This window comes from Cheilinus undulatus, linkage group 17, assembly GCF_018320785.1.
Source record: "Cheilinus undulatus linkage group 17, ASM1832078v1, whole genome shotgun sequence".
NCBI lineage: Eukaryota > Metazoa > Chordata > Actinopteri > Labriformes > Labridae > Cheilinus > Cheilinus undulatus.
The window spans coordinates 3,859,719-3,992,229 of record NC_054881.1 but is presented as its reverse complement, the minus strand read 5'-3'; the positions used below and the strand labels follow the sequence as shown (position 1 = coordinate 3,992,229).

The 132,511-nt window shown below is 40.7% G+C and overlaps 2 protein-coding genes across 3 annotated transcripts; both read right to left on the bottom strand.

Moving 5' to 3' along the window:
• Positions 1–1,202: 1,202 nt before the first annotated feature.
• Positions 1,203–4,095, bottom strand: LOC121525315 (nuclear factor 7, brain-like). The gene has a single exon (XM_041811225.1). It carries the CDS (start codon positions 3,833–3,835, stop codon positions 2,444–2,446), a length of 1,392 nt encoding a protein of 463 aa, XP_041667159.1. The 5' UTR covers positions 3,836–4,095; the 3' UTR covers positions 1,203–2,443.
• An 11,852-nt stretch (positions 4,096–15,947) lies between these two features.
• LOC121525187 (seizure 6-like protein) lies at positions 15,948–124,604 on the bottom strand. Of its 2 annotated transcripts, none has more exons than XM_041811043.1 (17): positions 124,343–124,604; positions 51,087–51,545; positions 48,062–48,201; positions 40,787–40,982; positions 39,721–39,906; positions 39,128–39,299; positions 35,453–35,619; positions 34,727–34,921; positions 32,884–33,022; positions 31,126–31,322; positions 24,507–24,701; positions 23,963–24,154; positions 21,202–21,396; positions 19,107–19,142; positions 18,695–18,809; positions 18,091–18,196; positions 15,948–18,007 (listed from the first exon to the last, which is right to left on the bottom strand). In XM_041811043.1, the coding sequence occupies exons 1-17, from the start codon at positions 124,425–124,427 to the stop codon at positions 17,975–17,977; spliced, it is 2,808 nt and encodes a 935-aa protein (XP_041666977.1). In that variant the 5' UTR covers positions 124,428–124,604; the 3' UTR covers positions 15,948–17,974. The 2 variants fall into 2 exon arrangements, with proteins under 2 accessions (XP_041666977.1, XP_041666978.1); XM_041811044.1 differs by having other exon boundaries at positions 15,948–18,004.
• Between the last annotated feature and the right edge of the window lie 7,907 nt (positions 124,605–132,511).

The window sequence follows — 132,511 nt, the reverse complement described above, 5'->3', positions numbered from 1 at the left end:
TGTCCTCTGTTTGAATCCGAATGAGAGAAGCTAGCTGTTGTGTCATGTACATGTTAACATTAAAGCCAAGGTGCTACTGACTAGCTAACTGACTGGATGCCCATTAACATTATAACTCCTATTGCGTGTGTGCGTGTGTGTGTGTGTGTGTGTGTGTATACAGATAGACAGTCTCATCATGGATATAAGATTGTTTTTTTCTTTTTTTTTGTTGGGGGGGGGCAGGTTCAGGTAAGAGTGTTAGATCAAATGGTGTATCTATCTAGAATGATGTTGTAAGTTGGATCAGTGTATCAGTTTATATCTCTTAGATTTGTTTGGTTATTTGCCTTTTGGTTTTTCTATTTGTGTATGATTGTCAGTCCAAAGAGGGAGAGATGAAAAAAGGGAAGGAGAGGAGAGAGTGCAAGATCAGGAAGAACCAGGTAAGAAAACAAACAGAGAATAGTGGCACGCAGAACAGCAACTATTAAGCTGACGAAGAAAAACATTCAATTCACAATATAACTTAACGTATACATCATGGAAGTTAAAATGTACAAAACTGTGAAATTTATCTTGCCTGGCCGGGCAGCTTAGCACCCCTAAACCTCAGATCCTAGAATCCCTCCTGAATAAATTCTATCATGCACTGTATAAATATGATTTATTAAGAGGTTAAAATGTGTAATGTGCAATAAATCAGTAGATCACAAACATTGCATGCATTTCCTTTAACTTCCTGTTCACTTATTTCCTCCCTGGGGCGCTTTGCTCGAGCGCCCACAGCCCTCCATAGACTGATGTTATAAGCTGCGTGTGAGCATTTGTGATGAGATCCAGGATAAAATACTGAGTATTGAGAAGTTACAAGGACTGTTTTAATCCTGTCTGGCTTCAATCTGCAGCTTCTTACTCACTCGTACATGCTGTAATGTTGGGGCTTGTGGTTTCCTGCACCTAGCAGACTGAGAGAACTCTGAGCTTCAACATAACTCTACATCTCTCAGCCCCTCCCTTGTGTCTGTAAGAATGCGCCTGCTGGATTTTGAGAGAGAAGCCGGGTCAACTCTTGAGACTCACCTACAGGGGCCTTGTGTGGTCGGAAGAAAAACTGGGAGAATTTACGTCCACAATAATTCCACAAAAACCAGAAAAAATGTAAATCATCAAAAGTGTGTAAGATTAATCCAGAAGTTTTGTTAACAAAATCAAACGAAGAACTAAAATTGGGGTTTCAAAAACCTTTATTTTGTCAAAGCTTTAGCAGAAATATTTACCAAAAATACTCCAGAAATTCAAAATCAAACCTGAGTTGATTAGACCCAGCAAATTTCATTGAGGAGTACAGGCATCAACAGCAGAGAAAAAAATAGATTATATGAAAATTTCAATGATTACATGACTGAAAAAGGATTTCAAAGTCAATTTTAAAGCAGAAACAAAACATATTGGTTCAACATGAGAATATAGGTACCAAAAATTCAAAATGGAGTTGAAACCACAAAAGATATCTTTTGGTTAAATGTAGTTCTCCATTGGACCATAGAAACTGTTTACTCTAATCAGCTGACGCTACCTTCAGTGATCAAAATACCAGCATGGGTCTCCCTGACTTTTAATAGCCGTTGGGTAGTACTTGTTAGCTTCTATTCATACCCTCTTTTGTAGAGGGGTTTCCTTTCCACTCACAAGTAGTAACCACCCTGAACTGGTTTGTTCACCCATAGGAGTTATCACTGATCACCCACAGAAGGTCTCAGGACCCAAGAACAGGTACATGCCAATCTGAACCTATAGTTGGACTCTGCACAAGAGGCCCGACAGGAAATTTGAGGCCTTTTTATTAGGTACGCTAGGTCTCCACCCATACTGTTACTTCCAAGGAAAGTCATCTTAGAAAGCAGACTTTAGGGGAAAACCCTATGTTGAATCTAAGTTTAGATATAGAAGGTCACTGTAGTTTAGTGGAACTCAAAGTTCATCCAAAAGGTCACCTGCTAAGGTCAAAGAAGTTCACCCAAAACAGAAACCTACTTGCTGTGTTTAGAAGTTCACCAAAAGGTCTCTTGTGGTTTCACCTCAAGCAGCTACAAAAAAGGAAATGAAAGTGCTGAGACAGCAGCACATCTCAGAAATCATCCATGAAAAGTCAAATAATAGCCGCTACCTGTTCTCTACAGGTGATCAATGGATCAATCCCCCCAGATCAACCCCCACTGACTTCTTCTCTTCAAACAAGTGTCATGAATTTGCCACAAACTTCTTGTAAAAAATGAGCAGCATGAAATCTAACAGCCTACAATTACAACACAGCAATTGTGAGCTTTTCTGTTTGTGGCTTAGTAAACATGTCCATCATAGATCCATCATAGATTTGTTGACTGTAAACCATGAAAGGAAAGTTTCTGTAGTCAAATATCAGAAGTGACTGGATCAAATGCCATCATAACATCATGTTTGTTTAGTTTGGTTCCACGCTCACAGAGATCTTCTCTGGGAGAATCTGCAGTGAGGAGTTAGACCAATTGTGAAAAAATGGAAGCATCCTGTCAGTGAAAGTGTGTGTGAAGGAGTGTATGAGTGTGTTAGTATCAGGATCAGAAAATGACAGCTCTCCTCTGTTACAGTCCAGATTCACTCTGATCCTCTTTGGTTCTGTCTGAACTGAGAGAAAAGTCCATGGATGTGATGGTGTTCGTGTTCTGTATTTACCACAATAGAATCCTACTGCCCAAACTCTGGACCATATGAATCCCTTTCTCTCAGCAGACTTTGGAAACACTCCCAGGATCCAGTATGTACTCTCTCTGACCTGGACGTCCCAGCTGTGAGTCCCTGAGTTAAAGCCCTCAGAGCCCAGGACAGACCAGTTATCACCAAACCTCTCTAGATTATCAGGAAGTTGCTGCCACTTTCCTCCTCTCACAGCAGTCAGATCATCAGACAGGATGAAGTATGGATTAGCAGTGTTTGGGTCTAGAATGACAGGCGTGTAGGAGACCACGTCCTTCATCCTGGTCCAGATCTTGAAGCCCAGGTTGCCCAGGTGTTTGGCCTGGTCTATCAGAGCTCCTGAGGGCAGCTGTGGCTCCTCCAGCAGGGGGCGCTGCTGGACTCTCTCCACTGCAGCCTTGTAGTTTTTCAGGAAGGAGACGTCTTGGGCCGTCAGCTGGTCCTCTGTGGCTCTGACTGTCTGTGAAAGATCTGCTATCTGTGCTCTCAGAGCCTCCATCTGCTCCTTCATCCTCTGCCTCTTCTGCTCCTCTTCCTCCCTCAGTGCACGCAGCCTGGCCTCCTCTTCCTCTGCTAAGAACTGATGAAGCTTCTTGAACTGCTCCTTAATCTGCCTCTCTGTGTGTTGGGCCTGGACCTCCATGTGAGCTTCTGTTTGATCAAACTTCACTTTAACGTATTTAAGAGCCTCTAACTTCTCCTTTAAGGGCTGCAGAGTTTCCTCAAGGTTCTTCTTGTGTTGTTGAACAGCTTCATCAATGGGTCTGAATTGGTGCTCAGCATGTTTTTCTGAATCTCTGCAGACGACACACACCGGCTCCTGATGGTCCAGACAGAAGAGTTTGAGCTTCTCCTGATGCAGACTGCATGGATCCTCTGAAGCTCTCCGTTTTCTCTCCTGCTGAAAAGTCTCACACAGATTCTTTAAAGCAAAATTAACAGGTAATAAATCCTTTGAGTGTCTCCTCTTACACATGGGACACTCCTTGTCCTCCTTCTCCTTCCAGCTCTTCTCCACACACTCTCTACACAAGCTGTGGCTGCAGGACAGGATGACGGGGTCCTCAAAGATGTCCAGACAGACCGGACAGCTCAGATCCTCCTCTAACTTGGACGCCATTTTGTCTCGAGTGAAGCTGGAGACGCTGCAGACAAACAGGAAGCCACTGTCCGTCCCTGAAAGTTCCTTTCTCTTTGGTTCTGAGTTCTTTTAAAGTCTGCTTCAGTTGGTGGATTCAGTACCTGGTTAAAGTGGAAGTATTCCCAGTATCCCAGTATTCCCAGTACTCCCAGTACTCCCTCCTGCTGTCCTCTCAGTGGAAGTTGAGCTGGTTTTGGTCCGGAGCTCTCTCTGTCGGCGTGAGCGTCTCTTCAGGTCAAAGTAACAGTCTGTCTTTGTTTTGCAGTGAGCTGAAACAGGAAGAGGGGGGCGGAGCTTCCTCAGAGCAAGAACGCAGAAAGGAAGAGGAATAATAACAGTGTGGTTTTTCTCACTCAAGACTGAGGTGGTAGAAATAGAGAGAAAAATCATTCAAGTGGTGCTGGTTTTGGTGCAGAGCTCTCTCTGCCAGAGTGAGCGTCTCTTCAGGTCAAAGTAACAGTCTGTTTTATGGTTGGTGTGAGATAAGGCAGGGGAGGGGGCGGAGCTTCTTCAGAGCAGGAACAGAAACCAGTCAGATTTTTTTAATGAAGCAGAATCTGGAGATCAGGAATGATTTTTGAGATCTCTTGTATAGATTTGAGTACTGGTGTGAAATTTAGGGTAAACAGCTCTGACAGCTTGGTGGAAATATGGATTCCTAAATATTTTATGTTACCTGTGGGGATGTGATAAGGTGGTGACTGGGTGGCAACATCCCATTTATCCGTGGTGAGTGGTAAAATGGTGGACTTTGACCAATTAACTGAAAGTTTGAGGGTTCTGAGGATGACAGGAAACTTTTCAGCTTTGTATGGAAAAATAAACCCATTATTAAAAAAAAGGATGTATTATGTAATTCATACTGTGAAGGGGGTCTAAATGTGTTAGATTTTGGTACATCCAATACAATCTTTAAAATCAACTGGATTAAAGGATCTATAAAAGAGAAAAACAAATGATGGTTCATTCATTTGATTAAAAATCAGAAACACCAAAGAAGAAGAAGATGATCCGTTCCTGTTACTTAGAGGATTAACCATTCTGGCACCAAAGTTTTTTCAAGAAAATATTCCATTTTGATATCAAGATTTCAAAAGGCTGTAGCTTGAAAGTGGTTGGAGATAAAGTCATACTGTAAATGAGAAAAATCTTCAGTATGACCCAAAGTTTGTAATGGGACTAAATTCACTCATCTAATTTGCATGTTCTGACATCACCAGGCAGCCTTCACAGCCATTGGCTGTGCGTTTTCTCCTATGGCTTCTACCATGTCTCTTAGAGTAAATTTATTTATCTAATTTGCATATTCTGACATCACCAGGCAGCCTCCACCACCGTCACTGTTGGCGTTGTTTTGAACCCCCCAAGGGGGGGCATTGTGAGTATTCTCGCTACAATTCTCTCTTTCTCTCTGTTATGCTCCGACTCGTCTCCTTGACCGGGTGTGCGTCTTTCAAACTGTATAAACTCCAAAAAAATTTGAATAGAAACACACCCACAAATGCTGCTGGGATTGAAGTTACTCATGTTCGCCATCTCCTGGTGTAAAGTCGTAACAACAGTAGAAAAGCACTCGGAAAGTGCAGACCTCCGCCATTACCCCTATCTCCCAATAGTAAAGAATCCTTTAAAAAATTTCTGGATCCAGACGGTGATCTGGATTACTCCCAAAATCTAACCAGTTCTTCCTTAGGCCATTTCTGACAATTCCTGAAAATTTCATCAAAATCCGTCCATAACGTTTTGAGTTATGTTGCTAACAAACTAACAAACTAACTAACAAACCCTGCCAATCAGATAACCTCCTTGGCGGAGGTAAAAAGGGGCTGGTTTGGTCTTTTCCAGGGTCATATCTGAACAAACTCGTCAAAGGGATTTCATCCGATCGGCTTGTATTTCTTCACAGAGCTACATGAGACATGGATGATGAAAAGTTATTCGGGGTTTTCTCATCAGTCGAAAGGTGTGGCCATGGTGAGTCCTCAAATTTGCTTTGGTAAACAGGAAGTAGTTCATAACTCAGCTGTGCACTGTCCGATTGGACTCATATTGCTCAGGAATATTGAAGGTCATGGTCTGCACCCATTTATATGCTCATATCCTTTTTACAGATCAAAGCGCCACCTAGTGGTGACAGGAAAGGTCTAGGTTTATGGTGCAATCCACAAGTTGAAAACCATCCAAGAAATCCACTTCAAATTTGTGTCAGGAAGGACTAAAGAAGCGGATTTAACTCAAAAATAAAAAAACACTTTTTCATCAGAATGCGTGACCTTGGCGGAGCAAAAAATTCAATAGTTGCCATTTTATCTCACCAAAAGTTTTAACAGTCATAACTCTAGTATACATGGTCATATCTGAGACAAATTTCATGTGCTTGATAACAGTCCAGGCCAGAACACGTCAGTACTTGAAATTTTGAAAAATTGTACAGTGCCACCCTCTGGCAACAGAAAGTCACTACTCCTGAATTTCACATGCCGTACCAACATGTTTGGACAAATCATTATGAAATTAATTCAGGCTGTTCCCAAGGAGTTGGCTTTACACACATACAATGGTCAAACGGCTACGTTAAAAAGGCATGGCCATGGCGATTTTTTGTTCACCATGAAACAGGAAGTAGATTTTTCAAATGTTTGAGAGCAATGAACCTTGTGAAGAAAAAACCTTGTTGGCATTCTGAGATGATAGATATTCATATTGTAGGTACAACATTTCAAAAATTCAGCCCCTCCAGCAGGTTTAATCTAGGATTTTGAACATGTGTGTGCAGATGTGTCATGTCAGGATGCAAAAAAAAAAAAAAATCCTCTTGGACCGATATCGTATGTTAAACAGGAAGTCGGCCATTTTGATTTTTTTTTGGTCAAACGAGGCATATTTTAGGAGTCGTATTTGACCAAACTCGTCCTAGGGCGTTCATCCAGACTACTTGACTTTTGGTGTAGAGCAAGAAGAGATGTCTTAGGTCAAAAATTGTTTGGGACTTTGTCATTAGTCAAAAGGCGTGGCCATGGCGGCCCCTTAAATTGAAATGCTTCATCATTAGATAAAAGTGGCTGGTGCTCACTAAAAAATTTCAATTTATTACAAGATTGGCCAAATCCTGCTGAAATTAGCCCGGGCACATCCCTCAAGGTTGGTATTACTCAAATCTGAAGGTCAAGAGTCCTTACCTAAAATGGTGACAATTTTTCATTCGCCATGTAACAGGAAAGGAAGTAGAATTATCTAGTGCTAACAAAACTTGTAAAGCTATGAAACTTGGCAGAAAAATACTCAGTAGCAAAACGAGATGATTGATAGGATGATTGTTGGTGGGCGTGGCTTTTTGACTCAGTGGTGCCCCCTACAATATTTTTAAAAATTCAGCCCATGCAACAGGTTAAACCCAGGATTTTGAAAATTCTTGAGCTTATACATCATTTTAAGGTCTCCAAAAAAGCCTCTTGGACCCATGCCGCAAAACAAACAGGAAGTCCGCCATTTTGATTTTTTGTGGTCAAAAAGCAGCACATTGCAGACTTTACAAGTTTCAAAATTCCTCTTGAGGAATTCATCCGAACACCTCCATGTTAAGGATATTGTAGGAAGACATGTCATAGTTGAAAATTTAATTTGAACTTTGTCTAATGTAAAAGTAGAAGGTGGATAGCAGCTAATTACAGTTACGTTTAATCCCATTATTAAGTATCTTTTTCAGATAGTTTAGAGTACAAATCAGTCCTTTTCTTCTGTGTTAGTAGTAACCACAGTGACTTCTTTTCTCTAGCGCAGTACTCTTTTTCCACCTCTGTTGACGACACAATAGTGAGAGAGTATTTCCACGTTACATCCCAATACAGCTGTTATATTTCACTTAATCAAAATGGCGTGACTTTACTCGAAAATAATGTTTTTGTTGATCTTGATTTGAGCTCTAAACCTAGCACAAATAGCAAAGATGAAGAGATGTCTGTCTGAGAGTCTGAAGGTTGCAGGTTGAAATCTTACCATGGCCTGGTCAGTTTTCAAGATTTGACTCCAAACACAGAACAGGCAACCCCTGGAGGACCACTGCAAGTGTCTGATTCTGTAGGCTACTGAGATAAATGATTGCTTGGGAGTATGAAGGTTGCAGGTTCAAGACTCACCATTTTCAAATGAGGAGTTTACAGATTCATATCTTACCATGAGTTAATCTATTTCAAAAGTCTGAGTCTAAATATAGACTTCAGGAGACCTGGACAGGAGTTTGCCTTTCAAATCTAACCAATGTCTTTAAGTTTTCAAAATCTGAGTGCAAATAAAGAACGAAAAGCCCCTCTGAGGCTCTGCTGCATGTCTGGCTCTGTAGCCTACAGAGATAGTGGACTGACTCAGAGTCTGGAGGTTCCTGGTTCAACTCCTCTCTTGGTCTCAGTGAATTTTAATGCCACATCCTGCACAAAGAGGATAAATGCGCCAGGAGAAGAGATGGTAGCGTGAAAGGTATGGCGGCAGTGTCACAGAGGACTGGACTAGACCAGTTCTGCGGGGGATGCTGGGGTTCAAACCCCACTGTGGCCGGTACCTGGATCAAGGCATGCCTGATGGAGGAGGAGGAGGGGGGACGCGGCGAGGTGCCCCCCTGGGGAGCCGTCAGAGATGTAAGTAGGGGGTTATGCAACAAAAACGCGGACACAGCTGGAGTTTTACAGGATGGAGTCTTTATTTGCTTGCATGGATGTAGAAACAGGAAATGCTTACCACGGTCTCCTCCAGGGTCAGGATACCAAAGGATAATTTATTCTGAAAGGGCATTTGACCGTACGGAAATCAAGAAAACGGCCAACTTCACTCGTTTTTCGATTTGTGTCAAGAATCGAAAAACGAGTGAAGTTGGCCGTTTTCTTGATTTCCGTACGGTCAAATGCCCTTTCAGAATAAATTATCCTTTGGTACCCTGACCCTCCAGGTCCTCTCTGGCCTGCTCCCTCTGCTCATTCAGCAGCCTGCAAACAAAAACCACATTAACTCACATTCAACATAAATAAACGTACGGATGAGTCCTTTACTCACAAGTTTCTGCAGCTTGGCGTCCTTCACCTGCTCTTCAGTCTTCAGTTTGTCGTAGTCTGACATCAGCCTCTCCTGCTCCAGCAGCAGACCCTGGTTCAGACTGAGAGGAGACGCTCGCTAAGCTTTGATTGGGCGCTTTTTAACAGCAGGGTAACTGGACAAATGTCAACAAACCACATCAACATATATTCATTTTGTTCATCTGGTTTCTGGAAATTTCTCCAAACAGTTATTTGGCTTCAAAAATGGTACAAGGCAGAACATTTCTGAAATGATAGAGCTTTACATCAGTGGGTCCCAACCTTTTTTTCTTTGGGGTCCCTCTACTCTAAACACTCTAAAGCCCCCCAGGACAGTCTTTTAAAAATTAAACATTATTTTTTATTGTTTTATTGACAAAATCCCAGCATAACAGGCCTGCATAAACTAGTTCTTGATAAATATCTGCGTATAAAATATCCATTATTACAACGGCATTTAGAGCCACCATAAGAATACGAAAATGAGAAGGTTCAGTCAATTTTTAAGTAAAATCTAAAAAAATTCTAATTTAACAAGTCATAAATTTACCAGAAAAAGAAAATTTGATATTTATGTCAACTAAAAGATAGAATTTTTTGACATTTTAAAATCCAAAAGAGCCGTGGTAAAGAAAATGACAACAGATGAAGCTGTTTTCCTTCGATTAGTCCTACAGTTGATCACCTAATCAGGAGATTTTTCTTAGTAGGATTGATCAGTGAGGAAATGATCCAAGAACGATCACATTATCATTATTCCCCAGACTCTGAAGAGACATTTCTGTTCACTGTTTTCAGTTTGGATCCTTGTAAATTCACTAGTTTACAATGCTAAATTCTGACATTGCAAACTTGAAATTTTAAAGTGCATGCTGTAATAATTTAGGACTTTTGAGCTAGAAAATTCTGAGTTCAGGTTCTTGAAAAATTACATTATCTCAAAAATGTACTTTTAACTGTCACCTTTTTCCATGAAATGTACAGATCCTCACTTTTTGTTAGACCTGTTAGAGGGCTCTAATACTTCCTCTTACATTTTCAATCATGACTCTATAAATAAAAGTTCATTATAAGCGCCCCCCCAGGGGTGCCCGGACCCCAGGTAGGGAACCTCCATATGACAACAATGTAACAGGTGTGTGTAGACGTTTAGAGCCAGTGTAAAGCCAGACTAATGTAACAGGTGTGTGTAGACGTTTAGAGCCAGTGTAAAGCCAGACTAATGTAACAGGTGTGTGTAGACGTTTAGAGCCAGGGTAAAGCCAGACTAATGTAACAGGTGTGTGTAGACTTTTAGAGCCAGTGTAAAGCCAGACTAATGTAACAGGTGTGTGTAGACGTTTAGAGCCAGTGTAAAGCCAGACTAATGTAACAGGTGTGTGTAGACTTTTAGAGCCAGTGTAAAGCCAGACTAATGTAACAGGTGTGTGTAGACGTTTAGAGCCAGTGTAAAGCCAGACTAATGTAACAGGTGTGTGTAGACTTTTAGAGCCAGTGTAAAGCCAGACTAATGTAACAGGTGTGTGTAGACGTTTAGAGCCAGTGTAAAGCCAGACTAATGTAACAGGTGTGTGTAGACGTTTAGAGCCAGTGTAATGCCAGACTAATGTAACAGGTGTGTGTAGACGTTTAGAGCCAGGGTAAAGCCAGACTAATGTAACAGGTGTGTGTAGACGTTTAGAGCCAGTGTAAAGCCAGACTAATGTAACAGGTGTGTGTAGACTTTTAGAGCCAGTGTAATGCCAGACTAATGTAACAGGTGTGTGTAGACGTTTAGAGCCAGGGTAAAGCCAGACTAATGTAACAGGTGTGTGTAGACGTTTAGAGCCAGTGTAAAGCCAGACTAATGTAACAGGTGTGTGTAGACGTTTAGAGCCAGTGTAAAGCCAGACTAATGTAACAGGTGTGTGTAGACGTTTAGAGCCAGGGTAAAGCCAGACTAATGTAACAGGTGTGTGTAGACTTTTAGAGCCAGTGTAATGCCAGACTACTTGTATGCAGCTAAAAGTTTCTGGCTCAGTAAAGAGGAGTGGTACGAGGATTTTCCATCCTTCCTCATGAGGATCACACACAGACAGTTGTAATGACTGTCACTACTTTAGTTTGAAAAGCCAATAAAAAACAAACTTTAGGATTATTTAAACCATCATAAAGTGTTGGAATGAAAACCAATCAAATCTGTGGAAATATCCTCTATCTGAAAAACATCAAACATGAATAGGTTTGCTGATTTTTCTAGTGCCTTATTCATCTCTGTGGACTTGAAGTAAAAATTTTAGGTTTTAGACTAAATTCCTGATCCAGTTCAAGTCTTTTCACAAACAGTTATTAGTCTAAATTAGTAATACTCAACGTGTGGCTTCACTGGGATGGTTTGTGGCTCTTTTATGTCTTTATTTCAAATATTTTTTCCCAGAAAACCTTAAAAAAAACTTTCACCACAGGAATGATCCATATCAAGTAAGGTTCATCAGTTTGTTTCCCACTTTTATACAGGAGGCTTGAATGTCAACCTTTATTTTTTTTGGTCCTAGTTTTTCTTCATCATTTCTGCTGCTTTTAGCCCATTCGAGCCACTTTTTCTTGCCAATTTTGTAGTTTTTCCCACTTTCATCCTGCTTTTTGCTATTTGCAATTCTTTCCCCCATTAGGCAATTTTTTTGGCCACTTTTCACCAAATTTAAGCTGCTTTTTGCCATTTAATGACACTTTTATATTTTTTTTCACTGTTTGCAGCATTTTGCCCATTTAGTCACTTTTCACCAATAATTTACCACATTTTGATTATTTAAATCAATTTTCAAAAGTTTTTTTTAACATAATTTCTGCCATTTTTTACAATATCAGTAACTTTTCATGCAATCTTTTTAGCCCATTTTGCCACTTTTTGCCCATTTCAGTCACCTTTCACCATTTTCACCACATTTTTGCTGCTTTCTGACCGTTTTTATCATCTGTAAACTCCTTTTTTATGTCACTTCTCACCCATTTTTGCCACTGCTTAAATAGTTTTTGCCATTTAATGCCTATTTTTCACCTACTCACCAATTTTTTATTTATTTATTTATTTTTGCATCTTTTGGCCGTTTTAGTCACTTTTCATTCATTTTTGCATCTTTTTGCCCATTTTAGTCACTTTTTTCTATTTTTACCACATTTTTGCTGCTTTCTGACCATTTTTGTCATCTCTGACTCCTTTTTGCCACTTTTCACCCAGTTTTTGCCATTTAAATTCAATTTTGCACTTTCTCATCATTTTTTTTTTTTTTGCTGCTTTTTGTCATTTTAAGTCACTTCTCACTATTTTTTACCAATTTTTTTGCCACTTTTTGCCAATTTTATTCAATTTTCACAATTTTTTACTATATTTCTGCAGTTTTCTGACCATTTTTATCATCTGTAACTCATCTGCCACTTTTTTTACCACATTTTTTCCACTTCTGACTATTTTTATTATCCATAACTCTTTTTTTATGTCAATTCCAACCATTTTTTGCTACTTGTCACCTAGTTTTTACCATTTAATGCCTATTTTTTGCCTTTTCACCATTTCTGATTCTGCTTTTTGGCCGTTTTAGTCACACTAGCATATTTTTTGCTGCTTTCTGACCGTTTTTGTTATCTGTAACTACTTTTTTCACCCAGTTGTTGCCATTTTATTCCAATTTTTAACCTTTTCACCCATTTTTTTCTGCTTTTTAACCATTAATGTCTCTTTTAATCCATTTTTGCCACTTCTCACCACTTAAAACTTGGCTATTGCAAACGTATTTTTCAATAGTTTGGCTCTTTGGTTGAGTCTAAATAGTTAGTATACTTATTTTACTGCAGACTTTGATTCAAATATCTCATGCCATGTGTTTCTTCTGATGTCTGTGGTCTCTAACGTCTTTAAAAATGTAGTTTGATTTAAAACAGTCAGACTTACTCTGTGAGCTCGTCCAGCATCCTCTGCTTGTCTTCCATCTCGTCTCTCAGTCTGCTCAGCTGTTTGTGGTGAGCCTCTCTGTGGTTCTCCAGAGTTTTCTGTGCCACACAGACACAAAAACATTCAGTTATTTCACATTTCTGTAACAGAGATTCTCAGTGACGTGTTTCCTCTTCACCTTTATGTCCCCATCGTGTCTGCCAATATCCTCCTTCTCCTCTCCTGACATTTCGTGTCTTTTCGCTGATGAAAAACTAAGATGAAAATGTCATCAAGTTAACCTGTTTTTACTCGAGCTAAGATGTTTAAATGGTTAAAATAAATGTGCGAACCATGAGCCTGCAGCTCAGCGAGCTCCTCGGTCAGAGCGTCCTGGCTCTCCTCCAGCCGTCTCTTCTTCTGCTCCATGTTCTGCCTGTAGTCTGTCAGAGACTTGATCTTGGCCTGGTGCTGCATAGACCACACAAAAATGTGCTGTTTGTTTGTGCTGCTCACTTCCTGCCAACATTTATATGTTCCCATTTCTTAAACATCTATTTTTTTGTGGTTGACTGTCACGAGGAAGCAACCCGCCTTCATCTGTCCACACAAACATTTGTGTGTCAGCCATGTTTGTCTGTTGACACCACCAGGAGGAAGGAAAGGTGTCCATGCATGTGTTTCATTGTCAGTCACACTGCCAACTACTGGCCTGGCATACATACTACAGCAGTTTCAGGCACTTTAGTGCAGGGGTCATCAAGTACAAGGGCCAGATTTAGTCTCGAAAGAAACGCTGGGGGCCGGACTTTCAAATACACAAAAATTAAATCAATATATTTTGTCTGAAATGTTTTTTTATTTCATGCAATCTTTGACAAAACTTGTCGGATAAATGTGAAGAAAAACTGGTGTTATAACATCCGACCTTAAAGTCCTTCTCTCTCTCCGTGGATCCCTCCAGCTGGTCCAAGACAACGCAGACCTCCGCCTTTCACGAGTCTGTTAACTCCCTTTAGCGGTCTTCCAGGCATGCCTAACTGGAAAGGGACCCCAGGGCAGACCCAGAACCTGCTGGTTTGACGTACTTAGCCTGCTGCTTACCAAGCCCCGGCCCAGACAAAGCAGAAGAAAGTGGATGGAAGAAATATCCCCAGTAGAGCCCTACAAGTATAGCTTGAAAGCACAAACTGTATTTGGATCTTTACTCACTTTCACCACTGCTCTGACCCACTGTTGAATTCTCCCGCTCACTACCGTGGTCTAGAATCGCTCCAGCGGTGAGTGTCTGAAGCATCATCCCCGTTCCTGCTCTGTGCTTTATAAAGAGAAGACCCGCCTCCCTCTGCCTCTGATCTTAGCTGACAATCCAACTGACAAATAGAACTGGTATTAACCTCCTAACCTGAGCGTCTGTTTGAAATGCATTTTTAGTTTCTCCCACTTTTTTGGGATCATTTGGACCTAAGGTTAAAAGCTTAGCCTTGTCTTTGAACAGGAATTAATTTTGATCAAAAATGAAGGTCAATATCAATAAAAATTCCCTAAAATTTCAAAGAAATTGCCTAAAATTTCTGTGAAAATTCTGAAACATATTTTAAAATTTTCTCATAACAAGACCCTTCAAATAATCCCCAAATGTTTCAGTGAAACTTTATTATTGAAGCTTAAATTTAATTGAAAAAAAAAAAAACTAAACAAATTCTGCTTAAATTTCTGAAAATTAAATTTAAAAAAATCCCCAATATTTCTAGAAATATTCCAATCAAATTCCCAAAATTAAAAAATAACAATTTCCCAAGTTTGTGTGAGCACACCTACAAATCTTGAAGAGAATTTTCCCCAAAGAACTGAAATAAAAAATCACCAAAGTTACAAAATATTTACCAAATGATCACAATAAAGAGTAAATAAATTCTACTTACATTTTTGAAAATGAAAATTTTTTTTAATCGTCTATGTAACAGGAATAGATCATCTTCTTCTTTGGTGTTTCTGATTTTGACACTACCATGTTAATAAATCCTATAGATCTGTTTAAAGGAGGCTCCTATTAGTGACATTTCTATAGTTAAAGACAATAAAAACACACTTTTAACCTTGTTGCGTTAACCTTGGGCAGAGTGAGTGTGAAATATATTTCTGCGACAGTAAATGAGGTGATCACGGCTGATGTGACACCCTAAAAGAGGCCTAGTGCAAAAATAACCAATCAGAAGTCCTCCATGTTTAAAAAAGTGTTCTGTATTTTTATTGAAGTTTTCTCTTTTATTTAGGGAAACTGTTAACATTTGTCTTCTCATAATGAAAATGTACATTTATCAATCTGCATAAAACATCACATATACAGTACATCAAAATAAATACATCATCTGGTGGGTTGGTTGAGCTTTCACTCAAAGATCGGTCTGTTAACTACAGCTACACTATTCACATTGCAGCCTCCGTTTCTGCCACAGTGCATGTCTGTCATGGTCCTGGTTTTAACCGTCAGCCGGTCCGGCCCTGACCACTCTGAGGCCGCTCTATGACAGTCATCACTCTATCTACATAAGACATCAGAGCTTCAGCAGCCTGAGAGTCTCAGGTTAAAATACGGTTAACTAGAGCTAAGACCAGAGCTGGACCGGCTGTGGAGAAAAACCTCAAAGGTGACTACAGGCAGGAGGGAGATCAGGGACAGGAGACAGCTCACATCCTGAGGACTGATGACCAGAGAATAAAGACAGTCACTCTCCATTATTTCCTTCCTCTTAGTAACATTTATGTGCAACAGGTGGAGACTCACAACTCTTTATGGAGGAAAAATGACTTACCTTTTACCATTCCACTTAAAGTTGTAACCCTTAAGATTGAAGGCTTTTACCTAGCAACATCTGTGGTTACCGTGGTAACAGAGAGTAAGAAGTTCAGACCACATACATGACTCGTTTTATATTTGTATTTTTCATAAATTTGCAAAACTTTCCAAAAACTCTCTTTAAACTCTGTCATTATGGGGTACTGAGTGCAAATTAATAAGGATATATTTTTTTTGTTTTGTTTTTTGTTTTTTTGTTTTTTCTTGCTGGAGCATTTGGCAACATAACAAAACTGAAAAATGTGAAGAGGGTCTGAATACTTCCATTTTCAAACATTTAAACCTAAAAAAAAAACATTTTTTTTTTTGCCTTGGAATGAAAGGAAAATTACACCCTTTCAAACAAAAATAGATACAAAAAAATCTGAAACATGAATTTCTGCAAGTTTCCTGTCACCCTGTGTTCTAGAAACATTCTCAACAATTTAAAAAGGGCCTGAAATAGAAAGTATCATATCACACATACCATAACATAAGGTATTGTAATGTAACATATCCTAATGTAACATAATATATCCTAATTTAACGTAACGTATACTAATGTAACTAAACATATCAAAATGTAACGTAACTTATCCAAATGTAAGGTAACAAATCGTAAAATAACTTATCCTAATGTAACTTAACGTATCCTAATGTAATGTAACGAATTCTGAGGTAAAGTAATGAATCGTAACGTAACGTATCCTGATGTAACGTAACATATCCTAATGTAATGTAAAGAATCCTGAAGTAGAGTAACGAATCGTAGCGTAACATGCTAATGTAACAAAACGTATCCAAACGTAACATGCAAAATGTAGCTAAAGTATTGTGATGTAATATTCAACACATATCTATAATTTTGTAACATTATGTACCGTACCATATCATAACATGATGTAACATGACATATTGTAAGGAAACATATCGTGGAAACACACCTAAAATATTGTATTGTAATATAACGTATTCTAGCGTAACGTATCCTAGCGTAATATGATGTATTGTAACTTAATGCATTGTAACATATCTCAGCATATCTTAACGCAATGTAACATATCATAACGTCATGTATGCTAGCTTAACATACACATAGTACCATAATGTACAAAGCATAACTAACATATCGTGTTGGAATGTGGCGTAACGTATGTATCAGAACGTAATGTACTGTATAGTATCATAACGTATCGTAACATAAGACATTCTAAAATATTGTCGTATTGTATTGTGACGCAACATATTGTAATGTAACATACAAAATTGTATGGTATTGTAACCTAATGTAATGTATACTACTGTATTGTAACATAAGATAACACATCGTCACATTACATATGGTATTGTATCATAATGCAGTGGTGTAAAGGACGCCGTCACTGGACTCTAAAGCAGTAGAGACGCGTTCTCTGGAGTGACAAATCGTTCTTCTCCCTCGTATTATAAGGTAGCGTAAGTAATGTAACGACAGTATTGTCGTATCGCATCATGACGTGACATACTGTACTGTATGAAATCATATCGTAACGTAATGTGCCGAATCATATTGTATCGTAACTATAACTGCAGGCTAAAGCCAGCGCTTTCTTCCTGACTGCGTCTCAATAAAACCCATGTCTTTGTGTTTTAATGTAAGCCGGCAGCATCAGGAAATGTTCTCACCGCCATTAGCAGAAACAGAAACAGTGAAGTAAAAACAATAACGCTGTATCCAGTACTTCTTTCCTGTTGAAGTCTAACTGTTAATGTGGAAAGGCAGGGATAAACTCTGCTGGTAATAAAAGTCTGACTGAAGAAAATCTTAAGGATTGCAACTTTAATAGCTCTGTCTTTGACCAACACTCCAGGAGTCTGTCTTCTAATGAAAAAGATTCAAAGTGCTTCAATGCCCTCTTTTCCTCTGTGTCCTGTCCCTTTCTCCTTCCTCTTCTCCCCTCCTTTACTTTTTGTCACATTTAACACCAAACACATCCTCTCTTCTCACCATGTTCGATGATCTTTGGGCCTCATTCCCTCCATCCTCTGTATCCCATCATTTCCCAGTGAATCCACCAACACTGACTCTTCCGGCTCCTCTCCCGCTTCGTATTTCCTCCTCTTTTTTTTTATCATGAAATCTTAAGAATCTGTCATGTCAAAGGAGGAGAGAACAGGACCGGTCTCTGTGTCTCCTGGCAGAAGGGGCTGGACATCATCTGTTTGTATTTACAGCGCCTCCTCCTGGGTGGAGAAGGAGGGAGGAGGGGACGAGGATTCAAGGGCGGGGCGGTCAGTCCTGGTTTTAGAAATGTCTTTAGTGAAGTTTCTCATATCGATACTTCATATTCACGAGTGTCCTGCTGGAAGTAGAAGACAGGAAGCAACGTAAGCTTTGTGAAGTCTGCAGCTCTTCATGAAGAGAGTTTCACTTTTTAACACTCACCCCTCCTGTCTCGTAGAGCGGGTTGTCAAACTCTGTCTCCACAGTGATCTGTCGGTACGGGTGGGGGTAGATCAGAGGAAGCCTCAGGTTGGAGTGATATCGACACCTAACAACACAAAAAAACACACCAGTCACTGAATAGTATTTCGTGGCCACAAATTAGTATTTCATGGCCATAATTTAGTATTTCTTGGCAATGATTTACTATTCTGTGGCCACCAATTAGTATTATGTGGCCAAAATTCAGTATTTTCTGGCCACAAAGTGTACTTTGTGGCCATGAATTAGTATCTCATGGCCACGAATTAGTATTTTGTGGTCACAATTTAGTATTTCATGGCCACAGTTTAATATTTTGTGGCCATGAATTAGGCTTCATGTGCACATTATAGCTATATTGTAGCCATAATTTAATTTTTTTTTGACCATGTCATGTCTGGGGCTCGGTACATAACAGTCAAAACAGACTCAAAGAAGTAGAAGCCCGGCCTACACATCACCAAATACCTGATTAACAGCAAACCTACAGCTTTAAAATGACCCTGGTGGTTTGTTAAACCTGTTTTTTATCAAGCATGGGAGATGACGGTACCAAAGCTCTTACCGTGTGACGTAGACATAAACTCCTCCAAGCAGCACTGAGAGAAGAAGAACGAGGATGAAGACGGCGAGCGCTATGTTCCCTCCGTCCAGAGTGGAGCCCGCAGTCGCCTCTGCAACTGAGAGACAACAGACAAATAAACCTGGTTTAACTGAAGTCAGAGTTCCATGAGGAGAATAAATAAAGCTCTGAAAAGTTGAACGGAGGATGGGTAAGCAAACACGGTGGATACTAGAGGCAAACGAGTGAATTCAAACAGCTGTAAGGACAAACACAAACACAGCGGCTGTTAACTTTGCAGGCAGATGTTTGCTGATGCAGGCAGAGCAGACACAGAGAGGTGAAGAGCTTTTTATTCTTTGGTTTGTTCCTGAAAAACAAACTGGGTAATCGTTTTTTCTTTTTTCAGACTCACCTTCCAAAGCATGGTTGCCATGGCAGTCATAGTTGGCTGCAAGACATCATTCTGTCAGTCAGTGCACATGAAAATTAACATCACACGTCCTGTGGAGGTTCAGTTTGCAACAAGGCTGCTTTGAGCTGACCGTTCACTGAAGTCCACCTCCACTGTCACTTTTACTGATCCTGTCAGGTTTCTGACATCAAGGATTACATTTACTGCACATTTAGAGTCAGGTCAGTCACCTTAGACCAGGGGTTCTCAACCTTTTCAGCCCGCGACCCCCAAAATAAAGCTGCCAGAGACCGGGGACCCCCACTGTAGCTGAAGGTGGTTGAACACAGCCATGCACATTCAAGAATAGTCATGTGCAGACAAGGCTGTCCATAAGAGGGGGTAAATGGGACAGCCTTCTGGGGCCCAGCCAAACTGGGGGCCCATAGAGGACAGGAAAATCAGGGTCCATTGTAAAGTAAGCAAGATATCCATACCCATATTTTCTTAAAAACAGAGTTAAAATAGCAAAAATATTTCCAAAAAGGTGGTGGGAAAGGTGGTTAAATGGGATTTTAGAAGTAGCATAAATGGGTTAGAAGTGGCATAATTTTGATAACAGTGGCAAAAAGAGCAAAAACTGTAGGAAAAAAAAATTAAAATGGGTTAAAGTTGCAGAAACAGGCACAAAAGGTAGTAAAAATTGATTAAAAAGTGGCAGAAATAGTCGTAAAATGTGATAAAAAATGGTGAAATGGGATTTAAAGGTGGGAAAACGTGCTTTAAACTGGCCAAAATGGGTTAACTGAGGCAGATAAACAGGCAGAAATTGGCAGAAATGTGTTAAACTGGTCAAAATGGGCACATCAAACAGTGAAATGTGGTTGAAATAGGCAAAAATGGTCGTAAAATGTGATAAAAAGGGGCCAACAGAGGCAACAAAATACAGAAAGTGGCAAGAATTGGTTTAGAAGTGAGAAAACAGGCAGTAAAAAGCAGTGTAAAGGGTTTAAAATTGATAAAAATGGGTTTAGAATGGCAAAAATGTGTTAAAATTGGAAAATCGCTGGTAAACGGGATTAAAATGGGTTAAAGTTTGGCAAAAAAAATGTTCCACATTGAGCTTAATAGTGACAAAAAGAAAAAAATATTGAAAAAATGGGTTGAAGTGGCAAAAACAGGCACAAAAAGTGGTAAAAAGGGATTAAAAAGTGGAAGAAATAGTCGTAAAATGTGATAAAAAGGGGTGAAATGGGATTTAAAGATGGGAAAATGTGCTTTAAACTGGCAAAAATGGGTTAACTGGGGTAGATAAATAGGTAGAAATTGGCAGAAATGCATTAAACTGGTCAAAATGGGCATATCAAACAGTGAAATGTGGTTCAAATTGGCAAAAATGGTCGTACAATGTGATATAAAGGGGTTGATAGTGGCAATAATGGGCCAACAGAGAACAGTAGACAGAAAGTGGCAAGAATTGGTTTAGAAGTGAGAAAACAGGCAGTAAAAAGCAGTGTAAAGGGTTTAAAATTGATAAAAATGGGTTTAGAGTGGCAAAAATGTGTAAAAAATTGGCTAAATTGTTGGTAAAAAGGGATGAAAATGGGTTAGAATTTGGCAAAAGTTGCTCCAAATTGTGCAAAATTGATGAAAAGTGGCAAATTATAATAATTAAATTGGGTGAGAAAAAAACATTTCTAAAGTATTCTCAATTTTTTAAGGCATTTGGCGACCCTTCTTAGTGTTTTGCGACCCTCAGTGGGGTCCCGCCCCCCAGGTTGAGAACCCCTGCCTGTCCACATAAATCATGCTGAGTCCACATCTACAAGCTGACTCAGACATAGTACCCGAGTGAGGTATGCTTATGTTTACACTACTTTGGACTCAGATGGACTTGGACTCAGGCCTGTGAAACCCCCCTTAGATACCAAAACCTGTCAGGACAGTACGGAGTCTGCTGAGAGGTGTTGTTTTAGAGTGAACGGTCATCGGCATGCATCGGAGCAGGATCAATCAGTATCAACAGGCGGGGTCAGATAAAGCCTCTAGCATGCAGAAGTCAGAGTTTAGGACAGGAAGTGTTCCATTCCCAACATGAAATCTGTAGAAGTCTCACCCCTGCAGAGAGGAAGTGGTCCGCTCCAGAACGACGGGTTCCCCAGGATGCACTTAATCGCCACCTCTCCGATGAGCTCGTAACCTTGGTAACAAACGAAGGTGAGCGACTCCCCAGGCAGGTAGAGCCTCTTGGACAGGATCTGGTAGCCGTTGTCAGGGAGACCGGGGTTTTCACAGGAAACAGAATCCTCAGCTGGATGAGAGGAAGAAAAAAAGAAGTTCTGCGTCAGAGCTGGACTGACAGATTTGACAGGCTGCGGCTGAGGTGACATGACTCATGGATAATCTCCGCCCCCTCCTCCAGGTGGCTGAGGGCTGATTGGTACGGTGCATTAGCATTGAATTAACATATCAAACACCTCGCACCAACATTAATATCCCTGAAAACACACGCACGGAGTGTCAATCCTGAGATAAAACGCTGAAGATGAAGCTCGCTCTGGCATGCAGAGACGCTGTGATCTGTGTCAGCAGAGGAAAGAGAGAGCCAGGACGCTTTTTAGTGCAAGAAATCACACAAACCCACTCATGTTAGATCGCACAGCTACAGGGAGAGAGCCCTTCATCTTCAGTTAGCTGCCATGTGCAAGCGTCGATCCTGCTGACAGCCTCCTGAATTCAAAGTGCTGACAAATAACTGGTAAACCACGGGATGCTCTCAGCCCACGGCTACATCAAATAACCTCCACCATTTCCTGCTGCTCAAAAACAAAAATCCTCTTGTGTTTTTATTCTTCTTTCTCTGAGGCCGTGTTAACGCTCCATCCAAGTGGAAAGCTCTGGTGAGGGAAGTCAGTGTGGAAGTGCAAGAAGGTCAAAGTTCCTCCAGGCTGTCTGCAGAATCACCAGGTCAAATCGACACCTCACCTCCAACGCCAGACTGTCCACATCAGCACATCTATCTAGGCAACACCTCAGAGACCAGGGGCTCAAACTCACGGCCCGCGGGCCAAATCCGGCCCATGGTACAGTTATACCTGGCCCACCCTATCATATCACATTTTATTATAACTGACCGGTCTGCAGATTTCCTCCAGTATCAAAATATAAGCTTACCTTTGATGATTCAAAATATCCTGTTTAGTTTCAGAAACATGAAAAAGTAAGGATTGTAACGGGAAAATAATTTTGTGTTTTCATTTCATATTTTCAATTTGCATCCCACAATTTTGGCTTAAAAGTTATGATTCTGACCTTGTATTTCAGTTTTCGACCTTTTCAAATAACTTGGACTTTTTTTTCTCATATTTTGACATTTAAGATTCACACTTTTAATTTTAAAGTTATATTTCGACATTTTGAACTCATGTTTTCAAATTCAATCTTGCGTTTTGACCTTTTCAATACCTAACTTTGACCTTTAATCCCAGATATTGACCTTTCAGATTTACAAATCTATCTCATATTTTGACATTTATAACTTATAATTTTTAACTCATAGTTTGACCTTTCAGATTCACATTTAAAATTTTTTAGTTACACTTTGACGTTTTAAACACATGATTTCAAATTTTGTCTAATGATCTGACGTTTTCAATAGCTAACTTTGACTTTTTCTCCCATTTATTGACCTTCAAGAATTATATATTTAAGTTTTATCTCACATTTTGACCTTTAAAATGCAGGAGTTTTAAACTTTATTTAATGTTTTCACCTTCTAAATACCTAACTTTTACTTTAAATCCAAAAAGTTGACCTTTTAGATTTAAGATTTAAAATTCTATCACATATTTTATATTTATAACTCATGATTTTTAACTTTTAATCAACATGTTGAACTTTAAAAAATACGATTTTTAATTTTTTATCTCATATTCACAATTGTATTTTTAAGTAATATTTCCACATTTTAAATGCATGATTTCAGAATTTATCTTATATTTTGACCTTTTCAATACCTAGCTTTGACTTTTAAGCCCATTTATTGACCTTCAAGAATTACAAATAAAAATTGTAACTCATATTTTGACCTTTAACATGCACGGCTTTTAAATCTTATTCAATATTTTGACCTTCCAAACAAAACTTTGACTTCCAGTCCAATATACTGACCTTTTAGATTTAAGATTTAAATTTTTATCTGATATTTTGACCTTTATAAGTCATTTTATTAACTTTTATCCAACATGTTGACCTTTAAAACACACAATTTTTTATTTTTTATCTCATATTTTGACCTTTAAAATTTACAGTTTTATTTTTTAGTAATATTTCTAAGTTTTAATGCATGATTTTAAAGTTTATCTGATGTTTTGACCTTTTCCATACCTAACTTTGACTTTTAACTCCATATATTGGCATTTCAGATGTAAGATTTTAAATTCTGTCATATTTTGACCTTTAAAACTCAGTATTTTGAATTGTATCTCATAGTTTGACCTTTGGATTCACAATTTGAATTTTTTTAAGTAATACTTTGATGATTTAAATGCATGATTTCAAATTTTATCTCATGTCTTGACCTTTAAAATACCTAACTTTGACTTTTAATCCTATTTATTGGCCTTCAAGATTTAAAATTTAAATTCCTATCAGATATTTTGACCTTTCAAACTCGTGAATTTGACTGTTATGTCACATTTTGACCTTTAAAACCATGATTTTGACTCTTATCCCACCTGATCTTTTACCATGTTTTAGGAGTAGATTGCGCTAGGATTAGTGTTAGCATTTTAGCTTAGCTTTAGCCACGGATTGTTTGCTGTCGATTAGACTTTGTCCAGAATTTTCTACAGTCTGTGATTCCTTCTGATACTCACAGACACAGTGAGGGAGTCGAGACGTCCACACAGGGGTGCCTGGTTCACGTCCATAGCAGGTGATGGTGGCGCCGCCCTGCAGGATGAATCCAGGGTTGCAGCTGTACTGAATGGTCGTCCCAACGAGGAGTTTGGGGTCCGACAGAGACCTGGTAGAGTGCTCCACGTGGCCGGGATCTGAGCAGTACATGACTGCAAAGAAGAGGGGAGAAAATATATGAGTATTTGTAATTTTAGAAGAGTCATGTGTAACTTAAGATCACATGATCAAGATTAAACCAGATACGTTAATTTCAACCATATTTTTACATGTTTTTAAAATCAGTCCAGTCCAGATGAAGGCCTTTCAGACTTCCTCTGTATGTGCTCTAAAGTGTGAGTTGCATGCACACAATTAATTAAGGATCACTTCCTGTTTTTCTAAATGCCCAAACTGGGCATAAATCCCTGGTTAATAAACCGTGTAAATGTGGTTAAAGGTGAGTAACAGACACACGCCTGCAGGCTCAAACACAGCAGGAGTATAACTCAGTATGAAACTGACTTTTTTCACAGAACGGGGGCTGGGAGCTCCAGGAGAGGTCTAACTGACAGGTGAGCGTCTCCCGTCCCACCAGGTCATATCCGGGGTCACACTGGTAAGTGATCCGGGCCCCTCGAACCAGAGCGATGTGGGACGTTGTCTTCCATCCATTCTGGATCTCGGGCAGGTCCGGACAGGAGTCGTTCCTGGACACCTCTGCGATGAAAAATAAAGCAGAAGATTGATTTATGCCTCTGTTATGATGGCGGTCCGGGTTCAGCTGCTGAGAAGTGTTTTCACATTCATCGCCAGGGTCAAAGAGAAAACAAGACAAACAACACGACGTCTGAGTCGGATTCTGGCACCTTCTCTGCGTGAGGAAGGAGCAGGAGATTGATGGACTTATCGCGCGATTATTTGACCGTGTGACACAGTGATGGATCTCGTCTGTGCTGGACGGTTTTCAAAGCTCATCTCTGCAGAGAAAGCACTCTGACAAGAGCAGTCTGAAGGATCCAGTCATTTCTAATTCAGACTGAAACAGTCCTCCATTAAATTATTACCAGCTGTCAGTCAGCTGTCACTGCATTGATGATCTGCAATGGGATATAAATTATTCTTTGTCTTTATGTGCTGCCAGGCGGATTTACTGCACACTTTCAATGTATTTTTCCAAAGATATACCTAAACTAAAGGTCTCCTTACTTCCAGATACACCCAGTAAAGCAGTATTTTATTTAAAAGCTAACGTTTCTTTGACACTCTTGAGTAAAAACAGTCAGGAGGGGCTGATGCTGATGCTGTCTGTGCATACTTTGACTTTATGGTAACTTTCCCTCTCTTTTCACTATAATTTTGACACATGCTTCTACTATATGTTTGGTTTGGTCATGCTCCATGTATACAGGCTGAAGTCCTCCAAGCAGATGACTAAGGTTCAAATCCAGCCTGTGGCTCCTTTCCCCACATGTCATTCCCCTCTATCTCCAAAATTACTCTGAACAAATAGAACATGTTTAAGCTTAAAAGCACAAATTATCACATGGTGAATGCAAACATTGTTTAATTAACAGCCTGGATCCCAAAAAAGTTGGGACACTGAGTAAAATGTGAATAATAATAGAATGCAATAATTGTATAATCTCATAAACCCTTATTTTTCAACACAACAGAAGTTGAAACTGAGACTTTACCATTTCATGGAAAAATATGACCTTATTTGGAATTTGATGGCAGCAACACATATCAAAAAAGTAGGGACAAGGCAACAAAAGGCTGGAAAAGTAAGTGGTACTAATATAAAACAGATGAGGAGCAGCTATTTAGGTTAACCCTTAGAGCTCACAGCTATTTTTTTCACCATAATGTCTCGTCTGGACATTTTTCTTAAAAATATTGTAAAACATCAACCCTGTGGTGCACAGTCAAACTCTAGGCATCTTTTTTCTCAGGACAACCTGGGCTTTAATAATTTACCTACTCCAGTAATGTTACTTGATCTTTGAAAAAGTTACAGGACTCTAAAGACAAAAGAAAAAATAATCAGAAGTTGAAACTCAAAGATTTGTTTGCTAACACACAGTAACATTAGTGACTTAGCCTTTTCTTTGCACAGACTTGTTCTCCATCAAGTCTCCATCAAAAAAACCCTAAAAATATCTACATGTATACAAGAAAAGTCCATGCACTTTGTTGCAGTTAGATTCATTTGTGCCGTTCCTTGAAGCAGTGGAGACACGACATCTTGCTATTGGAGGACATCCCGTCCCACAATGCATTGCATGTAAACATTGCCCTCAACAAATATTGCGCTACCCACCAGAGAAAGCCAAAGTAAATGATCGAAAATGAATAAAAAAATGGACAAAGAGACGCTTATTATTAGATCTAAAGACATGGATTTAATCTGCAAAGACCCTGAAAAGTCACTGAAGTTTCGGGCTAGAACGGCGTCCATAAGGGCTACGGAGACATTGAGGGTAGCAAACAAACGGCAAAATGGTCAGCTTTCAGAGGAAAAAATATTAAGTGTCTGTGACACTTGGTTCAAAAGGTAGTAACATTTTTCTTAACTGTGTCACTTCTTGTTGTATACGACTACGCTGCCCTCAGAGACCCCGGGAAGTCAGCCAAGCTCTGGACTCACAAGAAATGTTCTGTAAGAGCTTTGAATGCATGAAGAACATATTTAAAGGCACAACGCAGAGCTTTCACAGGAAAGAACACGTTAGTGTCTAGGACTTACGGTTCAAAATTTAGCAAGCAATTTACAAAGGGGTGTGCCTGCCACACGGATCCCTGCCGCGTGAGCTCTAAGGGTTAGTTGTCAACGGGTCAGCGACATGTCTGGGTATAAAAGGAGCATTTTAGGGAGGCAGAGGTGAAGATAGGCAGAGAACCACCAATCTGCAAAAAATGGGGTCTAAAAGTTGTGGAAAAATATCAGAAAATTGTTCCTAAAAAAAAAAATTACAAAGACTTTGAATATCCCACCACCTACAGTGCTTAACAAATGTATTAGACCACCTGTCATATTTGTCTCAGAGACCATCCAGCACCATGAAGTACTTTAATGCGGACTCTTTCATTTTCAGTCAGCTCTCCACGTTTTACCATTTTGAACAGGAATGAGGAATTTCAAACTGAATTCACCTTTTTAAACACAAATTTGAGCCGGCTCACTGGGCTTCTCCGCGAAGTCAGAAATGAATCAAGCATAACATTCAACCACTAAAACTCATTTTTCTGATCAGGAATGCAAGTAAATAACTATAATTTGACATATTAATCAAGAAATATTAATGTGCTTTACTATTTTTTCAGTTTTTTTTGTAAATCAGTAAATTTGAAATTTCATTGATAACAATAATAATTCTATTTTAGCATTAAAAATATCATTTGGGTTAAAGAGCTTCTACATATTGGTGTATTAACCATTGCAGAAACATCAAAAATGATTTTGGTAATTACCAATGCTGTTAATTTAGGGCAGCTGTGGCATAAACCTGACTTTGGTTAGGGTTAGGGTGGTCTAATACATTTGTTAAGCTCTGTATATTCCATGATATCATCAACAGATTTAGAGAATCTGGAGAAATCTCTGTGTGCAAGTGACAAGGCTGAAGGGGCCCTCAGGGGCCACTGCATTAAAAACAGGCATGATTCTGCACTGAAATCACGGCGTGGGCTCAGGAACACTTCCAGAAATCATTGTCTTTAAACAAGTGATGTGCCCTTCCCTGTCGAAGCGTGTGACATAATTGTTTCAAGAAAGATGCGGTTGGCCGTCCACACGGAGACGATTTTTGCGCTCTGGGACCCGTTTCCAGAAAGTATCGTTTACAGTCACCCAAAACACCGTTTCCGTGTGGATGAAATGCCGATACGACAAAAAAACTTTTGCATATACCTCTGAATTTGTCTCCGTGTGGACGGAGCCTTAGACACAAAGAGCCACATATGGCTGGAGAGTACCACTGGTCTATTATGAATAAAATATGAGTATGAGATTTGCAAATCATTGCATTCTGTTTTTATTTTGACAAAGACATAGAAACTGACTTGTTTAGATAAACTTTGATTGGGGGGCTGCAAACCAAGCCGCTTCTTATTTCAACTTTCTGCCCTACAGCCAAATCTGACACTGATGAGCCGGTTACTGTTGTCAGCTTCATGTGGCATTTATATTTTCATTCATGCATTTACAGTCTGTTTGTTTGGCTCAAAATAAAGAAGGAAAAAACTTAAAAAGTCTCCGATATTCACTCATACGTAGAAGGAAATCCAGAAAAATGATCACATTCATTCTGTAAAGGACAGGAAAAAACAAAACAGCTCAGAGATAAATAAATAATTGGCTGTAGGGAGAAGTGTATGAGTGTATATGTATATTTGATGAGTGATGGAGCGGTGTACAGTATTGCATTACAGCGTACTGTATAATGGGCCTACAGGGGTTTGTAAGTTGAAGGATCCCTGATCAATTATTCATTCTCTATTGACTTTCTCTGTGCAGCCTGAGAGTGAGTAATATATTCTCTACACAAACACGCTCACATAATCAAAGAAAGTAGCCCACGTATTCATGCTGTGTCGACTTGATTCGCTCCTGTGGGAAGCGTGTGAGGGTGCGTGGAGTCGGCGGGATAAATTGGCCGGTCGGCGCGCATCGGTGTGGGTCTAAATTGGAGTCAGGTGTTGGATACGGGACGTACGGCAGATTAGCGCGAGTAAAAGGAGGAAGAGAGCTTGTTTGGCTGCTTGTTAAACTCAGAGGCTGCAGAAAGACGAGAGGCTGGCTGAGATGGAGGAACAGATACGATGTGATTGAATAAGGGCAGAGGAAATGAAAGAAAGACAAATAAAGACGAGACGAGTGGAGAGATGAAAAATGGAGACGGCAGCTCGAGGAGGGGAGACGGAATCAGAATAAATGGGGGAGCTGGATCAAAGGTTTCAGATCCATTTAAAGGATTGGGCTGCTTTGATTTTATATTTTTATTATCGTTAACACGTCTCTTAAAACATCTCTCTCTGACTTCTTTTCAGCTCCATTACTCCAAACCTGTCACAAATATTTGTCTGGTAAAGGCTCAGTAAAGTCTTACAGCAGCCGCCTGCTGAGTTATTGATCAAATTTCACTGCAACAAGAGAGAATGGTGCTGCTTTTAGACGTGCATTAATGCACGACTTCTCTGCTGAAGCCTGCTGGATTTGACCTGATCCTCAAACTGAAGAAGCACATGCACTTAAGCTTGAAGGAGACTTTTCTAGTTTTACACTGCAGCTCACGCTACCCATCCACACACTGATGGTAGAGGCTGCTATGTAACGTGTCCATCACTGTTAACTAATCCCATCCATAAACATCTACACAGCACTGATGCAGCAGTGGGAGCCGTATGTGGTCAAATGCTTTGCCCAAAGACACGATGACGTGGCTGCAGAAGCTGGGAATTGAACCAGGGTCACAGTGGCAACAGGCTAAGCAAGTCAACCCAGACATCTCTCTCCTTAGCAACATTATCCAGCTCTTCCTGGGGGATTCTGAGGTGTTCCCAGGCCAGATGAGATATATAACCCCTTCAGCGAGTCCTGGGTCTACCCTGGGGTCTCCTCCAAGTTGGACGCACCTAGAAGACCTCCACAGGGAGGTGTCCAGGAGGCATCCTGATCAGGTGCCCAAACCACCTCAACTGGTTCCTTCTGAGGTGAAGGAGCAGCGGTTCCACTTGGATGTCCGACCTCCTGGAGCCTATCTTAAAGGCTGAGCCCAGACTACTTCCTGAGGAATCTAATTTCGACTGCTTTAACTCTCCTTCATTGGTCACTACCCAGAGTTCATGACCATAGGTGAGGGCTCAGCCATTGTAAATTGAGAGTCTTGCCTTTTAGCTCATCTCCCTCTTCACCACAACGGTTCTGTACTGCTGAAACTGCACCGATCTGCCTATCAGTCTCACGGTCCCTTCTACCCTCACTCATGAACAAGACCCTGAGTTACAAGGACTCATTCCCCATCTGGAGGGAGCAATCCACCATTTTCCAGCAGAGAACCACGGTCTCGGACTCAGAGGTGCTGACCCTCATCCCAACCGCATTGCACACAGCAAAAAACTGTTCCAGTGCCTGCTGGGGGTCCCTGGCAAAAGAAGCCAACAGGACCACATCATCTGCAAAAAAAAAAGGGAAATTCTGAGGTCCCCGAACCAAAAACCATCCTCCGCCCTGCTGTGCCTCGAGATCCTGTCCATGAAAATCAGAGACAGACTCAGAGATAAGAGGCAGCCTTGTCAGAAGCCAACCGGCATCAGGAACGTGCCTGACTTTGTACTTACAATGCAAGTTTATTTGTTTAGCACATTTCAGCAACAAGGCAATTCAACAGATCTAACAGTTTCATGTTTCTAACCTATCCCAGATGCTAGAAACAACCTTGGTCCGAAGACCGGATTCTGTCCCCAACAGTTTCACGTTTCTGACCTATCCCGGATACCAGAAACAACCTTGGTCAAAGACCGGATTCTGTCCCAGACAGTTTCATGTTTCTTACGATGCAAACACAACTTTTACTTTGGTTTTACAGGGACCTGATGGCTCACTGCAGTGACCCTGAGATCCCATATTTCTGCAGTACCCCCCACATGACCCCCCAAGGGATACCATCATAAGCCTCCTTCAAGACTTCCATGCTCCCTCAAGAAGTGGTGCAAGGGTAAAGAGTTGGACTATTACCCAGAAACCAGGATGGAATCCACATTGTTCCTCCTGTAACCGAGGTTCAACAGAGTCTCCTCCCAGCACCCTAGAGTAGACTTCCCCCAGGAGCCACTCTGCATTAATGAGCAACATTTCAGACACAGATATGGACATTAACAATGCACAGCTTATACTGCTAGCTTAATGACCACCATTTGTTGACTACAGGTCACAATGCACAGTGGTGTTGAGCTCAGTATGTTAAAATAATTCTTCATCATAACTAGGAAACACTACAAGATAACACACTCAATTTATGCTGCACTATCTAGTGAATGGTGGGTTGCTTTGGACAAACATTTAAGTTTTAGGTCACAGAGGAAGAAGATCTATCAGTCATATATTTTAGTTTTTGCTCATTTACGTCTTCACACTTCTCACCCATGTAGTTGATGATGAATCCTTCGCCCTTGCCGAAGACGAGCCCGGCAGGATCTGAGTGGAAGGTGACGGTCAGATCTGGGGTAGTAGAGGAGAGTTTAAACGGGCTGCTTCCTCCGACGTATCGCCCCAGGATGCGAGTGGTGACCTCGTCGCCGTCTGTGATGGTCAGCATGTCGCTGTCACTGATGTTTAGTCTGAAACAGAGAGACAAGAGTAGCCGGTGGTTTCATCGCCTCAGGACGTGTTAGCATGACTCAGAGAGCATCGTGTCGGCAGCCCATCGCGTGGGCGGCGAGTTGACCTCAGAGGCTAAACGCTGCATCGTCTGCAGGCCAAGTGTTTAACAAGATGTAAACACGGCCGCCCTGCAGACGTTTGTCTCACCACACGCACCAAAGAGGCCTCTTAGGATTCAGTCTGCGTGGTTCAACAGGAAGAAATATCTGAGGATATATAATACTACACAGGATGTAATTGGATTAATGCTGCATGAATATTAGCTATTTTATCTCCTCTTAATATTTAATTTATCTTCAACTAATACAATACAACTGGTAAAAGCAGACTGAGATTTTCAGAACCCTGATCAGTATGTGCAGACTGTTTATATTGCAGACCATGTGACCAGTATAGTAAAGTTCTTTCAAAGCCAAGTGATCATAAAAAACGTAAGCTTTTACTCTAGTGTGCCCAAATGTCACTATATTATTAAAAATTAAAATTAATGAATTGATTGTGTGCTCTAGCTTGAGAGAATATGCTTTCATATAGCCTCTTAGAACAGCCTGTCCTTTCAGCAGTGACCCTCTGTGGCTTACCCTCCTTGAGTATGCTTTGATACAGCTTCTGAGAACAGCCTGTTATGTTTCTCATTCATTATCAGGGAAACCTGGCCAGTTCGGCCATAAAAGACCCAGAAAATAGTCATTGATCTGACTTTCCAACAAGTTTATGCATAATGCAGCAAAGTTCTGTAGCATTTGATCCAATTCAGACTCTAAATTCCTCCATCATGCTTTCATTACATCCAGGCTTGATCGCTTCAGTGTGCCTTTCATGAGCTTACCCACACAGCATTAAGAGGTCTTCATTTGGCTCCTAACAAGCGCCAGAGCTGATTTCAAAATCCTCTTTCTGACTTACAAGACTTAAAATGGATTGGCTCTCCTTCCATCTCCAGTCTCATTAATCTGTATACTCCTACACATCCTTTACTTGATGTTATTTAACACTCCTCATATTTAACTAACATATTTAGCTTCCCCTGCAAGCGCTAACACTCTGCTTGGTTCCTGTTTTCATTGATTTCTCTTGTAACTGCACTTTTCTTAAGCTGAAGTTAGCAATAAGAAAGTTTAAACAAAAATGTATGCATTTAGGATAAAATTAATTATTCATAAACTTATTATAACTTCCACAACAAATTCTATCTTCGAATTTGGAAGTGTTTTGAATGCCAAAGTTTCATCCTTACAGCAGCCCACTCTGAACGAGCCAGAGGGAGTCCAGAGTTTAGACGAGGGCAGAACAGCGGGCTGGAAGCTGCAGCTTATCAGTATGCTCTCTCATGCTGTCACATTATTGAATTTAATGGCTCAGTACGAGGAAAAACTAGAGAAATATCAATAGGCTCCTCCTGACGGGGGGGCTGGACCCCTCACTGAGCCTCCCAGCTCCCTGCATCCATTTTTAATGATAACACTCAGTTCAGAGATGTGAAGTTTTGATGTTTGTGGTGTTTTTTTTTCTCCTCACAGCTGTACGTCGAGAAGCACTCGTTTGTCCTCGCCGACGTGGATCCTCCAGCTGCAGTCCTCCCCCTCTCCGTACCACTCGGGCCAGTTTGGAGACAGAATCACGCCCCCGGGTCCGGTCAGGTCTCCTCCGCACTGAGCTGCAGAGACAGTAGGAGGAAAGGGCGAGACAGGAGACAGAGTAAAGCGGCTGAAATAGAGGGGATCCAAAAGGTTATACTGTGTTTTGAAGATGCACGTTTTTTTGATGTTGTAATGAACGATCTGCTCTATGAGAGTCAGGGAGTCAGAAACTTTGATTTTTCATGCCTGTCCTGAAACTAGAATTGCCAGCCATTCTGTTTAAGCTGGGACTTCCTCTAGATATCGGACATACGTGCAGCATCAAAAGCTTTCATATAAGGGTGGTTGTGACCTGTTGGCCCTTTGGCACGGAGTGCGGATAAAAATATGTACAAATAAGCAAAAAAGACAAGATGTTTTTCAGCTACAAGAAGCAACGGGAAGAAAGAAGACTCAGCCAGTGGTGACTCAGCAAAAGCCTTCTGCACTTACACTATACTGCCAAAAGTATTCCCTCACCCATCCAAACAATGTAAATCAGGTGTTCCAATCACTTCCATGGCCACAGGTGTATAAAATCAAGCACCTAGGCATGCAGACTGTTTCTACAAACATTTTTGAAAGAATGGCTCGCTCAGGAGCTCAGTGAATTCCAGCGTGGAACTGTGATAGGATGGCTCCTGTGCAACAAGTCCAGTGGTGAAATTTCCTGGCTCCTAAATATTTCACAGTCAACTGTCAGTGGTATTATAACAAAGTGGAAGCCATTGGGAATGACAGCAACTCAGCCACCAAGTGGTAGGCCATGTAAAATGACGGAGCGGGGTCAGTGGATGCTGAGGGGTATAGTGAGCAGATGTTGCCAACTTTCTGCAGAGTCAGTCGCTACAGACCTCCAAACTTCATGTGGCCTTCAGATTAGCTCAAGAACAGTGGTAGAGAGCTTCATGGAGTGGGTTTCTGCGGCCGATCAGCTGCAACCAAGCCAAGTGCAATGGAAAGCGTCGGATGCAGTGGTGTAAAGCACGCCGCCACTGGACTCTACAGCAGTGGAGATGCGCTCTCTGGAGTGACCAATTATGCTTCTCCATCTGGCAATCTGATGGCTGAGTCTGGGTTTGGTGGTTTCCAGGAGAACGGTACTTGTCTGACTGTGTTGTGCCAAGTGTAAAGTTTGGTGGAGGGGGGGATTATGGTGTGGGCTTGTTTTTCAGGAGCTGGGCTTGGCCCCTTAGTTCCAGTGAAAGGAACTCTGAATGCTTCAGCATACCAAGAGGTTTTGGACAATTCCAAGCTCCCAACTTTGTGGGAACAGTTTGGGGATGGCCCCTTCCTGTTCCAACATGACTGTGCACCAGTGCACAAAGCAAGGTCCATAAAGACATGGATGAGAGAGTTTGGTGTGGATCAACTTGACTGGCCTGCACAGGGTCCTGACCTCAACCCGATAGAACAGCTTTGGGATGAATTAGAGCGGAGACTGAGAGCCAGGGCTTCTGGTCCAACATCAGTGTGTGACCTCACAAATGTGCTTCTGGAAGGATGGTCAAAAATTCCCATAAACACACTCCTAAACCTTGTGGAAAGCCTTCCCAGAAGAGTTGAAGCTGTTATAGCTGCAAAGGGTGGACCGACGTCATATTAAACCCTATGGATTAAGAATGGGATGTCACCTAAGTTCATATGCGAGTCAAGGCAGGTGAGCGAATACTTTTGGCAATATAGTGTATGTGAAGGGGGGGCTCACTGTTGTATGGGCTCATATCACATGTGGGTGTTACCTTTGCACAGCGGCTCTGTGTCGTTCCAGTACGGATCTCTCGCACTGATGCACTCGATCACAGGCGGGCCTTGTTCCAGAGCGTGACCGGGGTCACAGGTAAACGTGACCACAGCCCCCACGCCGTACAGCGGATCAGTGGTGGTAAAGTTCCCATTCTGGAGGTACGGCTCATAGCAGTGGCCACGTTCGAACGCTGAAGGAGAAAACAAGAACAACTCATTTCTCTTCAAATTAAAAAAGAAAATGTGTCTTATTAAAGTCGCAGCATGTTCTTTTAATCGCTCTCTTTTTGATACCTCTGTGTAATTTCCAGAAACAGATGCTGAGATGATTAGGAGCTTCTCCCTAAAAACCATAATCACACATTGTCCTTTAATCTTGTTTCCACTCTCTAAAATTATTCTCTGGTCTCATTTTCTCTTCACTGATGAGGATAAACATGCTGGAAGGGATCTTTGCATCCCTCCACAAAACTGACAGTGCCAAAAACTCTGAAAGCTTAGCTCAGATTATGTTGGACACACAGCCCACTTCCTTGCATTTCCGCCAAAATCAGCTTGGCAGCACACGATGTAAGCAGAAACATCGAGCCTTGAAAGCCTCTTATTTGTTTACATCCTGCTGATTACACTGTAATTATAGAATAGGACAATATACACAGAAACCTTTAAATTTGGGCTGCTAAAGCCCATGCTGCATCCTCTTCTTTGGAGCATCTCTGTACCTTCGTATCGGATGTTGAATCCCGTGTTGTGGTTTGGCTGATCGGTGATGAACTGGATCCTGACAGCCGGACCCTCACTGATCACTCCCTCAAAGGGGATCTGACCCCCCCGACCTGAGTCGAACAGGACCACTGAGCCAGCGTCCAGCCCACTCCACAGCACCAGCCTGCAGGGATGGAAACATTTAGAGCATGAATGCATGACGAGGAGAAAACTTCAGAGAGAATTAAGCAGAAAGTTTCAAAAAAGAGAGTATTTGGAGATTTTCCCCAGAATTATTGGGAGAATTTGAATAAATTTCTTAAATTCTGATGGATGGTTGAATAAAAGCAGCTTTCTGATGATGCCGCTTTGGGTTTTGGATCTTTTGATGCCTGTTTACACAATTTCACACACCAAACAAACAACCTTTTTATGTGGAATATGATATGAATTTAAATGTTCAGCACCTACAACAGTGAATGCTGCTTTTTAGATAAATTCATGAGTAACTACAGCTGCAAGCAGCGCTTATAGGCCCTCGCACCCCACACATGTCGGAGTGTGGGCCATCCGCCCCTGTGTTGTTATTGTGGGGTGTTGACAAAGTCGTGCAGTGTGCTGCAGAACTGCAGAGAGACCACAGAGATCGTCTTTATGTAAAATAATATCAGCAAGCTGCACTTTGTATATGAGGTAATACTGGCCCTCAACAGTAGGTGGCCGTAGGTCAGAGTTGGATGCTGATATGTAGAGGTGATGAGAGGAGGACTATTTATCATGCAAAATCATAAAAAGATTGTAATCTGTATTTTCAAGGTGCTAATGGCATCTTACAGTAGGGGGCGCTACAGCAAAACCATGAAATTAACATTGAATTTGAGGAGTTCAGGTGAAAATCAGAGCATGAGGGGTCCAACACAGTAAGAGAATGTTCCATTGCATCACTTCCTGTTGGCAGTAGAGGGCGCCATGATGAATTGTTTTCTTGTGGGCGTGTTTAGTGTGACACTGTTGTGTTGCCATAAAAGATCTCACCCAAAGTTACATCACGTTTTCAGTGACTAATTGTCCAAAAAGAGGCCTTATTTTGAAATTCGGGCGGGGCTGGTGGACTTCCTGTTAGGATTTTGGCATGGGTCCAAGAGGCTTTTTTGTAGGTCTGATGATGATTCATATGCACAGTGAAAAATCATAGGCCTAGGATGAACGGTGTAAGGGGGCTGAATTGTTTTGTGGCAACCCAAAAGTCAGACATGAAAAATCAATGGAGTAAATGTTCACTGGCAGAAGGGGGCGCTGTGACAGAGTGATGATATTGATGCATGGATGTATTCAGGACCAATGTGTGATTATCCATGTGAAGTTTGGTGATGATTGACACAACCACTAAAAAGTTATCGGGCATTATTGTGTAATTTTTACTGTGAAAAACATACTAAAAATAGTGTAAAATCGGGCCATTATTAAGGACTGCCTCCTGATGAAAACGCACACTTAGCAAAAAATTCTGGAGTCCTTCAGATGAAATCCCTCTGACAAATTCGTTCAAATGCGAAATGTGTGCTTTTGCGAAAACGCCAAAATTTGCCCAAAAATTGTTTGTAGTTTGGTTCCTGTACAGTTTAGAGGATGGTAATAATAAATTTTTTGTCCGTCTAATCATGATACATTTGTGTTCCAATTTTGGTGCATGTGGATCATACCCAGGGGTCTATCTTACTTTTGTGCAATGGAATTGCATGGTTCTGCTAAAATATGAAACTTTCACTTGGGGGACAATTTTGGCTAAAATTTGGTTAGTTTGTAGAGCATGTTAAAGGCCCCCGATTTGTGTTTCTTTGGACCGAATAATCATAATAATAATAATGGCTGCAATTTCAACAGGGTCCTCGCCGACCCTAGGCCAGTGCCTGTGCCCTATTTATAAAGAGCTTTATGCATTAACTTACAAAATGTGAGCTTCAGACCCACTTGTGCAGTTTTTAAAAAGATTCTGACATTCACCAAAGTTTCTTATCTGGGATTTCCAAAACCTGAGGACTAAACCTGTCAGAACCTGATTTTAAGCCCTATTTGAGGCAAGATTTGCCTGCCCTGACGATCGTGGGGGCGTGTCCTGGAGCCTCGTTGCAAATGATTATTTGAATAATCTTCCAGTGTGTGGTATCAATTTGATTATTTTACTGCTACAAATCGCGTTGGAGCCTCCAAGACCCCGAATCATAAATATCAAACATGTTTGATTTTTCAGTCAGCAGAGCCAGCAGGCGAGCTAGCATCACCAGCCGGATCAAACGTACATAAACACGACTGTAGCTTCATTTCAGCCAGGATTAACCTTGTTTTATAATTTTTGCTGCACCTGTAACACATGCCTGGACAGCCTGTTGTGGAGGGGCATTAAGAGGGCATCGACAGATATCTGTGTTTGTTTGTTTTTTCTGCAGTCAGGTGATCACCCGAGATCGCTGGCATGTCAGCGGGTATGTGGTCTCCAGCGATCTGACAGTCTGGCTGAGTCGTCTAGTGTGTGCATTCAGAGGATTAAAAGATGAAAAATCTTTTTTTAATTTACTTCCACTGTTTTAAAATCATTTCAGATTTAAAAATCATCTAGTGTGGCGGCTTTAGTCAATGTCATTCAGTTGTACTGATGCCTGCTCTGCTCTGCTTCTCTCAATGCTTAAAGCTATCCTAACCGACACAGGAAGAACAGGAATGTGTGTGGTTCCTGCTTGATGCTTTCCATGTAGGCTCTGCATCACGCTGCATCATGCTGCATCGCTCTGCATCGTGCTACATTGCTCTGCATCGCTCTGCATCGCTCTGCATCGCTCTGCATCATGCTACATCGCTCTGCATCGCTCTGCATCATGCTACATCGCTCTGCATCATGCTGCATCACTTTGCATCACGCTGCATCGTGCTGCAGCGCTCTGCATTGCTCTACATCGCTTTGCATCGCTCTTCATTACACTAAATTTGGCTACATCGTACTGCATCACGCTGCCTCATGCTGCATGGTGCTGCACCGCACTGCATGGTGCTGCAGAGAGATGTGTCTCAGGAACAGTACTGCAGTAACATGCTGCATCACTCGCGTGCTGTCAGAACACTATATGAATCAATGTAATCAAGCCCATTTTGTTGTCACTTGCAAAGAGGACACAGTGCAATTAGCATAGAGCCCTGCCCTTATATGGAAAAAAGGGGCGTATCTCAGTGCTACTTAGGAAAAGCCTGCACAAGCTTCCAGCTCATGAGCACAGAGAATTAATCAACTAAGAACAATTCAGCAGTTTAAAACATGCCATACACCTGACAGAGGTTTCCCTAAGAAACTTGCAGATAATTTTTAAAGTCTTAATTATATATTTGTGAAAAGGGTCAGATGCTTTGTTTTAAAGCATCTTTATGTAGAAGTCTAGTTGGTGCACACTGAGCTCTGAAAATGCAGAACGACATTGATGAGTTGAAAGTAAGTGCTGCATTTGCAAAAATGAACACAGGCCCTGAAAAAGGCAGTACATACTTTATAAATGTTTTTTCTTGTTAATTTTTTTCCTGTTTTCTCTCTTCCTTTATGTTTCTCTTATTTCATCACTACTTTTTGTAAAATACCTCATAAAAAAGGAGGCAGAGCTCTGATCAGCTCGGACTTTTAAACTCCCTTAAACTCCGCTCCCTCCTACCTGTCGGTGGGCCCCAGGGCGAGTCTTTCCAGGTGGAGGTGCAGCCTCTGATCCTTAGGAGCCTCCAGGGACCAGGAGCAGGAGCGGTCCTGGGTGGCATTGGGCCCGTGGTGAGGAGAGGGAGATAAGACCCGCCCGACTGTGGCATTTTTTACTGTTCCTCCACACAGAGCTGCAGAAATGGAAACAGTGCTGTTAACTTTTATTTAATATGAGAAAATTAAACCCTGTCAGAGAGATTCAGTCCAGGCAACACACTTTCTAGCATGTCTTTAGTGTATGTCTCCTTTTCTTTTCATGTAAATTGTGAAAGAAGTAGTTTGATCCTTCTCTTTTACTTAAAAGATATAATAATATAAGAAAAACTTTCTAGAAACAGTACAAAAATCTTTGCTAACCTTAAAGATAATAAGAGTTTTATCCTGTTTCTATTTACAAGGATATAACAGGATATAACTGAGCACTAGCTCAGCTGTGTATCAAAAATTTTAATAGATTCCTTCCCTGTCACTGAAAGCCGACACTATTCATGGTCTGATCAAGCAGAAGCTCTCAGTCCTGCAGACTCCTCAGACCTCCTCCCCGGCTCTCACCTCTACAGGAGGGCACTTTGCCGCTCCACACCGGCAGGGAGGCGTTGAGACAGGTGAGCACCGACTCCCCCTGCAGGTGATAACCCATGTGGCAGTGGAAGCGGGCGATGCCTCCAGGCAGCAGGTCGAGCACAGACACCTCCCCAAAGTGAGGCCTCTTTGGTAGCGAGCAGCTCAGTCTGAAGGCTGAAACAGACGAGAAGAGAGGATGTGGATCAAAATATTAGAGACAGCTAAAGAAAGCGTTAGATGCAGTGGTAGTCCATCAGCTTTGATGCTCTGTGAAACTGAATGACTGTTTTTGTCCAAGGAGTGTGCTGGCCCTGAAGGGAGCGATGTGACATCTGTTTCCAGTTAAATAAAGGATCATTCCTCAACTACAAGGTCTGCATTTGCATCTGTTATTGTCTTACAGCTTCATGCAGGAATCTCTCTTTCTGTGAAGGATCTGGACAAAGAGATTAGTGCTCTAGGTCGGTGTTTTTTTGTTCTTAATCTTTTTGGATGGTCAATCGAGGAATCAAACACCCTCAGGTAGAAGCAAATTGAATCCTGGTAATAATACTAATAAGCTGTTTAAGCCGTGAAGGATATTAAAGCTGCTCTATTTAGTCTTCTTCTTATTCCCTTTACGCTGATTTTCACAGCTCGTCTTCAGCATATCTCTGTCTGTAAAGCTGTTTAATCTCCATCAGAGAGACTCTGCTACCTGCAGCTGATGTAACAGGATTAGATGACTTTGATAAACGGCACAGGTGGGTCTTAACACATTTGGATGCCTTCCTCCTTCCTTTCCAGGCCTCGTCACATCCATTACTCTGCGCTGGAACGTCGCTCACACAAACGTACACAAACATGCACAGGCTCCATATTCTCTAATGAGATAAGAGCCAATTAATCAGAGCTGTAATCAGCTAATTCACAAGACAGATTCAATCAGCGCACTAAGTGATTAGACGAGAAGATCTGCAGCGGTGTAATTAGCATGTAAGGGAGAACAAACGGCCCCCTTGGACCCCAGGAGGAGCGTCATGTTTGGAGTTTGTTTTCATGTTTGTGGGCTCACTCTGGTAGTGCAGCTGGAAGATTCCCATGTTCCCGTCCAGAGTGGAGCGGTAGTACACCGACAGGGTGTTGGTGGGACTGCGGATCACCTGACCCTCCACCAGCAGAGTCTGGTTGGCGAGGACCAGCAGGGCGCCGTGTTCGTCTGCGCCCCTGATGGACAGCTGCTCGCCCTCGGAGAGGTTCACGCTCTTCACCTGGAAACACAAAAGGAGGACGATGTGGTCAGTCTTTACTGGAAAAACATCACATACAACCAGCTCTGATTTCTCACTTCGAAATAAGACGTCTACATCAGTGATGCTCAACATGTGGCTCTACAGCCACACATAGACTGTCTAAATAAGAGACCAGGAGAGACCTGGTGGTCTTTATGGTAGTTATTTTATCAAACATATCGATTGATAATGGCATAATGGCTAAAATAAGTCTTAAAATGTCAGTGTTACTGTCACCTTTGACCTCCTTCATCTTCGACCATTTTAACATTCTATATAAATTCCTGAAAATTAAAAGAAAAATTCCCAAAAATCTCTAAACAATTCCCCCTAAAATTTCAAAGCAATTTCCCAAATCATTCTATGAAAATTACAGAAAAATGCCCCTAAACCTCCTAACAGTTCCCATAAATTTCCTCCCAAAATCAGGACATTTCAAAGGACATCCTCCAATCAAATTCTCCAAACAAATCTACTTCGTTTACTCCGAAAACGTGCACAGTCCTTGTCTACTGTATTGAATGGCGTGGTGGACTTTCCTCTGATTCTGACTCTGCCATTGATTTAGTAAAATTAATGTTATGTAATGGCTGTGCTTTTTAGTCTGAAAACTCACATATTTTTTGTCTACTTATATATCCTTGTGTGACGAACTTGCCTCTATTAGTATGAACAAAACAACGCAGAAGATGTTCAGTTAAGTGACTTCTGCATTAGAACAGGAGATATGTTGCGCTTGTCTGACTTCTGGTGTGAAGTGGAGGTCCTCCGATGCATCCAGGTCCCTCTCCATTTTCATGAAAATACCTGAAAATATATTTTTCTCCAAACTATCTGTGAAAATTCCTAAAAATAGTGGTAGGAAATTCTCCCACTCTTCAATCAAATGACTGGACTGAATTCGGTTTCATCCCAGACAACTATCAAATATTCTAACAGTAGAAATCATGACTGTTGTAGGAAAGCCAGAATGTAAAGTCCTCATATGTGCATGATGGGTCTTTGGAGGTCAAACTGTCACTGTCAGCTGCTTTGAGACCTGACAGAGCATAAAAACACAACAGAGACGATGTGATAAATGCAGAATTAGAAGATTTCTCTGTTAAAGAGTTTGCATCGTCAGACGGCGGTGCCACATAAAGGACCACTGCTCAGAGGAATGAGTAAACAGACGTTTCTGTTAATTGTGTGGGACTCCATCCAACTCTGGATTCGGGTTTTTAATTTTTCACCATGATGCTGGAAAAAACAGCAGAAAACAATTGAGTTTTTAAATGTGCTGAGAGTTTGAAGAGGTTAGAGAGGAGCAGAATCCATTCTGTCACTGACTCAGGTAATGTATGAAATCTGTGTGCCGTGCCAATAAAACTGTCACTTCTGCTGAGAAGAAATTAAATTCTGAGCTCTGTGTGAGGCTGAGGCTCTGCTATCTCTCTGAGGACTTCTCCAGATTTTGAACACCGTAGGGAGGACCGTCCTCGGTCTGAGAGCTTTCTGAAGGTCAGGGGTAAGATTTAGTTTAGGGGAGGCTTAGAGGCCGGCACGGTGAATTTAAATGTTAACATTTTTAAATGTTAAGGTCTTTGCACACAGAGTCAGTTATTTTTTTATTCATTAAAGATCAGTCATTGGAAACAAAGAACCACTGGATCCATCCTGACAGAGATCTTCACAGTACCATTTCTGCATTTACAACAGCGAATAGGGCAGGTTTTTTAGCTATCCCATGATCCTGAATGTCCTCGGGGGGTCAGGAAGTGGAGGACATCCATAGGAATGAATGGGAATGAAGGAAAGTAAGTGCTTAAAACTCTATATGGATATCTTCCCTGAACTTATCACATGTATGACCGCTACACTTTACAGAAAAGTGACTTTGACCACAGTTTAACAGATTTACCTGCATGGAGGTGAGCAATATCACTAATACTCAGTCCTGCAAACCTCCTATAGCACTGGTCATCAACTAGTGGCCTGAGGGCCATTTCAGGCCCCCCAAAGCTTCCTATCCGGCCCCCAGAAGATCATTACATTCAGAAAAGGAGGAAAAGATGTTGTGACTTTAAGGATATCTTTTAGCTTTAAATGTCTGCAGCTGTTAAATCCACCCCCAAAAACAATTATCATGAAACAGTTTAAGAATGGCTTAACATTTATCTGTTTTACAAAAATTCAGTCGTCAGCAATAACAAGTAAATAGTTAGAAAAATATATCTCTAAAAGTACGTGTTTAGACTGGTGGAAAAGTTGCAAAAATGGCCAGATAAAGTGGTGAAAAGGGGTTAGAGAGTGGCAAAAATGGGTGATAAGTGTCAAAATGAAAAAAATGGGAACCAAATGGGTTTAAAAATTGGTTAAAAAGTGGAAAAAATTGATAAAAGAGTGGCACAAAGGCGATAAACATGCAGGAAAAATGGTAAAAAGGGGTGAAAGAATGGCAAAAGTTATGTTAAAGAGGATAAAGATATCAAAAATGGGTTAAAAGTGTCAAAAATAGGCTGACAAAGTTGTGAAAGGGTGTTAAAGAGTGGCATACATGGGCAATAACTGACAGGAAAGTGGCAAAAAGGAGTTAAAGAGCGGCAAAATGGGATAAAAGTGGAAAAAAGTTATTTAAAAGTGGCAAAAATGATTTAAAAAATTGGTAAAGAGTGGCAAAAATGTTACAGAAATGGCTGAATTAAGTGGTGAAAAGGGGTTAAAAAGTATCAAAAATGAGTTAATATTGGTGCTAAATTACAACTGGGAGGGCCACTCTCTGGGTCTTGAAAGAAAATACAAATACTGATACAATAATAAGTTAATCAGACCAGAATATTTAGTTTTGGTTTATTTTGAAAGTGGGGCCCCCAGAGTCTCTGTCCAGACTAAATCTGGCCCTTGTGCAAGTGTACCTGACGACCCCTGTCCTAGCATCGTCTAGTCAGTGGAGGGGAGACAAGAGTCCTGAGCTAAGGGTCTAGCAACAACAGAAACCTTTTGAGGTAAGAGACTGAGTAATGATGAGGCGTTCATGAACAGACCTCTAATGTGAGCTACGGTAGCTAGCTGTGCTTTGAGTGCCAGTTTCCTTTCCTTCGTCCTTTCTCGTCATTTACTCCACATTTAAAAAGTCAGACTGGAACCAGATGAAGAGCCGTTTGGGAGCCAAAGAACCAACAAATGATCCGGATCTTTAAAAAGAGACGAATTTCCATCACGACAGGGTGAGACTAGATGGACATCAGCTGAGGAAACGGGCAAGATCAGAGTTTTAAACCATGAAAAACTGGACTGAACCAAACCAGACCACTTTGTGTGACACTGCCTGTCCAGGATTTAGATGGAGGCTTTTTAAATTCACACAGTAGGATAACAAAATAACCTTTTTTGCCTCAATATTTCCAAGAGCATGTGGCAGCAGCATCCTCAGCTATGGGGTGGGAAATGACGTAAATTTTCCAAGCTGGAACCAGAACGCCGACTGAAGGATGTATCGCTGTATCATTGTAAGAGGTTAGGGTAAGCGGCTATTTTCCAAAACAGCAGAATTTTAGGAATAAAAATCTGAAATTTACTGAAGCAAATATGTTCTGGTGCAACACACCACAAACTAAGGTAAACCAAAGAGGGTTAGGGTTAGGCTCTAAACCCTAAAGGTTGGAGCGCAGATGGCCTAGTGGTTTAAGACCATCTACTCAGGAGGCCTGGATTCAAATCTAGTCCTTTCCTGCATGTCTCTCCTCACTCTCATCCCTGTTCTGACTCTATCCACTGTCCTTCTCTTTGAAATTATCATGCAGGTTATTCTTTTAATACTGGTATCCGATCAGTATCGGTATCGGTCAATACCCAAAGCCCAGGTATCGGAATCGGTATCGGGACCAGAAAAGGTGGATCGGTGATCCCTAATTGGCATTACTTGCCTATCTCCAGGGTATTTATAAGGCATATTAGTTGAGGGCAACAGGGGTATGGAATTAAAAATAACAGACAACAAATTTAGGAAATCCCAAAGAGGGTTAGGGTTAGGCACCTGATCCGTAAAGGTCAGGGGTTAGGGTAAGGAGGAGGGAGATTAAATTCAGTATCACTAACCAAAACCTAAGAAAAACTGAAAGAGGGTTAGGGTTAGGCACTTTAGTGGGTAAAATTAAAAATAACACAGCACAAACTAAGGAACAACCCCAAAAGGATTAGGATGTCACCTCCAGCCCCGTGGTTGAAGTCACCCCACTTCTTGCCTCCCACGTTTAGGAGTATTTTTAGGAACCCTGGTCAGAGAGCTCTGACAATGAGGCTGAAAAGTGCTAAAAAATCCACCTGTGGACAAAGGCCTCTAAGCGTTTTCTTAATTGTAGCTAAACAAAATGAATGCTAGCCTGGAGACGTTCCTGTTACTGTCTACATTTATCCACACTGGATGGTGTGAATACAGCAGAGGAACACTGTATAGATAAGCTGAATAAAACATTTACGTTTGAATGCCTTATTGATTAGCTTGTCAGCTAGCTTCAACAGAAGCGTGGTTTCTGGTTCAAAAAGCAGATCTCACTTCCTTTGTAACTGTAGAAAACTGTCACAGAGTCTGCCTTATGTCACAGTTAGACTGTGGTGAGATTGTCTGCAGACATGCTGCTGCCTCCACTCAGTTTGTCTCTGCTCTTAGATTCACAACAGAGATCCTTACAGCACTCATCATTCTGTTCTGTACAAAAAAGCTGGTCAGCTTCCTCTGGCAGAGGTGTGAAAAACACCTGGATGGTTTTATTCATGAATCCTTGACCATCTTCTACAACATCTATGCTGAACGTGTCTACTGGACCTTCACAATCTCCCTCTATGACTCTAACGCTTCTAATCCTGAAGGTTTACTCTGAATTTTCTCTGTAATTTCCTTTTTGTGTTAATTGTGCAAGTTTTCATAACTATATATCTATTTTTAATTCTGTTACTTAACTCAGTGGTTCCTAACCTTTTTCCCGAGGCCTCCACCACTTCCTCTAACACTCATAAATAATAAGAGCTAAGCCCCTCCCCCACTGGACCCACTTTAAAACAATACAAATCACTGCGAATTATTGTTATTGGAAAAATCCAGCATAACAGGCCTATATACACTGGTTTACATCAGTAAATCAGAGCCACTCTAGGAAAAAAACAATAAAAAGAGTTTAAATAAAAGTTGATTTACAAGAAGAAAAATAGAAATGTTTGCCTGTAAACATCGTAGATGTACGTGAAACACAACCAAGAATTTTAGAGATTATAAAGTCCAGAATCAAACCGCAGATTTCGGTTTGGTTTCTTGTAAATTTTTGACTTCAAACCGTTGTAAATTTAAGGTTTTTTAAATGCAGAAATTTCAAGTTTTTATTTTAAATTTTCAGTTTTTTAAACTCTGAAATTCTGATATTTGTTTTCTTGTAAATATACGACTTTATAATTTTAAAAATTTACATTTTTTCTTTTTTATCTTTTACATTGACCCTGATAACATTTTAGATTATAATCATGATCTTGAAAATATATAGTATATCAGTGTTAACCCCTTAAAAACTGAAAACACAAATTATAGCCAGAAAATTCTACTTTTTTGAAAATGAAATGTTTATTTCACTTTCTACTGAAATCCAAAAAAATCCAAATTTCTATAAAATGTTACATATATATTTTGTGTATATCATTTGAAACATTAGGTGTTTTTGGTAACTGATAATCCATTTGAGGGCATTTTTACTATTTTTTAGACTGTATTAATAAGGTTTTTTTTTTAGTCATTTATGATCATGTTGATTAGATAAAGGGTATCATAAAGGTACGTATCAAATATGTGACAACAGGCTTTAAGGGGTTAATTTTGTCGACTAAAACTATGACTAAAAATGTTCATCGACAGCCTTTTTTCCACAACAAAAACTAGACTAAGACTAACAGAAATAGATCTGTGATGACTAAAACTGACAACAACTAAGTTTAGTTTCCATCAAGATGACTAAAACTAGACTAAAATGTAATTTAGTTCTTTTCGGACATTCAAAATCTGTGATATTTCTCCACTGTGGGTAAATCTGTCAAAAACAACACATCTGTGTCTACTCTGCCTCTCAGCTGTAGAAAGCAGGGACCCCAGATTAGCCAGAGAACACACCACCATGGTTTGGTACCAGATTTAGGCAAGAAAATAAATGCTTGGACTAAAAGTAAAGACTAAAATGTGAGGACTGTTTTATGGAGCTAATCTAACTAAAATGTTTTGAGTTTTCGTCGACTACAACTAGACTAAAGCTAATAAGGATAGAAATGACTAAGACGTGACTAAAACTAAAATGCATTTCATTTAAAGACTAAAACAAAGACTAAAATAAAAAAAAATAACTGCCAAAATTAACACTGATGTATGTACATCTCATTTTCACAGTCAGAGCAGACAGGGTACTGCAGCCCCCCTAGAGGGGCGGGACCCTAGGTTTGGAACCACTGATTGGACTGATGTTAATCATGTAAATAAAGAGGTTAAATATCTGACATTAACCTTACGTGGAGGTTCAAACTGTAATGATTTTGACTTCACTGGCTATAATCATATCAAATGGAAAACCTCAGATTTACTCCTTTATGTAATTTTGTGTTTTTCAGACTGTTGGACAGATAAAGGACAGTAAGTACCTGTATGTTTACCTCAGCAGCTTATGAAGCATTCCTGCTCTCCTCATCACTGCTGTAGTCTTTAATAAAGGCTTTTATAAGTTGGTTAAATAGTTGAATATGTCTAATATGTCTGATATTTCATGCCTGCGCAAAAAGAGCAAAGCTAAATGAGTCAAAGACCTTGCATTTCTCTCACTCCTTTGCCAATAAAGCTCAGTCTGATTTTAAAGCCATGCCAACAGGAGAACCAGTCGCTGCCACTAGGGGGCAGAGCTCAACCTGGGATCAGACCACCGGCGCCCTCATGGACAAAAACAAACAGACAGAGACACACAGCAACCTCCACAACCACACGATGTCCAGCATGATAAGCAGAGACTCAGCAAACACTGAGAGCGCCGTGTTTGTGTTTGTGCTGCCGTATCTACCTGCAGCTCCACGCCGTAGCCCGTGTACACGGTCACCGTATAGGTGCAGTGCAGGAAGGCGCTGTCGGGCAGAGGGGGGTCATCAGACGAGTCGATGTATCCCTCCGGGTCGGTGAAATTCACCATGCAGCTGGACAGAGCTGAAGGAGGGAGAGAGGAGAGGAGTTTAGTGTTGTTTTTCTGCTCCCTGCCTTGTAATCTCTTTAATGTGGGCCTGACTGGAAACTCATTGGAAATCCCTGCTGTGTTTAATTAATGACGGAAATTACAGGGATCAGAAATGGCTGCACAGCGAGGACTCATGGCTGTTAGCGGTGACATGAGATAAATAATCACATCCTCAAAAAGCTTGATCAGCGGTGGGTGAAGGAGTGAAAACCAAACAGCACCATCAAAGACAGCTCTGCTGGGGAATTTAACCAGGAACATTAACTCAATGAGCTTTAATTCTCACTCTAAACCTTGGCCTTATTTCATATATTTCTGATTAAAAAGCTGCCGGTTCAAAAGAAAACGCTGGAGGAGCTGGTTTGACTGGGCCGTGATGAAACAGGCTATAATGACTGAAATGGGATCCTTAGGGGAACGCTGCTGATCAAAGAACGCCATAAACATGATGTCAGATGTTTTTATTAAAGACAGAGATGCTGGGGTGCTGCAGGCCTAGCTGCTGGTTCCTACACCTCATGTACAGAGGCTGTCGCCTTTGAAGCAGACCGCCCTGTGGCTCCTTTCCTGCACGTCAATCCTGACTCTCTGATTTCTGACTCTAGCCACAGTCCTCTTTAGAATAAAGGCAGGCAAAACATTTTTAACAGTTGATCCGTTAGTATGTGCACGTTTTCACTGAACTGCTGTTGTTGTGAGGAGTAAAGATCATCATGTACAAGTCCAATTCCAAAAAAGTTGGGACACTGTGTAAAATGTAAATTAATACAGAAGCCAATGATTGTCAGTTCTCACAGTCCCTTATGTTGTCCCATTCTTGTCTGGTGTAGGATTGTAGCTGGATCGTCTTTCCTGGATTTTTCCTTTTCCGGTGCTCCAAATGTTTCTATGAGTGAAAGGTCTGGACTGCAGGAAGGCCAGATCAGGACCTGGACTCTTCTCCTGTGAAGCCATGCTGTTGTGATGGATGTGGTATGTGGTTTAGCGTTGTTCCTGACAGAGATGCAGGCTTTAGAACTGAACCAGGAGAACAAGCTGATTCCTCTGACCACAGAACAGTTTTCCATGTTTCCTCAGTCCATGTTAGATGAGAAAAACCTTAAAAAGGGAAACTTTTTCTGCCCTTTTTTCCCCATTTTTAGCCACTTTTCATCCATTTGAGCTACCTATTGCCAATAAATACTTTTTCCCTACTTTTTTCCCATTTCGACACTTTTTTGCATCTTTTTACCCATTTTTATAAGACTTTTATCCCATTTTTGCTCTTTTTTCTCCCCATTTTCAACCACTTAATTTACCTTTTGTCATTAAATACCACCTTCTTCCTAGTTTTTGCCCTTTTTAGCCACTTCTTTTTGCCACTTTTATCCTATTTTTGCCCTTTCTCACCAGTTTTTTTTACCACTTTAAACCTTTTAAGCTGCCTTTTGCCATTAAATGCCACTTGTTTCCCTTTTTTGCCAATTTAAGTAACTTTTCACTCATTTTTTGCTACATTTTTGTCACTTTTGAACCAACTTTTGCTACATGTAACTAATTTTTTTGTCACCTCTCACCCATTTTTGCACACCGTCTGACCCTTTTCTACCTTTCCCTCCCCATTTTTGCCCATTTTTGTTGCTTTTTGATCATTTTTGCCACCCTTATCGTTATTGATACTTCAAGCTGCTTTTGCCCTTTTTGCCCACTTAGATTGTGGCCCTTTTAAAGGTATTTTTCCACAGTTCGGCTCTTTGGTTGAGTTGGGTTGAGTTACACTGATATAATAAATTTTTGGAGTTTTAGTCTGAACCAACAGACCTGTGTCAGGTGAGGTCTTTTTATTTATTTATCCTCATTCTTTAAACTTTAAAGTGCTTTTAAGGACTAAAGTTTGTTTTCCTTGTCATCCTTAAACCTTAAAGTGTGCTAAAAGGACTGATTTTTATTTTTTATCATTTATTATTATTATTATTATTATTATTTTACTAAAAAGCATATTCAATTACATCAAAATTGCAATATCAGCTGAAATCACATGGGGATACTGAGAGCTGAATTGTGGAAGAACTGCTGAAAAAAGCCAAAAGCACAAAAGTAGCTGAAAATAGCATAAAAATAGCATAAAAAAACATAAAATGGCATAATAGTAGCTGAAAATGGCATTCAGTAGCTAAAAAAGGATAAAAAAACAGCTGAAATTAGCCTAAAAAGCTGAAAATAGCATAAAAAATAGCTGAACGTAGCCTAAAAATAGTTGAAAATAGCTTAAGAATAGCTGAAAATAGCATAAAATAACATAAAATGGCATTAAAGTAGCTGAAAATGGAATTCAATAGCTAAAAAAAGGATAAAAGTAGCTGAAAGCAGCCTATAAAAGCTGAAAATAGCCTAAAAATAGCTAAAGTAGGCTTAAAATAGCTGGTAATAGCATGAAAATAGCCAAAAATAGCCTAGAAGTAGCTGAAAATGGCATTCAATGGCTGAAAAAGCATAGAAATAGCTGAAAATGGCATGAAAATAGCTATATTTTAAATACGAGAAAAGTTAGAAATGAGAAAAGTCATAGTAGTCAAATGACGAAGAAAATGATTTTTTTTTAAAGTTCAAAAGGTGTCAACATGACAAAGTATGAAGGAGGAGGCAGCCAGCCTGGAAGAATAATAATAATAATAAACAAAATGGCCGATGCGAATATCAATAGTGTGGATGCTCAGCATCCTCACTAAATATCGGTATCGACTAAAATGAATCTATGAATATCGGCAAAAGTCCAATATGGTGCATCCCTAGTAGTACCATGAAGTGTGTCTGGTGAATTGCGGATGGCTTCCCCTCACTTTACTTTGTTACTTCGGGGAAAGATGACCACTCGTACCTGGCTGAGGCGTTCCAGTCTCCGCGTCCATGTCCACGATAGCCACAGTGGTTATCTCCACCTCCGGCTCAGGTGTGTGTGTCAGTGCGTGTGGTAGCTGGGAGTGTGTATCCGTAGGCGGAGGCTCAGTTGGATCACTGCCTCGGCCTGACGCTGCAGCTGACACCGGGGGTTTTACTTTCCTAAGTAATCCCCCGCTTTCATGCTCCAGGGAGCTGCTTCCAGGGAGGGAGCCGACACTGAGCCCTCTGCCCAGAAGAGGGAGCAGGTTGTGGGGCATCGAGGAGGGCAGGATGTCCCTTTGCTGGGAGACAAGCCGTCCTTTTTGAGTCAGCACTGAGTGCAGCAAACCTCCAGCTAATGCGGCCGAGCTCTTGGCTTTGGGGCTCGTTTCCTTTGTGCTCCCTGGTGTTGGCCCTGGAGACTGGGCAGAGGGGCCGGCTGTGGGGACTTCTTTATCTGAAAGGAGAGAAAGAGGAGAAAAATCTTTGAAAACGCCCCGGGAGCATGACTCTGGGTGGCTCTGTCACCGTCCAGCTGGGCTTATCAGGAGCAGAGTTATCTCCAGCCAGCACAGCCAAAGCCCAGTCAAGCTTACCTCCATTTTTCACGCACACACATCCACACATGCACGCTGTAAGACGGTGTCATGGAGAGACGGGGCGGTTAAGCATGACAGGAGCAAAGAGGAGGGGGAGAAAGTTAAAAAAAGGAGAAATGCAAAGACAGGCAAACTGCTCTGCCGTGCATGCTAAAACGCCATCTCCAGCAGCTTAGTTTGAAAACAGCACAGAGCAGCATTTACACACATACGCCGTCTCTGCCTGCATACTTTACGGCGGGCTCACACTCACACAACAAGCAGCAGAGACGCGGTGACAAAGCGCTCGTGGTGCAGCTTCACTTTAATCTACAGTCGAGTGTCTTTAAAAGCACGCGGGCCGGAGCGGCTCTGCGGCTGTCGCTCACGACAAGAAGGAGGAAATAAGTCGAGGGAAAACAGATCCTCTTTGTTTGGTTGTCAACAACTCCAGCACTTTCTTCTTGTCCTGCAGCTTTTCATCTCCACACTGAAAATAAACAGCTCCTTTCATTTGTTATTCTTCTGGTTTTATACCTGCTTTAAGCTGGAGGTTTCTGCTCGCCATCATCAGGAAACTCATTTCAGCTCTCACAGCTTGTAATTATTTATTCAGACACACTGCAGCAGATGTTGACACGCTCACAAAGAAGCACACAAACCCCCTAAAGATGCTCTTTATGCCCTTATTTTTCATTCAGATCTTCTGTGAAGAAGATGAGTGGAATATTTCACAACAGAAAAACAGACCAGATATAAAATGTTTTTAGCACTACGGTATTTGTGCACGACCATTTTCCCTGAGATTTTGCACAGGATATGACGAGTGTGTGAGGTGTTAGCAGGGAGAATATTCACATAGGCTAGCCGTGCCTCCATGTTTCTTATGTTAATGCTAACATTAGAGTAAGTGAATGCACAGGAGTGAGGAATTACAACTCTAAGGGTGCTTTTCTCTGAAAATGTCCAACTACTGAGCAAAAAATCAACACTGCGGTGTAAAGTCAAGCTCTGAACATCCCTTTCTTTTAGGAAAGTCTAGGCTTTAAGACTATGTGTGCTGTAAAATCTCTGCAATTTAAATAAAGTTGTGGAGCTATAAAGACAGGTGTATTGGCTCTATTTGTGCCATTATTCAAAGCAGTCCTGTCTGCAGAGACACAGAGGGCCGTATCACAGCCTCTCTGTCTCTCTAGTACACGGGTGTCAAACTCAAGGCCCGGGGGACAAATCCGGCCCTTTGAACGATTATATCCGGCCCGCAGGATCAGATCATATTTGTGTTTAACTGGCCCACCAGTATGAGGTCTGCAGATTTCCTCCACTATAAAAATGTAAACTTAACCTTGATGATTTAAAATATCCTTGTTAAGACATAAAATCTGAAAAAGTAAAGAGATTTCATAAAAACTCAGAATATGGGGAAAGAAATTAATGTGTTTTATTTCATATTTTCAATTTGGCATCTCAAGATTATGACTCAAACTTATGATTTTGACTTTTCATTTCATACTTTGACCTTTTCAACTCATAATATGGACTTTATATGTAACAATTTTATCTTCAAGATTCCCAATTTTAATTTGTAAGTCATATTTTGACCTTTTCAACTCCTTACGTTGTCTTTTTAATCCCATATTTTGACTTTTATAAACATGATTTCAATTTTTTTTCTCATATTTTGACATTCTGAATGAATAATTTGTACTTTTTAAATCATATTTTGACCTTTTAGACTCCCAATTTAAAACTTTAAGTCATATTTTGACATTTAAACTCTTTATTTCAAATTTGATCTTATGTTTTGACATTTCAAACTAATGATTTTAACTTTCTCCTCGTATATTTCTCTTTAAAAAATATTATTTTTCAGTTTTTAATATGGTGTTTTGATCTTTTGAACTAATAAGTTGGAATTTTTATCTCAGATTTGAGCCTTTAAACTTATTATTTTTACTTTTTTGAATATCCAAATGATTTATAATCAGTGCTGTTTTTCATATCTCTCATCCTTGTTAAGCTGGGTGGACACTGTGCGATTTTCCTACAATTCAGCCACGAAGTTTGAGTCACACGACTCCCTTTGACGTTGGGCCGACTTTCAGTCGGGGTACGATGGCCGACCACGGCCCGACGACAGCCTGATGACCTGGCATGACACTTTGGTTGTACGACTCCAGACACTTCACAGTAAAAGCAGAAACGCAAGCAGAATGAATAACTTTGGGGTATTTTTCATTTGTAAACTGTCAGACAGCGTCCTAAATTACCATGACAACAGCTAGAATGACTTTCTCATGCACCCACAGCCTCGCTATGATAAAGGTCTTTTATAATAAAGGAAACTCCATGGGTTTCTGTCACAGTCCGTCCCAACTTCACTCGTACAGTGAGAGCACTCAGGTCGTGCGCGATGGCCGTGCATCACAAGCGATTCAGCCGCACAGTATGAGTTGACATTCTGCCACGACTGTCGTAGATGACTAAAACTAGACTAAAATGTAATTCAGTGATATTTCTGTGCTATTTCTCCACTGTGGGTAAATCTGTCAAAAATAACACATTTGTATGTTCTCTGCTGTAGAAAGCAGGGACCCCAGGTTTGACAGAGAACACACTACCATGATTTGGTACCAAATTTAGACAAGAGAATAAATGCTTGGACTAAAAGTAAAGACTAAAATGTGAGGACTAAAACTACACTAAAACTAAAAAGACAGAAATGACTAAAATGTGACTAAAACTAAAATGCATTTCATTTAAAGACTAAAACTAAGACTAAAATTAACACTGTTGTATGGCCAGCTTGAAATCGCACAGTGTACACCCGGCTTTACCAACCCTCTCCACCATCCTCCTTTCTAAATAAAGGCATCAAAAGTACAAAAACATGTCTATCTTCTCCTCCAGATCTGGACTAACCATGTTGGCATGTACCTTATCAACCACCTGTGTCCAAATTCATCCTCCAAATGTGGATATCTGTTTAAAAAATTACTCTCCACATTTCCTAAAGCTCTCCAACCGTCCTCCACAGCCATCAGAGAAATATAAATGAGTCTTGTTAACACAAATCAAAGCCACAGGTGAGCTGAATGAGGCCCAGTGTGTACTCTGGACTGAGAGAATGAATCATTTATTATAGCAGACTTTGTCATTAGTCACTGCAGCAGCTGAAACATTTTTATAACTCAGACTTCAACATGAGGAAGTCAGTGTTACACGTTAAATATCACCCTGTTTAAACATCATGTACTGCTGACATGTTTCCTTCAGAGTTTATAAAAATAACATCAAGCTGCAGGTTTTTTGATTTATGCTCGAGAAATGACGATGGATAAACAGAATTTCCCAGTCAAGTAGCTCTGAAAGCACCGATACCAGATAGATCACTGACGGATGATTCTGTATGATCGACTTTTAAAAAGAGTCACCGACTACCAGTCCACATCACAGACCGGGACGTTGATAGGGATTTAGGGCCCCTAGAAAGAATATTGCATAAGGGCCCCCTTAACTGGCTAGCCCTTAACTTGCTGCAGAGACGTTATGCATGACATATGCAATCATTCAGGTGCCATTTTTAGAATAATGTACTAAAAACTCCTACCTTGTTCATTTTTGGACTTTTTCTTATTAAATATAAAAATGACAAAAACCCTTCAAAGCAATAATTCATATCCAATTTACAATGTGAGTCGAAATGATCAGAATTAGACACTTTGAAAGAATCGTTCAGTATTTGTTTAGGAATAAAAGAAAGTTAAGGAATAATTGCAAATCAAATCACAGTTGCAATATTGGTAAAAATAAAAAAACTGCAATTAGATTATTTTCCAAAACCGTCCAGCCCTTATTTTTCTAACCATAACTTCCCCATTTATGGGCATTATTTTTAATATGGTTAAATTAAATTTACTTGCACTGTTTTGCATTGCTGGACTAAACTATCTGGATATTTTATTATTAATATGAAAAAAAATAAAAAATAAAAACACACTTTTTATTGCAGGCTTCTCAAGGCCCCCCCCCCCCCCCCCCACTGTGGGCCTGGGCAATCAGTACTTACCCCCTGTGCTACGCCCCTGTCACAGACCATAATGCTTTAGTAATATGAGGCTTTAAATGACAAAGTTAGGCTTTAAGGTTTTTATGTTTTTGGCATAAATAAAGGAAGATAAAAGGTTGATTTTTCCAAATTAATTAAAAAACTTATATATAAGTAGAAATATCTTGCAAACATTGGATAAGCTTATTCATACATTTTCATACAGAATTAAGGGGTCAAACAGACTTCTTTACCTTCTGCATGCTGTTAGAGATGCCCTGTGGTTGGACATCTAAATGCACCCTCGGAGCTGTAGTCCATTTCCCTGATTGTTCAAATGCTCCTCTGTCTTCAGGCTGTGTTAGAGGCTCGTCATGCAGATAATCCAGAGCAACAGTTTGCATTTAGGCACACTGCAACATTTATTAGAATGAAATTTCCTCTATCAGTTAGGTGGAGATAGTTAGTTGCTGACAGACTGAATTGTCACTGAGTTGTAAGTCCTGTCATTGTGCATCATTTCCATGCAGTATGCATTCATTACATTGTTTTCTGGAGTGGGAATTGATGAGGAGTGAGCTGTCTTACGCCCTCACTATCTTTGCTGAGAGTTGCATATGTAAACCAGTAACTGTGATGTGACAGAGAAACAAAACCAATCCTAATTGCAGAGGGGGTTGCAACTCCTCAACTCTGGGCATTTAACCTCAACGCTGCAAACAAATGTTCTAAACTTCAGTCATAAAGCACAGGGGAGACTTTACTTCTCTGCTGCAGCACCAAAGCTCTAATCTTGTCATTTTAACCCATCAACAAGGGACAAGCAGACATGTGAGCCTGGCTCAAGTCTCGAGGAGTTGGGATGCTTCTTCTGCACACATAGTTCAAACCAGCAGTCAGCACCCAGGCTTCACAAGAGTATACTAAGACCAGGAGGACCAAGGACCCAAAGACTGGCTTTGGTGTGCATGCTCAGACACCAGAGAAACCATCGTTCCTGCACAAGGCTGAGTCTGTGGTTGAGCTCATTCTTATAGAGCAGGGGTTCTCAACATTGGGCCGGGACCCCACTGGGGGTCGCGAGACACTAAGGGGGGGTCTCCAGATGCCTTAAAAAAAAAAATGTTTCTATTTTTTTTGCCACTTTTATCTAATATTTGACATTTCCAACCCATTTCTACTGCTTTTAAAATCTAATTTCATCATCTTTCCTACCACTTTGTGCCATTATAAACCCATTATAACTATTTTTAATGTATTCTTTTTCTTTTTTTACCATAGGATTTACATTTTTAAGAGGGCTACTTACTACCCCTGTTTCACCATTTTTCATGCACATTTTTCCCATTTTAACCACATGTCCCTATCTGATATGCCTGTTTTTGCCAGTTTGACCAATTTCTGCCATTATCTGCCTATTTTTGTCTTTCTCAGTTAGCACTATTTTACCAGTTTATATTGATTTCTCTTCCCATTTCAACAAATTTCCACCCATTTTTGCACATTTAAAGCCTTTTCAGCCACTTTTTAATTTACCTTTACCACTATTTATGCCCATTTTTGCCACTGAAACCCATTTTTGCCTTTTTTGGGCCATGTTTTCCCCACTTTTATGTAATATTTGGCACTTCTAACCCATTTCTGCTACTTTTAAAATCCGACTTCACTACCTTTCCCACCACTTTTTGCAATTATTAACCCATTTTAGATATTTTCAATGTATTCTATTTCTGTTTTGTAAAACAGAGGGCTATTTACCTACACAAATGGATTAAAACGATATTTGTTTCTTTGATAAGAGTGGTTATTATTCAGGTTAAACATAAAATACCACAGCTTAACTTTACAATGGACCATCATTTTGCTGGCTCCCAGTTTGGCCGGGCCCCAGAAAGCTCTCCCTTTATGGACGGCCTTGTCTCCACATGACTGTTCCTGAATGTGCATGGCTGTGTTCAACAATCTTCAGGTACAGTGGGGGTCCTCGGTCTCTGGCACCATTATTCTGGGGGTCACGGACTGAAAAGGTTGAGAACCCCTGCTGTAGAGGATCGATGAAATGCTCCTCCACCTCCATGCTCTCACCATCCACAGACACAGATTCAATGGCAGCATCCAAAGCATCCCAGAATGCCTGGATCTTTGTTTTGGCCCATAGGACGCATCGTCAGCTGCTTTGGATAAACCACTGTGTCTGGCTGAATGAGACGGTGTGTTGGTGGAGCAGCTTATTTAGTTGTGTTGTTTCCCTCTCAGAGTTTTCTAGAGACGTCTGAACCAGCGCTGGCTGACGAGCCTTTGTCCTTAATTGGTCTCCAGTGTGGGGAGCAGATTTGCATTCACTGAGTCGTTGTTTTGTTGAAGCTCTTCTTCCATTTACTTTAAATCCCCCCATCCAGGGCAGAAAGGCCACCCTGTGACTCCTCGCCCTGTAAACATGATGGATGTAGATATTTAGATAGAATAAGCTGTTAATAAGCTGAACTACGACTGGAGGAACAGATTTTAGTCAAAGAGAAATCTGTCAACCCCACACCTCTCAGGAAACGGCTCTGTTGAGGAGTATATTTTGTTTCTGACAGACTTTAGAAAGCTGCTGAACATATTGTTGAATTAATTTCCTGTCATGTCAGAGAAGAATGTGCTGACAGCTTCTGTAGGTGTGCAGCTACCTGCCTGATGTGGAGTAATTAAAGCCCAGATGTTGTGAAGTCCATTAAAGCTGAGATTGGATGTATTCTCCCCTCCAGCTCGGTTTTACAGATTAATGTCTAACATTTAGTCCTGGGGAGGGGGAAACATTAGACATGCTGATGCGAGCTGACAGACTTGTGGCACTTTAGTGTTTTTTGATGGAAATGTGCCGTGACATTAGCTGTTGTGACAGTTTTAGTTTGATGGGAACATTCAGCCTTCTGGAGGATCGTCAGCGCACAGATTTGTCACACAGTTCATGGAGAGAAAAGTAATTTCATACAATCAGTGATGAAGAGAAGGAAACTCTGTGGAAATAAACAAGATGGAAATATGTTTTTAAATGAGAATTCAAGCATGTTAACTCCAGTTCATGTTTTTACCTCGTTTTTTTCTGCCTGAAGGACTTACAAGTACTAAAATGTTTGGAAATGTTAAAGTAGATTTATACAAACCACAGCTGAGCTACGGGATTTAAAGGCTGAAATATCAACGTTTAGTGCAGAGGCTTCTCATTCAAGTACAAACACTCTCTCTCCTCCAGGTCGTAGGGCCCTGAGGGGGTTTGTTGTGCCCAGGAGCTACAGCTGATCCCCTAGTCGTCCTAAATCAACGTCAGCTTGACATTGAAATCCACTGATTCACAGAAACATTCAAAAATCATTCATAAATCAACTACTGCCAAATTGTGTCCTGTCAAAAGTGTAGCCCGTGCTAGTGAAATAATCGATTGCATGCAAAGTAGGGGGCGCTATGATGATGTTTGCATGTGGGTGTGTTCAGTGTGATATCATTGACTTGCAAGAAAGAGCAGAAGATGACAGAATATTTCATAGTAACGTTATAATATGTTTAAGTCATTTGGCATCATCAAAAATGCCTCAATTTGAAATTGAAGTGAAAATGGTGGAATTTCTGTTGGGATTTTGGCATAACTCCAAGAGGCTTTTTTGTAGGTCTTATTATGACCCCCATGCACACCAAAAATCATAAGCCTAGGCTGAATGGTGTGCGGGGGCTGAATATTTAAAGGGAAAATTGAAAAAAGTCAGAGGTGGACATGTTCAACTACCAGAAGGGGGTGCTGTGACGATGTACTGATATTGATGTATGAATGTATTCAGGATCAATGTGTGATCATCCCTGTGAAGTTTGGTGATGATTGACATAAGCACTTAAAAGTTATAAGGCATTATCGGTGTATTTGCATAGCAAAAAATGTACGAAAAAGTAGTTTAAGTTTGGGCTTGGGTCACGGCCCTGCCCTATGGTGAAAACTCACAGTTTGCACAGCTTTTGATCGCAATGTTGTCTAGTATGAGTAGAAAAATTCTGGAGTCTATCGGATAAAATCCCTCGAAGTTGTTCATTAAAATATAAAACTTGTGAATCGCCCAAAAATGCCAAAATTTGACACTCAGCTGTTAGTAGTGCGTTTCCTGTATATTTTAGATGATGGCTCCAAGAGCCTTTTTTTTTTTGTCTAACCATGATACACATGTTTGCTGGTTTTCATGCACATAGCTCTAAGCTAGTCCCCTATCTCACATTTGAGGCTCCTGAGGGCCCCCTGCTTGATGGACTTGCATGATTCCATGTTAAGGCCCCCAACTTAGCAGACAGAAAAATAACAGACACAGTAGGATCCTTGGTGCTCTGGAACTAATGAACTTTTCATAATATTGTAATTTTTTGAGAAGCACCTGTATTTTAAACACTGGGTGCTAAATTAAAAGAATGCTACATGTAAAGAACAAAGCATCCGTTCTGTTGCTGTATCACATTCATGTTTTGTGCTCATTACCTGTGACGGACCACAGTTGTTCTCTGATAACGACTGTATGTTCTGCAGCCCATGCCCCTCCCTTTGAAAGAAGTTCAGACGAAGATTTCCAGCGCAACAAGACAGCTGTCTCAACTGGGCCGTTGGAGCTCGAATCAAGCTTTTCAGCTCAGCAAGTTGCAGACAGCTAGATTTCAGGAAAATGGGAATCTTTAATGAGATGATCTGGAATCTTTGGCCAAAATGAGTTGGACTGGTTTCTCTTCCAACATTGTTGTTGACAAAGCTGGTATCAGAAGTCCTGCCTCCTCTAGACTTTGAATGGCCAGTGATGTAGTAGAAATACTGAAGAGTGTGGTGCCAATCCCATAAGTCAGTGGTTCTCAACCTTTTCAGAAACAAAACTCCTTTTTTATTCATTTGTGTAGTAAATGGCCTTCTTTAAATTGTAAATCTCTTTAGTTAAAAACAGAAAAAAAATGGGTCAAAAATAGCTAAAATGGGTCAATAATGGCAAAAAATTGGTGGAAAAAGTGGTAAAATTGGGTTTTAAAAGTAGAAGAAATGGTTAGAAGAGGCAAAAATTAGGTAAAAGTGCCAAATAAATTACCATGAATTGATTTAAGTGGCAAAATGGACATAAATAATGGTAAAATGGGATTAACAAGTGGCTGCAATGGCTTTAGAGAGATAAAAATGGGTGGAAATTTAGTGAAATGGGACAAAAAATTGATACAAACTGGCAAAAAAGGGTTAACCAAGGCAGAAAAATAGGCAGAATTTGGTTCAACTGGCAGAAATATGCATATCAAACAATAAAATGTGGTTAAAAGGGGTTAAAATGTGTTAAAATAGGCGCCAAAAGTGGTTAATAGTGTCAATATTGGGTCAAAAGAGGAAACAATAGGCAGAAAGTGGCAAGAATTGGTTTAGAAGTGGCAAAAACAAGCAGAAAAAAAAGTGATGGAAAGGGTTTAAAATTGACAAAAATGGGTTGTAAGTGGCAAAACTGTGTTGAAATTGACAAAATTGGTGGGAAAAATTTTTGAAAAGTAATTAAAATTGAGAAAAATCGGTATGAAGTGGCAATAGTGTCATTTAAATGTATTCTTATTTTTTTAAGACAGCTGGAGACCCCCTCTCAGTGTCTCGTGACCCCAAAGGGGGTCCCGACCCCAATGTTGAGAACCACTGCTGTAGCTGACTCTGAGGGAGTTTTTGGGCTCTGGATGCTGAAAACAGCTGTCAATAAAAATACTGCCTATGGACATAGAGATTTTAAACTGAGAGGTGAAATGGTTAAACTCTAACTGATCATATTTGACCTCAAAGATTGGGCTGCAGCCGTTCCAGTATTTTTTTAAGCTGTTGGTTATGGCAGTCCACCAGATCCACTCCAAACCTCTTGTAACTTTTAGTCATTTAGACCCAAAAATCTGTCAAACTAAACCCCAGGAATAAAACCACCTGAACATCCCTTTCAGCAGCGCCATCAGAGATCTTGTTCTCTTCTGTTTGAGAGACGAAATCCAACTTTAAAACCTTCCGATTCTGTTTGAAGTGCTACCAGAGAGCTGTGAGTTTGCAGATTTTTATTCCACTCCAAGAAAGCCGAGCAGCTGATTTCAGTGATCAGCGCCTTCAATCAGAGCGAAGGAAATAATCAGAGAAATCAGCCGCTGCTTGTTTTTCTCCACCAAACTGCCCTGACTGCAGCATTAACACACAGAAGGCCAGGAGAAGTGATAATAAAGCTGCTGCAGGAGAGAAGTGCACCTCTATTTTGCACCGCTAATCCAAACGCAGAGCGGAAAAGGTCATTTGACAACACTGGGACGAGAAAAGAAACCAGCGACACTTTAAAGATAATAAGGAGGAATGGTTGAATGTCAAAGGTCCAAAGTTATGGCTGAAGACTAAACTCTGATGGTTTGGTCTGAGATAATTATTCAACACCAGGAGCAGCTGGAGCATGTGAAAAATGAAGCACAGGGAGCTTTTTTTCCCTACAAATGTCTTCTTATGCGAGCTAATACTGTCCCTTTATCACCATCCAGTAGTTTGGAGAGAACAGGATTGATGTGGCTTTCTTTGAGTCATTTTGGTCCTGTCTGGACTATGAGCCATGTCCACCCTGCACCTGTGCTTATGCATGAGCATGCCTATGGTCCTAAACCCCACCTCTTCCATCTGTGCCGAGGCCACGACAGATTACAGCGGTGGTTCCCATGTTTGCTGCAGCACACTGAGAGGTGTAGGTTTGCAGCAATCAAATGTTTTTTTTCTACAAATTATTGAACCAGTAAAGATAATGTAAGTCATGTTTACAAGGATATACAGTATGCATATGCTATGATATGAATCTTGAGATGCTGGCTTCGTCTGAGGCTGCCTTGGGCAAAATGCATTTGAAAACCACTGGTGCAGTGTGCCAGAGCACAGTATGGAACACTCACACCAGACAGGCTAACTGGACTTTGGGGACCATGTGAGCTAGGACGGGTACAGATGGCAGAGAGAGGGCAAAAAAGAGAAACAGCAGAAGTGCCTCTGGTAGATCTAAAACCATCCGTGCTCGAAAAAAGGGGGAACTTCAGACCAAAACACTGGTATAAATCAGGGGTGTCTAACGTTTGTACACTGAGGGCTGCATAGAGAAATAAATAAGGATGGTGGGGCTACTGTCATATACCCAACCTTACCTCCAGGATGTTAAAGGTAGAAAAAATAATCCTACGCAGGATTGGAAAAGCTTAGTGACTTAGTGCTGAAATCTCAACAATCGATTTTATCTCCCAAAGTGTAATTTTATCTCTGTAGACAGTCAATTTATCCAAACACCACACACTGCAATTTTGTTGCTAAACTTTTATACTCTTATCACCCCAAAGTCCCATCTTTCTACTATTTATACATGGAAAATAACTTTTACTGAGTTTTTCTGTAGTAAAAAATTAAATATTTCAAAGCCATAAATTGGCTTTGAAAGGGTTTAAATTCAGAAAATTATTGAATGTTTGACAGTTTTGAGCAAGTCTGAAGTTGTTTAGAGATTCATGAAAAAAGCAGAAAAAATACTAATGTATGATGATTTAATAGCAGTTTTTTTTGTATGTATGCATTTTGGCCTCGAAGATGTCCAGAGGGAGCCCTCATGTTAACGCTGACACTACAATAAACTAGAAAAACACTGGGAGAGCGCGGACCTCTGCCAAGGCAGCTCAGCCCTATCTCCCAATGGTAAAGAATCCTTTAAAAAATTCCTGGATCCAGACGGTGATCTGGATCACTCCCAAAATCTAATCAGTTCTTCCTTATGCCATTTCTGTCATTTCCTGAAAATTTCATCAAAATCCGTCCACAACTTTTTGAGTTATGCTGCTAACAAACAAACGAACAAACCCACCCGATCACATGACCTCCTTGGTGGAGGTAAAACTACTAATGCAAGCAAATCAATTCTGTTTCTAGTCTATGACTTATCCCAGACTCTTAATACCAAAACAAAATGTAAAAAGAAAACTGGGTTATTTTTTGTAGTAAAAAAAAAATAAAATTCAAATAATCAACCTTGAATTTAAAGGGTTAAAATTCTGAAAATCATTGAATGTTTGGTAGTTTTGAGCAAGTCTGAAGTTGTTTAGAGATTCATGAAAAAGTAGAAAAATATTGATTTATGATGATTTAATAGCAGTTTATTTTTGTCCGTGTACATTTTTGCCTCAAAGGTGTCCAGAGGGTAAATTTGAGGAGAGTGCAATGGTTAAACTAAACTATCAAACCTGCAGTAGAAACAATTTAAACTAAACTGAAATTTAAAACAAAAGTTCAATCTCAATAAAAATCATGAAAAATCCTATGCTATTACAATGTAATTAATAATAAATTTAATAAAAAAGAAGTATGCTGAGTGTATGCCAGCATTGACTATCACAACCCACCAGCCAGCAGGTGGCAGTAGAGAGATATTCCCCATGAACTGAGACGTTTAGGGGAAGTCATGCTGTGTTACCAACCTCTGTGACTGAGAACTAAAGCTAGTGCAGATGTGCAAACGCTGCAGTTCCTCTGGTGTCCACTAGGGGCTGTGTGCAGAAGCAGCAGATGTCACATACACACCCATGTTAAAATGTCCATTATAAGAGCAGAAATAAACATGTTTACAGCCTGGTTACAAATACTGTTTCAGTCAGAATAGTTCACGTTTTTGTGGGCACACACTAAAAAGAGCGGGCTTTTTATAGAACTCTGCTGTTTTGGTTTGAATAAAGAGGTAAATTACACATGATAACGGAGCGATTGGTCAGAAAACAAACAGCTCTTTGTCTGATCTGAAGAGCTTTGGAGACAGTATTTTTGATACGCTGGTCACTGCTGATTGTCCTGGAGAGCCTCCTTCAGCATTCAGGAAGCTGACACCACTCAGGCCTCGTCTGATATTTTCTAGTCTAAACTTATCACAGGATCAGAGCGTCTTTACAAAGATGGATCAGAGCAGCAGACCAATCTAGTGTAACAAGTCAGCAGTTTTGAGTTATTTTCCACAGAGCCTGCAAATTTAATAGTACATATTGTTTGTTACTAAGACTCTCCATCTGTGAGGAACTGGGACCCTCCTGAAGAACAATGCACCAGCTGCCACTGTGTTTAACCATAATGTTGAAGAAAACCATGACTCAGACCCACAACGTGTTGAAACTAGATCAACAAGTTCTAGTTTAATCATCGTGGTAAACTAGCACACTGTCAAATATATTCAGGGTTTTTCTTCCCTAACATACTCAAAGTCATCTCTCCGTTTACTACACTGCTTACCCCGTTAGGGGATATAAGGGAAGGAGCTAATCCCAGCTGTCGTTGGGCGAGAGGCTGGACTGGACTGGTCACCAGTCAACTGCAGAGCTGGTATACAGAGACAGACAAACAGGCATGCTCACACTCAGAATTTAGAGTCACCAATAATCCTAACAAGCATGTTTTTGGAGGTGGGAGGAAGCCTGAAGAAAAGCCAAGCATGCACAGGAAGAATATGCAAACTTTACTCCTGGAAGCAAACCTTCTGTTGTGAGGCACCAGCCCCCTACCCCTGCACCGCCGTGCAGCCCCAAAGTTCACCTGACATTAAAATTCACGTCTTTTGTTTGCTTCACTATCAAAACCTGTTCTGCAAATCCCTTGTATTTATTTTGCCTTTAGGAAAGGAAAGAGAAAAAAGGAACCAAAGGGGGAATTTTATATTCAAAATATTTTAGTTTGCATTAATTAGTAGCTTTTTGGATGTTTCCGCTGCTGCCTGCAGAGCTGGGGCAGCGGAAACACATCACTGACATGCCAAAAAATGCCATCAGCGTGCCAAACAGTATGGAAAAAACATCAACCTGGGGACTTTTGGCTTGCCAGAATTATTAATGTGCAGGAGTCAGATAAGACAGTCAGTGTGCATCGCCTCTTTTTATGGATGCTGTTGCTCCTGCCTGCAGAGGAAGAGTGGACTCTGCTGTAGGAGGAAGACTAAACTTCTTCACAAGTCTGTGTGCAATAAAAACTCTTTAAATCAGCCTTTCAAATCTTTGCATGAAGCTGGAACATCATCGGTGTGCAAGAGGCAGAGCAGACAACAATAGAACTTTTCAGCCTATAAGTCAGCCCAACTGTTAAATCATGAATTAGCTGTGATTAACCACATTTTTTTTGAAAGTTGGGTTCAATTTCACCATCCACTCCCAGACCTGATTACTACTAGACCTGTTGAATCCAGAACTTCCTTAAAAAGAACCTGTCTGACAAAGCAAAGTAGACTAAAAGGTCTCAAAAGCATCTACCAGTCTAGAAAAGGTTTCTGAGGCTTTGAATTGCCATCCAACCACAGTGAGAGCCATTATCCACAAAAGGAGAAAACTAGGAACAGGTGTGAACCTTTCCAGGAATGTTCTGCCTACCAAAATGATTTCAAGAGAGCATCAAGGACTCATCCAGGAGGTCCCAAAACCCAGAACATCTCAAAACCTGCAGGCCTCACTTGACTTAGTGGTAGTACCTCAAACAGGCCTTCCATGCAGGAGAACCCACCAAATAGAGTGAATGAAAACAATTCTGCAAAGAAGAGTCAGCCAAAATTACTCCATGGGTATGTGAAAGACCTCCAAGGGTGGAACAGACAAATATTAGGTTTAGGGAGCAATGACTTTTTCACATAAAGCCAGATAGGTTTGAGTGGCTTTTTCCCTTACTTTTACTGACTTTTGTATTCTGTCTTTGTCTAAAAACATGAAATGACCAAATATCAGGTGTCTAGGAATTCTATTTTTTGTTGTTGTGGTATCAGTACAGGTTGGTGTAGTTACAGCCTTACTTCATTCTCTCTAACTGTGAATTGTTTTCAAATGGCTCCAGAATCTCTGCAGGTGTACACATAAAGGTCGCCGCACCACCACGAGGCGGGGATCACTCTGAAGATAAACCTCTGTGTCTGAGAGAGCTCTCATATCTCCTGTTTCAAAGCTTCAAGTTCTGTAGTGACCCCCCGCCGTGCCCTGATACCGGCGTGACCTCCGAGAGGATGAAAGGAGCCGCTCTCTGCTCTTAGCCGAAGGGTTTTTAGAAAATAGGAGCAGCTCACAATAACCGGGACAGTTGTGTCTATTTCAGGACATCAGCCCAGCTCTGAGGCGCCTTTATTGATTCTGAAAGTCTCCAAACAGTCCAATCTGTGGTGACAGACACGACAAAAACAAAGCTAACTGCTCTGTGCTTTATCCTGATGTTACCAAGGAGAGTTCAGTGTCAGAGAAATAGATAGTACACAGAGGAGGGCAACGCTGCTCTCTCATCTCTGATGCAATGTTCTGGTACATTTGCTCCTTCAGGACAAACATGGCCTCCTAACAAAGTTTGAAGAAACATCGACCTCCGCAACAACATAATCTCTGAAGAAAATCTATTATAAATGAACATTTTCCTTCCAAGATGCACTCGAAATATGAGGCAATATGAAGTTACAGCTAACTGAAACGGTTCTTTATTTGATGTTGTGAAATTTACCAGAGATGACTTATCGTCAAATCTATTTAAATGTAAATCTGAGCTGAAATGATGCTGCTGCAGTAAATAAAACTTTAGGTTGTTTTCTTTATGCTTCAAAGAAACAGCAACACCAAATTTAACACAGTAAATTGATCAGTTATACTCGTATTTTCCAGCTCTCTGCAAAATAAGCATTGTTCTGATTATCCTGATTGTTGTTCTTGCGTGAAAGTGGTGAGGCAGTCACAAAATGTGAGTACAAACGCAAGGTCATGGTTTTCAGTGGAGGTATGCTTTGTTCCCTGCAACACATTAGACTTTCTCTGTCAGCATCACTGCATTAAATCTTTGTTGCATTGATTATGCACAGCTGTCATGGATTTCTGCAGATAAAATCAGGTGTGAGCTTTTACACATTAAGCACAATGAGTCTTTAGCAGTTTGGCTGTTAGAATTTGTAAGACTGCTCTGATTTGTGCATTTGTCCATTTTCAGCTGAGGCAATTGTGATGGCAAATCTAAGAGACAAGAAGAAAAGAGACCAATCAGTCGGCAGGAGACACTTCTGGATTTTTTCATACTTGCGCTAGTGGTCACACTAACCACAGCATCAAGGAAGGCAATGGCTGAATGTGCCCTGAACCTTTCGTCCAGTGCTCTTTTATATTCCAGGTTACAACACTTTTTTGCATGTCTACCATTCAGGTTACAAACAGATCATAAAATAGGTAGTAAAAAACCCACCTTTACCCCTACTGGGCAACCACATATCTCCACACTTAACCCCTCCTAGGCTAGAAACCTTCAGATCAAAGATCTTTTTGTTTACCACACTTGATTTCCCCGAAACACTCCTGAGTTATATCTTGGACTTGTAGTGTTTTTCACAGTTAAGTTGTCAACATATGTTGAAACTTATAAAAACAAAGAAGATGGATGGTCCAGGACACCTTTGAGAGAAAGAACGGGAAATTTCCATCAAGAAAAAGGTGAAAGGAAGACCTCAGTCTCAACTACAACTCCTGGCTAGCTTAAATGCTAAAAACTGCCAGTAACTGTCAAGGAACACTGCCTGATCAACAGGAGACTACTGAATGCTACCTACTGAGATAGCATGGGGCAGTGCTTACAACCACAGCGGCCCGGCGCTCCATCACTAGCAGCAAAACAAAGCCCTACACTCATACCAGAACTGACAGCGTGCCCACGGAGTTTATATCTTTCCTGATGGAGATTATCCGGAGAACAGGGCGCTGGGAGACGGAAAGGAGGAGGATGTGGAGCAGCATGACACCTACAGCCAGTGGGTAGGAGGGAGCGACGGCACTGAGCGAGAAGGCAGAAGTGGGGCAAAAGAGCTGGGCTGCAGGCTAGGCTAAGAGCAGCCCCACACAAACCTGCCCTAAGAGGCATCTTTCTCCTGGGTGTTCGCTCCCTCGCCAGCAGGATGGACGATGTGAGGCTGCAGATTTTTAACCACCGCTTGAACCACTGTCTATCTATCTATCTATCTATCTATCTATCTATCTATCTATCTATCTTCCCCAATGGACAAAGACCCTTTTGCTATACAACCCTTGATTGCCCTGAAACTTCCCCAAGAGGGAACACCTGGCTAGACGTACGTTTTATGGCACACAAGACATGATAAAATGTTTCAAATTCCATGAAAACAAAGGTTCAGATACTTTCCCATCACACACTCAAAGACAAGATGCTTCCAATGAGTTCTGAATCTACCCTGGGCTCTCTGCCAGTTCAATGTGCCAAGAAGGCCTCCAAAAGGAGGCAGTCTATCCTGATCAGATGCCTGACTCCTTTACTCTGAGTTTCCTCCTAATGTCCAAGCTCTTCACCCTATCTCTAACCTCAAATTTCCACATACTATGGCTGTTCTGCAATCAGTCGGCGAAACGTACCACTGAGCAAATTGCTCCCTCTCTAGTAAATCAGAGCACTTTCACTTCCCGTGCTACAGTCTGGCACAAGCACTTCTCTAAAGCGCCACTCTGCTCAGTGGCCTATTTTCAGCACCGGCTGCTGCAAAACCGCATCATTTCTCGTCGATCAGAAAGCTCCAAACAGGAAGTCAAAAATGTAGAGAATCTGGTTCATACAAAATACGGCAAAATGCACAGAGTCCCAATCCTAAATCATCACTATATCAACATTACGTCTCATCATGCAGTGAGAGCAACAAGCCACCAGGAGGTCAGTGGGTCACAGTTCGGCCTTTCAGACCGGCAGGGCTCTGTGCTGGCGCCGGTTCCTGAACCTAATGTTGAACCGGCTGGCACGTTCAAAACGGGAAAAAAATTAGTTCTGAACCTGAAAAGTTGGTTCTCAGCTGGCACCAAAAATAGTTGGCTCTTTCCTGGGAACCGTGACATCATCAGTGGGCGTATCACATTTTGGGTTGTGAAGAAGAGCAGAAAATGTAGACAAAGTGGTCTGCTGGGGAGACAAAATGTTTGGTTGTGATCTGGGCATCGACAGAATTCCAGGTGAAGCTGGAGAGTAGAACAAGAGCAAGTTATATGCTGAACTTGAGGAAGAGATAGCGAAGGCTGGGTTCACCTGAACAACAGACCAGATAATTAATTCACTCAGAAAACTGAAGAAGGAATACCGGGACAGCAGGACAGACTTGGGCAAAAGTGGAGCTGGATGTGGTGAAACATCTCCAGAAAGCACCAAAGTTCTGAGACTCCAGAACGGAACCAGAGCCAGAACCAGAACCGTGTCTGTCTGAAAACACCTAGAGCTACACCATTGATGAGGAAAAGTGAGCTCTTGAGGTAAAAAGCTGCAGATTTTTACATAAAACTACATATCTTTTCAGCAGACGTTAACCTTTAAAACCTCCTAATGTAGCTCTTAGGAGCAACTAGTCTTTACTTCATCCATTCATTTTCTCCTGCTTATCTGAGACTGGGTCATGGTGGCAGCAGACTAAGCAAGTCAACCCAGACATCCCTCTCCTCAGCAGCATTTTTCAACTCCTTCCAAAGGATTCCAAAGCATTCCCAGATCAGTCAGGATATATAATCCCTCCAGCACATTCTGGGTCTGCTCTGAGCTCTCCTCCCTGTTGGATATACCCAGAAGACCTCCAAAGAGAGGCACCCAGGAGGCATCCTGATCAGAACCACCTCAACTGGCTCCTTTTGATGTGAAGGAGAAGCAGCTCTACTCCTCGCACCTTCAGATGTCTGAACTCCTCACCCTATCTCTAAAGCTGAGCCCACATACCCCACCCAAAAAACTCAAATATCAGCAATCTCATATTTCTGGTCGTGACCTAAGGAGAGGGTTGGGAGGTAGACTGGTAAATCAAAACTTGCTTCCTTTCTTCTTCACCACAATGTACCGGCAAGTCTGCAATACTGCTGCTGCACCGACCTGCCTGTCAAAGTCAGGCTTCCTTCTACCCTCTATCCAGAACAAGACCCTGAGGCACAGAGCCTCATTCTAGCTTTTGCAAAACTGCCAGAAGAAGCCAACAGAATCACATCATCTGCAAAAAGCAGAGATAGATTTCTGACATCCCTAAACCAGAAACTCTTCTTACCTGTCCAGTAATCATCACAAACATTATCAGTGAGAGGGGACAGCCCTGGCGGAGGCCAAAACTCAACAAGAACGTGTCCGCCCTCGCCTTGGTTATAACTGATGGCTCTCTGCAACAGCCCCCCCAAATGATCCCCTCAGGGGCACGATCATTAGCCTGCTCCAAGTCCATGAAACTCATGGAGACTGGATGAGCAACCTCCCATGCTCCCTGCAAGAAAACCTGCAAGAGTAAAGAGCCAGTCCACTGTCCCACAGCAAGGACGGAATCAGAATTGTTTCCCCTGTATCTGCCAGAGCCTCCTGTCCAGCATCCTGTGTCTACTTCCTGCAAGATATCATGACCAATTAAAGAGCATTTTCCTTATGCATCACACATTAAAGTCTACTTTTTAATGTCACCATACAAACACAGAAAACTAGAGATAATTATGCACCAATGCATCAAACTGGTTCATGATTCAGAGCAGAGAAAATTAACTGTAGGTTTGAAAATGCCACAAGTGCGTGAGCGAATTTTCTTGGGAAATGCTGAACATAAAATCAAAACATGCACTTAGACTAACAGACCAGTCTTGGAAAGAAATCCTGCTACTCTTTAAAAGAAGATATGATGGGAAATAAGGGCTAAAAATCCAGAACAGCCAATTAAAACCAACCCTTCAACTGCCAGTTTTTCTTGTGCCAGCAATAGCCAAGATCAGGGCATTCTGTCTCAGGTGGTACATGCACATGCAATGTAATAAATCAAGAACCCTTGGGTGAGTATTCATCAAACTTTGCAGAAATGTACACCCTAACTCAAGGATGAAGTCGATAAATTCTGGGGTTCATAGGTCAACAGCCAAAGTTGCAGGGCTGATGTGAATCCCTTGCCATGAATGCAATCTCAAGGATGCTTTGAGGCGTTCCCTTTGAGTTTTGCATAAATGTTGCACCATGACTCAAGGATAAACTGGTCAGATTCTGCAGTTCAGAGGTTAAGGTCGTTATGCATCATGGTCAGCCCTTCCACATGGCATATCTACCACAGAAAACACCACAGCCCTTCATCAAAATCACTGTACTTGGTCTGAAACTTTGCAGAGGCATAACCACCAAGCAGTTGCTCTTGTGCTACACCAGTGATACTCAACGTGTGGCTCTTTTATGTCTTAAGTTGAAATATTATTCCCCCAGAAAACCTTAAAAAAGGGAAACTTTTTTGCCCTTTCACAATTCTTTTGCCACTTTTCACCCTCAAAGGCTACCTTTTGCCATTAAACACTGATTTTTTCTTACTTTGTTTCTCATTTTTGCCACTTCTTTTTGCCTCTTTTCTCTATTTTTTGCCACTTTTCGCTCATTTAAGCTACCTGTTGCCATTAAATAACACTTCTTTCATGTTTTTCTAACAATTTTGCCACCTTTTTTGCCACTTTTATGACAGTTTTTGCCTGTTTGAGCTACCTTTTGCCATTAAATATCACTTTCTTCTTACTTTTTGCATATTTTTGCCACTTCTTTTTGCCATTTTTCCTTATTATTTGCCACTTTTTACCCATTTAAGCTACCTTTCACCATTAAACACTGATTTTTTTTATTTTTTTTGTTTGCCCATTTTTGCCATTTTTATCTCATTTTTGCCCTTTTTCACAATTGTTTGCCAATATCCCCCATTAAAGCTACCTTTTGCCATTAAATACCACTTCATTCATATTTCTCTACCATTTTTGGCCCATTTGAGCTACCGTTTGCCATTAAATACCACTCATTTCCTATTTTTTACCACTCTTGACTTCTTTTTGCCTATTTTAGTCACTTTTCACTAATTTCTTGCCACGTTTTTGCAAATTTTGGGCCTTTTTGTGGCACCTGTTTGTCATTTCTGTCACTTCTCACCCATTTTTGCTACTTTCTCACCATTTTCCCACTTTTTCTCCTAATTTTTTCACCTTTTCACCCATTTCTGCTGCTTTTTGCCACCTTTGACTTCTATTTATTGCCACTTTAAGCTGTTTTTGCCACTTTGACCACTTAGACTGTGGCTCTTGCAAAGGTATTTTTCAACAGTTTGGCTCTTTGGTTGAGTAGGGTTGAGTAACGCTGATATACACTTAAAGAAAGAATCAGAATTTTCTAGACTTCTCAAATAAATGTCAGTGGAAAACATGTTCTTGCAGATAACTGGGTAGTTCTAAAATAAATCAAATGTGCATCACAAATCAAGCAAACTCAACCAGAGCCCATTCAGTCTGTTATGATTCCCTGTGTACATCAGAAAGTGGTGCTAAAGAAAAGCCTCTTTCATTTATTTTACATTCAGAGCCATCCTCGCTGCCTTAAAACAGTCATTCTGGAAGTTTCGCACCATTATGTTGCTGGTTTGAATTCCCTGACTCTGCAGGAAATGAGCTGAGGACAGAGAGAAAGAGGGATGCTTGCTGTTTCATGGCCGCTGATGTGCTTCGTTATCAGCCCCATGATTGAAGACGTGAATATTAGACGCCAAAAAATTTCATTAAAACCTTCCTCCATGAAAAGAGGGTCCAAGGCGGGCACTCATTTTTCATTAATAAACAAAAACACGCTTCTCTGAGGGGTCCAGGAAACTTAAACTCCCCGCTATGCTGCAGCAGGGCTCAGAGCGTCGGCCCTTTTAGTTTCTGCTGCGAGTGTTGAACGTGCTTCCTTCAAATTAGTCAGTAACTGCACTGCTGTGTTTATTTGACGGAGGAGAGCAGGTTGAGCTCGCTGCAGAGCGAGTGCTGTGAAAGAGAGCGAGGTACAATTCAATAGTCCTCGGTGACTGCAGACTTTCACTGCCACTCCAACACAATCACGTCTGAGGCAGTAAAGCAACGTCAAAACAGGTTTCAACACAGCTCAGACGAGGAGCCTGGCAGTGCCGCCAACGACGGCGACGGCCTCCTTTGAGGCTCTGTATGTTGGTGTTTCTCTAAAGTCTTAAAATTCACAGAAAGGCGCTTTTTTCTCCTCTTTGTTATTGGGTTTAATTTGTATTCAAGGAGCTGGTGGCTGTTTAAAGTGCTTTATCAGAGCTCAGACTGGCAGCTACTGTATCTGGAATACATTCCCTGTCTGCCATGTCCGTTCCCCATGGAGACCCGCTCTGATAACCACACATACACACAAATACACACCGCACAGCTCCCTTTTTGAAATGTGCACAGGCTATCTCTGACAGGCTCTGGCTGCATTAAACAGGCAGGTCAGACAGGTTTTCATATCAGGAGCAAAAACACAAAAAACACCAGCCACTCTGCAGGTTCTGCTCTGTGCACATGAGATCTGGTTCAGTGCCGGCAGAATCGATCAAATTAAAGAGAGATGCTGCTGGGTTTGACTATCATCAGATATCACAGCCAGGAAATAAAACAGAGGACTGTTTCAGAGAGAAGATACCCATTTAGATCAGCAATTAATGAGGATTTAGGTCCAGTTCTAGCACTCAGATACCAAAGGGTAATCCTAATACCTGCACCTTAATACAGGGGTTCTTTTCAGCACGCGACCCCAAAATAAAGGTGCCAGAGACCAGGGACCCCCACTGTACCTGAAGGTGGCTGAACACAGCCGTGCACAATCAAGAACAGTCATGTGCAGACAAGGCTGCCCATAAAGGGGGATAAATGAGAAAGCCTTCTGGGGCCCAGCCAAACTGGGGGACCATGGAGGTCAGCAGAATCATGGTCCACTGTAAAGTTAAGATGTGAAATCCATATTTTCTATTTAACCTGAATGATAACCACTCTTATCAAAGAAACAAATATCCTTTTTTTTCCATTTGTGTAGTAAATAGCCGTCTTAAAAATGTAAATCCCTGTTGTTAAAAACAGAAAAAATGGGTTAAAAATAGCTAAAATCAGTCAATAATGGCAAAAATTGGTGGGAAAAGTGGTGAAGTTGGTTTTTAAAAGTAGAAGAAATGGGTTAGAAGAGGCATAAATTAGGTAAAAGTGCCAAAAAATGACCAGAAAATTTATCAAACTGCAAAATGGGCATAAATAATGGTAAAGGGGATTAACAAGTGGCTGCAATGGCTCTAAAGTGAGAAAAATGGGTGGGAAATTTGGTGAAATGGGATGAAAAATTGAAATTAATTGGCAAAAAAAGGTTAACTAAGGCAGAATAATAGACAGAATTTGGCAGAAATGGATTGAAATGGCAGAAATATGCATTTCAATAATGAAGTGTGGTTAAAAGGGATTAAAATGAGCAAAAATAGGCATCAAATGTGGTTAATAGTGTCAATATTGGGTCAAAAGAGAAAACAATAGGCAAAAAGTGGATAGAATTGGTTTAGAAGTGGCAAAAACAGGCATAAAATGTGGTGGAAAGGGTTTTAAATGGACAAAAATGGGTTAAAAATAGCTAAAATGGGCCAATAATGGTAAAAATTGGTGGAAAAGTGGTAAAATTGGATTTTAAAAGTAGCATAAATGGTTAGAAGTGGCAAAAGGTTGGTAAGTGCCAAAAAAATGACCAAAAAAATTATTAAAGTGGCAAAATGGACATAAATAATGATAAAGGGGATTAACGAGTGGCTGCAATGGCTTTAAATTGAAAAAATGGGTGGAAATTTCATGAAATGGGATGAAAAATTGAAAAAAAAACTTGCAAAAAAGGGTTAACTAAGGCAGAAAAATAGGCAGGATTTGGGAGAAATTGGTTGAACTGGCAAAAATATGCATATCAAATAATGAAATGTGGTTAAAATGGAATAAAATGAGCAACAATAGGTCAAAAGTGGTTAACGGTGTCAATACTGGGCCAAAAGAGAAAACAATAGGCAGAATGTGGCAAGAATTGGTTTAAAAGTGGCAAAAATAGGCAGAAAAAAAGTGGTGGAAAGGGTTTAAAATGGACAAAAATGGGTTTTAGTGGCAAAACTGTGTTGAAATCCACAAAATTGATAGAAAAATTTTTGAAAACTAATTAAAATTGAGCAAAATTGGTATGAAGTGGCAATAGTGTCATTTAAATATATTCTAATTTTTAAGACATCTGGAGACCCCCCTCTCAGTGTCTCCTGGCCCCAAAGGGGGTTAACTTATTTTTATTGCTACTTTAAGCTGTTTTTGCCACTTTTCACCACTTGTGGCTCTTGCAAAGGTATTTTTCAACAGTTTGGCTCTTTGGTTGAGCAGCGTTGAGTAACACTGCTTTAGATGGAGGGGCTAGTTAACTCTGCAGGGAGCTACACCAAGCTACAGTCTTTGGCCTCCAGATTTTATACAGGAAAAGAAGAGTAAGGCTTAGTTTGATTGGGGTGATAATCTTAGGGTTAGTTTTTGGTGAGCGCCACTTTTTTCTAGTTAGTCAGTGATGCATCATCCCTGAGTCATTATTTACCCTTTAGTTGATAATAGTTCAGCTTAGTTATTGTAAAAAATCACTGTAATTCATGCTAAACTTAGGTCTTATTTTTGACCAGTGCATGGATTAAAATAATATCTTTGCAGGTCAATAAGAGGTTTTCTTTTTTGTAAGATGCTGATGATGGATCCTGATGCATTCATTAAAATGGCTGCTGCTTCACCTGCTGCAAAGTCTTCACTTGCCTTGCACTTCAGTTAGCACTGACTCTAAATAAACTCATAATGTTCAGTTAAACTGCATGCAGCTTTTAGCACATGCATTTGTGAAGTGAACTTGTTGGCAGTGGTTGTGCATGCATATCATCTCAGTTTATTTTGAAATAAGGGCTTTATTCACTCATAGCATGTGCCTGAGAATTGCATGGTTTGCTTTAAAGTTAACAGCTGCAAAAAACAAATTAAATCCATGTCCACATCTGGCATGATCTCTCTCTTTGTCCAACATTTTCTCCTGTTTCTCTTCATCAGAACAAAAATCCTTTCAGCAGTGTTACACACTCAGAGTTTCTGCTCCTTTCTGCAGTCTTGGCTGAGATCAACACAAACATGTTTTTCCCCTCCAGCCTCTCTGAAGATTATCCAGATCTAAAAAGTCACAAACTTCATTCCATCATTGTTTTATCTCTTCTCCTGTACTGACTCGCTGCCCTCAACTCATCCTGCTCATGCCAAATTTCAGCCAGTGAGCTACAGAATACCAAATCTTCATCCTGAGGCCTCCAGAACTCTCCGTGTTCATTAATGTGTCAGAAGAAAACTTCTCTGACTGCCTGCAGAGTTTGGACAGACTCGGGACTGCAGTTTGATTAAAAGTTTCAGAGTTATCGTTCCCAATTTACGTCAGAAAAACAGAGATAGTACAGAAGGGAATGTGGAGGAAACCTGTGGAAGAGCATCAGAAAAAAAGAAGACAAGGAGTAACAAAGAAGAAAATACTTTGCATTGTACATGGGGACCACCAGGACATTTTTCAGGACTGAGGGTCTATTCAGGCGGCTCTGAGCTGTCAACGTGAACAGCAAGAATGAGTGAATAGACCTCTATGAATACAAGCATTCTCATGTGGGAGAGTGTCTCTGGGTTCTTTTATTGCTGCATTTGAAATAAACCAAAGAGGATGACTCTGAGGGTGGACTATGCACAAACACAAGGCTCACCTGGCATGACCTGCGGCCAAGGCGGGACATAACGCCGCCCCTCCCCTCCTCTCATGGGAGTCAAAGACATCCTTTCAAATAAAACAGCAAAACTACAGATTTACCCCAGATTTTACAGCTGTAACTACTTCAGAACAACTTCTCTTGGTGCAGAACAACAACAAAAATAATGAGTAGAAATGCCATTTATACTTCCTGGCCACCATTACATCCCAAAAACAAAAGAACACTCCAAGCAACTAAAAAAACGGTTATTGAAAAGAATGTCAGGGGATGGATACAAGATAAAAAAGATTCAAGTTATATTGGCCATGATTGATTTATATAATCAATAAATCAGTGTTACTCAACCCCGCTCGACCAAAGAGCCAAACTGTTGAAAAATACCTTTACAAGAGTCACAATCTAAGAGGTGAAAGGTGGCAAAAATGGGTAAAGTGGCATTAAAATTAGGTTAAAAGTGGCAAAAATGGGTAAAAGTGGCAATAAAAATAAGTGTAAGGTGGCAAAAATGTTCAAAATGCATCAAAAATGGTTGAAAAGAGGCAAAATCTGACATAAAAGTGGCAAAAATGGGTGAGAAGTGACAAAATGAGATACAGCTGGCAAAAATGATCAAAAAATTAACGGGGAAAGGCAGCTTAAAAGAGTGGAGAGTGGGGGAAAAAACACAAAAAGAGCAAAACAATTGCAAAAAGCAGGATAAAAGAGGCAAAACTGGTGAAAAAAAGGCAAAACTGGGATAAAATTGGCAAAAAAATGGATGAGAAGTGGCAAACAAATGAGATAAAAGAGAAAAAAATGATCAAAAGTGGAAAAACATGGCAAAAATGAGTGAAAAGTGACTAAAACACTCAACAAGCATCAAAAAAGATGGGGAAAATGGGTGAAAGTGGCTTAAAAAAGGAGGGGAAGTGGCATTTAATGGCAAAAGGCAGCTTAAATGAGTGGAAAGTGGGGAAAAAGAACAAAAAGGAGCAAAACAATTGCAAAAAGCAGGATAAAAGAGGCAAAAACGGCTTAAAAGGGGCAAAATAGGCATGAAATGGCAAAAATGGTCGAGAAGTGACAAAAAAATGAGATAAAGGTGACAAAAAGGATCATAAAGCAGCAAAACATATTAAAAAAATGACTGAAAAGTGACAAAAACAGGCAAAAACGCAACAAAAAAAGATGGGAAAAATGAACAAAAGTTGGCTAAAATAGGGGTAAAATGGCATTTAGTGGCAAAGGCAGCTTCAATGAGTGGAAAGTAGAAAAAAAGAGCAAAAAATGGCAAAAAGCAGGATAAAAGAGACAAAACTGGTGAAAATGGGCAAAAATGGGTTAAAACTGGCAAAAAAAGTGTGAGAAGTGACAAAAAATGAGATAAAGGTGACAAAAGGATCAAAAAGTGACAAAAGTGTGGCAAAAATGAGTGAAAAGTGACTAAGACAGGCAAAAAGCAGTAAAAAAAGGTGGAAATAGGTAAAAACCAGCAAAAAGGTTGCATAGGTAGGCAAAAAAAATGTAGATTGAAAAAAGTGGCAAAAAGGATGATTGTTGCTGTTAGAAGGAAATAAAGGCTGATTTAGTTTGCAGATACAGATGTTGAGGTTTTTTCCTCTTTTTCCATCTATTAGTGTTTTTGTGTTTTATTGACGTTCTCTAAATAAAGACATCTATCAAACCTGGAACCATCTGCCTAATGAGTGTTGGTGATTAAGAGCTAACAGCTGATTGGCTGAAGCTTCTGGAAGCTTGATTTGTTTTTAAAAATTCAGCGTTTGCATCCGAAAATGTGTCTACGTCTCAAACTCAGCGCTTGGTGAGCACGCTGCACTGATTTAATGATTTCCTGTTTGAGAACTGATGAGCCTTGACTCACACACACACACACACACACACACACACACACACACACTGATCGATGTTATCTTAGGGTTGGCGCTCGAGGTCGACGAGTGAAATGACCTGAAACTGAAAGCGGAGCAGATATCGAACCGACCAATCAGGCGTGACCTGGGAGCAGACTCAGATAGGAAATCTCCTCCACCCTCAGTCAGGCTGAGGCTGATCTTATGTAAAGCAGCTTATTAGCATCCATAGAACCCAGCCGCTCATGCCGCCTGTCATTAACTCCAATGTTAAACAGTCATTACAGCTGATTAGCCAGTTTGGATGATTTTATAACATGCAGCAGTAAAAATAATAACCTCTAATGTTTGCTTTGATTAGGAGGACTTAAAGAGTCTGCTTTTAAAGGATTAAATAACAACATCCTTCATCTAATGATGCAGCAGAGCCAGCTCTGAGTTCAACGCACGATTAAAGTTCATCCATGAAACCAGGAGGAGGGAAAAAGCTACGAGGAAGAAAGAGCAACTCAACAGGTTCTGGTCCCATAATAGTCTCACAATAACAGAGCTACACTATATAGACAAAAGTATTCAGCCACACCTGTTAATAGCTGAATGCAGGTGTATAAAATCCTCATCTAGCCATGCAGACTGCATTTATAAACGTGTGATCCTGAAGGGGTCATTCTGAAGAGCACAGAGACTTTAAACATGCAGTGATGGGTCAGTGCATTTTCTGACAGATGCATTACCAGGTTGAAACCAGACTCAAAAATCAGGAGAAAGTCTTCGTATTCATATTTGTTCTTTTTTTTCTTTTTCTTTTTTTTTGTTTGGGTTTTTTTTTTTTTTCTTTTTTGACAACAAAAGGGGAAAACACTGAAAAACAAGCCATTTTCTCTTTTTTGTGTGGTTTTTTTTTTACTAAAGATGAAAAAATTGAAAATCAAGCTATTTTCCCATTTTTTCTATTTTGGCCACAAAAAAGGAAAAACACATTTATTAAAAAAAAAAAAAAAAAAAAGGTCTTATTCCTGTTTTTATCAAACTGAAAAAGTGACTCATCTGGGCTTAAATTAACCTTGCAAAGCCCCCGTTTCCTTGTTTCTCACTGGTGAATCCATCTTGCAAAGCTTCCGTCTGAACCAGTTGGGCCCAGTTAGAAAGTGACAGGACCAATCAGTGACGAGGGGCAGTACTTTCAGGTGCAGCAGAGTTGTGATGTAAGCAAGCAGCAACAAGAAGCCGGCGCAATTATGGCGGAAGAGATTAGCATGGATGCTGCTAAAGCGCCAGTTTTATCAGAACTTGACAAGTTTAGGTAAAAAAAGCAAAACGGGGATTAAAGTATTAAAAAATGGGTGAACTTGGCAAAAATGGATGAAAGAGTGGCACCATGGGACAAAAATAGGCTGGAAAAGTGGTGAAAAGAGGTAAAGAATGGCAAAAAATGGGTCAAAGAGGAAAAATTCAGCAAAAAAGTATCAAAGAGGGGTTAAAAGCTAAAATATTGCAAAAATGGCCTGGTGAAAAGGGGTGAAAATGGGTTAAAGAGTGGCAAAAATGTTGCATACATGGTGGGGCTAAGTAGTAAAAAAGGGTTAAAGAGTGGCAAAAATTGGTTTAACAAAGGTAAAATGGGCAAACATGGTTTAAGAATGGCTGGGGTACGCAGTAATAAGGGGTTAGAGTGGCAAAAATTGGTTAAATGGGGTAAAGTATGAAAAAATAGATTAAGACTGGCAGCAATGTTGTGAAAATGGCTGGAAACAGTGGTGAAAAGGAGTTAGAGAGTGGAAAAATGGGTGAAAAGTGGCAAAAAAGGATGAAAGAGTGGCACCGAGGGACAAAAACTGGCAGAAAAAGTGGTGAAAAGAGGTAGAGAATGACGAAAATGGGTCAAAGAGGCAAAATTCAGCAAAAAAGTATCAAAGAGGGGTTAAAAATGCCAAAAATGTTGCAAAAATGGTGGGCTTAAATAGTAAAAAAGGGTTAAAGAGTAGTGAAAAGGGGCAAAAACTGACAAAAATTGGTTAAAAGGGGCAAAATGGGCAAACATGGGTCGAAATGGCCAGGCAAGGCAGTATTAAAGGGTTAGAGCAGCCCAGTCCTTCAGGTGCAGCAGAGTCGTGACATAAACAAGCAGCAACGAGAGGCCGGTGCAGATATGGAGGAAGAGATTAGCGTGGATGCTGCTAAAGCACCAGTTTTATCAGAACTTGACATTTGTTCGCTAAAAGAAGAACAAAGAACAGCAGTGAGCTGCTTTCTTTTCAAAAACGACAAAAGTTGAATACTGACATGTCTACAGTCACCATGGTTCACGTTATGCACAGTTTATTCCTCGGTCGCGGCTACGTCACGTGTTTTGTTGCTCTGATTGGCCTGTAAAGATGTGACAGACAGAACATTCATCCAATCACCCTCTGAGTTTTTTCTCAAAGGCTCTGCCCTTTCCCAAACGGCCATCTGGCGTGTCAGATTAGGCTTAAATAGGACAGTAGATGAAGAGAGAGAGTAGGGAAGGACATGAAGGAAAGGAGCCACAGGTCAGATTTGAATCTGGACCACATTCTTGGAAGAATATAGACTCCTTACAAGGGGCAAGACCTTAAGGCGAGCCCATGGGTGCCATGATACTAAAAACATGATGAACCTACTTTTTACACATGCACACCCACACAGTGTGCATCTTGCTTATTGTAAACACATATTGTATTGTAAACTGTATATTCAGAGCAGTTGGCAGCAGGAAAGATGTACTCTAGAGTTATATCTTTGAACTGTAGTGTTATGTCACAGTTAAGTTGACAACATGTGTTGAAATCTATGACAACAAGAAGATCGGTAGTCCAGGACGGCTTTGAGAGAAAGAACAGGAAATTTCCTTCAAGAAAAACAGAAAAAAGACGAAAAAGAAGACCTCAGTTTCAACTACAACTCCTGGCTAGCTCAAAAGCTAACAACAGGAGACTACTGAATGCTACCTCCTGAGGTAGCATGGGGCGGTGTGTACGAACGCAGCAGCCCGGCGCTAGCAGCAAAACAAAGACCTACACTCACACCAGAACTGACATTCTGTGTATAAGAGACTGCTGCTTTGACTCTTTGAGGAAGCGTGCCCACGGAGTTGACATCTTTTTTGATGGAGATTATCTGGTGAACGGGACGCTTGGAGACTGAGAGGAGGAGGACGCAGCAGGATACCTACAGCCAGGAGACAGAGACGGCGTTGTGCGAGAAGGTGGAAGCAGGGAAAACAAGCCGGGCTGCAAGCTAGGCTAAGAGCCACCCCACACAAACCTGATGTACCGAGCATCTCTCTCCTGGTGCCCGCTCCCTCGCCAGCAGGATGGACGACCTGAGGCTGCAGATTCTAACCAGCACTTGGACAACTGTGTTTGGTACGTAATTTTGTTGTTTTTACAACTCAGTGACAATAAATGACTATCTATCTGTCATGTGTGGTGCATCCTGTAATGCTAGGATAAACCAGGCTCTATTTTAGAGACTTAACCAGATGTATTTAACAGTGCAAAAATGCAAATTAGAAAAGACCTGATGACTGATGCCTGATTAGGTATTAAAGAAAAGGCTCAAAATAAGAGAAATAAGACCTGCAGACTGAGGCTGTATTCAGCACCAGTGACCTTCATCAGGCAGAGAGAGAGAGAGAGCTGCAGCACAGAACCTCCTCTCTCTCTGCTATAAAACCTCAAATCCTCATCTGCTGACTCCAATTCAAACAGCTATAACCTGAAGAGGAGCAAATGATTATAAAACTATCTGTCTGATTGTGTAGAAGCCGAGCAACATGGATCAATGAAGTCTCATTTGATGTTGAATGCACAGTATGATCTGCTACCAGAGGGCTTCAGTGTGGCTCTTTGCTTGTTTTAATAAAGAAATGTCCAGTTACAGCTGCATGCATGCTCACCTCTGCACTGCCACCATTGTTTACAGCAGTGGTTCTCAACACTGGGGTCAGGACCCCCTTTGGGGTCGCAAGACACTAAGAGGGGGTCTCCTGATGCCTTAAAAAAATCAAAATATATTTAAATGACACTATCGCCCCTTTATACCAATCTTGCTTAATTTTTCCTATCAATTTTGTCAATTTTAACAGTTTTGTCACTTAAAACCCATTTTTTGTCCATTTAAAACCCTTTCCACCATTTTTTCTGCCTGTTTTTGCCACTTCTAAACCAATTCTTGCCACTTTCTGCCTATTGTGTCCTTTTTTAATCCAATATTGACACTATTAACCACTCTGACCCCTATCTTTTCTCATTTTAATCCATTTTAACCACATTTTATCATTTGATATGCATATTTTTGCCAGTTCAACCGGTTTCTGCCAAATCCTGCCTATTTTTCTGCCTTAATTAACCCTTTTTTTGCCAGTTTACATCAATTTTTCATCCCATTTCACCGAATTCCCACACATTTTTATCACTTGCAAGCCATTGGAGCCACTTGTTAATCCCCTTTTACCGTTATATATGTCAATGTTGCCACTTTCGTAAATTATTTGGTCATTTTTTGGCATTTTTAACAAATTTTTGCCACTTCTAAACCAATTCTTGCCACTTTCTGCCTATTGTTTCCTCTTTTAACCCAATATTACCACTATTAACCACTTTTGATGTATATTTTTGCTCATTTTAATACATTTTAACCACATTTTATCATTTGATATGCATATTTTTGCCAGTTCAACCAGTTTTGGCCAAATCCTACCTATTTTGCTGCCTTAGTTAATGCTTTTTTGCCAGTTTACATCAATTCTTCATCCCATTTCACCAAATCGCCACACATTTTTATCACTTGCAACATTTTTTGTTCATTTTTTGGCACTTCTACCTAATTTTTGCCTCTTCTAACCCATTTATGCTACTTTTAAATTCAATTTCATCATCTTTTCCACCTTTTTTGCCGTTATTAACCCATTGTAGCTATTCTAAAAACGTTTTAAATATGAATTAAGGAAATCACAGCTTAACTTAACAATGGACCATGGTTTTGCTGACCTCCATGGTGCCCCAGTTTAGCTGGGCCCCAGGGGGCTTTCCCATTTATCCCCCCTTTAAGGGCGGCCTTGTCTCTACATGACTGTTCTTGAATGTGCATGGCTGTGTTCAACCACTTTCAGGTCCAGTGGGGGTCCCCGGTCTCTGGCACCTTTATTTTGGGGTTGCGAACTGAAAAGGTTGAGAACACCTGCTTTAAAGGATTTCAGTATAAATGCAAACCTTATTTTGCAGAAATCAGACATAAAGAGCTTTAAACGTGTTGATTTGTGTTTGAGAAAGACAACTGGAGCTTAACAAACATGCTCCAGTCTCCTTCAACACCTTCTTTTGGTTTAAGGCTCAAACTCACCGCTCCAACATCACGGCTTCACGCCCCGAGCCTCAGCTGGCGTGTGCATTTCTGCGTGTGTGTGTGTGTGTGTTGCAGTGGTGTTTGTGGGGTCTGAAGCAGGTGCTACTGCAGCCAGGCATGTCCAGCTCAGTTGAGCAGATGGCATCGTCTGTGGGCTCTTTTTCCTTCACACCATCCTCGTCCAGTCCTCTCCCTCACCCCCCCACCCCCCCTCGGTGATGACCAGCCTGTTGGTGCAGCTGTGCCTCCTTCTCCACCTTCAATGTCAACTTTACTTTTATCCTCCTCTTTCTTTTCCTCGCTCTCTGACTCACTCTTCCTCTTCCTCTCTGTGTATCCGCCTCTCCTCTGTCTCCTGGGTAACACGTATGATTAATGAGCGATAAATCCTGTTGCTCAACCATATAAACTGTTTCCCTGTTGGCTTGTAGAACAACAACGCTGAAGCTTTTATTCTGGGAGAGAATCTTTTTCTGTTTTCAGCAGCATCAGCAGCTCGGCTTTAAACACTCTCACTCCCACTTATTACACTTTTTAACCGTAGAGGTATTTTAGTGTTTTAAAACGCCTCATTATCTCCTCAGGTTTCAGGCTTGATAAAACTTTATGTTCTAATCGTGCTGAAAAATAAATTAAGCTCCTGCCTTTGCAGAAGAATTACATAAGGAGCAGAAATAAAACTGAAATATGAGAGAGGAAGGTAACAGTTATAGCCTGGCTGGATTCAAGTGATTTCATAGATTTTCCAGTCCTTAGCTTAACAATCGACATTAAGAAACTAGAGATACAAACACTATAGATCACTGATCTTCAACTGGCAGCCTGAGGGCCATATCAGGCCCCCTGAATCTTCCTGTCCGGCCCCCGGAGGATCATTACATTCATAAAATGTAGATGTTGTGGTTTTCAGTGTATCTTTGGGCTTTAGATATGTGCAGCTCTAAATATTGAAACAGATTTACATAAAATGATTCGTCACATCTCAGCCATTATAAGTAGGCCTGAATATATTAAAAAGTATATTTAAAAAATGGGTTAAGAATGGAATAAATGTTGCAAAAATTGCTGGATAAACTGGCAAAAATGGATGAGAAGTGATGAAATGGGTTGCAGAGTGGCACAAAGGGACAAAAATTGGCAGAAGAAGTGGTAAAAAGAGGTTAAAGAGTGGCAAGAATTAATTAAAGAGGCAAAAAGGGGGAAATATGGGATGAAAGTGCCAAAAATTTTGTGAAAATGGCCTAGTGAAGTGTCAAGAAGGGGTACAAGGGGAAAAAGGGGCATAAAGAATCAAAGTTGGGTTTAAAGTAGCAGAAATGGTGGGGTTAATAGATAAAAAGGGTTAAAGAGTGGCGAAAAGGGGCAAAAACTAAAAAAAATAATGTGTTGAAAATGGGAAAACATGGGTTGATTGCAAAAATTGGTTAAATGGGGAAAATATATAAACAATGGGCTAAGACTGGCAACAATGTTGAATAAAGGCTGGATAAAGTGGTGAAAAGAGGTTAGAGAGTGTAGAAAACAGGTCAAAGTGGCAAAAATGGATGAAAGAGTCGCACAAAGGGACAAACAATGGTAGGAATAGTGGTGAAAAGAGGTTCAAGAAAGGCAAGAATGGGGAAAAAGTGGTAAAGAGGGGGAAAAGTATAAAAAATGGGTTAAAGGTGCCAAAATTTTGCAAAAATGGGCTGGTTAAGGAGTGATAAGGGGTTAAAGCGGGGCAAAAAATGGTTTAAAAGTGCTAAAAGTGATCAAAAAAGGTTAATAGTGATTAATGGTGGGTGAAATAGTCATAAATGGCTGAATAAAGTAGTTAAAATTGGTTAACAAGTGACAAAAATCACATCTGGGGAGGTTTTTCACGGGCCCGGCCAGTCCTGTAGGCAGACTTGCTTCCTTGTGGCCTGCTGCATTATGGGTAATAGGGATATATGTCACTGTTAATAGCTAAAATATATGTTAATTAGACCAAAATATCTATCTAATTTTTGCTGATTTCAAAGTCGAGCCCACCCAGTCTCTGTTGAGCCTAAATCTGCAGATGAACTTGATGACCGCTGCTGTAGATGAAGTAAAAACTCTCAGTAACTTCAGCTACCAGAGCTCTCTCAATCAAAACAATAACCAGAGCGACAAAGTGCTCTATTTTATTTTTCAAACTGTGGACTTAATTCATCAGAAACACTCCACACGGTGCATTTACTCAGCAGTGAACCACTGTTTTAGTTTTATGGATGAATTTCTCTAAATGTGGGAGAAAAGCTGGAGTGGGCGGAGCTGAGTCGTGCATATCTACTCAACCAGGAAAGTGGGGCCACGCGGTAATGGAGGTCGAGGGCACGGTTGATTTTAGTCGTGGTGCCTGTGAGAGCTTGTTTTAGTGGCGGTGTTTCTAACGGTGTTTACAGAGTGTTTATGCCTCGTCTCTCTCTCTGTTGATGTGGATTGTTTCAGTCCGGCGGGGCCACAAAACGATTCATATGTAGCGAGCAATTTAAGGCCGCTGCCAGGAACGTCACCTAGTTCAGGCCTACCTCTTTGCAGATGACGCCACGTAGCAGCAGAGAACTCCCGATGGGGGGCAAGTAGTGATTTCTGCATAGAGAAAGTCTAAAAGGCCATTCGAGCTGAAAACATTCTTAATTCTTAAACTACTTTTGTGTCCTGAAAGTTATGAAACATTCAAGCAGAAAATAAAAGTTTTAGTCAGAAACATTCGTCATACTTAAAACTATTTTTTCCAAAATGGATGTAGAGTTTGACTCGAAGGAGAAGGCTCTGCTCTACAGATGCTTCCTGGGTTAGTCAAGCAGCATGCTTTCACTTTTCAGCATGGCTAGAAACCTCCACATAGATAGATACATTTATGACAATGAATACTGAATACAACAAAGTAGTTCAAAAGCAATTAATCCATAGCAGCATGAATTTGAATATGAGGGTGCAACAAGATTTAGGTTATAAAGGAGGAGGCTGGGGTGGAGGAAGAGCAGCAGAATAATGCATCAGCATTAATGCAAACAGGGATTAGTGAGAAGTATTTAAATGCACAGCTGTGTTGAGAGAAATGCCCCTCCCTTCTCTCTCCTCTCTCTGGCACTGAACCCTCACTTTAAACACCGGAGTTTGCCGTGTATTATGTGGATGTCAGTCACAGAAATATAACAGATAAGGGCAAAGTTCGTAGCCTGCTCACAGCTCATAAGAGAGACTGAATTAAAAAGTTGTTCTCCATCCCTCCAGCTTGTCTCAGCGCTATGATGCAAGAGCAGATGCTGTATGAATCTCTCTGGATCCAGAGGGCTCGCACAGGCTCGCAACACAAAACGATTTGCCACATTCTACGAATTTTGGTTAAGTGCACTGGACTCAGTGTGCAAGGTCCAAGTATGTGACGCTAATCCAAAAATATTGGACCATGTGTGTAGTCTTATCCAACATTACATCAACAGGTGACTGAAGAAGCTGAGGATTGAACCCTTAAACCTTTTGGTTGGGAGCTACAGTAGTCCAGAGTAAGGTGCAACTTTTCTTGACATTTGCTGAGGATTTCTCTTGTGTAAAGCTCCAACAAAGCACCAATTGCATGATGCATTAAGAAGGTAACACAAAAGGAAGCAAACCAAGAACCCTGTTTTTGAGCGGACCAGAGTCCACTTGTTTGCTCAGCATCAGTTTGCATGAGCTTTCACACCACTTCAAACGTACCGGACTATCCAGAGTTGGTTTAAAGTGGACCAAACAGCTCTGGTTGAATGCTCCCTAAAGCAGCTCTGCAAGCCGTGAGGCTACAGATCTACATGCTGACTAAAAACCTAAACGCTGCCTATAGCTCTGTCTGTGCCATAAAACAGTTTTGCACCACGGGGTTATGTCACCTCTGTGGCCGTCTGACCGATAACCTGTCTTGGGCTACCAGCTGTGACACTATCTTGACATGGAGAGGAGATTTACTATGTAGAGCATTAGCATTGCATTGTATCTGAAATTCTGTGTGTTCTTGTTTCTGCTTGGGTCATCTGCTCTACACTGATGCATGCTGGTAGTAGGCTCTGTTGAAAAAAGACTCTGCATGTCCTGAGGAGAAATGTAATAATTTTAATTTTAAAGTAATTTTAAAAAATTAGATTTTTTAATTTTTAATTTTTAATTTTTATTTATTTATTTATTTATTTTACATTTAAGAACATATGTGCCGAGGAGGATTAGGGACATTTAACAAAAAAAGATTTGGTATGCATGTTTTTTATTCTAAGAAAAATTATTGAATTTTGACTATTTCTTAGAATTTAAAAAATGCATGCCAATTTTTAATGGCCCTAATACTCTTTTATTATCTATACTCTCACTGCAATGGAAAAAAAATACTTTTAACATTGTTCTAAAAATAGAATTTTCAGCATTTTTGTGAGAAAATTTATATCTCTAACCCCAGTTGTTGCTTTTTATATGCTTTGTTTGAAAATGCAGAGCTTCAGTCGTAAACCTTTTCACCAAATTCCTACCCCACCTATGCAATGTTACTTAAAATGAATGCTGTCAAACGATTACAATTTTTAATCAGATTAATCACAGGGTTGCTGTGGATTAATTTAGATTAATCATGATTAGATATCAGTCATTTCAATCTATATTAATGGTGTTTCATTTTGCAAGCAGACTCAAGAAAGAGGGAATATATATGCCAGGGCTATTCAGGTACAAATTCACCTGGGCCGAATATGTAAATCAAGAAATGTAGCCGGGCCAGACATGTTTGGCACCCTGTAAGCAGCTGGTAATGTCAAATTTGGAAACAATACAGAACAATTTGATGAAAAATGTTCACTGTTATTCATAGTCTCCCTTTTAAATTTGGCGTTCCGCGAGGGTGGTTTTTCTCGCAAGCTTGGCGACGCGTTAGCCAAAATGCTAGCAGAATCCCCAACGAACGTATGCTTCGCGCTAATGTGGTATTTTAAGCTGGAAGCGTTTCGGTGAAAAGAAAACTCCTTCCTGCAGAACGTGCAGAATACTTTATGTGGGTCGACTGTTCTGTCTTGTTTTTGTTGTACTCAAATTTCCTGTCGAGAGGGCCAACGTGCTGTTTAGCATCTTCCATATCGAGTTGGAGAGAGAATTTTTTATTTGAAAGTGCACAAAAATAGTGCATCAAACTGTGTCCACCCCTCGGCCATCTTTTGTTTGGGCTTAGCCCCGGATTTTAAACATGTCTGACCCCTGGTTCAAGGCCTTTTTTAAATTGAAAGGTAGACACACCTCAGCCAAAACTCTTGCATGCTGGATTCCCTGATTAGGCAGATAGGACATCAGAGAAACAGGAAAGGAAAATATTCTGGTTATAAAATTTGTCATTAGAATCTAATTCCACTTAGTGCTCCCCCTAGAGGCTTAAACCCCGAGGCCTGAACCAGTGAGCTCAATATAACCAGGATATCATTAGATTCTTTCCAGTGAAGGAATGTGACAGGCTAACAGTAAGAGGAACATCCAATGAAACACAGCCAGAGTATGTGAAAGGTGGATTCAAACTGAGGGTTTATGCAGAAGGCTCAGTGCACAATATTTCAGCCTCGTGCATGCTCGCATGATCTCTTATTTCATAAACATTGTTTGGACCTTGCTGCACATTTTTAACTGTGTTTACAGAGCTGCTGCCAGAGCTCCCAGATGGACGTCAGTGACGGAGAGATGACTATCAACACCTCCTGCACCTCTCCTCTCACCGCGGCCGCTAACTTTCATAAATATGTTTGTCATAGCAACGAGCCGGTCTTAGCAGGAGAGGCTCTCTGACACTGACGAAGAGCGTCTGAGGAGGGTGATGGGGGTTGAAGAGGGTGGGGGGTGACGCTCTGTGAGCGATGAAGCTGCAGGGACAGAAAAGTAAAGTAGCACGTTCTCTGCTGCCAGAGCTTTGGGGCTCGCAGCGTCTTCTTATGTGAAAATGTTTAATCCTCGTGAGGATTAAACGTCCTCAAAAAGAAATAAGGAAGAGGAAAATATTCCCGCGTCAGAACATTTCTGCTTCTTTTCAGGGCTGCTGCAGAGTGGATGTGGGTTTTTGGGCTCAGATTAGGACGGGATTAAGTGGAAATGTCAGAGTTAGTAATGGTAAAGGTTAGGATTAGAGTGAATGGTTAGAGACAGAACAGTTTCTAACAAGTATGCAGCACTAATACTACTGTGTGTTCATGTTTGTGTGGATGTGTGCGTGTTTATTAGCCGGTCCGCTGAGCAGAAACATCAGCGTGTGAGTGCTCTCACAGCCACAAGTCATTGAAACTCTCCTCACACTCCTGCAGCCTCCAGTTAGCAGCAGGAAGAGCTGACGGGGGGGTGGGGGGGTGGAAGAAAGTGATGCCAGTTGATGCCAGAGGAAACAGACAGCTCAATCTCTCCACAGACTGAGAATCTGGCTGGTTTTTGTTATCCAGCACAGTGATGATTTCCTGGTTCTTGGATGTATTTTAGAAGCTTTTGGAACTGGCGGATGTTTTAGCACATTTACTACAAATTAAGTGGATCTGTATTATTTTTAACCAGTGATTCCTTTACTGCAGATTTGGTGCTATTATAAGAGCATGAGAGCGATCCGCTCCAAGCAAAATTCATACACTCAAAAAACAATCTCAAGTTACAGAATGATGACATTCTGCACTGAAATTTCTACATTTCTCATCACCGTACCCAACATGACAGAGTTTCAGACCTGGTTTGTTTAATGTTTCTGTGAAACTGCTGTGTAAGTGGGCATTAACAGTGCCACCCTTCTCAGTGTACTGTATGTTCTACCTCACTGACCAATCAAAATCAAGAAGGGGCGGGACATCTGACATTAGTTTTGTTAACAGCTAGGCAAAGGAAAAGCTGATCTGATTCTTCTTTTTAAATTAACATTTTCCAGGTCTAAAGCTGCTGTTAATGCCAGAACCCAGAGGCAGATTAGAGCCACCAATTAAACTAATCATAATATCTGGAAGGAAGCCAGAGAGCCAAGTCCAAAGTTAAGACTGACAAGTCCTTAGTCAAGTCCAAAGTTAAAACAGACAAGTCCTTAGTCAAGTCCAAAGTTAAGTCGGACAAGTCATCACTAAAGTCCAAAGTTAAAACGAACAAGTCCTTAGTCAAGTCCAAAGTTAAGACGGACAAGTCATCACTAAAGTCTAAAGTTAAAACGAACAAGTCCTTAGTCAAGTCCAAAATTAAGACCGACAAGTCCTTAGTCAAGTCCAAAGTCAAGACAGACAAGTGCTTACGTAAGCTCAAAGTCAAGAGGGGCAAGTCCCTAGTCAAGTCCAAATTTAAGACAGACCAGTCCTTAGTCATGTCCAAAATTAATACAGACAAGTCCTTACTCCAGTCCAAAGTTAAGACTGATAAACATTCTTTATCAAGCCCAAAGTTAAGACAGGCATGTCCTTAGTCAAGTTCAAAGTTAAGATGGACAAGTCCTTTGTCAAGTCCAAAGTTAAGACAGATCAGTGCTTATTTAAGCCCAAAGTTAAGAGGGGCAAGTCCTTAGTCAATTCCAAAGTTAAGACAGACCAGTCCTTAGTCATGTCCAAAATTAATACAGACAAGTCCTCACTCAAGTCCAAAGCTAAGACAGATAAATGCCTAATCAAGCCCAAAGTTAAGAGAGGGAAGTCCTTGGTCAAGTCTAAAGCTAAGACGGACAAGTCCTTACTCCAGTCCAAAGTTAAGACTGATAAATGCTTTATCAAGCCCAAAGTTAAGAGGGGCAAGTCCTTAGTCAAGCCCAAAGTTAAGACAGGCATGTCCTTAGTCAAGTTCAAAGTTAAGATTGACAAGTCCTACTCCAGTACAAAGTTAAGACTGATAAGTGCTTACTCAAGCCCAAAGTCAAGATAGACAAGTCCTCACTCAAGTCCGAAGTTAAGATGGATAAGTTGATATTCAAGTCCAAAGTTAAGAAGGGTAAGTCCTTAGTCAAGGCAAAGTTAAGAGAGAAAAGTCCTTTTTAAAGTCCAAAGTTAGGAGGGACAGGTCCTTAGTCAAGTCCAAAGTTAAGACGGATAAGTCTGTTGTCAAAGTCTAGAATTAAGACGGACAAGAACTCATGGCCGTAACTACCATTGAGGACACTGAGGTCATGTCCTCGGTATTTTTTTCAAGTGACAAAAAGAAGGTGATATAACTGACAGCAAATATACTTTGTGTTGGACATCACTTGCGCCTCTACATCACCATGCGGTAGATCATCCTCTCGTAACTATACGATCTTTGGTCATCACAGTGGTTTGTGGGTGGGCTGCCTCAAAAATCCACCAGATTTGTACTGATTTCTAATGTACAGACCGCTACAACAGAGTCCAGCCAAGGTAACGAAATAGAAGTTCACTTTACATTTAACGTTATTCCCACCCCAGATAAACATCATCTTATCCGACCAAAATGAGCTGTCAACATAACGTTAACAAAAAGTTATATTGACGTCACGTAACTGAGGCTGGTTTCACTTGAATGAAATAAATGTGAATGTTGTCGGTATAATAGCGCTGTGGACAGCGTTTATGTTGATCCTTGCTGACTGCGTCGTCGGGTGATTATTATGTTCACAGAGATGAAGAAATTTTCCCAAACCTTGCTCCCCTTTGGGAAAAAACGGGACAGGAAGAGAGGGGGAGAAAAAGAAAGAAAAGTGGTGAGTGAGAAGTCAAGTGCTGCCCACAGTTCCCACCCAGGACAGGATTATCCTTGTACCATATACACACTGATGTTAAACAAACAATACTGTCCTCTGATCAAGTTCAAACAATGTAATGACCACAGAGGTTTTCTTTGGCAGTCATAATGGAACGCATATAGCCTAAATTTAACAACATACCAACTATAAGTGTAATAGTATCATTGTATTACCTAAATTTTACTTTTACTCTTGTGCTGTTTGTATTTGAGTTCTCACAATTTAGTATTTGAATTATTTAAATGAATTGGTTCCTGCCAGGTACAAAAATAAAAAGCTAAATGATGATGAGAAGTACAGCCCTCTGAACAACAAGTGGATTAATCAAAACCACAGTTAGCCCCAACTAACACACAGACACCATATAAAAAGAAATATCTGATGGTGTACAGGCCTGCAATAACCCATTTCATTCATGTAATTTCAGTGTCTTCGTGGATGCTGACTGGCTGCCCCCATCTCCTGCCTCTGCCTTTTTACTGTGCTTAACAAATTTATTAGACCACCTGTCATAAAAATGAGAAAACATAAATATTTTAGAAATCTTTCAAAAACTTGTTTAAAACTAAAAACATTTTACCATTTTGAACAGGAATGAGGAATTTCAAACTGAATTAACCTTTTTATACCCAAATTTGAGCCAGCTCACTGGGCTTCTCTGAGAAGTCAGAAATGAATAAGTCTGACAAGCCCTTAGACAAGTCCAAAGTTATGATGGACAAGTCCTGAGTCAAGTCCAGAGACGAGACAAACGAGTCTTTTGTCAAGTCCAGCCTAAAAACAGGTCATGTAAGTTTATTTCTGCCCTTTGAAGTAAACCATGTGTTTTTCCTCACTTTTCATTTAAAGCACTGTTTATGCGTATAATTCACAATCATCTCACGTCTCCATGCTGGAGGAACATAAAATTTCACTGTTGTATTTTTAATAACTTGAAAACTGCAGCTCTGACCATCCCGTGCCTTGAAAAATGGTTTTATAAAGGGTAAAATGTCATGTGTGATAATGTTTTATTTCGGAGATTTTCAGCTTAAAGGATACAGCTTTTAGGACTTCATTATCCTCCTGTTTGAAGAATGAGGATATCTGCAAAAATCCATTAATGGGAAGGCTGTTAAACATCCACAGAGCCAGTGATGAGCCTCCAAGGCCGACAGGATAAAAATCTCTGAGTGGAGTGATCTCACAGCTCATTCTCTTACAAAGCCTGTGTATCTCTGTCGTCTCTGTGTACAGTATCTCTGTGTTTGTCAGAGCCAGTTGCAGGTATGTGAGCTCTGTGTGCTTTTAATCCATGAATAAAAGAAAGGCTGGATATATCAGAGGCAGAGAAGAAAGCAGGAATGCTTTTAGCGTGGACCTCTGGGTGGCCATGACCCAAATGTCAACATGGAGAACATTCAGCAATAAATTATGAGCAAAGAGAAAAGAAATAAAGAAGCTAAATGAGCTGTTCAAAACCCTGATATGTGTCAGCTTCAATAGCAGTAATTAATAATAAAATCAGGCAGATTTTACCTTTCCTGTTTATCTTTTGTGGCTCTGATTTAAAAACCTGAGTGCAGTGCCGAGGCTTTTACTCTAAAGAATAATAAATGTGCTCTAAAAGCAGAATTTTTCTCCAGAGCAGAAGTTACCTCCATGCATTTCCCAGCTGTCCATTATCATCTTTATATAGGAAGTCAAAATCCAGAGTGATAAAATATATATATTTTACTTTAAGGCTTGGATCGATCAGCGCTGACCTCGGTGCCGATCGATGCTTTGTTTCCATCAGGACCTTTATGAGTAAATGATCAAAAGACAGGAAATATCGATCAGTGTTTGGAGATTCAGCGGTTATCGACAGAAAGAGGGGAGGAATCGTGATAACAGGGCGGACCTGCAAACATCCAGCATGTATGGATTTTTATGAGGACGTCTCACTGCAGCAGATTGATTTAATCCTCCTCAACACGTCCAAAAAGAGATTTTTTGCTGCCAAGTCTGCAGTCACAGATGTCCGACATGTACAGAAAGAAGCTTAAAGAAATCTACAGAACCATACACATCTTTATTAGTCATGTCCGTCTAAGCCTGCAGCATTTTTAGGACATTTTATTCTAAAGACACTTTCCTGCTCCATAGATACTTCCTTATAAATCAGAGATTACTCATTAGAGGACTTTTACTTCAAAGATTCATCTGTTTGGAGCTTTGGATAGTTTGAACTCCCTTCAGTCTCCACTAAATCAACTAAATGCATCCTCTATAGGGTTTAATTCTGGAGATTGACCTAGCCAGTCTTTAACCTTCCACACTTTCCCCGGATGAACTCCTTTCTTGTTTGGGGGGGTTACTCCTTTCGGTCTTCTCTTTACGGTAAAAGGCATGCTCCATAGGGTTTAAGTCTGGAGATTGACTTGGCCAGTCTAAAACTTTCCACTTCTTGATCCTGATAAACTCCTTTGTAGTTTTGGCAGTGTGTTTTGGGTCATTATCTTGCTGCGTAATGGAGGATCTCCCAGTCAGTTTGGTTGCATATTTCTTTAAATTGGCAGACTAAATGTTTCTGTAGACTTGTAGAGTTCATGTTGCTGCTGCCATCATGTGTTACATCATCAAAAAGATGAATGAGCCTGTCCCTGAGAAAGCCAAGCAAGCCCAAGCCATGACATTACCTCCACTGTGTGGAGATGAGCTTGTATGTTTGGGATCATGAGCAGATCCTTTCTTTGTTCAAATTTTAGCTCGTCCATCACCTTGGTAAAGGTTTATCATTATCTTAACAGACCATAAAACTTTGTCCCAGAATTTTTAAGGCTCTCCTCTGTACTTTTTGGCAAATTCCTGCCTGGCCCTCCTATTCTTCTTGCTAAAGAGTGGTTTTCGTTTTCTGGTGTAGCCAACATAAAGTCTTCTGCCAACACTAGATGGTGATCTTCACTCCTGTCCTCTGGAGGTTGTTGCTGATGTCACTAACAGTAGATGGTGATACCTTCACTCCTGTCCTCTGGAGGTTGTTGTTGATGTCACTAACAGTAGATGGTGATACCTTCACTCCTGTCCTCTGGAGGTTGTTGTTGATGTCACTAACAGTAGATGGTGATACCATCGATCCTGTCCTCTGGAGGTTGTTGTTGATGTCACTAACAATAGATGGTGATACCATCGATCCTGTCCTCTGGAGGTTGTTGTTGATGTCACTAACAGTAGATGGTGATACCTTCACTCCTGTCCTCTGGAGGTTGTTGTTGATGTCACTAACAGTAGATGGTGATACCTTCACTCCTGTCCTCTGGAGTTTGTTGTTGATGTCACTAACAATAGATGGTGATACCATCGATCCTGTCCTCTGGAGGTTGTTGTTGATGTCACTAACAGTAGATGGTGATACCATCGATCCTGTCCTCTGGAGGTTGTTGCTGATGTCACTAACAGTAGATGGTGATACCTTCACTCCTGTCCTCTGGAGGTTGTTGTTGATGTCACTAACAGCAGATGGTGATACCTTTACTCCTGTCCTCTGTTGTTTTAGGGTAAAAATGCTCCTTCAGCTGCTTATACTTTTATTAAGTGGGGAAATATCTGTTTCAAGATCTGATATGTTGTTTGTATTCTACTATACAAACATTGGCTATTGGCTATGACTTATTTCTGGAAAAACAAAACAGGGTCCCATTTAAAAGTGCATTAGAATATGATGATAAAATAAACTGATGCAGAAAAAATTTGACTGTGATGGATTACCTACTGCAAAAATTCTTCTTGTTTGCTCTTAAATTGGATGGATGAAGGGATAAATGTAAAGCAGAGACTGCCTGGAGGGTTGAAAACTCATCTGTAGTATACAGCAATATAAAGACAATCAAATAAGAGCCTTAAACGTTCTTTCCAACTTTTTTTCAGTGGATGAAGTTCAGTGGTCTGAGCTGCAGGAACAGCAGAGCCTCCATCTTGTTTCCATGTTCCTCCCTTACTTTGAGGCACCTGGCACACATAAAAAGAGTCAGGAGTGAGTATTTGTGGATCAATCTGACACAAACAAGCGTGCTTCTCTTCAGAGCGTGACTGGCAGCCATCATCCGACAGGAAGCTCAAGTCTGGCTGAAGGCTTTGCATCTCCTCAGCCTTTAAATTCTTCCTGCATCACGCTTCAAAACTGTCCAACCATAAATTTGGGAAAAAGCTCAGAGGGGGTTTTGTCTGTGCGAGAACTCTGCACGCCACCATGACAGGAATCAATCAATCAATCCCTAGAGCGGGAAGCGGGGAAGAGCCGCGCTGAGACATTGAACCTCGCGGCCCAGACTGGAGCCAATCACTGTGAAAAAAAACACCCAGACACGATGCTATCCCACAATGCTCCTCTCTGCAGCTCTCTCAGACCTATTCGACTTAGAGTACGAGGGAGACAAACACTCTGACTCGACAGCATGACAGGCGTAGCTATCAGAGTCGCACGGCGCGGATTATCACGCACACAAACAGGCCGAGGCACAGTTTGTCGACAGACCTACTTCAGTGGGATTGTGGTATCACAGGCAGATAGAGAGCCAGGCTTACAGCGGGAGCTTTGAGGCAAATGGGAACTGAAATATTAACCTTTTAAAAGGCTTGGCTGCAGACACACTTGATTGTGCCAATCAGCTTTGAGTGAGTTTGACAAGGCAGAGTGTCACAGCAGAACGTGCGTGCGTGCGTGTAACCCAGTCAGACTGAAAATCCAAATTGTCACTCTAATCCCAGACAGCCGTATCAAATCTGTCTCTGGATCACAATTCATCATTTTCCACGGAGCAAAAAAAAGATCAACATTTTCAAAGCCTTCTCAGAGAGTGCCTGCAAATATAGATTTGTGTTAAAAGGTTTTTACTTTTCTTCGAAGAATTTGATGTGGAAAATTTGTTTGTCTTAATGTGGATCCTCCGAACGCTTATACTGTGAGGTACAAACATCAAACCAGGGGAGCAGAAACCCTCCGAGTCCTCGATTCACAGCTTTCACATCACGTCACACTCAAGGAAGCAGCCTCACCTCCTACTGCTGTAGAGAAGACCAGGGGTTGAGACCCTAAGACACTGAGAGAGGGTCTCTAGATGCCACTTTACACCAATTTTCCCTAATCTTAACCTAATCTTATACACGTTTATTTCAAGAGAAAAATTGACAAAAGAATGCAACGCAGGATAGTTGGAATGGTAGAAAAACATCCTCTGTCAACTTCCACACAGATTCAGGCTGTCCTGCAGACTCCGGGTGCAAAAGTGTCAGCTGGGACCATACGTGGTCATCTGAATGAGATGAAGCGCTATGGCAGGAGACCGAGGAGAACCCCACTGCTGACAAAGAGACATAAAAAAAACAGGCTGGAGTTTGCAAAAATGTACCTGAGTAAGCCTCAATCCTTCTGGGAGAACATTTTGTGGACAGATGAGACTAAGGTAGAGCTTTTTGGAAAAGCACGTCATTCTACTGTCTACAGAAAACAGAATGAAGCCTACAAAGAAATGAACACAGTACCTACAGTCAAACATGGTGGACGTTCAAAGATGTTTTGGGGTTATTTTGCTGCCTCTGGCACTGTGCGCAAGGAATCATGAAATCTGGAGACTATCAAAAGATTCTGGGCCACAATGTAGGGCCTAGTGTCAGAAAGCTGGGTCTGGATCAGAGGTCATGGGTGTTCCAGCAGGACAATGACCCCAAACATACCTCAGAAAGCACCAAGAAATGGTTGGAGACAAAGCTGGAGAGTTCTGAAGTGGCCAGCAATGAGTCCAGATCTAAATCCTACTGAACACCTATGGAGAGATCTCAAAACTGCTGTTGCAAGAAGGCACCCTTCAAATCTGAGAGACCTGGAGCAGTTTGCAAAAGAAGAGTGGTCCAAAATTCCAGTTGAGAGGTGTAAGAAGCTTATTGATGGTGATAGGAAGGGACTGGATTCAGTTATTTTGTCTCAAGGATGTGCAACCAAACATTAAGTCGAGGATGCCAATAATTTTGTCTGGCCCATTTTTTGAGTTTTGTGTAAATTTATCTCAATTTTGGCCTTTTTCTTATGCTTTTTTGTGTTGTTCCAATGCACACAAAGGAAATTAACATGTGTATACAAAAAACATTTGTAATTCCAACAATTTCTGGGAGAAATGGCATATTTTCTGGAAAAATTCCAGGGGTGCCAATACTTTCATCCATGACTGTAACAGCTTGAAGATGGATTCACCAGACGTTGACATTAAGGAGCTTTTTGGCATTTTTTTGGTCAAAAAAGCCAAATTATGTTGGCCATGATTGGTTTCTAAGATCAGTAAAATGGTAAAACATCCAAGGGGGTGAATTATGATTTTAAAATCTTTTGTGGCAGGTTTGAGATTTATAAATCATCTAGCCGTATGCTCTGGTATTAAAATCGGGGATAACTTAGTGTGGAGGATTTACATTTAAGTTTTTGTTTGGAAATCCTTTGATTTTTTTCCTACCGATCCAAAAAAACAACAAACAAAACAACTTTTCTAAAAACCAAAACATAAGGCTTTAGTTCTTCTAAACCTCCACGCTGCAGACGGATCACATTCAGCGTATTTATGAGGAGTGAAGCAAACATTCAGAGCTTCCTCTATGAATGCTGTCATAGATAAAAGAGTGGGAATGTAGAGGGATAAAAAAGGCAGAACGGTTCAATTTCAACCACACACACACACAAATACACACCGACATCCAGGGCTTAAAACAGACGTACACAAAGTTAAGCTTCAGTTAATTGCTTCTATTGTAGAGAAGTGTCAGCACAGCAGCATCCGTGCAATCCTGCAGCCATCCTAGAGAGGATAATCCCGGATACCGAGGCAGGCAGCTAACACACACACACGTAAAACACACACACGCAAATGCACACCTTCAATCTGGGTCTAAACAGGCGCAGCGGGTCGCAGAGGTCTGAGACGACCTGCTGAGGTGGAGACGGAACGACCTGCTCCTGCTGCACACGTCCTCCTCTGATGTCAACACACAGAGGAAGGTTACCCTCCGCCTCACTAACACACACACACACACACCAATACACACAGAGCTCTGAATAATTCACTGGGACGCCGTCGTCTCCGCTAAGGTTGACCATATGTCAGAGTGTGCCAGGGACCAGGATGCCACAGCTCGCACTTCTGCTTCTAATGAGTGCCGAGGCCGATTGAGATGGCAGCTTGTGCATCAACTACACAACTCTACAACTCCTGCAGCATCTAAATGTGGCATCTGCAGTCCTTAAAATCACTGAATGAATCCATTCTGGCTCTTTTCTTGTTCAGGCTTTTATTATACAACCTGTGCATGCTCCTTATTAATGCGGGGCATTTTTCAAAGCACACTCTAAGCACCATTTATTGATTTTTAACATTTAGAGCAGCGCTCGGCTTCATTGCTGTGCAGAAATCAACTTGCAGAGGTATTAAAAAGTGCTAACTCTGCTAAAGTCTTTGTTTAATAACCTCTCCTTCTTGTTTTATTTAAAGATACTAAAAATATCCAGGATTTAGGTCTCCTACAAAACAGCAACCTTTTGCACATTAGATTAAGACACTTCTATTAGCGCTTTACTAGCAGAGAGTAGGGGGGAAACACTGCTGAGATTTAATGTATGACTTGGGAAAACATTCATATACCGCTGTTTACTGCCAGCACTGAATTACAGACCTGCAGCTGTGGAAAGGCGTTTCCCCTTCTGGATTTCTAACAGTTTTTAAAGGATTTCATTTATTTAAATAGCCACCCAAACCTACAGGAAAAGTCATTGCCCCCTAAACCTATCATCTAGTTGCTCCATCCTTGGCAGCAACGACTGCAAGCAAGCATTTGTGATAACCAGCAATGAGTCTTTCACATCACTGTGGAGGAATGGTGTCCCACTTCTTCACAGAATTGTTTTAATTCAGCCACATTGGAGGGTTTTCCAACATGAACAGCCTGTTTAATGTCATACCCCACTGTCCCAGGTTTTCTCCACTTGTGGATAATGACTCTCACGATCTCACCAGCAAGGTCACCTCTGCATGGCTTAAAAAATGAAGGTTTTGGAGTGGTCTAGTCAAAGTCTGGACTTAAATCTGACTGAGATGCTGTGGTAGCCATGCAGAGGTGGCCTTTCTGGTGAGATCGTGACAGCCATTATCCACAACTGGAGAAAACCTGGGACAGTTGTGAACCTTCCCAGGAGTGGCCGGCCTACCATGATGACTCCAACAGTGCATGGACATCTCATCTAGGGGGGTCCCAAAAGAACCCAGAACAACATCTATGTCCAGATTTAAGTCCAGACTTTGACTAGATCAGTGTTAATTTTGTCGACTAAAACCATGACTAAAAATGTTTGTCAACAGCCTTTTTTTTCCACGACAAAAACTAGACTAACAAAAACAGAGCTGTGATAACTAAAACTGACAAAAACTAAGTTTATTTTTCATTAACATGACTAAAACTAGACTAAAATGTCATGCAGTTTTTGTCAGACATTAAAAATCCATGATATTTCTCTAATGGTGGTAAATTTGTCAAAAATCAGTGCAGCTGTAGCTATTCTGCCTCTCAGCTGTAGAAAGCAGGGACCCCAGGTTTGGGAGGGTGCAGAGAACACACTACCATGATTTGGTACCAGATTTAGGCAAGAAAATAAATGCTTGGACTAAAAGTAAAGACTAAAATATGAGGACTTTTTATGGACTAAAACTAGACTAAAACTAAAAAGGGTAGAAATGACTAAAATGTGACTAAAACTAAAAGAGATTTTGTTTAAAGACTAAGACTAAAATCAAAATAGCTGCCAAAATTACCACTGGACTAGACCACTCCAAAACCTTCATAGTGCATTCACGGGTGGACTTACTGGTGTGTTTGGATCATTGTCCTGCTCCATAACCCAAATGTGCTTGAGGTCGTGAAGTGATGGCTGGACATTCTCCTTCAGGATTTTCTGTCAGAGAGGAGAATTAATGGTTCTATCCATTAAAGCAAGTGGTCCAGGTCCTGGTCCACACCGTCACACTACCACCACCATGTTTGACTGTTGGTTGGGGATTGTCAGGATTATTTTAGTCAAACGTGAGACGAGCATTTGTGTTCTTTTTGGTCAGCAGTGGTTTTGGCCTCCTAACTCTCCCATGATGCCATTTTTACCCTGTCACAGTTTTCTCCATTTGTGGATAACAGCTCCCAGAGTCCCAAAGCCTTAGAAACATCTTTTTAACCATCTCCAGACTGGTGGATGGCGAAATCTTTTAGCCTACTCCACTTTGTGTGTCAGGTTTGGCTGCATTTTCCCTTAAAAAATTAACTTATCATTTAAAAACTGCAGTATGTTTTTACTCAGGTAAAACAGGAACGGGGCAAATGCTATTTCACAGCGCTGTATTTAGTTGTTTGGATTTATGTTTACTTTAGACCAGTGATACTCAAAATGTGGCTCTTTTATGTCTTAATTTTGAATATTATTACCCCAAAAAGCCTTAGAAAGGGAAACTTTTTTTGCCCCTTTTCAGCATTATTTGCCACCTTCAACCCATTTAAATTACTTTTTGCCACAATATAGCATTTGTTTCCTGTTTTTTTCCATTTTTGCAACTTCTTTTTGCCAATTTTGGACCCTTTTTTTTGCCCTTTTCACCACTTTTTGCCCAATTAAGGTACCTTGTGACATTAAATACCACTCTTTCCTATTTATTTCCCCATTTTTTCCACTTCTTTGAGACACTTTTTTCCAATTTTTGCCCTTTTCCACCATTTTTTGCTACTTTTTGCCCATTTAACCTACCTTTTGCCAGTAAATAACACTTGTTTCCTATGTTTTTGCCCATTTTTGCCACTCTTGACCGCTTTTCACCCATTTTAGTCACTTGCCACTCATGTTTTCTGCTTCTTTTTGCCACTTTTGGACCATTTTGCTCTATTCACCACTTTTCGCCTATTTAAGCTGCCTTGTGCCATTAAATACCACTTGTTTCCTTTTTTTTTTTTTTTGCCTATTTTTGCAACTTTTTTCTGACTTTTTTCACATTTTTGCCGTTTTTCACAATTTTTTGTCCATTTAATCTACCTTTCCCACTAAATACCTGTTGTTTCCTAATATTTTGACTACTTTTGCCACTCTTGACTGCTTTTTGCTCATTTATGTCACGTTTTACTTTTTTTTGCCACGTTTTTGCCACTTTTGGACCGCTTTATGCCCCCTGTAACCCCCTTGTCACGTCTCATACATTTTTGCTACTTTCTGACCCTTTTTCCACTTTGCTTCCCCATTTTCACCCATTTTTGCTCCTTTTTGACCATCTTAACCATCTTTAACTTATTTTTACTGGTACTTTAAGCTGTTTCTGCCACTTTTCACCACTTAGATTGTGGCTCTTGCAAAAGTATTTTTCAACAATTTGGTTCTTTGGTGCAGCAGGGTTGATCAACACTGCTTTAGACACAACAGCTTTATGTCTGGTGTACATACCAGCTCGAAGTGCTTTCTAGAAGGCTTTATGACAAAGAGAGAACCTCCTGGTGTTGTACCACCTGCTCCAGTCCTCTAAAAGGAACCAGGAGGAAACTGTTTATTTAGAGGCATTTTCAGCAGCAGGTTAATCCACATTATATTCACTGGATTCTGTTTCAGTGTTTGTGGGCAGTGAGGTGATATATGTGAGATTGCATTAAAATAAAACACAGAGTGTTTGTTAAAGGTAATGGAGGAACAAGCAGTGTGAATCATTAATGAGATTTTAATGGGAAATAATGGAGGGCTTTTACACAGAGGAGCATCATAAATCAGACTCATATAAACACTGAACACCTGTTAGTACTGAGGCTCCAGCTAAAGACTGTTTCCACTAACAATGAGCTGGTTATTGTGCACTTTGTTTAATTTAATAGAGTTTAAGCAGGGTTTTTAGATGCCAGACCTGGTTTAGAGAAGCTTTCAGAGGCTACAGGGGCAAGGGGCCATCCCCAAACTGTTCCCACAAAGTTGGGAGCATGGAATTGTCCAAAATCTCTTGGTATGCTGAAGCATTCAGAGTTCCTTTGACTGGAACTAAGGGGCCAAGCCAAGCTTATGAAAAACAACCCCACAACATAATCCCCCCTCCACTAAACTTTACACTTTGTACAATGCAGTCAGACAAGTACCGTTCTCCTGGCAACCGCCAAACCCAGACTCGTCCATCTGATTGCCAGATGGAGAAGCACAATTTGTCACTTCAGAGAACGCGTCTCCACTGCTGTAGAGTCCAGTGGTGGCGTGCTTTACACCACTGCAGACGATGCTTTGCATTGCACTTGGTGATGTATGGCTTGGATGCAGCTGCTCAGCCATGGAAACCCATTCATGAAGCTCTCTACCACTGTTCTTGAGCTAATCTGAAGGCCACATGAAGTTTGGAGGTCTGCAGTGATTGACTCTGCAGAAAGTTGGTGACTCGGCGTCCGCTGACCCCTCTCCGTCATTTTACGTGTCCTACCACTTGGTGGCTGAGTTGCTGTCGTTCCCAATGGCTTCCACTTTGTTCTAATACCACTGACAGTTGACTGTGGAATATTTAGGAGCCAGGAAATTTCCCCACTGGAGTTGTTGCACAGGTGGCATCCTATCACAGTTCCACGCTGGAATTCACTGAGCTCCTGAGAGCGAGCCATTCTTTCACTAATGTTTGTAGAAACAGTCTGCATGCCTAGGTGCTTGATTTGATACACCTGTGGCCATGGACATGATTGGAACACCTGATATCAATTATTTGGATAGGTGAGTGAATACTTTTGGCAATTGTAGCACGCTACTCCCAGTGCAGGCTGGCTTTTTCTCCAAGCCAACCACTGAAGAAACCAGATTTTGGTCTAATTTGGTGTTAAGTGCTGATGTGCTCTGATGGAACTGGTGTTTGTTTTTCCACCAGGGGTGATAAAAGGATGTTATGTCACCGCAACCACAAGACTTAATAGCAGTATTGATTAGCTAAAATGTTCCTGATTTTCATGTTCTGACAAATGCAGATCCAGGTCCTTATGGAGCCGGTTTTTACCTCCATACCTGGTTCTAAAAGTTGACTTTAAGCATAAGACAGTATGCAGATGTTTTAAAACTTCAGCTTTTCCTTCATCTTCATGAAAAGTTTCAGTTGCTGAAACCTGACAGCAGCAACAAGCGGCGACATGTTGCTGTGTGTGTTAAAGTCTTGTGTTGTTTTGTTCTGCCCTCCGTGAGTGTGTGCAGAATAAGGATGTCACACTTCTTAGACTGAGTCAGTGTAATCCTGTCAGACATTGTCTCTCCTCCAAAATGCAAATCAGAAATAAAGCACAGGTTTTTTTCTTCTTGCTGTAAGTTAAATTTGTGTTTGCGATCATGCCAAACCTTCATCTCTGCAGGTTTCCTCTAACACACAAAGATCTGGTGTTAGTTTAGTTCCTGCAGCTGTGATTAGAGGTCAGTACAGACTTTACTTTCAGTACCATAACTTCCATCTTTTAGTGCTGTTTTCTCACCAGGCTCCACTCTCCTGTGCTCCTGATCTAAAACTAGTCCCTGTACTTCTATTTCCATGCTGTCCTGACCTGAAACCAGCAGAAAATCCAGCAGAAAACACTCTGCTTTAATCCTACAGTGATCAATATGGAGTTAATTAGCTAACCATGCCTAACTGCAGCTCTTTTGTTTTCAGCTGTGACTGCAGGTGTGCACTCCATCAGAAAAGGCAGCGTTTGTCTGTTCATTAAGAGCACACTGATCTGTATAATCATGTTAATCAGGGGCTCATATTCAGGGCAGCTCTCCTGGAAATGAAAGGTTAAACCCCTCTAAGCCCACCTGTGCTTCACCGCTGCTGAGAGAGAGAGAGAGAGCGGCTGATCAAAACAGGGTCACCTCCACGTCTGTGTCCCCGCCCGCCTCCTGCCTGAACAACGCCGTCTCTCTGAAACTTTCCTCCTTCAGAAATATCAGTCAGAGATAAAAGTAGGATCCCCTCGTCCTCTGCTGACACGCTTTTTCACAAACATCCCAGAAGTTTCCATCAGAGACTAACTCTGTAAATTCAGCTCAAAACACGCTACGACTCCTGGAGTTTTTGTCTTTCTCTGCAGGAATGAGCGAGATTCACAGTTAAAGATTTAAATGAAACCAGGAATGGGTGGAAAATAACTGACAGCATTAACTCTTCTCTCTGTAACTAAGGAGCTTTTACATTTTAAAGGGTCACATTTATAACCCCAATTCCAAAAAAGTTGGGACACTTTGTAAAATGTAAATCAGTGTTACTTAACCACAGAGCCAAATTCTTGAAAAATACCTTTGCAAGAGCCACAAACTAAGCCGTCAAAAGTGGCAAAAATGGCTTGAAGCAGCAATAACAATACATTAAAGATGGGAAAAATGGTCATAAAGCAGCAAAAATGGGGATAAAAGTGGAAAAGATGGGTGAGAAGTTACAAAAAGAGTTACAGGTGTCAAAAAAAAGGTCGAAAAGTGGCAAAAACAAGGCAAAAAAAAAGAGTGAAAAGTGACTCAAATGGGTAAGAAGCAGTCAAGACTGGCAAAAATAGTGGGTGGGGGGGGGTCAAGTGGTATTTAATGGCAAAAGGATAATTAAATGGTTGAAAAATGGTGAAAAGTGGCAAAAAAGTGATAAAAATGGCAGAAAAACAGTGGCAAAAATGGGGGGAGGAATCAAGTGGTATTTAATGGGTAGCTTAAATGGGCAAAAAGTGGGAAAAAAATTGTGAAAAAGGGCCCCAATGGGATAAAGTAGCAAAAAGAAGTGGCACAAATTTGATAAAACTGGCAAAAAGAAGTGGCAAAATTGGGGGGAAAAGGAAACAAGTGGTATTTAATGGCAAAAGGTAGCTTCAATGGTAAAAAGTGGCAAAAAAAATTGTGAAAAAGGGCAAAAAATGGTGAAAAAGGGCAAAAATGGGATAAAGTAGCAAAAGAAGTAGGATAAATGTGATAAAAATGGCAAAAAGAAGTGGTAAAAATGGGTAAAAAATAAAGGAAGCAAGTGATATTTAATGGCAAAGTGTAGCTTAAATAGGCGAAAAATGGTAAAGTGGAAAAAAGTGATGCTTAAATAGGTGAAAAGTGGCAAAAAAAATGGTGAAAAAGGGCAAAAATCAGATAAAAGTAGCAAAAAGAAGTGGCAAAAATTGGGAATAAAGGAAACAAGTGGTATTTAATGGCAAAAGGTAGCTTCAATGGTGCAAAGTGGCAGAGCCTGCATCTCTAATGGTATGGGGCTGCATCAGAGCCTATGGCGTGGGCAGCTTATTCATCTGGAAAGGAACTATGAATAAGATGTAGAAAGTCTAGGTAAGTGGTTTTAAACCTTTTTTGGACCAAGGCACACCAAAACAATATCTATGTTAAACTGCCTGTTAGAGATATGTTACAGTAAATGAGCGTATAGCGTTAGTTCAGGCCATGGTGTCCAGCACTGCTAACTGAGATCAGCTGATCTCACACAAACCCTCATCAGCTGACAGCCAGCCAGTCTGCTTTTAAGCACACTATTGTGTCATTGCACTCATGCGGCCATATTTAAACGGCTCTAACTTGTCTGTGATTGCAGCAAACCACTTTTACAACCCTCCTCCACCCCAGCTCCTCCTTCCTAGAACAGCCACATATGAATAACAGCAATGAGTGCAAATTTACCACTGCTAATAGAGAGAAACTATCTATAACTGCAGACATGTGTTTCAGGGCAAAGTGGTCCTGACAGAGCTTAACTCACTGTATGGTTATGAAATTTGCTACAGCCCATTAAGACTGGGTGTGCTTTGCCACACCATTTGGGAACCCCTGGTCCAGGTCCTGAACTGGTCTGCTTGCAGTCCAGACCTTTCACCAATAGGAAACATTTGGAGCATCAGAAAAGGAAAAATCCAGCAAAGAAGACCCATCTAGAATCCTTCATCAGACAAGAATGGGACAACATTCCTCTCCCAAAACTCCATCAACTGCTTCTCACTTCCCCCACGCTTACAGAGGTGGTAAACATGACCCCGCCCCAACTATTTCGAGATGTCTTGCTGAAATTGTTTTAACATCCGGTATGTTCTGCTGTGAAGAAAATCAGTTTTTTTACTTCTGTTTTTATTTGACTTTTACACAGCTTCCCAACTTTTTTGGAACAGAGGGTGTAATAAAGTGTTTTTATTTAATAAAATATGTATAATTGAGAATCACAGACGTTAATAGCAGCACCTCTAGTGTTCCTGTCGGCTCCATTTAAAGTCCAGATCCTCTCCTCGTCCCCCCTGACCTGGTCCGTCTCTTAATTCCTTTCTCCTCTCATCAAATCAGCGCTCCTGTTTTCATCCTCAGCTCCCTTCCTCCTGTCCTCCCTCAGCCGCCCCGCTCTCGCTGTTTTTGTGTCATCCTATTACTTGTGAGTGAGAGGAGAGAAAAATGGAAGTGAGGAGATTGTTTCTTACGGCTGAGTAACTCTGGCCTTATTATACAACCACATCCTCCTCGGGCTGCAAAGTTTTCAGAGTCGGAGCATCGAAAAAGTGAGGCTGCAGAGAAAAGAAACATGAAGGCCAGTTTGAGGCATAAAAGCAGCAGAATCACGCAAAGCTTCCACCTCATTATGTCACAGTAATGTTCTTATAGCTGGATTTATACCTCTGTGTTTGACTATATTACTGCTGATCCCCTAAAGTCAGCCATTCTGAAGCACTCAGAGAAAAGAAGCCGTCAGATCACATTTTTGGGCCCAAACTGTCACTGAATAAAGAGCAGCGTAGGAGCAACTGTCTAAGATGTACCAAATAAAGTTAAATATCCTCAGTGTTTGTCAACAAAGTTTCCTTATGACCAGCAGTAGAACACATGCAGTCTGGATAAACACCAGTGGTTCTGGATCGATTTTAGGGAGACCTAATCTGAGACTAGGATTACTTCATTGACATTTACAGGAGTGTAAGCATGAGCCAAACTGTCCACTGTGATTTTCACCTGACCACCACTAATATAGACCATCATAGAAACCAGTTAAAGTCCTGAATAAATACCTTAGATGGTATCACGTTGGGTTCTTGGGTCTAGATCAGTGTTACTCAACCCTTTTAAAGTAGTTTAAGTGGCAATAAGTTAAGTTTCAGCTGACAAAAAAAGGTTTGAAAGCATTAAAAATAAGGCAAAAATTGGTGAAAAGTGATAAAATTGGGGGTAATAAGTGACAGAAATGGGTGAGAAGTGACAAGAAACTAAGTTACAGGTGGCAAAAATGGTCAAAAGCAGCAAAAATGGGTGGAAATGGGCAAAAAGCAGCAAAAAAGTGGCAAAAATTGATGAAAAGTGGCAAAATTGGGGATAATAAGTGGCAGATGTGGGTGAGTAGTAACAAGAAACGTAGTTACAGGTGGCAAAAATGGTCAAAAAGCAGCAAAAATGGGTGGAAATGGGCAAAAAGCAGCAAAAAGATGGCAAAAATAGGCAAAAAAGTTGTAAAAAAAAAATGGTGAAAAATGAAAAAAAAGGGGATAATAAGTGGTAGAAATGGGTAAGAAGTGACAAGAAACGTAGTTACAGGTGGTAAAAATGGTCAAAAGGAGCAAAAATGTGTGGAAATGGGCAAAAAGCCGCAAAAATGTGGCAAAAATTTGGCAAAAAAAGTGGCAAAAATTGGTGAAAAGTGGAAAAATTGAGGATAAGAAGTGGCAGAAATGGGTGAGAAGTGACAAGAAATGTAGTTACAGGTGGCAAAAATTGTCAAAAGGTGGCAAAAATGTGAAAAAAATGAGTGTAAAGTGGCAAATAATGAAAAGCAAAATAAAAGAGGCAAAAACTTGTTAAAAGGGCAAAAACAAGTAGCAAAAAGTAGCAGAAAGTGGCCAAAAAAGCAGCAAAAATGGGCTAAAAGCAGCAACAGTTGATTGAAAGTGGCAAAAAGTGCAAATAAGGGCAATGGAAATATACAGACAAAAAAAAAAGGTTGAAAATGAAGTGTGACAACTAAAGCCGTCTGTATAAGTGTGGGAAATAAACGGATCTAATTTATGTGACTTGCATTTGATTATTTCTGAAGTTAAAGCTTCTCTGTTTCAAGGTTTTCTGGGGTATAATATTTTGAAATAAGACATAAAAGAGCCACAAATCATCATAAAAGAGCAACATGTGGCTCTAGAGCCACACGTTATCACTGGTCTAGATCCAAGTGCCCTTGACCCTAAGGCCCAGTTTGTTTGTTCAGTGTGGACTCAGGATCAGGCCCCAGTCTGCTTGTAGGTAGTCCAGGGAAGGAGCTCTCAACCTTTTCAGCCTGCGCCTCCAAATAAAGGTGACAGGGACTGGGAGGTGATCGAGGACAGCCATGCACATTCAACAGCAGTCATGTGCAGACAAGGCTGTCCGTGTGGGGGCCCAGCCACACTGGGAGCCCATGGCCAACAAAACCATGGTACCTGTAAACCTGTAAAGTTAAGCTGTGATATAAATATATTAATATTTATACAATAGGTTGAAAATTTGGTGAAATGGGACTTGAAAGTGGGAAAAAGTGGTTTAAACTAGCAAAAATGGGTTAACTAAGGCAGAAAATAGACAGAAACAGGCTAAATGGGCCTAACGGATGGAGAAATGTGGTCAAAATGGACAAAAATGGGTGCACAAAGTGGTAAAAATTGGTAATCAGTGGCAACACTGGATCAACAGAGGCAACAGTAAGTGGAAAGTGGCATGAATTGGTGAAAGGGTGGCAAAAACAGGCAAAAAGAAAGTGGTTTAAGGGGTTTAAAATGGACCGGAATGGGTTTAGAGTAGTACAAATGTGTAAAAATTGTCCAAAAATGGTGGGAAAAAGCGATGACAATGGGTTGAAATTTGGCAAAATTGGTGTAAAGTGGCCAAAAAAAAAAAAAGAATGAAGGAACGTTAGTAATCTAGCACCAGCTCTGTTACTCTCTCCCCGTTTCAGTGCCTTCCAGGCCTTGAGTGTCGATCAGCTGGTAGTTGTGATATTGAGCCACTTTAGGAGACTTTTCAAGACTCTGGGTGAGACTGTGGAGTGAAAACAAAACCAGACGGGAAAGCAAAGCTCACAGTGGATCTACAATAGCAGTGTTAATTTATCAACTAAAACTGACTAAAAATGTCCGTCCACAGCCTTTATTCCATTAGAAAACTCTAAAAATAGATCTGTGATGACTAAAACGGACAAAAAGAAAGTTTATTTTTCATCAAGATGACTCAAACTAGACTAAAATGTAGTTTAGTTTTCATCAGACATTCAGAATCTGGGATATTTCTCCACTGTGGGTGAATCTGTAAAAAACAATGCATCTGTATCTATTCTGCCTCTCAGCTGTAGAAAGCAGGGACTCCAGGTTAGGCAGGGTGCAGAGAACACACTAGCATGATTTGGTAACAGATTTAGGCAAGAGAATAAATGCTTGGCCTAAAATGCTCCTTTTACACCCAGCCATGTTACTGATCTAATGCCAGTTAACCTAATTATTCAGTATGGGTTAATGAGATTTGCAAATCATTGCATTCAGTTTTTGTTAACATTTTCCAGCGCCCCAGCTTTTTTGGAACTTTGCAATGTAAGTACAAATCAATGCTTTCTTTGTTTTAGGTTTTCCTCTGTGTTTACATCATTAAAATCTGCTAATAAAACACTAAAAATGGACTAAAAATAACAGATTTCTGTTCACAGCAGACTGGAGAAGATGCTGGAATCACCTCTTTATGAGAATCAGGGAATGTGCTGAGAATCTGGAATCGTTTTGAATTGTAAATCCATTCTGAGTTGAATCGTGGCCTCCAGAATCAGAATCTACCCGTGAGACGCTGAAAGATTCGCCTCTCCTGTGAATACATGAAGTTTGCAGAGAGAGATAGAGCGGGTCGATAACCGAGCTCCGCGTCTCTCTTGTTCCTAACTACAGCCGGCTTTGCTGCCCAGCTGGAGCTCCACAATCTGCACTCAGCTGTCAAGCTGTCTTTCTGGCAGATTATCACTCTCACCCTGAGAAATTAGACCATGCAGCGATCCAGCCTATCTTCATACACAGGCACAATCCCAGCATTAAAACACATGAACGCAGAGACAATCAGAGGGCTGCTCGGTGACACTACATCTCTGCCGGGTGATCTCATTAACCACAGACGCCGACGCAGAGATGAAACCAGTGATGCACAGTGTGAGGATCTGCAGATCGAACCTTTGTGCTCATACGTGGGGAAGGACCGGAGTGACGGGGATTAACAGGAAGACAGAAATCCTACCGGGAATTCACTGATGAATCCAAATGTACATGTGTGTTTACGTGCGGAGGCTGAATTATTAAAATCCACAGTAAAGACGTCCTCCTCACTGAGAGCGCTGGGACATCCAGGCTCCAGGAGACGAGCTGTCAGGCTGAATTTAAAAATAAAATCAAGTAGAGTAGAGTAAAAGAGATGATTTTCCTCTGTCTGCTGTACAGTAGGAGCTAAAATCAGCACTGGAGGCTGAGAAAGACATCAAGATTTCTGTGTGATTATCATCTTAATGCACATCTTTAACATACATCTTTATTCATCTGAAACCAGAGTTTACTGTTAAACAATTACACCATATATCATCACAGATTCATGATGCATTTAGGGGGTTCTTAGCTCTCTTACCATGCCTTGGCATCCCTCAATTGTGCGCAGTAAAGCTGCAGGAGATGAGAATAAATCAGGGTGAATTTTACTTAACAGCTTTTCTCCATCATGTTGTGCTTTTGAAAGACAAGGTGAGAAGGGATGCACCGATGCAAGTTTTTAACTGCATCCAGTGTCCCTGTCATCTGGATTGAATAAGATTTTTCTGCATGTCAGAGGTAACCGCTGGGACAAACTCTGAACTTTTTTAACATGAGAGATAATGTTGGCATAGTGATTGAAACGTCAGTGACCAGTATCGGCCCTGATTTTCAGAAATCACCGCGTCTCTAAAAGCCTTTGCACACTGAGGATGATGCAAATAAACAGCAGAAAATGCAAATAATACGGAGGTGAATTTTGTCGCATCTTTCTCTGCGCATGAGGACTGATGCAATTTTCAAAATCAATTGTGCACATTCTAGAAAAAAAGCAGAGTGCAGTGTGTTTTGCACCATCCTCTAGTGCAGGGGTCCTCAATCTTTTCAGCCCCCAAAATAAAGGTGCCAGAGACCAGGGCCCCCCTTCTGTACCTGGAGGTGGTTGAGCTCAGCCATGAACTTTCTAGAATAGTCATGTGGAGACAAGGCTGCCCATTAGGGGTGATAAAAGAAGAGCTTTCTGGGACCCAGCCATGAATTCAGCAAACTTATGGTCCATTGTTACATCAGTCGGTGATAACCACATTCAACTTCTTTACTAGAACAGTGGTTCTCAACGTCACGAGACACTGAAGAATATATTTAAATGACACTATTGCTACTTAATACCAATTTTGCTTAATTTTAACCAGTTTTCAAACAATTTTCTATCAATTTTGTCAATTTCAACACAGTTTTGCCACTTAAAACCAGTTGTTGTCCATTTTAAACTCTTTCCACCACCTTTTTCTGCCTGTTTTTGCCACTTCTAAACCAATTCTTGCCACTTTCTGCCTATTGTTTCCTCTTTTGACCCAATATCGCCACTATTAACCACTTTTGATGCCTATTTTTGCTCATTTTTATCCATTTTAACCATATTTCTTTATTGATATGCATACTTTTGCCAGTTCAACCAATTTCTGCCTATTTTTTTTGCCTTAGATTACCCTTTTTGCCAGGTTATAACAATTTTTTTTATCTCATTTCACCAAATTTCCACCCATTTTATCACTTTAAAGCCATTGCAGCAACTTTTACCATTGCCTGTGTCCATTGTGCCACTTTAATCCATTTTCTGGTGCTTTTACCTGCTTTTTGCCACTTCAACCCATTTATGCTACATTTAAAATCCAATTTCACCACTTTTACCACCAATTTTTGCCATTATTGACTCATTTTATCTGTTTTTAACAAAATGGATTTACATTTTTCAGAAGGCTATTTACTGATGAATATTTGTGTTTCTTGGTAAGAATGGTCATCATTCAGGTTAAACAGAAAATATGGATATCACAGCTTAACTTTCCAATGGACCGTGATTTTGCTGACCTCCATGGTCCCCCAGTTTGGCTGGGCCCCAGAAGGCTTTCCCATTTATTCCCCCTTTATGGGCAGCCTTGTCTCCACATGACTGTTCTAGAAATTTCCTGGCTGTGTTCAGCCACCTTCAGGTTCAGTGGGGGTCCCCGGTCTCTGGAACCTTTATTTTCGGGTCGAGGGCTGAAAAGGTTGAGGACTCCTGTACTAGAATAATGGTCACTGTTTTCAAAGCAAAAAATATGGGATTTTTTTTATTTATATGTGCCATTGTATATAGTCATCTTAAAAATGTATATCTTTTTTTAATCATAAAATTGAAAAAAAATGGTGGAAAAAGTGACGGAATAGGATTTTAAAAGTAGCAGAAATGGATTAAAGTTGCAAGAATTCGATTAAAGTGTCAAAAAAATAGGGGAAAATGGCAAAAAAAAGGGTTAGAATGGCAAAAACAGGCAAATAAAGTGGTAAAAAAAAAGGTTAACAGTGTCAATATTGGCTTAAAAGTGGCAGAAATGGGATTAAAAGTGGGAAAATTTGGTTTAAACCAGAAAAAATGGGCATGACAAATAGTCAAATGTGATTAAATTTGCAACAATGTGCGTAAAATGTGGTGAAAAGGAGTTAAAAGTGACAATAATGGATCAACAGAAGAAAAATTAGGTGGGAGAAGTGGTGGAAAAGGTTTAAAAGTAACAAAAATGTATTACAGTAAACAAAATGCACTGAAAAGGCGTTGAAATTTGATTAAGATGTGGCAGAAATGGGAGTAATGTAGCTAAAATATATTCAAAAGGTCAAAAAGTGGTAAAAACAGTGATGAAAACTGGTTATATTTGGCAGTTTGGTGTAAAGAAAGAAGCAAAAATGGGCGAAAAATGTTCTTGACGTCTTGCCACCCCTTCCCAGTGTCTCACGACCCCCAAGGGGGTCCCGACCCCAACATTGAGAACCACTGGTTTAGTAAACTGAGAGCAGAGCAGGAGATAAAATGAAGTTTCTGCCTTTCTCTGCTCCTGTGTGTGCATAAAGGCACCGGGACGCACCGTCACTCTCTGCACTGCTCCCTCTTTTCAGCTGAGACGGCTGGGGAAGCGACCAACTCTCCATTTATTCTGTAAGTTCAATAATATCAGCAGTAATAAGGGTCAGCTAGGTTTGCTGTGAGGAGGAGCTGGCTCACCTGTTTGTATTACAGACTGATCAGAGGAGTCATTTCTGTGTTCAGCCATATGTCTGAAGTGAGAGGAGACTATGTTGTTAAACGCATCATTGGAGCAAAGGCCTGTTAGTCAGGAAACTGCTCCAACTGAGCACACAGCGCATTTACATTCACATGGGCATGTGGGCTACCTAACATATGAAAAGGGGACAAATAGAGGAGGACATTTCTGCAGCTAGCATTTTAATTTGGTGAGATTTGTGCTCAAAATGTCGAAAAAATATAACATGGTTCAAAAAAGGTTTGCTGCAACAGCAACATCAAATTGCTGGTGAGAAAACTTGTTTTGAGCTGCCACATGAGCGAAAAAAAAAACTTTGTGCAAAAAGGCCTCTGATGTGTGAAGACTGTTACTGTGAGATACTATGTAGCCAGTAAATCTTGTCGGGTACTAATTAGTCTGAAATAGTGACTGGATTGAGAGGGAGTCGTGATGAATTGTTTGTGGATGAGCTGGTTTTAATGGTTAGCTCAGACTGGGTGCGTGGTGGCTGTGTCTGGGCAGCGTCACAGCTGGATTCTCATCATGCTGTCCACGCTAACTGGCCAGAGTTTTCAGAGGGGATGTAGGATATTTTCAGCATGATATCAGTCAAAAAGCCAGAGTCAGTGTCGACACATTTGACATGTACGTGTGTCGCTCAGCAGCCAAGGTCGAGCTTAACAGCATTTCTTTTGTCCGGGCCTTTGCACCCCTGGTAATACGCCCAGCAACCACCAACAGTTTTCAGGTGCTTCGAACACACACACGACAATCTGGGGGTTGTGGCAACCCTCCTACCTGCCCTAACAGTACCCTAGGCTATGTTTAAGCACCACATCTACCCATAACTCCATCCTAAAGCTGTGGTTTTTCTTTGGTTTGTTCAGATTATTTTCCCATGCTCTTGGTAATGTACAAAGACATCCAGAGCATGACCTGGGTTGTGTCAATCCTCCTTCCCGCCTAATCCTAACCCTATTGGGCCCTCAGGTGGGCGTATTTGCCATTACACACCTTACTTCAGCCTCAAATTTCGGCCCAACCATGCCTAAAACTTCTGCACAGAACTGTACATACTAGCACTTTAAGTCCTATGCTGGCCTTGAATATTGGAAAAAGTACAACTGGACCACAAGGCATAGGTGGTTATCCAGGGTGCTACACACTCAGGGGGATCTACTGTGAGCTCTAAACGGTTTGAATGAAGCCCCAAACATCAGGATGTGTTCACAACAGAAACAGGAAAAATCATTCACACAAGTTCATTCCATGCAAAGTCAATGCAAAGATGCGAGTTCTCCTCGGGTGGCGTGAACACTGCAAATGTGCTTCACGAATTGAATGCTGTGAATACCTAGTAATCTGCACAAATGAGGTAAATTTGTAGTGCATTTGTGGTGCTTCCACTTTATTAGCCTGAGTTGATTTTTTTTTAACCTTTATTTAACCAGATGAAAAACCCATTGAGATCAAGATCTCTTTTACAAGGGTGACCTGGCCAAGAGGTCAGCTCAGAGCACAGTGGTGCACAGTATTCAAAGACTGAAGACATTTGGCTGAAGCCGTCATATACAGAACATCACCATAATCCAGCAACGGTAGAAAGATTTAGTGACCAAGTTGGCGATGTGTGATAAGAAAACCCAGATATTTACAGGTAGACACTAGTTAAATGGGAGCACCCTGCTACTAAGTTAAGATAGAAGGGATGCTCCCTGACAGCTCACTTTTAGTTGAAAATACCATGTGTTTGATTTTGTCTGCATTTAGAACTAGTTTAAGTTTCTGCAGACGAGATTGGACAACATTAAAAGCAGACTGCAAGAACTCAAAAGCCCGAATTATCGATGTTGAACAACAATAAATGACAGTATCGTCTGCATAAAAATGATATGAGGCATTCGACAAGTTATTACACAAGTTATTAATATAAACGGAGAATAAAATAGGTCCTAAGACTGAACCTTGAGGTGCACCTTTGGAGACCTCCAAATCAGAACTGAAACAAGAAGGAGGAGAAAGTTGTGGAGTCTGTCTGTGGCTACCCCGAGCTAAACTACACAACATGCCTGTTCTACCAGCACAGGGATAAAACAGAGCTGGCTGGGAGGAAAGTGAGTGAGGAGGTGGGATTGCCTGGTAGGTTGTGAAAACATCTGTTCATCACTGAATTTTAGCCATCTACTATCATGTTAGCACAGCAGATAAAAACCAACAATCCTCTCAGTGTCGTCTAGCTCAGCCATGTTTGTTGGCGGGTGACTGAGATGCCGGATGTCGGATGTGGACAGGAAAGGGGAAGAGAGAAGACAACCTTGACTCAGGAGAGAAGGTGGTGACTGGTGTGACTGGTGGAAGCACCGACTATTGTGCACCTTCATAAAATCAAAATAAACAAACTCTGATGTGTTTTTATGGTGAGAAAATGGCATATGGAAGTCTAACAACATGAAAACATGCGAGTGGTAATCAACAATCAGTTAAATTGTCGTATTAAACATTGGATTGAGCCCAGATTGTAACAGTCGGAGCATCTCTACTCAAAATATCTGCATGCAGATTCCTTAATATCCAGGATTTGAGTTCCTGGTATGGATTAATACCCCAAACACCCAAATCCATCAGTTCAACACAGCTAAAATGTGCTCTATAAAGCAATCCCTGCAGCGAGGGCGCCTCATGCATGTCGTATTATCAATTATCTTATCATTTAAATCATAATTCCAAGCTCTAATCTTTATAAATGACATTCATGTGAATCTACTATGAGGGACAGCAACACTTCTATTCAGACACCTTTGGACTAAACAAAATAAATAAAGTTCCTAAACAGCCCAAATATGAAAATCCGACCAGCTTGGAGCTGATTAAAACCAGTCTGACTATTCATCCTCAGTAAATGGTCAATAAGCCTCACAAAAATGAAACATAATGTTGACTTCTCAGTAATAAACCTCAGTCTTTCCTTATGAGGGACCATGTGCTCTAAAAGCCCACACAGAACCATTAGAAACATGAATCATGCTCCAGCACCAGCAGATATTTTAAGAAAAGCTCGTTCTGTTGCTGAGAATGATCAGCTTATTTTACAGGAGACAGTGCTGAGGAATGTAACACAGAAAACTGACCCTGGATCAGCTTCTCAGTGAATGAGCCACAGCGCCATGAGACAGCGTCTGCAGCAGCTGGAGCATGACTTGTTAAAAACAGTCCTGCTGCATGAAAACACTTCCAACATAGCAGTAACCAAATGAAAAACATGCATGTAAAAACACAGACCTGCTGCATGAAGACACCTCTGATATTACAGTATACCAATGAAAAACATGCATGTAAAAACACAGACCTGCTGCATGAAGACACCTCTGATATTACAGTATACCAATGAAAAACATGCATGTAAAAACACAGACCTGCTGCATGAAAGCACCTCTGATATTACAGTATACCAATGAAAAACATGCATGTAAAAACACAGACCTGCTGCATGAAGACACCTCTGATATTACAGTATACCAATGAAAAACATGCATGTAAAAACACAGACCTGCTGCATGAAAGCACCTCTGATATTACAGTATACCAATGAAAAACATGCATGTAAAAACACAGACCTGCTGCATGAAAGCACCTCTGATATTACAGTATACCAATGAAAAACATGAATGTTAGAAAGTTATCTGTACCAACAACAATCATCACATCTGATTGAATGTTCTTCAAGGTTCATGGTTCTCGTGACTCTAGTTTATTGTTTTCTATTATGTGGAGCATGGGCATTAATGAGGAAAGGGCTGTACAAGTCTATTGTTGCTGTCTCTGGTATATACCTCACTGTATTTGTGCTGTTTTTCATATATTCTTCTATACTGAAACTGCTGTAGAGGCAGCTTTATGTGCACACTGTTGGAATACTACAGGACATCCAAGCAAATATTCTTTCTGTATCATCCTTTCATGCCATGTTGTGTGGGATTACTCCACCTGGAACCACTTTGAGACATGTTTTATTATGTCCTGTACCATCCTATCGTTTCCTATCATAGCATGTGTAGCATGATGTCATCGTATTGTGCTAATCCGTGTTGTATGGTCAGGTATGGTTCGGTATGGATTCCATATAGTAGCATGCTGTCATGTTCAATTGAATTCTTTCTTTCTTGAACTCACTTCTTTTGATGCTGTCCTAATGTTAAAATCACTATGAATTTACAAAAATATATCAATCAAATATGTAAATATTGGCAAGAACCCATAAAAATATGGAAAACTGCCACAAAGAAAAGCAACCTATCAAAATAGACTATTTTTGCAAAAACATGGATCATTTCTGTTTTAAAAATGACCAATTGTGCTTACTCTGGACCAATCACATAAAGAAAAACCCTGACAAATCCCCCCAAAATGTAGACCGATTGTGCCTAAATATGGTGGAACTGTGCTAATTCAAACAAAAGTTGGGCAAAATAGACAAATCCTCCAAAAAGAAGGACTAATCCTGCAAAAACATGGCAAAATCCTGCAAAAAAGATGGACAAATCCTGCAAAAAGATGGAAAAATCCTGCAATAATATAGGAAAATACTGCAAAAAAGATGGAAAATCCCTGCAAAAAGATAGACAAATTCTGCAACAAGACTGGTAAATCCTGCAAAAACATGAACAAATCATGGAAAAATATAGCGATTCTTGCAAAAAGATGGATAAGTCCTGTGAAAACATGGCAAAATCATACAAAAAAGATAGACAAATCCTTCAAAAAGATGGACAAATCATGCAAAAATATAGGAAATTACAGAAAAAAAGACTGGTAAATCATGCAAAAACATGAACAAATCATGCAAAAATATAGACAATTCTCTCAAAAAGATGGATACATCCTGCAAAAAGATGGACAAATCCTGCAAAAAGATGGAAAATCATGCAAAAAGATGGAAAATCATGCAAAAATCTAGACAATTCTCTCAAAAAGATGGACAAATCCTGCAAAAAGATGGAAAATCATGCAAAAATCTAGACAATTCTCTCAAAAAGATGGACAAATCCTGCAAAAAGATAGAAAATCATGCAAAAATCTAGACAATTCTCTCAAAAAGACAGACAAATCCTGCAAAAACATGGCAAAATCATGCAGAAAAGATGGAAAAGTCCTGCCAAAAGATGGAGCAATTCTATACTATAGTCCAAAAAGATGGACAAATGGTCCTGAAATATTGATGAATTTGGGAAAATATGGGAAAAATATGGACAATTAGGTTTATTTTAACAAACTGTGCTAAAATAACAACAACAAATACAAACCCTGGAAACATAGACCAAAACCATGGACAAGTTATTTCTGAAATATAAACCAGTCATGCAAATATATAGACCAATTATGCAAGTACAAGGTCAACCTGACCAATTATATCAGCAAATAGAGCTAAAATATGGGGAAAAATGGGGAAAAGGGCAAATTGGAAACCACAAACAAACTATTCCAAAGCACAGACCAATCCAAACTAGATGAATCTTGCTGACATGGTGGAGCGATGGTTTTAAGACTTGCACCAAAAATATGGACAAGCTGTGATAAAATATGTAACAATACTGCAAAATTAAAACTTCGCATGGTGAAATGGACTAGCTGTCCTCTAAAGTAGGCCAAAACTGCTAAATTATTGACAAACTATCTTGATATTTTGTCAAGTCCTGGTAAAATATGGACAAACCCTGCAAACATAAGAGAAAATCATGATAAATATGCTCAGATCTTGCTGGAATACTGACCAATCTTTAGAAAGACCAACCCTCCTTAAAAAGGAAGAATTTCTTCTTTAATACCAATAATTCTGAGATATTAAGATTATATGGACAAATGCTGCTGAAAAATTTACATGTACTGAAAAACTATAGAGAGCTCATGCAAAAATAATGACCAGTCATGCTGAAACAGAGAAATTCAATTAAACTATAAACAAACTGTCCTTTTATTAAAAAAAAAAAAAGAAAAAATGAGTTGTCCAAGTGTATTGACAAATGTTGTTCAAATATGGATCAGTCATGCAAAAAAAGAAAAACTGTGGTTAAATACAGTATGTACCAATCTAATATACACACATCCTGCTGAACATGGACCAAAAACCTGAACAATTTGTGCTGAAAGAGTGAATGTCACGCTAAAATAAGGAACAACTGTGCTAGTATAAGGACAAATGGTGCTAAAATATGGACATGAAACTAAAACATGAATAAATCATGCTTAAACACAAATAAACTGCTGAATTATAGAGCAGTCTACACAAAGATTAAACTAGATTTTTCCCAGAAATGTAGAATATGTGCTAAAATATGGACAAATACTGTAAAAAAAAAAAGGACCAATCATTGTTGAATTAGACAGGTTGTCCTTAAAATGCAGCACTCGGGCTAAAAGATTGGCAAATTTTTAAATGGTGCTAAAACATGGAAAATTCCTGCAAAAATATGGAAAATATTGACCAATTATACTAGAATATAGACCAGATGTGCCAATATAAGGACATGTGTTCTTAGTTTATAGAAGAATGTTGATCAAATGTGGACAAATACTGCAAAAATATGTACAAATCCTTTTAAATAAGGTCACATTGGGATGCAATATGGACCACTCCTGGAATATAAGGACCTATTGTGCCAAATCTGGACAAAATCAACCGAAAATACAGACCCCAAAATAGACGATAAATGTGCTAAAACACCTCCAGACAGTCCTAAAACACACAAATGCTGCTTCAGTATCAACAAATCCTCTAAAACTGCAGACAAAAATGGTGACCAAGCATGCTGAAATAGACAAATGATGCTAAAATACAGAGCAGCTATGCCAATAAAAATACAAATATTGGTAAAATGTGGACAAATCATGAAAAATATGGAGCAATTATCCTGAATATGATCATACTGAGATGAAATGTGGACTATTACAAAAAAATGTAGACCAGCTGTATGACTGTGTTGTACAACAAATCCTGCAAAACTCCAGACAAATCAGTGTTAAATACGGGCATGTTGTGCCAAAATATGGAAAATTTCCTGCAAAAATACGGACAAGATTCCCAAAATTGGTTGAACTGTGCTAAAAAGAAATGGAAAGATTCTGCAATTCTATGAAGAAAACGTACTAAAAAGGATGAATCATCTGCAAATAAACACCAATCGCTTAAAAATACTGGTATATTGCACCATATTTCAATCTGATTCTGTGTAAGTATTGATAAATCTGAAAAAAAATTACAAAAAAACATGGAAAATATTGACCGATTATACTTTAATACAGACCAGCTGTGCCAATGTAACGACATGTTGTCTTAGTTTATAGAAGATTGTTGGTAAAATGTGGACAAATACTGCAAAAATAAGTACAAATCCTTTGAAATAAGGTCACACTGGTATGCAATATGGACCACTCCTCGAATATAAGAATCTATTGTGCCAAATCTGGACAAAATCAACCAAACACATAGACCAGATGTGTTACAGTTTGGACAAGTTATCTTAAAATATAGCACTGTTGCTAAAACATGGACAATAGTGCAAAAATATGGACAAAATGTGCTAAAAAAGGACAAAAAAGGACAAATCAGTCCAAAGCAGACCCTGATTGTGCTAAAACACAGTCCTAATATAGACAAATGCTGCTTCAGTATCGACAAATCCTCTAAAACTGCAGACAAAAATGTTGACCAAGCATGCTAAAATAGACAAATGATGTTAAAATATAGAGCACTTGTGCCAATAAAAGGACAAACATTTGTAAAATGTGGACAAATCATGCAAAATATGGAGCAATAATCCTGAATATGATCATACTGAGATGAAATGTGGACTACTATCTGTGCTACTGTACTGTACAATAAATCCTGCAAAACTCCAGGCAAATCAGTGTTAAATGTGGGAGCATTGTGCCAAAACATGGATCACACTAAACATGCACCGATCCAGCCAAAGTATGCATGAGTGATGCTCAGAATAAGAATCCAGCTGCCCTCTCCATGCAGCCGTAAACATGACATGTCATTCTGCAAACTGAGGCTTTTATTTCTGATGCCAGGACTTTCACATCCATTTTAAAATGCAACACTACTCCTGAGTGTTTCTACTTTACATTAAAGCTGCTTTCAACCAAATCAAGCATCTCAGTACCTGTTTGACCTCTGGGTTTGACCCAGAGTTTCCATGTTTTTACAGAGCACTGAGGGTGCAGAAACCCTCATCAACCATCAGACTGGTGCCAGATAAACAAACATGCTTGTGTGGAGTCATTGATCAGAGATAAGACACCTCTCCTTCTCCTCCTCCTCCTCCTCCTTCATCAGTCTGTCTGCACGTTTCAAACATCAACTTTCCTCTCCTCACTTTCTGGTGAAGGAATCCCCCTCTGTCTCCCACTCTGCGTGTGAGAAAACAATAACTGCAGAGCTTGTTGACAGGTCATCTCCCTCTCTCTCTCTCTCTCAGCATTCACTCCTCCTGATCGAGGCTCCCACGCACACGAGTGGGCTCCGCTCCACATGGACTCTCTGTGGATGCCTGTGCATCTTTTCGGAGAGTAAATAGCCCGCAACAACGTTTATTTCAAGACTTCAAAGGCTGCTACAGACTCCCCAGCTCTCCTCTCCTCTCCTCTCTCCTCCCACGATGCCTCCAAACAAACACTTTTTTGTTTTCATCTGCTGTCCTTGTTCCGGGGAATCAGCCAGCAAACAGAGGACAAAGACAGAGAGAAAAAACACGCACACAGATGAAGGAATGAGCCCGTACCTCCTGCTGAGACGCAGCTCCACAGCAGCCCGATCCACAGCCCCGCGCGTAACGTGATGCGGAGAGAGCAGGCGGCCGGCGGCATGGCGACAAGAGCCGGTCCACACGGGAAGAGAGGAGAGGAGAGGAGAGGCTGAGGAGTGTTTGGAGTCTGACTGAAGGATCTGCAGTGAGTCGTGGTTCGGTTAGAGAGCGCCGACGGTCCGCGTGTCAGCGCAGCATCCTCCTAACTGAGAGAGAGCAGCGCCTCCTGCTTTCTGCCTCCGATCTGTCCTCCTTCTCTCCTCCGCGGACTCTTCTCTCTCTCTCTCTCTCTCTCTCTCTCTCTCTCTGTGTGTGTGTGTGTGTGCCCCCTCTCTCGCCCACCTTCTACATCCACGCGCACGCACAGACCTGACCTTAATGATAATGAAACTTTTGCGCACACACAATGAGAGAGAGAGAGAGAGAGAGAGAGAGTTTTTATGTGTCAGGGTGACTGTTGTGGGCTGAAGGAAGATTAGGACACACTTACATAAGATACACAAACACACAAAGAGAGGAACACACTCAGAGCAGAAGCCCATAGCCAGGGGGGATTTGGAGAAAGGTTATAGTTAACCAAAACTAACGAAATAACTCAAACTCAAACATAAAGATCATTTTAATTCTCTGAAACTAGAAAGAAATCAAAAACTGTTCTATGTGCTCAAAAAATAAAACATAAAAAGATGAGAAACAAAGATACTGACATCTATCAGTCTGAAAAGGGTTACAGAGACACCTGAGAGCTATTATCCACAAATGGGGAAAACTTGGAACATTAAGGAATTTTCCCTGGAGTGGCAGGATATATCTAAGGCTTTAGGACTCCAATGAACAACTGTGAGAGCCACTGTCAACAAATGGAGAAAACCAGGAATAGCAGTGAACCTTCCCAGGAGTGGCCGGCTATTTCTAAGACACTGGGACTCCAGCCAACCATGGTGAGAGCCATTATCCACAAATGGAGAAAACTTGGAACAGCAGTGAACCTTCACAGGAGTGGCCAACCATTTCTTAAGTTTTGGGACTCCAGCCAACCATGGTGAGAGCCATTGTCAACAAATGGGGAAAACTTAGAATAGGGTTGAACCTTTCCTGGCCGGCTTTTTATTAAGCGTTGGGACTCCAGCCAACCACAGTAAGAGCCATTATCCACAAGTTGGGAAACTTGGAATAGCGGTGGACCTTCCCAGGAGTGGCAGGCTATTTCTAAGGCATTGGGACTCCAGCCAACCACAGTGACAGCTATTATCTACAAATGGAGAAAACTTGGAACACTGGTGAACCTTCATGGGGTGGCCAACCATTTCTTAAGCTTTGGGGCTCCAGCCAACCACAGTAAGAGCCATTATCCACAAGTTCGGAAGCTCAGAAAAGAGGTGAACCTTCCCAGGAGTGGCTGGCCATTTATAAGGCTTTGGGACTCCAATGAATAACTGTGAGAGCCATTGTCAACAAATGAAAACACCGTTCAGCTGCAGCAGAGCTAACAGACACTACATTCAGCAAATGGCTGTACTACACCTGTAACAGCAGAGAGATTTAGCCTATAAAGATACTTATTCTCTTACTGTTCTAATGCATATTGGGATGTGAGTCTCTGCTTAATTGCGCAGACAGTTTAAGTGCTTTAATAAAGAAGACCTTATCATAGAGGACAGAGTATGTGTTTTGTCTCATCTCACACGTGCCAGACTTGCGCCCAAACCCTTTCATATTCATGCAACATTGAAAGTCCTTTAAGTCCATCTTATGACACATTTTTCCTGACTACAGCCCTGCCTTGCTTTGTGTTTGTAAAGTACAAATCCACATGAATCCTCCTATCTCAGTCATTTGTTAATTCCATCATAATAAGCACCAGCTATCCAGGACCACCAGGGACCTGCAGTCCCTTTCTCGGCCGCCTGCTTCCTGCATGCAGCAACGACAAAACCTCCGTCTCCTGTGAGATTTGCACTGTGCTCCCAATGCAGCCCTCAAATTTGAATCTCAAAATAAAAATAAGGAGAGAAAGTGTAAAAGGTTCCACCAGGCTGACTACAGGCCTGTACAGAGAGAGAGAGAGAGACAGAGCATGGCTGCCCCATGTCGCTCAGATTTACTGGTTACATGACGGCCTGTGTTGCTGTGTTTGTGTGTTGGTGCAGGGTTGACTTACAGCCCTCTCATCCCTGGCTGGTAATCTGTTTAAGTAGCTGTATTTCACTGTAGCAATCTACTGCAATCCAGAGGATTAACAGTCAACTCAACACTCTACAGGCTGATTAATGCTGACCACAGAAATACTTTATTTCCCAGCCATCCTGTTTACATATTCATAGCTCTACATGTGCAGAAGTACAGACAACAAGAGCAAATAAACATTTAAACCATCACTGACACTGTAGAGAGATAAATGGGGCTGTTACTTATAAAGCCATTATCTCCTTGGCTGAAAGGCAGATGAGGAAGGTACTAACTAATATTTTTAAAGCCTGCATATGAGAGGAATTACAGTATAACAAACATCATTTTAAGTATATTTTTATGCATGCTTCATTTTAGAGCCATATTGAGCCTATGTGAAACATAACTCCTACATTATCTTGTTTTTTTTAGCTCTGTTTTGGTCACCACCACCTCGCAGTTGAAATATCAGACTTTTAGCTTTTATTTGCACCAAAAATTTCCCCACAAAGCCTGCAGATTAACACACTGGCAGCAACTCTTTTCTAAACCACTAATTCTCTAATGCAGGGGTTCTCAAACTTTACAGGCCGTGACCCCCAAAATAAAGGTGTAGGAGACCAGGGACCTCCCCTGTACCTGAGGATGGTTGAACACAGCCACAGTCAAGTTTCAGAACAACAGAAAAAAGCCAACAACAAATGTGCCTGCCATTGTAGGAGGCAGAGATGCTTGAAAGTGCTTTCTAACCATCACTTTTTAACTGCTTTCCCCTGTTATCAATGCCCATTTTGCTACTTAAAGAAAATGTTCCCACTTTTCAGCCACTTTTCCCCATTTTCAATATCCATTTTTGTTACTTAAAGAAATGTTTTGCCACTTTTTGACCGCTTTTCCCCATTTTAAATACCCTTATTTTTTACTGCTTTTCCCTGTTGTCAATACCCATTTTTTTTTACTTAAAGAAACTTTTTGCCACTTTTTAGCTGCTTTTCCCCATTTTCAATACCCATTTTTGCAGAATTCTAACTGCTCTTCCCCATTATCGATACCTGTTTTTGCTGCTTAAAGAACATTTTTGCCACTTTTTAACTGCTTTTCCCCATTTTAATGCCTATTTTTGCTACTTAAAGAAAATTTTTGCCACTTTTTAAATGTTTTCCCCATTTTAATGCCTATTTTTGCTACTTATAGAAAATTTTTGCCACTTTTTAAATGTTTTCCCCATTTTAATGCCCATTTTTGCTACTTGAAGAACAATTTTGCCACTTCTTAACTGCTTTTCCCCATTTTCAGTGCCCATTATTTCTACTTGAAGGAAATTTTGCTACTTTTTAACCGATTTTCGCTATTTTCACTACCCATTTTCAACCAATTTTTGCCTCTTTTAAACCAATATTTGCTGCTTATACCTTTTTTGCTTCTCTTAACCCATTTTTGCAGCTCTTTAATCTTTCTTGCCATTATTTCAGCCATTTTTTCCCACTTTTAACTGCTCTTCATCATTTTTAACATGTTTCAACCCATTTTTTTTCCACTATATGCCAAATTTTTCCACCTTAGACCAATTTTTACCACTCATATCAGCCTGTTTTTGTCATGTTTAACCTGTTATTGTAAATTTTTCATCTTTATTTGTAATTTTTTAATCATTTTTCCCTTAATGTTATTTATATTTCCTCTGCTTTATTCTCTGGTGTCCTGACACTTGTGCACATCATGGCCGATCTTTGAAGTCTGACATGACTTTCCAAATGGTTGATTTCAGTGTGCCCATCCACACTGTTAACATTTAAATAGAAAGGTTAAGAAAATGGGTTTCACTTTGTAAGTGCTTTATTATAGGACAGCATAAATATACTAAATTCATGGATTGTTACTTTGATAAAAGTGGTTATTATTCAGGTTAAATATAAAACATGGTTTTCACAATTGCTGACCTTCATGGGCCCCAGAAAGCTCTCCCCTTTAACCTCCCCGTCCTTATGGGCAGCCTTGGTCAAAAGTGGGCGTTCTTAAATTTGGCCCAAACCTGCACTTAAACCTGAAGGTGAACTGATTAGACTTTGAATGTCAAAGGTAAATGCATATCTGTATACCTTGTATATGTATATCTATTCTGTGCATCAATCTAAACCGACATACGTCACCAGAACATGCACCTGCACCAGGAGAGGAACAAGATTTCTACCAATAACTTTACCAAAAACACATCCAGTCTCTTCTTTGACTGTCTGGCAGTTTTATACCTACAGGAGGCATCAAACCAGGTGGTAGTTCTAGTTTTCCTTCATTCACCCCAGACTCTTTCATAGATGCACACAGAGAACATTGGATGTTTTTACTGCTCTTCTTCTGTGGTAAAAGCTGCCTGATGCTGAAAACTACTCTGAGAGCAGAGAGAACCAAGGCAGTAAAGTAGTAAAAACCAAAATAACAAGCTTAGAAAAAAACCTTGACTACATCTTTGAGGAAGTGCCCCGTTCATGGTCATCTCCAAAATTTCCTCTGCATGTCTCCGAGCTTGTTTGTCTCCACTTTGCTTTTATGTGTGTCAGCAGCAGCAGCACTTTCATATAGAAAATAACAGCATATATTTGTAAAACAGGCCCTCTCTCCCTCTCTCAGCCTGTCTATAATGCATGACAAAGGCTGATCAATAATTCAGTATTATCACATTTTAAAAAAGCTCTTCAGCCAGACAGAGACCCAGATAGAATCCCACCTGTCTGTCTGTCTGTCTGTCTGTCTGTGCGTACGTGAGGTTTTATTGGTCCACTTCTAGGAAGGAGGAAGTAACACACCTCATTAGCTGCTGTGCTACAACAGCTGTCTGCTCCTTTTCTGCATGATTTTTCACTCGTAACTCAGGGCTGCTCAGACGTGCTGACGGGGGGGGAAACAAAGTGTAAACACAGGAAAATAGCTGAAGTACAAGAACAGGACATGACTTGTTTACTAAAAAACAACTCGTGTGTTTGCATCCAGAGTCTGTCGAATCCAGACGGCTGAAATACGAGGCAGCAAACTGCAGCAACGCCGTGGGAGGAGAAATGGAGTTAAATAACCAAAAGTGAGAGCTAAGCATTTTTAAAATCACGACTGATTGTTGAACTCAAACCACTAAAATAACTACACTGAAGCATGCAGAGTCCAATGATCATGGACCAACTCATGAATGAAGGAGTGGAATTCTTTTGGACATCCTGGAATTACAGTACAGCCTAGACCTGACTGAAGTGTCTTAAGCTTACATTTATGAATCAGCACTATACAAATAATGACTGACTGATGACATGGAAACCTCCAGCACTGCTGCATCAGTGTTTATGGCTCAAGCATGAGGAAAAAGTCCAACTCAAATTTCTCTCCCAATGGGACTATAAAGCTAATCTTAATCTCAGTAGCAGATTAAGGCCCCGTCCACATGGAAATGAATTCAGGTGTATACGCAAAGGTTTTAAACGTCGGATCGGCGTTTCATCCACACAGAGACAGCGTTTCGGATGACTGTAAACAATACTTTTTGAAAATGGGTCCCAGAGTGCATAAATCCGTTAACAACTACCTTTTCGTCTCTATGTGGACGGCTACCTGCAGCTTTCCTGAAACGATTATGTCACACATAGCGTATCTTCCTTAAGGCGCCTGCACAGGCCGATCAAAACATTAATGGCTGATTACAGGTTTGTGTCCGTGCTGCAGAAGCTACTGAGCTTGTTATGGCTTTTACAGCAAAATCTGATGCTCCTTTACCACCACCGCAAAACGCATAAACCATATGTTCTTAAACCCAACACAGAGAACAACCAGAAGGGCAACTAGAAGAAAGTTTGAGTCAGTTTTCTGTGACCTTCTTCTCTTTTGGTGCATTTCTGTGACAGCAACACAGCGCCACATACAGGCTTGGCATATGCACTACAGCGTTTTCAGTCATTTTCAGTGGCTCCGTGTTTACGCAGATATTTTCTGAAACGATCCCATCTTTACAGAAAACTTTTTCAAAACAAAACGGCAATATATCGTTTTTGTCTCCGTGTGGACGGGGCCTAAAGCTGGCAACAATGCACGACTTTAAACTGATTTAAGGCCGGCTTTTTCTCCCCAGGGTGCAGGCAGGTCAGGAGACGAGCAAGAACGTCTTTCCCACCTCGGAAATCTTTCAGCATGCTCCTCCTTTAATGTAGAAATGTCTTCCTGTTCTGATCAATCAGGTGCTAAAGCTGCATCCACACCTGGGTCAGAGGGGGCCTATCTTCAGCCCTGGACTTTCATGACTCAGACCAGCCCACTGTAGTCCAGAACCTTTTCCAGGAGTTATTTAACTGTGGACTATTTCAGAATTATCACTAACCATGGGATTAGAATTATTTCTTCCTTTTCTACAAAGATAGATTCCACAGAGTCATACGTTTTTTTTTTAACTCTTCCATCCCCTTCACGCTGTCGTGGCTGTGGTGACTCTTCCTCTCTCTCACTGTCAGCAGCAGACTGGGTAGGGGGCTGCAGCTGCAGCAGGGGCGTTCATGGCAAAGTTATTCTTTTAAAAATGGTTTAATCCTCTTTCACCACCTTTTCCAGCTCTCTCTGCTACTTTTTGTCCTTTCCACCACTTATTCTGCCAATTTTGCCAATGTAACCCACCCTCTTTTTGCCCATCATTGCCTCTGTTGACCCATTATTGCCACTATCTACCCCTTCTCACCACTTTTTTGCCCCTTTTTTGCTATTTTTAACCATATTTCATGATTTGTTATGCCAATGTTCACCTCTTTTTCACCCTTTTTATTAATAATAATAATAATACTAAGTTTTATTTTTAAAGCACTTTTCAAAAACTCAAAGACACTGCACAAAGGTTAAGAGACATTACATACCAAAGAAATCAAAAGACCGCATAACAGCTAAACAGACAACAAGCAAACAACAAGCAGTCAAACCTGCCAATATGAATGGCATTCCACTGTTTTATTCCCAATTTTCCACTTTTTATCAATTTCTGCAACTTATTAAACCCTATTTCACCACCATTTTCTTTCATTTTTGCCTTTTTTGCTGTTTTTGCCTACTGTTGGCCCATTATTGCCACTATGTACTCCCTTTCACCACTTTTTATGGCCATGTTGCCCATTTTAACCATATTTCATGAGTTGTTATGACCATTCTTGCCACTCTATATCTATTTTGTCACTTTCTGCTTTTTTTGCTTCTCTCAACCCATTTTTGCCTTTTTTTATTCCCCTTTCACCACCATTTAGTCCCATTTTTGACACTTTAAACCAATTTTTGCCACTTTTAATCCATTTTTTCCCGTTTCTGCCTAGTTTTGTGCCTCTGTTAACCCATTTTGGCTACGTTTTATTCCCTTTCACCACCTTTTCCTCCACCTTATGCCAACTCAAAGCAATTTTTGCCTGGTGGTTGGTCCATTCCTTAACTTTTTGCCCATTTTTTTCAAATTTTAACCTGTTCGCAACATGTTACCTATTGCTGTTGCCCATTATTGCCAATATGTACCCCTTTTCTCCAGTTTTTATGGCCATTTTGCCCATTTTAACAATTATTCATGATTTGTTATGACCATTCTTGCCACTCTTTATTCATTTTCTCACTTTCTGCTTTTTTTTGCTTCTGTTAACCCATTTTTGCCTTTTTTTATTCCCCTTCTACCACCATTTTGTCCAATTTTGGAGACATTAAACCAATTTTTGCCACTTTTAATCCATTTTTTCCCGTTTCTGCCTAGTTTGGTGCCTCTGTTAACCCATTTTTGCTACATGTAATTCCCCTTCACCACCTTTTCCACCACTTTATGCCAACTTGAAGCAATTTTTGCATGTTTTTAACTCATTCCTTAACTTTTTTTTTGCCATTTTTTGACCCAATTATTTTCCTGTTCACCACTTTTTACCTATTGCTGCTGCCCATCATTGCATCTATGTACCCCTTTTCTCCACTTTTTATGCCATCACTTTT

What these genes read in the sequence shown, in the direction of transcription:
- LOC121525315 (XM_041811225.1), bottom strand. Translation starts at nt 3,835, where the DNA reads ATGGCGTCCAAGTTAGAGGAGGATCTGAGCTGTCCGGTCTGTCTGGAC.
- LOC121525187 (XM_041811043.1), bottom strand. Translation starts at nt 124,427, where the DNA reads ATGCCGCCGGCCGCCTGCTCTCTCCGCATCACGTTACGCGCGGGGCTG. An exon ending in GCCCTGGGGCCCACCGACAG is followed by an intron (nt 35,620 to 39,127) that starts GTAGGAGGGAGC and finishes CCATCCCTGCAG; the next exon opens with GCTGGTGCTGTGGAGTGGGC. An exon ending in TCGACTCCCTCACTGTGTCT is followed by an intron (nt 21,397 to 23,962) that starts GTGAGTATCAGA and finishes CCTCTCATCCAG; the next exon opens with CTGAGGATTCTGTTTCCTGT.